Source organism: Drosophila miranda, assembly GCF_003369915.1.
Source record: "Drosophila miranda strain MSH22 chromosome Y unlocalized genomic scaffold, D.miranda_PacBio2.1 Contig_Y2_pilon, whole genome shotgun sequence".
In the NCBI taxonomy this organism is placed as follows: Eukaryota; Metazoa; Arthropoda; class Insecta; order Diptera; family Drosophilidae; genus Drosophila; species Drosophila miranda.
In genome coordinates, this window is record NW_022881614.1 from 8048182 (window position 1) to 8182447 (window position 134266).

General features: G+C 47.7%; 22 protein-coding genes, 3 long non-coding RNA genes and 2 pseudogenes across 35 annotated transcripts; 14 read left to right on the forward strand and 13 right to left on the reverse strand.

Annotated features, from left to right (window-relative positions):
- Positions 1–444: 444 nt before the first annotated feature.
- LOC108159407 lies at positions 445–2032 on the reverse strand. The gene has a single exon (XM_017292648.2). It carries the CDS (start codon positions 2023–2025, stop codon positions 1585–1587), a length of 441 nt encoding a protein of 146 aa, XP_017148137.2. The 5' UTR covers positions 2026–2032; the 3' UTR covers positions 445–1584.
- Positions 1093–9341, reverse strand: LOC108159405 (SRSF protein kinase 3). Of its 2 annotated transcripts, XM_033397082.1 has the most exons (4): positions 8691–9341; positions 7355–7611; positions 3015–3708; positions 1093–2948 (listed from the first exon to the last, which is right to left on the reverse strand). In XM_033397082.1, exons 1-4 carry the CDS (start codon positions 9256–9258, stop codon positions 2032–2034), a joined length of 2436 nt encoding a protein of 811 aa, XP_033252973.1. In that variant the 5' UTR covers positions 9259–9341; the 3' UTR covers positions 1093–2031. The 2 variants fall into 2 exon arrangements, with proteins under 2 accessions (XP_033252973.1, XP_017148135.2); XM_017292646.2 differs by lacking the exons at positions 1093–2948; positions 3015–3708 and adding an exon at positions 4142–6594 and having other exon boundaries at positions 6661–7611.
- An 875-nt stretch (positions 9342–10216) lies between these two features.
- On the forward strand, positions 10217–13607 carry LOC117192413 (DNA replication factor Cdt1-like). The gene is made up of 3 exons (XM_033397083.1): positions 10217–10549; positions 10686–11329; positions 11948–13607. The coding sequence occupies exons 1-3, from the start codon at positions 10469–10471 to the stop codon at positions 13410–13412; spliced, it is 2190 nt and encodes a 729-aa protein (XP_033252974.1). The 5' UTR covers positions 10217–10468; the 3' UTR covers positions 13413–13607.
- Positions 13608–14968: 1361 nt separating this feature from the next.
- On the forward strand, positions 14969–26885 carry LOC117192768 (mismatch repair endonuclease PMS2-like). The gene is made up of 7 exons (XM_033397515.1): positions 14969–15126; positions 15182–15341; positions 15386–15529; positions 15590–16140; positions 16211–16520; positions 24377–24679; positions 24731–26885. Exons 2-7 carry the CDS (start codon positions 15263–15265, stop codon positions 25276–25278), a joined length of 1935 nt encoding a protein of 644 aa, XP_033253406.1. The 5' UTR covers positions 14969–15126; positions 15182–15262; the 3' UTR covers positions 25279–26885.
- LOC117192783 (solute carrier family 2, facilitated glucose transporter member 1-like) lies at positions 25573–26317 on the reverse strand. Its single transcript, XM_033397537.1, has 2 exons — positions 25896–26317; positions 25573–25839 (listed from the first exon to the last, which is right to left on the reverse strand). The coding sequence occupies exons 1-2, from the start codon at positions 26025–26027 to the stop codon at positions 25591–25593; spliced, it is 381 nt and encodes a 126-aa protein (XP_033253428.1). The 5' UTR covers positions 26028–26317; the 3' UTR covers positions 25573–25590.
- Positions 26886–27180: 295 nt separating the features above from the next.
- LOC117192769 lies at positions 27181–28893 on the reverse strand (annotated as a pseudogene).
- A 669-nt stretch (positions 28894–29562) lies between these two features.
- Positions 29563–29958, forward strand: LOC117192784. The gene is made up of 2 exons (XM_033397538.1): positions 29563–29704; positions 29769–29958. Exons 1-2 carry the CDS (start codon positions 29643–29645, stop codon positions 29863–29865), a joined length of 159 nt encoding a protein of 52 aa, XP_033253429.1. The 5' UTR covers positions 29563–29642; the 3' UTR covers positions 29866–29958.
- A 30-nt stretch (positions 29959–29988) lies between these two features.
- On the reverse strand, positions 29989–31022 carry LOC117192990 (mitochondrial intermediate peptidase-like). The gene is made up of 2 exons (XM_033397722.1): positions 30225–31022; positions 29989–30165 (listed from the first exon to the last, which is right to left on the reverse strand). Exons 1-2 carry the CDS (start codon positions 31020–31022, stop codon positions 29989–29991), a joined length of 975 nt encoding a protein of 324 aa, XP_033253613.1.
- An 8275-nt stretch (positions 31023–39297) lies between these two features.
- LOC117192785 lies at positions 39298–40084 on the reverse strand. The gene is made up of 2 exons (XR_004474442.1): positions 39398–40084; positions 39298–39338 (listed from the first exon to the last, which is right to left on the reverse strand). It is a non-coding gene; the product is annotated as an uncharacterized LOC117192785 (long non-coding RNA).
- Positions 40085–40100: 16 nt separating this feature from the next.
- On the forward strand, positions 40101–47740 carry LOC117192787. The gene is made up of 2 exons (XR_004474444.1): positions 40101–41134; positions 45252–47740. It is a non-coding gene; the product is annotated as an uncharacterized LOC117192787 (long non-coding RNA).
- On the reverse strand, positions 45169–45301 carry LOC117192786. Its single transcript, XR_004474443.1, has 2 exons — positions 45269–45301; positions 45169–45209 (listed from the first exon to the last, which is right to left on the reverse strand). It is a non-coding gene; the product is annotated as an uncharacterized LOC117192786 (long non-coding RNA).
- A 5365-nt stretch (positions 47741–53105) lies between the features above and the next one.
- Positions 53106–60246, reverse strand: LOC117192779 (mitochondrial intermediate peptidase-like). 3 transcript variants are annotated; one of them, XM_033397531.1, is made up of 3 exons: positions 53856–54086; positions 53533–53795; positions 53106–53476 (listed from the first exon to the last, which is right to left on the reverse strand). In XM_033397531.1, the coding sequence occupies exons 1-3, from the start codon at positions 53985–53987 to the stop codon at positions 53251–53253; spliced, it is 621 nt and encodes a 206-aa protein (XP_033253422.1). In that variant the 5' UTR covers positions 53988–54086; the 3' UTR covers positions 53106–53250. The 3 variants fall into 3 exon arrangements, with proteins under 3 accessions (XP_033253422.1, XP_033253421.1, XP_033253420.1); XM_033397530.1 differs by lacking the exon at positions 53856–54086 and adding an exon at positions 59957–60246 and having other exon boundaries at positions 53107–53476; XM_033397529.1 differs by lacking the exons at positions 53106–53476; positions 53533–53795; positions 53856–54086 and adding exons at positions 59178–59577; positions 59634–59896; positions 59957–60239.
- On the forward strand, positions 54243–81949 carry LOC117192773 (hydroxysteroid dehydrogenase-like protein 2). 3 transcript variants are annotated; one of them, XM_033397520.1, is made up of 5 exons: positions 54318–54428; positions 54495–54658; positions 54717–54930; positions 54988–55436; positions 81840–81949. In XM_033397520.1, exons 1-5 carry the CDS (start codon positions 54415–54417, stop codon positions 81857–81859), a joined length of 861 nt encoding a protein of 286 aa, XP_033253411.1. In that variant the 5' UTR covers positions 54318–54414; the 3' UTR covers positions 81860–81949. The 3 variants fall into 3 exon arrangements, with proteins under 3 accessions (XP_033253410.1, XP_033253412.1, XP_033253411.1); XM_033397519.1 differs by lacking the exon at positions 81840–81949 and having other exon boundaries at positions 54243–54428; positions 54988–55557; XM_033397521.1 differs by lacking the exons at positions 54495–54658; positions 54717–54930; positions 54988–55436; positions 81840–81949 and adding exons at positions 55659–55822; positions 55881–56098 and having other exon boundaries at positions 54315–54428.
- LOC117192775 (nuclear pore membrane glycoprotein 210-like) lies at positions 57029–58935 on the forward strand. 3 transcript variants are annotated; one of them, XM_033397525.1, is made up of 2 exons: positions 57029–57143; positions 57783–58935. In XM_033397525.1, the coding sequence occupies exon 2, from the start codon at positions 57834–57836 to the stop codon at positions 58632–58634; it is 801 nt and encodes a 266-aa protein (XP_033253416.1). In that variant the 5' UTR covers positions 57029–57143; positions 57783–57833; the 3' UTR covers positions 58635–58935. The 3 variants fall into 3 exon arrangements, with proteins under 3 accessions (XP_033253416.1, XP_033253414.1, XP_033253415.1); XM_033397523.1 differs by lacking the exon at positions 57029–57143 and adding an exon at positions 57194–57440; XM_033397524.1 differs by lacking the exon at positions 57029–57143 and adding an exon at positions 57194–57440 and having other exon boundaries at positions 57790–58935.
- Positions 60371–61684, forward strand: LOC117192772 (hydroxysteroid dehydrogenase-like protein 2). Its single transcript, XM_033397518.1, has 4 exons — positions 60371–60538; positions 60605–60768; positions 60827–61040; positions 61098–61684. The coding sequence occupies exons 1-4, from the start codon at positions 60525–60527 to the stop codon at positions 61564–61566; spliced, it is 861 nt and encodes a 286-aa protein (XP_033253409.1). The 5' UTR covers positions 60371–60524; the 3' UTR covers positions 61567–61684.
- On the forward strand, positions 62147–63882 carry LOC117192781 (nuclear pore membrane glycoprotein 210-like). 2 transcript variants are annotated; one of them, XM_033397535.1, is made up of 2 exons: positions 62147–62387; positions 62730–63882. In XM_033397535.1, the coding sequence occupies exon 2, from the start codon at positions 62987–62989 to the stop codon at positions 63578–63580; it is 594 nt and encodes a 197-aa protein (XP_033253426.1). In that variant the 5' UTR covers positions 62147–62387; positions 62730–62986; the 3' UTR covers positions 63581–63882. The 2 variants fall into 2 exon arrangements, with proteins under 2 accessions (XP_033253426.1, XP_033253425.1); XM_033397534.1 differs by having other exon boundaries at positions 62737–63882.
- LOC117192780 (mitochondrial intermediate peptidase-like) lies at positions 64122–75954 on the reverse strand. Of its 2 annotated transcripts, XM_033397533.1 has the most exons (4): positions 75667–75954; positions 75344–75606; positions 75062–75287; positions 64122–64298 (listed from the first exon to the last, which is right to left on the reverse strand). In XM_033397533.1, the coding sequence occupies exons 1-3, from the start codon at positions 75796–75798 to the stop codon at positions 75062–75064; spliced, it is 621 nt and encodes a 206-aa protein (XP_033253424.1). In that variant the 5' UTR covers positions 75799–75954; the 3' UTR covers positions 64122–64298. The 2 variants fall into 2 exon arrangements, with proteins under 2 accessions (XP_033253424.1, XP_033253423.1); XM_033397532.1 differs by lacking the exon at positions 64122–64298 and having other exon boundaries at positions 74792–75287.
- LOC117192778 (mitochondrial intermediate peptidase-like) lies at positions 64275–65137 on the reverse strand. Its single transcript, XM_033397528.1, has 3 exons — positions 64904–65137; positions 64581–64843; positions 64275–64524 (listed from the first exon to the last, which is right to left on the reverse strand). Exons 1-3 carry the CDS (start codon positions 65042–65044, stop codon positions 64299–64301), a joined length of 630 nt encoding a protein of 209 aa, XP_033253419.1. The 5' UTR covers positions 65045–65137; the 3' UTR covers positions 64275–64298.
- LOC117192771 (hydroxysteroid dehydrogenase-like protein 2) lies at positions 65315–66618 on the forward strand. The gene is made up of 4 exons (XM_033397517.1): positions 65315–65485; positions 65552–65715; positions 65774–65987; positions 66045–66618. The coding sequence occupies exons 1-4, from the start codon at positions 65472–65474 to the stop codon at positions 66511–66513; spliced, it is 861 nt and encodes a 286-aa protein (XP_033253408.1). The 5' UTR covers positions 65315–65471; the 3' UTR covers positions 66514–66618.
- On the reverse strand, positions 73383–74636 carry LOC117192777 (nuclear pore membrane glycoprotein 210-like). The gene is made up of 2 exons (XM_033397527.1): positions 74250–74636; positions 73383–73900 (listed from the first exon to the last, which is right to left on the reverse strand). The coding sequence occupies exons 1-2, from the start codon at positions 74405–74407 to the stop codon at positions 73408–73410; spliced, it is 651 nt and encodes a 216-aa protein (XP_033253418.1). The 5' UTR covers positions 74408–74636; the 3' UTR covers positions 73383–73407.
- LOC117192776 (hydroxysteroid dehydrogenase-like protein 2) lies at positions 76077–77356 on the forward strand. The gene is made up of 4 exons (XM_033397526.1): positions 76077–76239; positions 76306–76469; positions 76528–76729; positions 76787–77356. The coding sequence occupies exons 1-4, from the start codon at positions 76226–76228 to the stop codon at positions 77253–77255; spliced, it is 849 nt and encodes a 282-aa protein (XP_033253417.1). The 5' UTR covers positions 76077–76225; the 3' UTR covers positions 77256–77356.
- Positions 77453–78401, forward strand: LOC117192832 (hydroxysteroid dehydrogenase-like protein 2; the record flags this gene model as incomplete). The annotated part of the gene is made up of 3 exons (XM_033397593.1): positions 77453–77621; positions 77680–77893; positions 77951–78401. Coding segments are annotated over 3 exons (834 nt in total), but the record flags the coding sequence as incomplete, so codon positions are not given.
- Positions 81950–82365: 416 nt separating the features above from the next.
- On the forward strand, positions 82366–84800 carry LOC117192770 (nuclear pore membrane glycoprotein 210-like). Its single transcript, XM_033397516.1, has 2 exons — positions 82366–82680; positions 83032–84800. Exons 1-2 carry the CDS (start codon positions 82523–82525, stop codon positions 84047–84049), a joined length of 1176 nt encoding a protein of 391 aa, XP_033253407.1. The 5' UTR covers positions 82366–82522; the 3' UTR covers positions 84050–84800.
- Positions 84690–86904, reverse strand: LOC117192782 (mitochondrial intermediate peptidase-like). Of its 2 annotated transcripts, XR_004474441.1 has the most exons (4): positions 86817–86904; positions 86678–86760; positions 85263–85510; positions 84690–85202 (listed from the first exon to the last, which is right to left on the reverse strand). XR_004474441.1 is itself a non-coding variant. In XM_033397536.1 (2 exons), the coding sequence occupies exons 1-2, from the start codon at positions 85401–85403 to the stop codon at positions 84936–84938; spliced, it is 408 nt and encodes a 135-aa protein (XP_033253427.1). In that variant the 5' UTR covers positions 85404–85524; the 3' UTR covers positions 84690–84935. The 2 variants fall into 2 exon arrangements, 1 of the variants encoding a protein (XP_033253427.1); XM_033397536.1 differs by lacking the exons at positions 86678–86760; positions 86817–86904 and having other exon boundaries at positions 85263–85524.
- Positions 86900–88057, forward strand: LOC117192774 (hydroxysteroid dehydrogenase-like protein 2). Its single transcript, XM_033397522.1, has 4 exons — positions 86900–86928; positions 86995–87158; positions 87217–87430; positions 87488–88057. The coding sequence occupies exons 1-4, from the start codon at positions 86915–86917 to the stop codon at positions 87954–87956; spliced, it is 861 nt and encodes a 286-aa protein (XP_033253413.1). The 5' UTR covers positions 86900–86914; the 3' UTR covers positions 87957–88057.
- A 398-nt stretch (positions 88058–88455) lies between these two features.
- Positions 88456–89566, forward strand: LOC117192991 (nuclear pore membrane glycoprotein 210-like). The gene is made up of 2 exons (XM_033397723.1): positions 88456–88801; positions 89152–89566. Exons 1-2 carry the CDS (start codon positions 88644–88646, stop codon positions 89564–89566), a joined length of 573 nt encoding a protein of 190 aa, XP_033253614.1. The 5' UTR covers positions 88456–88643.
- A 6634-nt stretch (positions 89567–96200) lies between these two features.
- On the reverse strand, positions 96201–99122 carry LOC117192767 (annotated as a pseudogene).
- Positions 99123–134266: the final 35144 nt, after the last annotated feature.

A 134266-nucleotide genomic window follows, 5' to 3' on the forward strand; every position in this document is an offset into this window, starting at 1 on the left:
CCCCTTCCGCCACCACAAAGGACGAAAATCTGTTGCATCCACAATATTGCACATTCGAGAAAACTAAAAACGCAGAATCATAGATAATGACCATATCTATCAGATTGCTGAATCTGGATCAGATCAGATCATTTTTATAGCCAATAGGAACAAATCAATTTGCAGTGGCTACGCAGCGAACGATGTCACGCTGACTGATTTTCTGTCTCTCTCGCACGCACTCTTTGTCGTGTCGTTTAATATAAGCAGCGTCTGCCGGAGGAGAGCCATACTGACTTAGTATCGGGTATAACCGTAGAGTTGCGGTGTCCGCAGCAACTCACAACGTTCCCCCTCGTTAGTATTCGTGTGTCAAAATGGTGTGTGTTTGCGGATGTTTGTGTGTTGGTTGTGAGATTTTCGAATATTTCTCTACCGATATTTTGTTTAATTAGTGTTTCTTAATTGTGTTTCTTGCGCTATTATTAAATGTTGAACAATATTTTGTTAGTGGCAGCTACATTGATATTCTTTTGCATACTACTTAGTTCCGCTTAAGATGTAAGATTGGATTCACTTGTGGCTGTTGTAACCTAATTTTTTGTTGGTAGTGCTCTTGAAGTTCTGGTTTGCTTTTTCTTCTACTACTCGTGGCTTGATATCAGTTTGTTCAGACGGTCTCTCAACCGAGGATAAACCAATTAGCTACGTTTGTATTATTGTTATTTTCAGCTCATTAATGAATGCTTTCCCATGTACATTTCCATCGACATATGCTAATAAAAAAACTCCTTTTCGGCCCTTGCAGACCAATGGACTCTAGTTCAATTAACTATGTTCGCTATAAACTCGCTATTTACTCGTGTGCTACATTTACCGATTCGCCTCTTGGCTAAATGTACACTAACAAATAGACATTTATCTATATATTGTATAGTTGTTTGGGGCCTTTGCGATTAAATGATTCATGTTGTGGGGGTTTCTGTCAACAAGTTGGATGGTGCATGGTCGATTATGGGGTCACGGTACGGGTAAGGGCACGGACATGAGCACCGACCAGGCAAAGTGCCGGCTGTCCTATGTACAGGATTAGTGGTAGGGTGGGTGTAGGTCTAGGTAGTAATACAGTGTTTAATTTCTTATGTACCAACGAAAATAGTCTAATTGTCGATGTAAAACACAGGAAATAAATAAAGACCTGGCATATCTAAAAACTAAACCGAATGGATATCTCATCATTAACATTAAACGATATAATTCAAATTGGTTCACGTGGGAGCAGGTGTAGATCAGGCATATTAGCGCCTTTCCGTGGTTCCTGGTTGATGGTTGTTGGTTGCTGGTTACTGTTTGCTGGCCGTCGGTCGCTGGTTGCTGATTGGCTGTGGTGTTTAGTGATTGCTAGAAGTTGCTGTTGCGTATGTTGCCGCGCGTTCGCCAACGGATGCAGCTGAGTAGGGCAACGCGGGCGGCCCGCAGCAGAATCTGGCCGTAGGAGCAGCAGGCGCAGATGCGACGCACACGCTCGGCCAGGTTGCGACGCCGGCAGCGACGGGCGGGACGATGCCAACGGGGCAAGTCCCGTCGTCGACGCCGCCGCTGATGTCACTTGCGGCGCTGGAAGACGCGCCGTAACGCTTTACGCCAGAAAATGCGCTGAGATTTGGACTTCGGATATGGCTGTGACTCCTCCATCTGGAAAACATTTAGATCAAGCATCTCTAAAACATCCCGCTCGGCGTCGTCGTTGATGATGCGTCGTCGCATGGGTGTGGCCGGCGCTGTACGGACTGTGGATGTTGAATTAGCCGCATGTGGATGAGGTGTGGGCGGTGCTGAGACAGCCATGAACGGTGCTACCGAATAGGGACGAGCTCTGAGCGCTGCCATATCTGCAGCCGATGTAGACGCAACTGATGAAATGGAGGCCAATGTGGCCACAGATGCCGATGACTCTACAAAGGTTGCTCCTGCCTCTCTTAGTCCTACGGCCCCTGCTCCATCAGCTGCTGGCTGGGTGGCACGCAACCAACAACCAGGTGGCATCGTATCTTATCTAAGCCACGGATGCTGCAGACACTCCGCAGCGGTGGCTCGCTTTGCCGGATCGAACTCTAGCATGGGCTTAAGGAAGGAGGCGAATGATTCCGCCTCGCTGTTCAGCCACTCGTACTTCTCTAGCAGCACATCCATCAGACCCCAGGGCTTCAGTCCCGTTATGTTGCGGAGCTCCCCGTTCCGGCTGAACGTCTGCTGGGCATAGGTGCCGCGGAACACGATGTGACGGGGTATGGGGCCGAGCAGCTCTATGATATGGGCCAAGTGATCCTCGTCCCGGGAGTACGTGTCGCCGGAGTGTGGCTCAAAGAGATAGTCTCCCGTGGCCAGCTCGAAGACCATGCAGGCAGTGCTCCAGATGTCTGCCGATGTGTCGTAGCCCGATCCCAGGATCACCTCAAGTGATCGATACTGCCGCGTCTGAATGTCCTCCGTGAAGTGGCGATCGACCCAGCAGGCATTGCCCAGATCGGCAATCTTCACTTGCACGTTGCACTCCTCCAGAGCCGGCTCTCGCTTCGGCCTGTGCTTTGACAGCGGCGGAGGTGGCGCCGGCGGCACTCCCGGATCGGAATATGGTTCATTGGTGGCCGACGAGGAGTTCGACATTGAGTTGCTTGAGATTTTCGAATTACTGTTCGAAGTCTGCTTCGAACTGGAGTTGTTGTTGTTCAGCGGCTGATACGATTGCTGCTCTTGCTGCTTCTCCTGTTTAGGTCGAAGCGGCATCTTCTTGCCGTCTGCCGCGCCATTTGATTGTCCCTTAACTGTGCTATTGCTATTGCTGTTGCTGTTGCTGCTACTGCCGTTGGTGTGGACGCCGCTCTTCCCGGCATTGATATTGTCGCCGCTGCTCGTCGAGTTCTCAAATTGCTGCTGAGGCTGCTGAGATTGAGACTGGTTGGATTTGTCTGATCCAGGAAGGGGTAAAGAGATGACAATTAATGGGTATCGACAGGGGAACGCGGGATACTTACTCTTGTTCTTTCGCTTCTTCTTCTTTTTGGCTTTCTCAGTATTATCTCCCGGTGCCTGGTGGCTGATGGCCTCCCCTTCCGGCTCCGTCTCCTGCTTGGGCACCACAGGCTGCTCAACAGCCACATCCTCATCATCACCGTCGTTCTCTTCTGGATCTTGTTCCAGCTTTACGTCCACGTCTAAGTCCTCCTCTCCATCGGAGATGGCAACATCGCCATTCTGCACCGAATTTGCATTGTGGTTCGCGACACAGTCCGCCTGGACCTCAGCAGCATTTGCGTCTGCAGCTGACTGCCCGGTCTGCTCGAGATAGTCCCGCTGCTTCTTGAACAGCTCCATGCGCTTCTTCGCCTTCTTCTTGAGCTTTTTTTTCTTGTTCTTGCTCATCTTGCCGGTGATCTGGGGCTCGCGATACTCCTTGGGCGCCCGACTGACCAGCGACGGGTACATCTTGGAGTTCATGCAGTACAGCTTGGTGGCCTCAGTGGCCATGGAGCGCACATGCGGCTCGTCCACGCATAGCAGCACGTTCTCAGGCTTGATGTCTGTGTGGATGATTTTGCAGCAGGTGTGCAAGTAGTCCAGGCCCTCCAGTATTTGGCGCGTAATGGCCTTTACGTTGGCCAGTGGTATGCCGCGGTAATTGGACTTGCGGATGAGCTTCAGCAGATTGTCGCCCAGCACTTCAAACACCATGCAAAGGACGAAAATCTGTTGCATCCACAATATTGCACATTCGAGAAAACTAAAAACGCAGAATCATAGATAATGACCATATCTATCAGATTGCTGAATCTGGATCAGATCAGATCATTTTTATAGCCAATAGGAACAAATCAATTTGCAGTGGCTACGCAGCGAACGATGTCACGCTGACTGATTTTCTGTCTCTCTCGCACGCACTCTTTGTCGTGTCGTTTAATATTAGCAGCGTCTGCCGGAGGAGAGCCATACTGACTTAGTATCGGGTATAACCGTAGAGTTGCGGTGTCCGCAGCAACTCACAACGTTCCCCCTCGTTAGTATTCGTGTGTCAAAATGGTGTGTGTTTGCGGATGTTTGTGTGTTGGTTGTGAGATTTTCGAATATTTCTCTACCGATATTTTGTTTAATTAGTGTTTCTTAATTGTGTTTCTTGCGCTATTATTAAATGTTGAACAATATTTTGTTAGTGGCAGCTACATTGATATTCTTTTGCATACTACTTAGTTCCGCTTAAGATGTAAGATTGGATTCACTTGTGGCTGTTGTAACCTAATTTTTTGTTGGTAGTGCTCTTGAAGTTCTGGTTTGCTTTTTCTTCTACTACTCGTGGCTTGATATCAGTTTGTTCAGACGGTCTCTCAACCGAGGATAAACCAATTAGCTACGTTTGTATTATTGTTATTTTCAGCTCATTAATGAATGCTTTCCCATGTACATTTCCATCGACATATGCTAATAAAAAAACTCCTTTTCGGCCCTTGCAGACCAATGGACTCTAGTTCAATTAACTATGTTCGCTATAAACTCGCTATTTACTCGTGTGCTACATTTACCGATTCGCCTCTTGGCTAAATGTACACTAACAAATAGACATTTATCTATATATTGTATAGTTGTTTGGGGCCTTTGCGATTAAATGATTCATGTTGTGGGGGTTTCTGTCAACAAGTTGGATGGTGCATGGTCGATTATGGGGTCACGGTACGGGTAAGGGCACGGACATGAGCACCGACCAGGCAAAGTGCCGGCTGTCCTATGTACAGGATTAGTGGTAGGGTGGGTGTAGGTCTAGGTAGTAATACAGTGTTTAATTTCTTATGTACCAACGAAAATAGTCTAATTGTCGATGTAAAACACAGGAAATAAATAAAGACCTGGCATATCTAAAAACTAAACCGAATGGATATCTCATCATTAACATTAAACGATATAATTCAAATTGGTTCACGTGGGAGCAGGTGTAGATCAGGCATATTAGCGCCTTTCCGTGGTTCCTGGTTGATGGTTGTTGGTTGCTGGTTACTGTTTGCTGGCCGTCGGTCGCTGGTTGCTGATTGGCTGTGGTGTTTAGTGATTGCTAGAAGTTGCTGTTGCGTATGTTGCCGCGCGTTCGCCAACGGATGCAGCTGAGTAGGGCAACGCGGGCGGCCCGCAGCAGAATCTGGCCGTAGGAGCAGCAGGCGCAGATGCGACGCACACGCTCGGCCAGGTTGCGACGCCGGCAGCGACGGGCGGGACGATGCCAACGGGGCAAGTCCCGTCGTCGACGCCGCCGCTGATGTCACTTGCGGCGCTGGAAGACGCGCCGTAACGCTTTACGCCAGAAAATGCGCTGAGATTTGGACTTCGGATATGGCTGTGACTCCTCCATCTGGGAAACATTTAGATCAAGCATCTCTAAAACATCCCGCTCGGCGTCGTCGTTGATGATGCGTCGTCGCATGGGTGTGGCCGGCGCTGTACGGACTGTGGATGTTGAATTAGCCGCATGTGGATGAGGTGTGGGCGGTGCCATATCTGCAGCCGATGTAGACGCAACTGATGAAATGGAGGCCAATGTGGCCACAGATGCCGATGACTCTACAAAGGTTGCTCCTGCCTCTCTTAGTCCTACGGCCCCTGCTCCATCAGCTGCTGGCTGGGTGGCACGCAACCAACAACCAGGTGGCATCGTATCTTATCTAAGCCAGGGATGCTGCAGACACTCCGCAGCGGTGGCTCGCTTTGCCGGATCGAACTCTAGCATGGGCTTAAGGAAGGAGGCGAATGATTCCGCCTCGCTGTTCAGCCACTCGTACTTCTCTAGCAGCACATCCATCAGACCCCAGGGCTTCAGTCCCGTTATGTTGCGGAGCTCCCCGTTCCTGCTGAACGTCTGCTGGGCATAGGTGCCGCGGAACACGATGTGACGGGGTATGGGGCCGAGCAGCTCTATGATATGGGCCAAGTGATCCTCGTCCCGGGAGTACGTGTCGCCGGAGTGTGGCTCAAAGAGATAGTCTCCCGTGGCCAGCTCGAAGACCATGCAGGCAGTGCTCCAGATGTCTGCCGATGTGTCGTAGCCCGAGCCCAGGATCACCTCAAGTGATCGATACTGCCGCGTCTGAATGTCCTCCGTGAAGTGGCGATCGACCCAGCAGGCATTGCCCAGATCGGCAATCTTCACTTGCACGTTGCACTCCTCCAGAGCCGGCTCTCGCTTCGGCCTGTGCTTTGACAGCGGCGGAGGTGGCGCCGGCGGCACTCCCGGATCGGAATATGGTTCATTGGTGGCCGACGAGGAGTTCGACATTGAGTTGCTTGAGATTTTCGAATTACTGTTCGAAGTCTGCTTCGAACTGGAGTTGTTGTTGTTCAGCGGCTGATACGATTGCTGCTCTTGCTGCTTCTCCTGTTTAGGTCGAAGCGGCATCTTCTTGCCGTCTGCCGCGCCATTTGATTGTCCCTTAACTGTGCTATTGCTATTGCTGTTGCTGTTGCTGCTACTGCCGTTGGTGTGGACGCCGCTCTTCCCGGCATTGATATTGTCGCCGCTGCTCGTCGAGTTCTCAAATTGCTGCTGAGGCTGCTGAGATTGAGACTGGTTGGATTTGTCTGATCCAGGAAGGGGTAAAGAGATGACAATTAATGGGTATCGACAGGGGAACGCGGGATACTTACTCTTGTTCTTTCGCTTCTTCTTCTTTTTGGCTTTCTCAGTATTATCTCCCGGTGCCTGGTGGCTGATGGCCTCCCCTTCCGGCTCCGTCTCCTGCTTGGGCACCACAGGCTGCTCAACAGCCACATCCTCATCATCACCGTCGTTCTCTTCTGGATCTTGTTCCAGCTTTACGTCCACGTCTAAGTCCTCCTCTCCATCGGAGATGGCAACATCGCCATTCTGCACCGAATTTGCATTGTGGTTCGCGACACAGTCCGCCTGGACCTCAGCAGCATTTGCGTCTGCAGCTGACTGCCCGGTCTGCTCGAGATAGTCCCGCTGCTTCTTGAACAGCTCCATGCGCTTCTTCGCCTTCTTCTTGAGCTTTTTTTTCTTGTTCTTGCTCATCTTGCCGGTGATCTGGGGCTCGCGATACTCCTTGGGCGCCCGACTGACCAGCGACGGGTACATCTTGGAGTTCATGCAGTACAGCTTGGTGGCCTCAGTGGCCATGGAGCGCACATGCGGCTCGTCCACGCATAGCAGCACGTTCTCAGGCTTGATGTCTGTGTGGATGATTTTGCAGCAGGTGTGCAAGTAGTCCAGGCCCTCCAGTATTTGGCGCGTAATGGCCTTTACGTTGGCCAGTGGTATGCCGCGGTAATTGGACTTGCGGATGAGCTTCAGCAGATTGTCGCCCAGCACTTCAAACACCATGCAAATGTGGGTCCCGTTTACCCCACTAATCTTGAAGTCATCCAGCATCTGCACGGTCTTTTGGCGGCGCGGATTGGACGGATCCGTCTCGCGCACCGTTCTGAGTATCTTGATCTCATCCTTGGCCGTCTCGGCAAAATGCGGCGCCGACTTTACAACCTTGATGGCCACGTAGCGCTTCTCCTGCAGATCCCAGCACAGCCAGACGGTAGAGAAGTGGCCCCAGCCCAACTTCCGGATGACATGATAGCGACCTGGGGAGCGATAATGAAATTAATGCTGTTTGTTCTTCAGGGTTAAAGTTCAAAATGGGCACAACACAACCACTCAGAAAAATGAAATCACAAATATTCGCCTCTGATAGCAGCAAATCCATTTTAATCACCCCACTGACACTCCACGACTAAATCGCGAGAGCGAGACTACTCTCCATCGTTTACCCTTGGATTAAATTCAATTAAACGCAGTCCTTCAGCAGTCAGCCTACGCCCCTCTGGTTGTGGAACGCACAGACTGTGGGTGGACCTTTAAGGGATTTTGAACGAGCAAAGTCTGTGAAGCAATTCTAAAGCCCAGGCCTGGGAGCTGTCAATATAGGGAAACGTTCCATTTGTACTTTTGAGGTTTTTGCAACATCGTGAAGCACGACTGAAAGATGGGCGGAATGTTTTCACATATAGGCATATGCAACAACATCAGGCGCTCGTTTAGACATTAGATTTTCGTTATCAGGCTCTTTTATCGTAATGTTGTTGAAAGTTTGACGGGGATTAGGTTTTGTCAGAGCTGCTGGGCAGGCAAATGGATCTGCTGGGGAAAACATGCAGCTGACAGGAGTATCCGGGATGACGACTGGGGGGGGGCGGCGCTTTCGTTCGGAAGGAAAATGCTGCAGAGTGGATGCATCCGAGAGGATTGTGGGTGGATGTCAAAAACGGTGACAGCCCCTTTTTACTGTCACTGTTGTTGCCGTTGTCACAACACGAGCTGCCCTGCCCCTCCCACTCAACGGAAAAGCACCCCCTGAAAAGGGCACAGCAAAACGCACGGATAGAATTCGATTTATCTGTGGGAAAGCTTTCGCACAGAGACCCATTGGCAACCTGTTGTTGTTGTTAATCGGTTTTTTGGGCGGAGGCCCTGCTCGAAAGGCCAATATGGCCACCTATCCAGGCATTTAATTGAGCACCCAACTGGGAATGGGTGGCGTTGTGGGTTACCACGGTTGAAGTGACAGGACAGCAGCCCGAAACCCAATTCGTGTTCGGATGGGTTTTGGGGAGTGTAGAGTGTAGATTGTGTGGTGTGGGGTGCAAACAGGTGCCAGTCTTACCCTGAAAGAGGTCACCAATGTTGACAGGATGGTAGCCACCCTTGCAGTAGTCCTCCTTCAGCTCCTGCTCCTCGTTCTCGCTGTTCAGCTCCGACTCGTACGACTCGTTCGAGGAGCTGCGCGGCGGCTGCTGCTGCTGCTGCTGCTTTTGCTGTTGCTGCTGATTGTGATTGCTCTTCGACTGTGATTGCATTTGCGATTGCAATTGCGACGGCGGCTGATAGTGGTTGGAGGTCTCTGGGGTGCTGCCCGACCCGCCGCTTGACGTGGATGTGGCCGTTGCTGTGGCCTTACTAAAGGAGGTGGGGACAGCGGCGGGTGCGATTCCAACGCTGCCAGACGGATGCACTTCGGGCTTACTGGGGCTATTATTAGCATTTTCTGGTGCTGCTGCCGTAGCACAGTTTTCAGTCTGGGAATTCTGCTGCTGTTGCTGTTGCTGCGGTTCCTGTGACGGATTCCCAGCTACCACACCGTTCTGCTTGCCCCGCTTCTTGTTGTTTTTATGACGCTTCTTCTTCGCTTGAATGGTCAAAACGCGTCGGTTGACGTCAGCTTTGGCGTTCATGATGTTCTGTCTATTGCTTTTCGCGTATTATTTTTGCTTTTTCCGCCGACTGTGTGGCTGTGGCAGTAACTGTGTGTGTGTAACAGCTGTTGTGCGGAGTGAAAAGGGAAAGAAGAAGAAACAACGTGCACAGATCTCAATAAGGCAATGTACAATGTTTTACGCTTGTATTGTGTTTTTGCTGTATTCGCACGCCTACAACAAAAAAACCGAATCGTCTACTTGCCTCGGGGCTCCCACTTGTTCCAAATTGACACCGCTGCTGCTGCTTCTGCGTTTGCCGTTTGCCTTTGCTTTGACAACTGGATTTCTGCACGAAAAATCGGGACGAAATTAGCACATTGAACGCTCACGAGAATGTGGGCATCAGATGCCAACTGCACAGCAAATAGTCTTCACTTCGGCTTAATACTATGAAAGAGTCGATCGCTTACTATTTTGGTATAAAAATATATGTTTTATTTCATGGAAAAATCAAACAATCAGTCGTCGACTACTGCTCTGCTGTGTGTTGTGTGTTATCGAAAACAGGGCCTGCCACTTGGTAAACGACGTAACGTAAGCAGGAACGTCATTATTGCTTAAGGTCTAGCCCTTGCTCACTCACACACTGCGAAAGCCAGCCAGGTGTCTATTGCCGACTCGCTTTCTCCTCTGGCTATGGTTAGTACACACTTTATAAGCATTTTTGCGCAGTGATTAGTTTGCCAGCAGCTCGTTTGTTGCCCTGAAAGGTCGATTATGGCCAACTTACATGGTTCGGTACGCCTTAACATACTAATCCAATAGCACTTCGGATCGCAAACATTGCAAAACGCTCGGAAATGCAGTCAAAAATGTGCAATTCCACGCACACAGCTAAAAATCCGCAATAGTAGTTTTTACTAAAACAACCCTGCTGCTATCAGCTGTTTTCTGTTCGGCATCTTGTAATACTTCGTGCGATATATCGATATATCGTACGCACTTTCTAGCACTGCTCAATCGTCTCTTTCAAACACTGCCCGCGTTTTGGCGCAATAATAATTTTTGGAGGGAAATTGCATCTTGAGAAAAGTCGTGGCCCATTTGTAATTTGAGCAGTGCTGTGGCACGACGATAAAGGACTGATAAAGGAAAAAATAAGTGAAATAAGAAGCAAAGACCGGACGTGCCAAAAGTGAAATAAGCATACAATTTAAACTGCAACTATAAATCAGACCACAAAGAAATGGCTCAGCCATCGGTAGCAGCATTTTTTACTAATCGCAAACGCGCCGCTCTCGATGATGCTATCACAATTAAGAATCGGGTAAGTTGGACCAAAAACGTGACCATCACAGTGCCCAAGATTGTTATTGAGTTTGTCTGTGTGTGTTGGTGCGACTGCATCATCCTGCGGCCATTTTCGAAAATCTTATTTTCATGGAAACTCTTGCCCATTGCAGCGTCTTGTGGAGCCTGCGCAGTCTGCCCAGCCGCAAAGCCCAGCCCCAGCCAAGGCCCAAGATGCAGATATCGACACCCTCAAGGCGGCGGCCAGCGGGATGCGCACCCGCTCAGGTCGCAGCACCAAGCTGATTGTCACCCCTCAAGAGACGGCGACCAAGAAGAAGCCAGCCAAGCTGGAGCCCCATATCAAGCAGCCCAAGCTGGTACAGTACATTCGCAAGGGGACGCTCTCACCCAGGAAGCAGACGGCCACCAAGATCGACGAGGAGCAACTGCTGCTGCCGGTTAACGAGCAGACGCCAAAAGTGAGCTTCACCATTACTAGCCAACAGAATGCGGACAACATGCAACGGGGCATGCGCACGCCCACCAAACAGATCCTCAAGGCGGCCTCGCCCATCAAGCACTGCGACCTGAAACGCCAGCTAACCTTCGATGAAGTGAAGAACAAGATCTCGCGCAGCGCCAATATGCAGGAGCTGAAGGCGGTCTTGGCCCGCAAGGCGGCCCTCGAGCAGAAGCGCAAGGAGCAGGAGGAGCGCAATCGTCGACTCCGCGAGGCCGGCCCCTCCCCATCAAAGGCGAGCCTGTCTGTGCAGCTGAAGGAGTTCGACACCATTGAGCTAGAGGTGCTGACAAGGTAAGAAGCACAAGAATAGGAGTAATGCAAATTTCCGATGGCACTGCTGCCTTCCACAATAATTTCAAACTGTTTGCTGTGGCCTAGAATCGGCGTAAACAGCGCCAGAGTAGAGTACAGCTGGCCAGCGAAAAACCGGGTAACATCAATACCGAACGCCAAAAGCCCAGCCAAATTGTTGCTGTGTCTGCTGCAATCGAGGTCGCTCTGGGTCGCTCCGAGTCTCTGTTATTCAAGCGTCCAATTGCTGAAATGGCATTTCTCCAGCAGAGTAACTGACGACTTGCTCGAGCCATCACTATGATACAACATTCTCGTGTACTTGAATTTATGTTGCCCTCAGCATGCATGCATGTGTGCTGTGCTATGTTTACCCTTCGCCAACGTTACATTCCGGCCTGACCTTCCCTCTCGCTTTCCCCTTCGGGGGTTGTTTTCTTCCATGTGTATCCTTTGTTAGGATCGCATGGGAATGTGCGTGCACCTCAGGTAGCAGGAACCTTTTTCTGTAACGGCTTTCCTGCCCATTCGGGGTGGGTCCAAGTGTATGGCCTAAGTGTGTATAGGAATTGTTTCGAATAGGAACTGATGATCGTTTCCCATCCCCTGTCATTGCAGCCCCCTGAAGACCTTCAAGACACCCACCAAACTGCCGCCACCCACACCGGACAAACATGAGCTGATGTCGCCGCGGCACACGGACGCCTCCAAGCGCCTGCACTTCAGTCCGGCCAAGAATGGGTCGCCTGTCAAGCTGGTGGAAGTGCCGGCCTACAAGCGCTACGCCAGCCTTGCGGAGACCAGCAAGGCAGGGCAGCTCCCGCTGCCGTACAAGTATCGGTATTTGCTGGACGTCTTCAAGGGCCTGGACTCGGTGGTGGCCATGTTCCATAACCGCATGGAGTGCATCACGTTCAAGAAGCTGAAGCCGGCTGTGCAACGAATGCTGCGCAAGAACTTTACCGAGCTGCATCTGGCCCAGATCAAGGCTGTCTATCCCGAGGCCTTCATCTTTAGTCAAATGAAGATGCGAAACTTTGGCTCGGTATCCAAGGCGGATTACTACCAGCTAATGATCAGCCCCAATGTGGAGCCGGTACCGGAGGAGGTGCAGGAGCAGACGCAGCCGCATCAGCGCCACAAGAAGATCAACGAAGACGATGTGCTAGCGTCGGCCCAGTCGACGTCCATGAATCCACACGTCAAGACGGCGCGTATGCATCGATTCCAGAACCTTCTGCTCGATCGTGTAAAGCAGGCGCACGCCAAGTTCCTTCGCTCACTGGACCCCCCGATCTTCATTGAGAAGGCGCTAACTCGCTGGCATCCCCAGTTCGAGCTGGAGAACTGTCTAGAGGTGGAGTTGGCTCAACTGCCCCAGCCCCCGAATGTGGAGAAGTACTCCACGGCCAAGGACATAATCTCGACGGCTCGCAATCTGTTCAACTGCGCCACGCCTATAGAGAGAGCGATGGTCCGCTACGAGGCCAAGGTGAAGGCCGACAAGCAAGCTGCTGCTGCTGTATCCAATGTTACTGCCAACTCCAAGCCTCCAGAAGCGGACCCACAACAAAAGACAGCAGCAACAACAGAAGGAAAGGAAAAAGGAGTAAATGCAATACCCGAAACGTCTACTGCCACGCCCACGGTGAAAGAGTGCCCTGTCCCAGACGCCACTTCAAATCTGCTCAAGGGCCTGCCCAAGACGCTGATCGAAAAGATTCGGGCCAAGCAGGCGGCTAAAGCCCTGGAAGCCATGACAAGGCGGCCATCGCAGGACCAGGAGGCAACTAAGTACTCGCGCCTGCCGGAACTGGCGCTACATTTACGCAACGTGTTCGTGACGGAGCGCAAGGGGGTGCTCACCCTCGAGGTAATTATCAAGAAGATCCAGAACAGTTTCCGGGCCAACCTAACGCCCCAGGAAATTGAGGCGCACCTGAAGCTCCTCGCTAAGGAGCTTCCCGCGTGGGCAGCCTTCCACGAGGTACGGAAGACCATGTATGTTAAGGTCGCCAAGGACATGGACATGAACAAGATCATCGAGAAGCTGGAGAGCATCGCGAATGGAAAGAGCACCTGATAACTGGAACGGAACCCGGTACCGTAACGGATCTTAAGAGTCTCCCCATCATTGACCCTGTGGCCACATCCAGCTATATCTTTAAGTACATGTTTAGCTAGCAAATATTGTATTGAAACCAGATTATACCCTACACCTATATATATTGTTACTCTTATATCACACTGACATTTCACACTAAATAATTGACAATTATTTCGCAATCGATTCATCACATTATATTACTATTACGATGTTTTTCCATGTTATAATACGTTAATAAATAAATGTTTTTGCTGGATATTTTGCTAATTATACCCGATACTCAAAATGAGTATTGGGGTATATTAGATTTGTGGTAAAAGTGGATGTGTGTCCCGTCCAGAAGGAATCGTTTCCGACCCCATAAAGTATATATATTCTTGATCAGAATCAATAGCCGATTCGATTGAGCCATGTCTGTCTGTCCGTCTGTCCGTCTGTCCGTCCCCTTCAGCGCCTAGTGCTCAAAGACTATAAGAGCTAGAGCAACGATGTTTTGTATCCAGACTTCTGTGATATGTCACTGCTACAAAAATATTTCAAAACTTCGCCCCGCCCACTTCCGCCCCCACAAAGGACGAAAATCTGTGGCATCCACATTTTTAAAGATACGATAAAACCAAAAACTCAGAATCGTAGAGGATGACTATATGTTTTAGAATGTAAGATCTCAGCCAGATCGTATAATTATTATAGCCAGAATCAAGAAAATAATTTCATTCTTTCTCGCTCATTCTCTCTCTAACACACAGGTTTCATGGTCGGTTTTGCCAATTGCAAAATATGAGTTCAAGGATCTCAGAACCTATAAGAGCCAGAGCAACCAAATTTGGTATCCACACTCCTGTGATATCGGACCTTGACCGTTTCGTGTCCAAATTTCGCCACCCCCCTTTCCGCCCCCGCAAAGGACGAAAATCTGGGGCATCCACAAATCTCAGAGACTATTAAGGCTAGAGTAACCAAATTTGGTATCCGCACTTCTGTTAGATCTCACTATAAAACGTATATCTCAGAATTTCGCCCCAACCCCTTCCGCCCGCACAAAGGACGAAAATCTGTTGCATCCACAATATTGCACATTCGAGAAAACTAAAAACGCAGAATCATAGATAACGACCATATCTATCAGATTGCTGAATCTGGACCAGATCAGATAATTTTTATAGCCAAAAGGAACAAATCAATTTGCACTGGCTACGCAGCGCCCGACGTCACGCTCAGACTGATTTTCTGTCTCTCTCGCACGCACTCTTTGTCGTGTCGTTTAATATTAGCAGCGTCTGCCGGAGGAGAGCCATACTGACTTAGTATTGGGTATAACTGTAGAGTTGCGGTGTCCGCAGCAACTCACAACGTTCCCCCTCGTTTAAATCTTAAATTCTCTACATTCTAATGGGAAGGATTGCACAATTGACATTATATCTACAGTGCACAGTGGTGCCACTATCAATCAGCTGTGTATTTTTCTGGAACTAATCGTATATAAAGATCATTTGGTCACACTAGCCAAAAAAACGCGACAGATTTTATAGGAAATTATATTTGTCTTTTCTATGAACTAAGTCGATAAAAGGGAATAAATGGCAGAGAAAGAAGAAGGTGTCGAGCTGCCAGCACCCATCACAGCTACATCCGGCCAGATTAAAGCCATTTCCAAGGATATACTGTGCATAAAATATGCTCTGGCCAGGTACATCTCTCGGATTGGTTTTGTTTGATTTATTGTTTGGTTTCCCCCTTATTAGGTGGTGCTCAGTCTGGCTGTGGCTGTCAAGGAGTTAGTGGAGAACTCCATCGATGCAGGGGCTACACTGGTGGAGATTAAGATGAAGGATCAGGGACTGCAAGGCGTCGAGGTCAGTGATAATGGCAGCGGCGTGGTGGAGGCCAATCTGGAGGCAATGAGTAAGTGGTAGCCTCGAGGCAAACCCTAAAGAACCCTCCAACAGCTGCAAAGTATCACACATCGAAAATAAGGGAATTCGTTGACCTGCTGGGAGTGGAAACGTTTGGATTTCGTGGGGAAGCACTCAGTTCCCTCTGCGCCCTGTCCGACATGGCCATTCAGACGCGCCACCAGTCCACCGATGTTGGTGAGTGTTCGTATCCTTAGCGGCACCAACTCTGGACGATTAATGTCATTGGGGAGACAGGTCTCAAAGTGGAGCTCGACCACGATGGCAAGATCAAGAAGCGCTCGCCTTGTGCCCGCGCTGTAGGCACCACCCTTACCAATCTGTTTAGTACCCTGCCCGTGCGTCGGCGCGACTTTACGCGCAACATCAAGAAGGAGTTCGCCAAGATGTGTCAGATCCTGCAGGCCTACTGCCTGGTGACCAAAGGCGTGCGCATCATCTGCAGCAAGGGCGCCAAGACGGTGGTTCTGCAAACACATGGCGCCCAGGATGTGCTGGCCAACATATCCGCGATATTTGGGGCACGCCAAGTGGCCGACATTGTGCCGCTAAAGTCCCCTTTCGAAAAGGGCCAACCGAGCGAGGTCGGACTATGGGCTGAGCTAGAGTCCTCCGCGGATGCAGATGACACGACTTGCACACAGTTCAGCGCCGAGGATGTGGAGCGGCTGAACCAGGCCGACTTCCGACTGGAGGGCTCTATATCCAGCTGTCGCCATGGGGCAGGCCGCTCCAGCAGAGATCGCCAGTTCTTCTTTGTCAACGCCAGACCCTGCGATCCCAAGAATGTGAGTTTATCATACAGGAAGGGAGTGTTCTCACACTCCGCTTATGCTCTGCTTTTCTCTGAATTTAAAGATAGCCAAAGTCATCAACGAGACCTACCATCGCTACAACGTCCAGCAGCAGCCTTTCATCTACCTCAACATTATCACGGCCCGCTCCGACGTGGACGTTAACCTAACCCCCGACAAGCGCCAACTGGTGCTCAACAACGAGAGGATTCTGCTGCTGGCCCTGAATAAGTCTCTGCTGAAGACCTTTGTGCAGACACCATCCACATTCCAAATGCAGAACACAACCATTGTGAGCATGCTGGAGCCAAGGCCGAAGCCCCAGCCCGAGGATGCTAGCAAGGCCAGCGAGGAGAAGGATGAAGAGGAAGACGTTCTGTGATGTACCTATTTCAGGCTGAGGTAAGCTCAGTCCCGTCCAGGGGTCAATCCACAAGAAATTTGTAGAAATGTGATGGAACCTTAAGGGCGGCGTCAGGGGCGGCCTGTCGTAGAGAGGCGGATCGGGGCTAGAATGGGCGTCGCTCGCCGTGTATACGAAACGACCGTGTGGACTCGGGGCGGGGCGACGTCGGTGCCTCGGCTAATTGGGGTGAACTTACGCAATCGGGTGTTCTTACTTGGATAATTTGACACTTTATTGTATTTCTTAACGGTTTAAATGAACTTATTTTTAATTGGGCGCCGATGTCTTCTGGTGAGTTCCGGGTACCGCGTCTGTACTCTGGGCCGGGTCTCTGCGTAAGTCTTGGAACCACGACCGTACTGTGATCTCTACGTAAGTTTTTGGTACCACGTCCGTGCTCTGAGACGGGTTTCTGCGTAAGTTCTGGTACCACGACCGTACTGTGAGCCGGGTCTCTGCGTAAGTTGTTCTTTGGTTCTCGTCGCCGTCTTTTTATTGGCCCGTATTGCTGGGTCGGCGGGTTTGACAAATGCACTTCCGCGTCGGGGCGCACTTTGCCGTTCTTGTTGATCGTTGCAGATTTTTTCGGCGCCGACTTTCCTCCGTCGATGAACCCGGAAAACCGCACTCGGCCGATGGCCTGGCTTGGAGTGGGGGAAAGCTCGTGTAACCTGATGTCTTTGGTCATCGTTCTAGAGTTGGCGCGTGTTGATCGTTGGTTGCTTGCGGAGGGGGCGCTGATTGTGGGGTGCGGTGCGATGCGCTCATTATAGGTCGGTGGACGGATTGTATCGAAACCTTTTAGGTTCGTTACACCCTCCCCTTTCTTCCCCGGCGAGGGTTACGAGGACTCGCGGGTCGGTCTCTTGTGGTTTCTTCTGTGGTCTGCGTTGGGGTTTCCGCGTTCTCTTCGCTTCGTCAGTGGGTTAGTGGGGCGCGCGGTCGTGAGCCTTACGTTATTTCTCTCGCTGGCGTCAGCGCTGTTCGATTAATTGGTGGTCGCGAGGTTCGTTGCGCTTACATTCTCCCGGGTTTTGCTGACTCAGCGGTGCCGTGGTTGGGGCGTCGGGTTGAGGTCTCGTTGCTTTCTTCGTCGATGTCAGCATTCTCGAGCAGGTCAGTGGGTTCTTCGGACTCGTGATCGCTGAACTCTCTCAGGTCGTTGATATTTGCGGTTTTGTGTTTCCGGCTTTCGCGGTGTTGTAATTTGGCGATGTTTGGTGATGGAAAACTCTTGACCCGGTAGGGGCCGTCGAACTTCGGGGCTAGCTTTGCCGCATAGCCCTCGGCGGCGTTTAAGAGGTGGTGTTGGCGTAGTAGTACCAACGATCCGACGGCGGGGCGCCATAGTCGCCAGCGGAGGTTGTAATGTCTCCCTTCTTCTTGACTGGCTCTCTGGATGTTGTTCCGGACGATGGCGAATACTTCTTTCAGCCTCGTCGCTTTGCTGGTGACCGTCCCTGCTTACGCAGCCCTGCACGTACCGTCGCACGTCTCGGTGTAGTCCTGGCCAGTAGTATCGTTGTGTTGCCCTCAGGATGGTTTTCCGGACGCAAAGGTGTCCTGCCGTTGGTTCGTCATGGCATTCGCGGAGTACTCTCGTCCGGCCGTTTTTGGGCACGCATAGTTTCCACGGTATGTGGTCGTCGTCGTCGGGTCCGTGTCCTAGGTAGCGGTATAGCTGCCCATTTTCGTGCGTGTAGTCCGGGTACTTCTGGGGTTCGTCTTGGACTTGTTGGATCCTTTGTTTAAGCCAGGTGCATGGTGTGTCGTCTTCCTCAATGCGGGAGAGGGTCCCCAGTGGTTGTCTTGACAGTGCGTCTGCGACTACGTTCCGGTTGCCGGCCCGATAGTGCACGTCGTATTGGTATTGCTGTAGTTCGAGCGCCCATCTTGCTACTCTCCCGTAAGGGCTCTCGAGGGTATTCAGCCACTTTAGTGCGAGATGATCGGTGATGACGTCGAATCGGTAGCCTTCGAGATAGCATCGCAGTTTTCGGATCGCCCAGATGACGGCGAGGCATTCCTTGTCGGTGGCCGAGTAGTTTTCTTCTGCCTTCGACTGACGTATGCGATGACCCGCTCTTTCCCTTCGATCTCTTGGGTGAGGACCGCGCCTACTCCAAGGTTGCTTGCGTCCGTCTGCAGGCAAAATTTGACGTTAAAGTCTGGGCAGGCGAGTACCGGTGCGGTGGTGAGCAGTGTTTTCAGCTCGTCGAAGGCGTCTTCCCTTTCTTCAGCAGCAGTGACATTGGTTGGACTACGGTGGCAAAGTTTGGGACAAATCTGCGGTACCACCCGGCCATGCCTACGCATTGTCGTAGCTCCTTCAGGTTGGTCGGCGGCCTCAGATCCTTTACGGCTGCGATTTTGTCGGGGTCCGTGTGGATACCTTCTTCGCTGATCATGTGGCCCAGGTATTTTATCCGGCGTTGGAAGAAGGCACACTTGTCCTTGTTGACCCGTAGGTTTGCCTTTCGCAGTCGTGCGAAAACTTCTTTCACGTTGTTCAGGTGTTCCTGGAAGCTTTTCCCGACGATGACGATGTCGTCGAGATATGCGAACGCGAATGGTTCCATGTCTGCGCCGATAACGGCGTCGAGGGTCCGTTGAAACGTGGCCACCGCGGAGTGTAAACCGAAAGGCATTACTTTCCATTGGTATAATTCTCGGCCGGGTATCGTGAATGCCGTGGCTTCCCGGCTGTCGCGGGCCATTGGTGTCTGCCAATACCCGTTTTTATACCCGATACTCAAAATGAGTATTGGGGTATATTAGATTTGTGGTAAAAGTGGATGTGTGTAACGTCCAGAAGGAATCGTTTCCGACCCCATAAAGTATATATATTCTTGATCAGCATCAATAGCCGAATAGTCCGTCCGTCCGTCTGTCCGTCCCCTTCAGCCTAGTGCTCAAAGACTATAAGAGATAGAGCAACGATGTTTTGGATCCAGACTTCTGTGATATGTCACTGCTACAAAAATATTTCAAAACTTCGCCCCGCCCACTTCCGCCCCCACAAAGGACAAAAATCTGTGGCATCCACATTTTTAAAGATACGATAAAACCAAAAACGCAGAATCGTAGAGGATGACTATAATGTCGATGTAAGATCTCAGCCAGATCGTATAATTATTATAGCCAGAATCAAGAAAATAATTTCATTCTTTCTCGCTCATTCTCTCTCTAACACACAGGTTTCATGGTCGGTTTTGCCAATTGCAAAATATGAGTTCAAGGATCTCAGAACCTATAAGAGCCAGAGCAACCAAATTTGGTATCCACACTCCTGTGATATCGGACCTTGACCGTTTCGTGTCCAAATTTCGCCACACCCCTTTCCGCCCCCGCAAAGGACGAAAATCTGGGGCATCCACAAATCTCAGAGACTATTAAGGCTAGAGTAACCAAATTTGGTATCCGCACTTCTGTTAGATCTCACTATAAAACGTATATCTCAGAATTTCGCACCACCCCCTTCCGCCCACACAAAGGACGAAAATCTGTTGCATCCACAATATTGCACATTCGAGAAAACTAAAAACGCAGAATCATAGATAACGACCATATCTATCAGATTGCTGAATCTGGACCAGATCAGATAATTTATATAGCCAAAAGGAACAAATCAATTTGCACTGGCTACGCAGCGCCCGACGTCACGCTCAGACTGATTTCCTGTCTCTCTCGCACGCACTCTTTGTCGTGTCGTTTAATATTAGCAGCGTCTGCCGGAGGAGAGCCATACTGACTTAGTATCGGGTATAACTGTAGAGTTGCGGTGTCCGCAGCAACTCACAACGTTCCCCTCGTTCAGGTCTAGGGTCGTGATGAAGTGGGCATTTCGGAGTCGCTCTAGTATGTAGTTGATCCTGGGTAGCGGGTACGCGTCCGGGATGGAACGCTCGTTTAGCTGCCGATAATCTACACACATGCGCCATCTCCCGTCCTTTTTGCGGACCAGGACGATTGGCGCGCTGTGGGGGCTCCGGGATGGTTCGATTAGGTCCTCAGCTATCAGTTGGTCGACCTGTTCATCGATGATCCGCCGCATGGCTGGATTTTTCGGGTAGTACCGTTGGGTACTTGGGGAGGCCATGGCCGTTCCGAATCGTCCTCGGGTGGGTCGTCGATTCCTCGGTCGCAAGTGTGGTCGGGGTTTTCAGGGAGGATTGTTGTGTCGAATGCGCTTGGTGGTTCGACTTCGCGAGTGTGTTCGCTTATGCTGGCGACGATGGCGGGTGCCTCGATCATGAGTAGGGGGCTCGTGTGTGTCCTGGGGGGTGCTTGCGCGACGTTGTACTCTGCGTGACGTACGAACGTGCGGGTCCCGATGGCGGTCGTAGCGTTTGACCGACGGCTAGTTTGGGCGGTGAGGTTCACCGACATGGCTCCAGGCTTGGTGCTGGGCCGCATGCCGGCGCCGTACGAGGTGTTGCCCGGGAGGCGTTCCATGATGGGTGCCTCGCGTGGCAGTGATCGCCTTTCCCGGCTCCTGCCTGAGAGGACGCGGGAGTAGCGGGTCGGTCGGTGTCGTTTTCGCGTCGAGGGCGGCGTCGACGCCTTCGTGGGCCAGGGTGGCGGTCGGAGGTGGTACCTCGAGCGCCTGGCTGCTGCGTGGCGGCTGCCGTTGCTGGGCCGGGTTGTCTTCCGGAGGGGCGTCCTGGGTTCTTTTCCCTTCGTTGGTGGAACCGCGTCGGTGCCCTCGGGAGACCGGCTCGCTTTCTTCGTGGCTTTGCTTAGTTTTGGTTTTCTCGGAATGGGCCTGGGGCTAGTTTGCTTCGTCGTGGCCGTGGGTTCTGTGTTCCTTGTTCCTTGTGCTCTTGTCTCGTGTCGTGGCGGGGAATTCATTGGCGGCGGGGGTCTCGAGTTCGTGGGTCCGGGGGCGTGTACTTGGCTGGCGGTGATAATCGGCGCGTTTGGGATGGGGCGTTGGGAGCCTTGGAGCTGGAGGCGTGTGGCGCCACATTGTATTGTGGTTTCAATGGCGCACAGGAAATCCATCCCTATGATGGCTTGCTCTACCATATTGGGTAGTACCAAGAGTGGCATCTGTATCTCTTGTTCGTCTAGTTTGACGCGCGCTAGCAAGATCTGAGTTATCTCGCGAGCCGAGCCGTCTGCTAGGCGTATCGGGACGCATGCGGCTCGCAGGTCGTTGTCGCGGCCGAGTTTGCGGGCGAGGTCGGCGTTGATGAAGCTTCGGGACGCCCCGGTGTCGACCGTGGCTTCCGCGCGCCGTCCTCCGATGGTCCCTCTCGCCATTATCCGGCCGTCGTGTACTTGTAGCGGGTTTCTTAGTTGGTTGTCTGAGAAAGCGTCGTGCCCGGCTGTTCCCGTGTCAGCTGGGGACGCGAGTCGTTTCCCGACGGGTCCCGGCGGCAACAGCCCACGGTACGCGTTCCGCGCCTGCCACATTCCCAACAGAAGAGGGTCAATGGGTTGATGCAGTCGCGAGAAACATGTCCAGCTTCTCCGCAGCGTCGACAGGCTGCGTGTGGGTTGGCGATGGGGGTGGTGATCATTCTATGTGCCGTTTCCTGTGCTGGAGCGCCGGCCTGGTGCGGCTTCCTTGCGGGTTTTGAAGTGTTCCAGTGAGGTTTTCGGAATTGGGCCCGATTCGTCCCGCTTTCGTTTTGTTGTGCCGTTGGCCGCGTGTACCTGGATGGTTGTCGAGGGGGGATGAGGGTCGCCGGTACGTTTCGTTCCTGGATACTCTCGAACTCTGTGGCCAACATTGTTAATTGCGTCAGACTTCTCAGTTCGTGCCTTCGCACGTACAGATGGTACGCCGGGAGGGTGTTGTCATAGATCCGGCTAAGTTCCTTGGCTTCGTCGTACCCGGCGTGGTGCATGAGCAACCGGAGCTCGATGACGAAGTCCTTGAACGGTTCGCCACCGCTTGTTTGCGGTCCCTGATCTGGTCTTCCAATTGCTCGAAGTACCGGGGAGGCAGGAAAAAGGCTAGGAATTCCTGGCGGAAATCAGCCCAAGAGGCGCTCTGGAGTCGGCTGGTGCGGAACCAACGGTTGGCTCGGTCGGTGAGGAGCTCTGCCATGGCTCGCGGCACGTAGTTCATGTCTACCCCGTACGAGAGGGCACGCTCTTCCAGTAGTTCGACGAACGACAGTGGGTCGTCCTGCCCGTCGAACTGGATTCCCCACTTTCGGATCCGTTCCGCCATCTGTGCGGCCATCTGTAGTAATGACCGTCTGTGGGGCCATTTCCTCCCGCTGTCGGCAAGATCCTTCTCATGGGCGAAGGCCTTGACTCCGGGGGCGGGGGCTTCGGTAGATCTTCGACGGTTATCGATGTCGGTGAGGTGCTGGCTTTGCCCTCCATGACTCCTGGAACTTGTAGGCTGAGTTTGGGGTCCGTCTTTCGCTTCTCTGTTAGTGCTGAGATGTCGGGCTGGGGCGATCTGGCTCGCCCTGGCGATCTGGCGTACTGTCGCTCGAGCTCTGCCAACCTGACCCAGGCATCGTGTTGGGGGGGCCCGGCGACTAGTTCGGCGAAATTTCTCCGCAAATCTTCCACGTTACCCTCGCGGCTGAATCCGAATTCCTCCGCGAAGGACTCCAGCTCCTCTCGGCGGCGTTTGTGTATCCTGCCGGTACTCACCCCTGGGTTGGCGACGAATTCTCCAGGGTAATACCCACTGGGCTGTTCCTCTGCATGGGATTCCATCGCTTCGATTGTTACTCGAGTTGGCTGTTTCGCTGGGCTTGCGCTTTTCCTTCACTAGGGCACTGTGTAGAGCTTCGCGGCTGACGCTTCGAATTTCTTCTCGGGGTGACGGCACTGTTCCCGTTTCTCTGTCGCTGTGTCGCGCTTTCGTCTGCTCGTTGCGCAACTCTTGCCGTTGGTATTGTGCGAGGTCGGGGTTTTCTTCGGGTCGTTTTCTTGTGTTCTTGCTCTAGTGGCCGTGGGGTTTTATTCCTCGCTGACGTTCCTTTGGGTCCCTGCTCGGGCGCCACTTGTGATGTACCTATTTCAGGCTGAGGTAAGCTCAGTCCCGTCCAGGGGTCAATCCACAAGAAATTTGTAGAAATGTGATGGAACCTTAAGGGCGGCGTCAGGGGGCGGCCTGTCGTAGAGAGACGGATCGGGGCTAGAATGGGCGTCGCTCGCCGTGTATACGAAACGACCGTGTGGACTCGGGGCGGGGCGACGTCGGTGCCTCGGCTAATTGGGGTGAACTTACGCAATCGGGTGTTCTTACTTGGATAATTTGACACTTTATTGTATTTCTTAGCGGTTTAAATGAACTTATTTTTAAGCCGATGTCTTCTGGTGAGTTCCGGGTACCGCGTCTGTACTCTGGGCCGGGTCTCTGCGTAAGTCTTGGTACCACGACCGTACTGTGAGCCGGATCTCTGCGTAAGTTTTTGGTACCACGTCCGTGCTCTGAGACGGGTTTCTGCGTAAGTTCTGGTACCACGACCGTACTGTGAGCCGGGTCTCTGCGTAAGTTGTTCTTTGGTTCTCGTCGCCGTCTTTTTATAGGCCCGTATTGCTGGGTCGGCGGGTTTGACAAATGCACTTCCGCGTCGGGGCGCACTTTGCCGTTCTTGTTGATCGTTGCAGATTTTTTCGGCGCCGACTTTCCTCCGTCGATGAACCCGGAAAACCGCACTCGGCCGATGGCCTGGCTTGGAGTGGGGGAAAGCTCGTGTAACCTGATGTCTTTGCTCATCGTTCTAGAGTTGGCGCGTGTTGATCGTTGGTTGCTTGCGGAGGGGGCGCTGATTGTGGGGTGCGGTGCGATGCGCTCATTATAGGTCGGTGGACGGATTGTATCGAAACCTTTTAGGTTCGTTACAGTTCCCATCAGCTCCTCTCAGCGTTTCATGGATGTGCTCACCCAGTGGCGCCGCACTCAGGGCACTGCTCCGTCCGCTCCGATCAAGCGGCGGTGTGCCGAAAGCGAGGAGTTGGCCACCCGCTCCATGAAAATGCAAAAGATCCAGGATTTCCTCAGCCAAGATTCGCCCAAACACCAGAGTTCAAAAGGCGATTCAGTATCGGAGGAGGATGTTGTCGATCAGCCGCCAAAGCCGACCAAAGAGCAGGCCAATCTGGATGAGAGTTTCTTGAACCTCAAGGAGCTGGAGACGGAGTCAAAGGGTGCGCATTCTAGAGAGTCTCCCCATTTTACTCACCTTGATTCTCTTACAGCCTACGACCTGTTGACGCAGCCAGCCAAGGCAGCCCGCATTGACTGCAAGGTCTTGACACCAATAAAAAGTCGCCTAAGTATTGCAGAGCCCAAGCCAGAACCCGCCGGTAGCTCCCAGGGCTCCCAGGAAACTGTCAGCACCATGGATCAGAGCGATGATGACGATCACATCGAGCTGCCCACGCGCATTGAGTTCGATGGCGGCGACGACGGTGGCGAGGGCAAGCCGCCAGCTAACTACAAAAGCGGCGAGCTGCGGACCACAATCGAGGAGATTGCAGACAGCCTAAGGAAAGAAGAGCAGCAGCAGAAGGAGCGCAGAACGAGGGCTAAGCTGCAGCGCCTGCGCTTCAAAGGCGAAATCAACCCAAGTCAGAACAACAAGGCGGAAGACGAACTGCAGAGGGAGATCGCCAAGGATGACTTTGCCCGCATGGACATTATTGGGCAGTTCAACCTGGGCTTCATCATTGTCAAGCTGCAGGACGATCTATTCATTGTTGACCAGCACGCCTCGGATGAGAAGTACAACTTCGAGACACTTTAACGAAGCACCCAGTTCGAGTATCAGCGTCTGACTGAGTCCTTGGAGCTGACGGCGGTCAACGAGATATTGCTCATCGACCATCTGCCAGTGTTCGAGAAGAATAGCTTTAAATTTGAGATCAATCATGAGGGTGAGTGGCCATCGGCCATATGTATGCGGATAAAATGATAAATGTAGCCCCCCAATCTCACCGGCTCCTATGAAGAACGGCATGGGCCCGACACCGAACTGATAGAAGAATATGTACAGGAAGATGCAGCAAATGCAGCCCATGGCAAACCAGCTAAAGCTCTCCTGAAAGAACCGCACACATTAGTTCCGAGACTCGGGGATTCGAAGGCCACTCACAATGAAGTAGAGCATCATGGCGAAGAGAAATAGGCATACGGCGCAGAAGAAGGTGGAGAAGAGCATCAGCGGGCGACGATTCACGCGCTTCAACAGGACCGGACCCACCATCGATGTGGCCAGATTGAGGGATCCAGCACCCAGATTGGCCCACTCCGCCGCCTGCGTAGACAGCCCTGCCTTACGGAATACGGAGACAGAATAGAAGAATATCTGCAAGGCAAGAGAACATTAATGATGCGCGAAAGATGCTGCAGGATAGCACCCACCGCATTGATACCCGACAGCTGCTGGCCACCAAGAAACGCGCAAACAATGATGAGTGGAAGGCGCAGACGGGGATTGCGCAGCACTTCCATGAATCCACTAGCCTCCACCTTGGCCGATGCCTCCAGCTCCATTTCGTTTAGCTCCGCCTGCAGAGCCGCGCTGTCCGAGGAATAGCCCCGCAACTGCTGGAGCTGTTGTCTGGCCTCCTCCTTGCGGACCTTGACTATGTAAAGCCACTTGGGGCTCTCGGGATAACACCGGAATTGGGCATAGCAGAGCAGTACCAGCAGCGCAAAAAAGGACCGCAAAAAAGGATGTGCCACCGATCTGCCCCCCCGAAAAGCGACTGTAGGCTGCAGATCTGGGCTACCACCACGCCTGCGGTCAGGCCCATTGCGCAACACGGAGACAGAGTACTTCTCTGGGAGAGGGCGGCCAGTTCGCTGTGGTACATGGGCATGAAGGCGGTGACGAGCCCCCCCGCCAGCCCCACGAGCAATCGGCCCAGGAGCAGCAGCTCCACGGAAACCAACAAGCGGCATACAGCGAAGCAGACGGCACCAAGGGCGAGTAGCATACCGCATATGTAGAAGCACCCGCGGCGTCCAAAGCGGTTGGCGGTGGATGCGCCCGTCATAGAACCGATGGCTCCACCCACCAGAAAGATGGAAACGACGGCCGACCAGAGCCACTCCAGGCCCGAGGCTCCCAGGTGAAGATCATATCGCGCAATCAGAGTTTCGTTGCACCAGGAGCGCATGTGCTCGGAAGGATAACGGTTTAGGATTATGGAACCTCCAAGTAGAGAGCTCCTCTTACCACGGCGGGGCTGTTCATGACCCCAGTGCAGTAGCCCACGGGCAAGGCTGCTCCAATCGAGGATCCAACGCAAGCCAAATTGAGGGAAAAGCTCCATTTGGGCTGATCCTGCTGGAAGGATTCGCCGGCCTAGTGAATAAAGCTATTCATCCAAGAATTTGCTCATCTCACCGGGTCTGTTTCTTTTCGTGCCATTAGCGGTGCCTCTGCCTGACTTAATGATTGTCCCTCCACGGGTTCGCTGGCTTTTGCCTTTTCCATTGCGTTGATGATTTGCGGAACTGGGGGTTTCTGTGGAGAAGAATCACGCTGGTCAAGAGCTCCATTCGGAATGCTGCGATCATATTTCATTTTCAAGCACCAGAGCCCCATAGCCCCAGAGCCCCAGGGCCAGGGAGATTAAGGCACGTTGATGCGGCGCTGAGAGATAACCGCTGCCAAAGTTATCCAAACATCAAAAGGGAATACAGGGGCGGACTGCATCGCGGGGGTTGTAATAATCTGGGTTGTTCATGTTATCAGGTGATAATACTTTAAGCGCCTCAGCGGGTGCACTATCCATCGATCCATCCATCACCATTGCACTCTACAAAGATATTACGGAAGATATTAAAGCCGCTGTGGGCAGTGGAGAGCAGGACGCCCGGCAGCTGCGCATGCCAGTGCAGCTCCTTGATCTCCTTCTGGCCCTGGTGGATGAAGAGCAGCTGCGGCGGCAGCTTGTTTACCTCCTCCTCGTTCTGGGCCTGGGCCTGCACCTGATCCGCATCCTTCTCGACAGCCAGGTCCCAAAGACCGATTTGATCGTCGTTACCGCCCGAGGCCAGGACTGTGGCTTCGCTGGGGTTCCACTCCACAGTGGTAATGTGATCCGTATGATGCTTGAAGGTGGCGATGGGCTTCTGGCTCTGGAACTGGCGCAAGTCCCAGATGTGCAGCAAGCCATCGTCGCCGCCGCTGGCGATAAAGGGCTCTGTGTGATTCCACGAGATCACGTTAATGTCGCTCTCGTGGGCATCCTGGCAGGTCAGCATGCAGGCCTTCTGTGGCGCCGCCCAGATGCGAATGGTCTTGTCCACCGAGCAGGATGCGACGCTGCGCTCATTGGGGCTCCATTTCAAGTCCTCGACAGATTGTGTGTGCCCCGCCAGCGGACGTTGGTCTACCTTCCAGGTGCCGGACTCCAGATGTGAATATCGCGACGACAGTCGCCCGTGGCCAGCACACCCTCGGCACTGGGACTCCAGTCCACCGCAAAGCCCTCCTGCTGGTGGCCACTAAAAGTGAACACCGGACGGGTCTCGTTCTGTTCGTATTGCTTGAGGAGCTGCGCATCCTCGACAGCTGCTGTGTCAGATTCCAGATGTTCACACGGCCGAGCTCGCTCCACGAGGCGGCGTACACTGTGTTGCCCAGACGGCGGGCACGGACACGGTTAACGCATCCCTGATGCTTAATCAGGGCGCAGGTCATCTGTGGCTTCTTCAGCTCCTCCTTGTCGGGCACATCGTCCTGGTCGTCTTCCAGTTCCTCATCATCGTCCTCTGCCTCATCGTACTGGGTCCTGTGCAGGTTGCTCATCTTCATCACAATCAGATTGTTGACATGGATGCGAGCCGCTTGTGTGCCCGCCACAATGTAGGCGGTCATAGGGAATGCCTCGCGGCTCTTGCCCAGCTCATCCGGAACGACATCAAAGCTCAGACAGGGCGCCCCAGTGGAGGCCTGGTGCAGCATCACATAGGCACTCTCGTCGCACACCAGCTCCTCATCCTCGCCCAGTGTTTTGCCCGGCAGATAGACTTCTTTGGGCTGTTTCGGTGCGGAGCCGTCTTCCGACCAACTGTCGCTGTCCGGCTCTATGTCGCTCTCGGCATCTTCCGGCTCCACCACCTCCATGCTCAACTCTTTGTTTTCGGACTCCATGGTTTGTTTATCTTCGTTTTTTGTGTTCAGCTTCTTGTTTTCTTGATCTGCACGTGGTGCATTGGTAAACTCGCAGAAGCGCCCCCCAGCGGTGAGAAACAAAAACAAAACGAGTGGGAAAACTCACTCAATTCAACAGCTTCGACAGCGATGACAGCAGCACTGCCGAAGATCCCAATTTTAAACTATATTGAGTTATTTTTAGTGTGAATATGAGTTTTTATCCCATAAAAAAGCTCATACCAATCGCAATCACACTCAAGAGCGACAGAGCTCATTTTCGCGTAGTAAATATACAGTGTGACCGCATTCATTTTTTAACTCGTAGAAATATAGAACTTTTTTTAAACACACAGGGTGACCATTTGCAGTATATTATATATTTTATATATTTAGAAACATCCATACGCAGATTTTCGGAATTTTTTCTCTCTCCCATTGAGATTCCGCAGTATATACTGTATGGTTAGTGGGCTTGGGCTTGGGCGCGCAGTTCTAATATCAAGTCGATAGTATCGACAGCTGGATATACCCTTTTCTGGGATTTGCGTACTTTCTCTCTTATTTCACACATAAATCATATAAAATGGAGTACTTAAGATTAGCCAGTACCTTGTACAAAACTTATTCATCAACCGGATCCAACTATGGAATCAGGGAATATGATTTCCGTTCATGGACAGCGTACTATTAACCCATTGTAGACCAGGGGGTATTTAAATGCACTCTTCGAATATTATGCAATTTCTTCAATTTTAGGGCAGTTCAGGTGAAAGAAATTGTGTATATTTTTGATTGAGAAAGTTTTGTGGGGAGAGAGGAAGGATGGATTTACGAGAAGAACCTACAAACAGTATTGTTTTCCGCCGTTTAACTGAAGTTGTTCACCTGTTTAAAAAGAGGGGGCTTAAGTGGGCTAAGTTCCACTACCAAATTTTTCTTTTAAACATTCCTCGTGCAAAATTATTTTAGAATCAGCGAGAACTTTACATTTTATTAAAATGGTGAAGTCTGTTAATCCCCTGAGTTTTGTGCGCGGCATTTACAACAACGAGTTCCAATGGTGAGTGCCCAGAGACACAGTGCCCGGTCGGAAGGCTTTACATAATCTGAATCTTATTTGGCAGGATGCTGGTCAAGAGCTACGCCCTCTTCTTTTTGGGTGTCCGTGTGGCCAAGGAGTTGGCGGGCCTGGAACTGATGCCCGCCGTGGGACCAGCGTAGATACTGACATGAAAACAAAACTGTATGCGCCGTGTACAAATAAGGCAGTTAAAGTTAACTAGTTTAATAAAAACAGGGGAGAACGACTATGTATTTACACGTGTGTCGAGCTGAGTGATTAGATTAACTTCTGCTCACTATCAGTTCCTTGATCTTGGTCTCGTCCGTGTCGATCTCGTGTATCAGACTATTGGCCAGCACGCTGGGAGTCATCTCGCGCTGCAGGAAGTTGGCCACCAGCTGCCTGCTGGGCACGGCGCCTCCATGGGCTAGAATCTCCGCTCGGTACCTCTCTCCAGACTGTCTGTTGAAGGGATTACTCTCGAAGTATGGGGCAGACCGTAGTAGCGGTTCTGCACAGCCTTAAGAGTCTCCGTGGTATTGCCGCCCTTTTGGGCCATGTCTCCGTGATACTCCTGATCCAGGGCCGAGTAGAAGACCTGGAGCTGTGTCTCGCTGGCAGCAAATAGATGCTTTGAGGCGCACAGCCGTTGCACCATGTCCTCGGAGATGGGTTTGTGCGTCTGGAAGTGGCGGGCGAATGTGCGCAGCACGCGAGGGTCGCTGGCGAAGTACTCCATGAGAACACTCGGCACATCCGCAAAGTCCGTGGCGCATCGAGTGCCCGTCACGTGCTGGTACTCGGTCCGCGCCAGCATAGAGTGCATGGCATGGCCCATTTCCTGGAAAAGATTATCCACCCGTGACGGCGACAGCAGAGTCGGTGCAGCCCATCGGGGCTGGGCCAGTCCCAGCATAACCACAACGATGGGCAGCTGATAGGTTCCATCGGGCAGCCGCTTTCCTCCTTGGATTGTGAAATGGCAGTCCTGGTTGGGCTTGCCGCTCCGCTCGAAGAAGTCGCAGTATATGTAGCCAAGCAGACCCTCGCTCTCATGCACAACGGCCAGCTTGTAGATGTCGCTGTGCCAGGACACGCCCGGCTCCATTTCGCTGTTCTCCAGTCGGACACCGTACAGCTCTTGGAGCAGATTGTCCAGACCCTCCATACAGCCGCCGAGTGAGAAGTATGGGAGGAACTCATTGGCCTGCTCCTCAAGCGACTGTCGCTTCAATTGTGTGGTAAAGTACGGCGTGTCCCAGATCTCGGCCAGAACATTGTGCTGACCGCTCTCCTTGCGGTTCATCTGCGTCATGACTGCAAAGTCCGCTTCGGCGCGTGGATGCAGTTGATCAGACAGGTTGTCAATAAATTCACGGACAAGTTCTGGCCGTTCCATAGTACTGGCATTGAGAGCACGATGAGCGTATGTCTCGAAGCCACAGCTCTTGGCTAGTTCATGTCGACACAGCAGCTGTTGCGTGACCTTCCATCCATGGCCACAATTATAAGTTATTGATCTGAATTATGAAGTCTAGTGTAAGTTAGGCTAGGGCAAAGCGGGAGCGCAATAAAAGCTCGCTCTCTCGCTCTTGGCGAATTCGTAGGTTTGCCACCGTAGGTTAGCTAGAGTAAGAGATTTGAATTGTGAAGAAAATATAGTTGTTCGCCAACCTTGAATTAGATCGAGCGTATCAAGTTTTTCGCCCCGCCAAATAAATAATTTAAATTACAGCCACCCAAAGTTTTCGGTAATTGATTAGAAAAACTCTTCTAATTTTTCATGGCGCCCCCGGGTGGACTGTAAAGTGAATTATAGCAAAGACTATACAATACCAAGATGTCGCATGAGGAACAAATGCTTTTTCAATTTTCGTTTGACGCTTCATGGTACGGGCGCGGGGCTAGTACTTCAATTCTCTTTTACGCTACCTTCGCCTCCGAAGTGCTACTCGGCTTCGTCAATGCCTCGGTCAGCACGAGCTCGAGCCAACCCAGAAATATGCTTGTAGTTGTGTATATGTGTGTATGTCCTAGGTCGGCACGGCCATAAACCGGTTTCGCCCGCAGCATATACGGCTTTTAGCTTCACACACAAGCGCACTGAAAGCATGTCAGTGCCTGCGTGCCGAAACCGTAGGGCAGCGTGGTCGCTGATGTCTTTGGCGCGGCACAGTGGGGACTCAGCCGAAATAGTCAAAAAATTGTATGAGTGCTTTAGATAAATTTAATGTACGCATCTAATAGAGAATTTTCCAATCGAATTTTCAAGATAGTTTTAGTTTAGGAGATATAAGCACTCAAAGTTTAACATTTTTTCAGTGTGCAAATATTTATTGACTAACTAACTAATTTAGCAAGCTGAGACGGCCAAAGGTCCCACCGCTTCGACGGTGAAGGCATTGCCGAACAGACGAAACCGATGGGCAGCGGGGTCGCGATAGAGACGAAGTACAGGCGAAAAGGGAATTGAAACCCCGCGCGCTCCCTCGTGCCTTTTGTGTCCTAATGTTAGGACCCGCCCTAGAACAGCTTTTTGGTCGCTCATGCGACATCTTGGTATTGTATAGTCTTTGATTATAGGCAACAACAATAAGTGACAGTGACACAAGAAATTGCAGTATATACATACATATATGCAAATATATTCGTTGCCCGCGTCGTGTGTGTGTGCAATCGGCAATCAATTTGTAAAATATCATCGCGTCGGTCGCGACAACAATAATTTTTTTGCAAATTCTGCTACCGCCGAGGGATGCTGTACGAGCTAAGTCCCTCCAACAGTTTTCCAGTGGAATCCGTCTACACAATTAAGACCTTCCTTAATCCGCTCGATGTAGTTCCTTGCTCGTTCGTTTTATTCCGCTTGTCTCTTAAATCTAGTGATCATAATTCAGATCGTTTTGGCTCGATACTATTGATACTATCGATTGCGCTTCTTTATATGTAAATAATGTAACGCGCCAACTTCAAATTAATTCACAATTTTAGTAATATTTACATATTAATTCAAATATTCAAATTGTTAACCTTTATAAAGTAATTTAATCCTATATTCTATTAAGGGGCGTCAACATTCTCCCCCCCTTGGAAGCTCCTTCCAACATTAAGTTCATCGGCATCTGTAGGCAGCGGGCAGAGCTTATGTACGTTGCGCTTAAATAATCCAGTCTTGGTCCTGAGTGTTACAACCCGAACTGCACCATCAGCTCCTGGGTGCACCTCTGCAACTCTTCCCAGCCGCCATTGTCCGGGCGGAGCGTTGTCTTCCGCAATAAGGACCAGTGTACCAAGTTGAATGTTGTTGGCTACAGTGCTCCACTTTGTCCGCTTCTGCAGCAACTTCAAATATTCCGACGACCAGCGGTGCCAGAACATGTGGTGTACCATTAGAATGCGTTTCCAATGGTTGCTCATGGACCGTTTCAACAGTGCGTCGGCTACTGGTTCTACTAACGCGTTCAGGGGTCGGCCAACCAAGAAATGACCGGGAGTTAGCGCCTCGAAGTCATTCGGGTCCGATGACAAGGGATGCAGAGGTCTAGAATTCATCACCGCTTCTACTTTTATGATGACAATCGAAAGATCTTCGTAGTTAAGTGCTGTGCTGTTGGTGCATTTCACGAGCAGCTGTTTGGCCACCTTCACGGCGCTCTCCCATAATCCTCCAAAGTGAGGGGAGCGTGGGGGGATGAAGTGAAACCTGACTCCTCGCTGGCTGCATTCGTCGTCAATGAGCTTCTGACTTGGCGAGTCGAAAGCTCTGTTGAGCTCTCGTGACGCACCTACAAAATTGGTGGCGTTGTCGCAATATAGGTCAGAACTCAATCCACGTCGTGCAAAGAACCGTTTTAGCGCCGCGATGAACGCATTTGAGCTTAAGTCCGACACGATCTCTATATGGCAGGCCTTTGTTGCAAAGCATACAAATATGCACAGATACACCTTTACTGGGCGATTTCCTCGCATGTGAAAGTGCATCCATATTGGTCCAGCAAAGTCCAGTCCAGCGCGCTCGAAGGGGTAGATATTGCCTCGCACTCGGTTAGCTGGCAGCGCTCCCATCAGCTGTGTTTCAGCGAGCGGCCGACGACGAAAGCATGGTATGCAGCCACGGATCACCCTGCGGGCAAGTTTCCTGCAATTGATTACCCAATATCTCTGTCGCAAAAAGGCACATAGCGATTGTGCCCCGGCATGTAAATTCTTTCGATGTGTGAGTTCAACAAGCGCCTCTACCACTTTATGGTTGCTCGGCATTAAGATGGGATGCCTTGTGTCAAATGGCAATTCGGCATTGGACAACCTTCCGCCGACTCGAATAATAGTTATTCCCTCTTCCTCTTGTAAAAACGGGCTTAAACTCTGAATTCTCGCTGATTTGATCACCTTTCCTTTTTTAAGCTTAATGAATTCCTCATGCAAGCTCAACTGCTGCACATTATATACAATATAGCGCAATCCGCCCTCCATTTCAGCTGCAGTAAGGTTGCCTGTTTCATTTGAGTTTGATCTCAACGATATTCTACGCCAGCGAAAAATATAGCTAAAAACTCGCTGCAATTTGAGGAAATCATTTGCAAATTTGCATCTCCCCACGACATCTAACTTCTCATTACTTTCTACCTTTCCAACTGTCAGCGAGAACTTACATTTCCTCTCCTCTGGAACTGTTTGTATTTCCTCACTCCAATTAAATTTGGTCCAGTCATCTGCTGCGTCCATTCAAAATTCTGGACCGTTCCACCACATCGTTGACTTGCTCAATTCGGTTACCAATAATCCCCTAGATACAATATCTGCAGGGTTTGATTTGGTGTCGACCTTGAACCAATCATGTACATGTGTGAGCTCTTGTATTTGAGCCACCCTATTGGCAACGAAGGTGGTCCATCGACTAGCATGTGACGACAGCCAATTTAACACAATTGTGGAGTCCGTGAAATAGTTAACCTTCTCTACTGGTATGTGAAGACAGGCGCATACCTTTGCCATTAGCTTGGCCACTAACAATGCCCCTTGTAACTCTAAGCGTGGCAATGATGTTACCCTAACTGGGGCTACTTTGGACTTGGCCGTTACCAGTCGCACCGAAATTCCTCCCCCTTCATCCCTAACACGAGCATAAATTACGCCGCCGTAAGCTCTGTTGGATGCGTCAGAGAAACCAAACAGTTGCAAAGTGCATGGGTCGGCCGTAATTGGAATTGAGGATCGCGGAATTGAAAATTTGTCAATTAGTTTCAGTTCTTCTCTATATCGAAGCCATTGAGTTGCGTAGCTTGCTGGTAACTCCTCGTCCCAATCCTGCTTTAGAAGCCAAAGTTCCTGAACAAAGATCTTGCCCAAGATCAGCAAGGGACTCAAGAACCCTAACGGATCAAACACCTGAGCCAATTCGGACAGCACTGATCGCTTCGTGGCGATTGCGGAGACCTTTATGTTAAAGCAAAATTGGAATTTGTCCTCTAGACTTGACCAATATATCCCCAAAGTTTTAGCTGCGTCCTCTGTTTTTAGCATCAGGGGCTCTAGGCTGGTGTTGTTGTCCATTCCTTGATAATTGCTGCGCCATTTGTGCAGCTCGAACTTTCCTAGCCCTAATAATTCGGTCACTTGTTCTTTCAACTTTGTCAGTTCCTCTTTTGATTCGGCTCCACACAGCATATCATCCATATAGAAACTTCGCTTTACTGCCTCTCTAGCTAACGGAAATTTTTCCGCGTACCTATCGACCAAGTAATAGAGGCAACGTACTGCCAGGAACGGCGCCGAATTTGTTCCATAAGTGACCGTGTTTAGGCGTAGCACCTGGATAGGATCCGAAACGTTGCATCGCCATAAAATGCATTGATAGTTTCTATGTGGTTGCGCAACCAATATTTGACGGTACATTTTCTTTATGTCGGCCGTAAGGGCGTATCTATAGAAACGGAACCTGGTCAAAGTCGCGAACAGATCAGGCTGTAACGTTGGACCAACAAAGGTTGCGTCTTTCAGTGACCTGCCATTGCTAGATCTACATGAGGCATCAAATACGACTCGTAACTTGGTCGTCAAACTCTCTGGGCGAATAACCGGATGATGTGGCATGAAGTATTCGACCTTTTCTTGTCCGGCGGGCTCTATTGCCTTTAAATGCCCTAACTGGCGATATTCTTCAATAAATTAAACATATTGCTCCTTCAGCGCTTGGCTACGATTTAACCTCTTCTCTAAATTCAAGAACCTGGTAAGTGCGATTTGATAAGTTTCGCCTAACTCAACTTTAGGATTCTTAAAGGGCAGAGCTACCACTAAATGTCCTGAGGCCTCCTGCTTAACATGCGTCACAAAACAATCTTCGCACTGTTTTTCTTCCTCAGAGAACTTATCTACTGTTTCAGGGACTTCTTCACACTTCCAAAACCTTTGTACGAGCTCTTGCAGCTGATCATTTTTCGACACCTTTCGTTCAATGTCAGTTGCTAACAGTGCAACTTCAGAAGATTTCGTGAATTCACCTACGACGACCCAGCCTAACAGAGACTTTTGAAGCCTTGGAAGGTGTGCTCCTAGTTTTATTTGCCCTGCTACAATTAGCTTGAAAAACAATGTGACTCCAACTAGCATGTTAATATCTTCCCCGGACTGAAATGTAGGGTCGGCCAGCGTAACTCCCTTGGGTGGAACCCACTCTGAACAAATTCCTGAGCTTGTTGGGTTATACTGAGTTATTTCCTTCAGCACACAGAAGTCCTCGGTAGTCATATATCTGGTGACTCTAGATTTAAAAGTCGCTTGCACCTCTCCCATAACTTGAGATGTTGCATTTCCAATACCACTGAGTTGTATGACTGAGTCGCGCATTTCTATGCCCAGGGCCGAGACTATCCTAGCCGTCAGAAAATTTAATTGACTACCGGAATCTAACACGCACCTGCAATTGCGATATGCTCCGTCTATAGCTTTGATTTGAACTACAGCGGTCGCAAGAAAGTTGGTGGATGATCTAGACAATAGGGAGCTATGCAGTGACTTTGGCTCTTGCAACTCCTGCCCTTTGAGCCCCGGCTCATTGGCAACAATAGGTATCTCTCGATGCAGAAGTTCATGATGCGGCTTGATGCAAATCCTACATCGCGGACCATTACAGTTTCTAGTTGTATGTCGCTTGCTAAAACAAATCAGGCACAGCGAATGCTTCTTCGCCTCATGGTAACGTTGTACTGGTGATAGTTCGTTAAACCTTTGACACCCTTTCAATCCATGGGTCCCAGGACAAACGTAGCAGCCATTGCTGCCTATTGTTGCAGCTAAGGTCGCATTTTTCATCTCACCTTTACCACTGGCTCCATTGCCTCGCCGAACTTCCCTATTTGCCATATTGACTCCTCTGTTTATCAGAAACTGCGATAACAATGACCACGACGGTAACTTTTGGCAATCCCACTGAACTTCCCACCTATCCATTGTATCTTCATCAAGCTTTGTGCGAATCAGATGGAAAATTACTGCATCCAGAATCTCCTTATCGTCGCTTAACGACTTGAGTGCTACTTCGGGCATTTACATTGTCTACCAGCACTCTCAGTCCCTCTGAGTCGGGTCTTTTTAGCCGCCTTAAGTTGAATAGCTCCTGTACATGTGATTGCAGAATAATTGCCTTATTTTCATAGCGATCTTTCAATAATCGTAGTGCCTTGCGATAATTAGGCCCTATTAATTCCAAACCCTCAATCGCACTTAACGGTCCAGCTCCTAACGATGATCTCAAATGAATAAATTTAGACAACTCATCCAATTCAGAGTCTGATTCTTTTAGAGTAGCAAAGGTGTTGTACCAGCTGGTCCCTTCCGTAAACTTTCCAGCGAGCTCAGGCAGCTTTAGCTTGGGAAGTCTCGATGAACGAGACACCTGTGTGCTATTTAGAAGATCACCTACATTGGACTGCCGCCGTCCCCTACTTCCAAGACAGCTTAGTAACTTGGCCTTTAATTCGCAATAAACCTCCTCAGCTTCATAGCGGCTTTCATATTCGCTGGCGTCATCGCTATCGTGTTCAATTAAAGCCTGAATGTTGCAGAATTGATTAAAGTTTGTCTCAATTAGACTTAACCTGGCTTCCAGCTCCGCAGCCGCCATGGAGTCGCTATTTTTTTTCGATATAGACCTTGTTACGGACAAAGGAATTCATTAACGCCGTTCGAGAAGTGAGCACCTCCGCATCTTTACCCTTTCTAGGTGCCATTTGCACTGACTATTTACACCGGTGTTACCCTTGACAATTTAACAATAAAAAATACTCAATATTGGCATGAGTAAGTAACACGGTACCAAGTTTAGCCACTCTATTCAATAAGCGGCTAACTTTAAATTTTCACTACACTGCCCAATTCAATAATTGATCAACAATTGACCACTGTGCGCCACTGTACCAAAATGTGTACTTGCGCCCCAACGAACCGGCAGGCAAAGAAGAAACGACTACAAAGTTAAATCAATGTCAAATAGCAATTACTGTTCTTTAGGTGCCGGCTTGTAACTGCATATATATGCAAGTATGTATGTGCCTTGCTTCAACGTATAGCAGTGCACGCAATAGGCTGTATGTGTGTATGCAGATACCTAAGCGCTCAAGCTAACTGTAATTGTAATCTGCTTTCTACACGAGACCCCGCTTACAGAACAATTAAAGCGCAGAAGTCTCAAGGCCGCGACCACTTGACACTAAAACAATTGTATTGTTTTAAGATTATTCACACACATCGAATTGGAAATAAACATGCCTGCAAGAAATATTAGATGCTCAAAGCAGTTCACACTCACAATTCGATACCGAAGCCGCTGTCGCACTCGCCGTCAGCCAGACTCAGGGTGAAATATTTATTGAGTTCCAGTCGTGAACTCCATCCGGTAATTGAACCTTCTCCAAAGGTCCCTGCTCGGGCGCCAAATGTACGAGCTAAGTCCCTCCAACAGTTTTCCAGTGGAATCCGTCTACACAATTAAGACCTTCCTTAATCCGCTCGATGTAGTTCCTTGCTCGTTCGTTTTATTTCGGTATGTCTCTTAAATCTAGTGATCATAATTCAGATCGTTTTGGCTCGATACTATTGATACTATCGATTGCGCTTCTTTATATGTACATAATGTAACGCGCCAACTTCAAATTAATTCATAATTTTAGTAATATTTACATATTAATTCAAATATTCAAATTGTTAACCTTTATAAAGTAATTTAATCCTATATTCTATTAAGGGGCGTCAACAGATGCCCTGCGATAAAGACAGGAAAGTAGCAGTTGGATTCAAAGATCCAAAAGAGGAATCAGAGGTATTTGTGCAGAAAATTGAAGGCTGAGCAAAAGACATTCAGATCTCTCTTTGAGGTGTCTTGTGCTGAAAACATTGCACATCGCCTTCAATTCTAGGCACAGACGTATGATATACATATAGTAGAGCTTGATTGCATGCATTTTATTAGTAATTGCATAAATATAACTAAAAACACATAAATACATACATATCGACACATACAGACTATTTGGACGCAACATTAACTGTTGAGTCCAGGAACGTGAGAATTGCGGATAAAACACAATCGCTTATCTTCATAGGTACTTAGGCGTTGGTTGCGTTTTATTTCCTATTTGCAAAAGGAGGTTAATACATTTAGTCTTATATGTAGGTAATATATCTACGCACGCTTCGTCTTTTCTCCCCGCTCTTTCTTCGACTGCTCAAACTAATGTGACCTTCTTGTCTTTTCATAGTGTGGCCATTTTTCTTCTCTCTTTTTTCTTTATGTAGGGTATCTGTGCCCTTGCTTAAAACTAAGTATATATAAGCTAATTTTTCTCGACAACATCCCCACCACCGTGAATCAAGCACGCTCGTGATTCACAATATGTCTAGCTTTGCCAGCATACAGGTTGGGCGGTGTAGAACTCCAGCCGTCGTCTTTACAGTGGCTGAGCGAACCTGTCCGTCGCGTCCAGGCGTGACTGCTAGAATAACTCCCTTTTTCCATTGAGATCGATGAAGGTTCTTATCACAGATAAGAACAATGTCCATTTCAGCGAGTGGTGGCACTGGGTGATGCCACTTTGTCCGTCTGCATAGGTCTGGTAGGTACTCATTGAGCCACTTGTTCCATAATGAGTGTGAGATCTGCTGAGCGATGCGCCATTCCTTTCGAGTTGGCTGGTACTTCTCCTCTTGTGGATGTGGCGTCTGGCTAGAATTGGGAGAACCTAAAAGAAAGTGATTAGGGGTTATCGGATCGTCTGTGGGGTTATCCAGAGCAATGTGTGTAAGCGGTCTGGAATTTACTATGTTTTCAGCGTTACACATTAGGCTATACAGTATGTCTTCTTTCAGGTTTTTGTCATGCAGCGCTGTCCCTATGGCCCTCTTCACACTGCGTACCAATCTTTCCCAGCACCCACCTGCATGGGGGTTTAGCGGGCAATTAAACAGCCATTCGATCTGCTTGGTTGACAACTCGTTCGCTATTCTAATGTGATCGATGTCCTGTAATTCTCTTTTCAATTCACGCTCAGCTCCCACCAAATTGGTACCATTGTCAGATCGGATTCTTACTGGTCTTCCGCGCCGCGCCATGAAGTTATGCAATACTCGAAGACACGTATCTGTTGTCAGGTCCCTGGCAATTTCCAAATGAATTGCTCTTATTGTAAGGCATGTAAATATGCATATCCAGCGTTTCTCGGTACTCCTTCCTCTTACAATCAGAAACGGTCCCATATAGTCGATTCCAACATATGAGAATGGGCGTACGTACGGAGAGAGTCTGTCCTTAGGAAGTTGTCCCATTAATGGCATTTTTGGTGAAGCTCTCTGGATTTTACAAGTCATACAATTTCTAGCTGCACGGCGAACCTCCTGTCGGCAGTGTGGTCTGTAGTACTTTCTGCGTATTTCTGCTATAATTGTGTTTTCATTCTGGTGTTTCCATAGCTCGTGATAATGTCGCACGATCAATTTTGTAACGTGATGCCCTTGGGGCATTAATATTGGACGCCTGTTTTCTTCTCCAACCGAACATGCGTTATTAATACGCCCATTCATTCGGATCACTCCTCTTCCGTCTATGATCGGAGACAACTTCCACAGCTTGCTGTTCTTTTCGATGCACTGTCCAGTCAATAGCGCAACCCGCTCATCATGAAATGCAACATCCTGTACATTGCGGATCACTATGAGTACAGCTTCTTCAATTTCAGCTACATCAAGGTAGACCTTTCGTTTGATCTTACGATCACACATCCTGTAGACCCAAGCGACAACTCGCATCAGCCTTGTAAATGAAGAGAACCTTTCCAGCAACTCCCTGAATACGATATTGACAGATCCATCTGAAGACATCTCATTGATTGGTAACGTAAACTTGCTTCTTAGTTCCAGTTCCGTGTCACCAACGTCTGAAGTTCCTAGGTTCCATTGACTTGCGTCCTCTTGAAGGAATTGAGGGCCTCTCAATCAGGAGGTTTCTCGAGTTCCAGATCTGAGTTTGGTGCCAAAGTCTGCCGGGTTATCCTTAGTAGGCACCCAATGTCAATCTTCCAAGCTTGTGGCTTCAAGTATCTCGTCAATTCTGTGTCCTACATATGGCTTATATTTTCTGTGATCTGATTTAATCCATGCTAAGACAGTCTTGGAATCGGACCACATGTGGACACATTTGGGGTTGACGTCGTGACCCTCAAGAATACATTTCCTGAGACGAGTTCCTAGCACTGCCGCCTGTAGCTCGAGCCTGGGTATGGTCGATAGTTTCATTGGGGCACACTTGGTCTTTCCCATTATAAATGCGGACTTCCATCCAGATTTCGTACGTATGCGCCAGTATCCAACTGCTGCATAAGCTGACTCACTCGCATCGCAAAATATGTGTAGTTCAATTGGTTCCCCAAAGAACTCTTCAGCGTAACATCGGGGTATCCTTATCTTGCATGCTTGGCTTAGGCTGCGCAACCAACATTTCCATTGCTTTATATCGTCGCCCTCAATTGGCTGGTCCCACTCTGTTCGCTTTTGCCATATTGACTGCAGAAGCAGTTTAGCGATCAGGGAATATTCGGCTAGAATTCCAAATGGGTCAAACACAGACATAACCACTCGCAATACTTCTCGCTTAGACGGTATTCTTGATTCTGAAAAGATTGATGCGTGTACAAATTCGTCGCTGCGTGTACACCAGTACATTCCCAGGACCTTTTGATAATGCAAAGATTCATCCCTATCAAGAGTTATGGGTTCAGCTACTTGTTCGTTACCAAAAACCTTGTTGAAGAATTTCGAATTGGATACAAACTTTCTCAGCTCGAATCCTCCCTTTTTGTGAATGTCAACTATCTCCTTCACGACTCTCACAGCCGATTCTTCGGATGAAAAACAATGCACCAAATCGTCCACATAATGGTTTTTAATAATGACATTCACCGCATCTGGATACGATTCCTTAAATTCAAGTGCGTTTCTATTTTTCACATATTGAGCAGAGGCCGGTGAACATTTGGCTCCAAAGGTCATGACCTGCATTTCATACTCCTTCATCTCGTCGCCTGGATTCTTCCTCCATAGTATGCGTTGGGCACATCGATCCTCCTTTCGTATTATGACTTGGTGGAACATTTCTGCTATGTCAGCACAGACTCCAATCGGTTTCTGTCTGAACCTCATAAGAATGTCCGTTAAGGATTGATACCCGTCGGGGCCAGTCATGAGCATGGAGTTTAACGACACTCCATCGACTTCTGCAGCCGCGTCGAAAACAATTCTCAACTTGCCGGGCTTGTTAGGATTTAAAACCCCAAAATGAGGCAGGAACCATTCTTTTTTCTTGTCCACTTCCAGTTCATTGCTTGTGATATGCCGAATGTATGACTTTTCTTCGTATGCTTCCATCAGGTCGCAATATTTTCTGTAGTACTCTGGATCATGTATACATTTTCTTTCCAAAGACAATTGTCTCTTTATTGCCATTTTCTTGCTGTCAGGCAAGACGACGTCATCCACTTTCCATAGTAATCCCGTTTCAAAACGGTCACCAATACGTTTTGTCGTGGTTGATAGCAATCGGTTCGATCTCTCAGTTTCTCGACCTTCTACGTGGTTCTTCACAATCCGCACATCCATTTCCGAATTCGTGATGTAGTCTCGCACCAACTGTTCAATGTGCTCGTCATTGTGTTTAACCAGATGTACGGCCTTTACATTACTCATGGGTCCTGATTCTCCGCGACATTTTCCATACGCAACCCATCCCAGATTGGTTAATGCAATGGCTGGCCCAACGTATCCCATAGATCTCATTTGCTTTGGAGCTATCAAATGTAGGTTATCTAGTCCGATTAGTATTTCAGGTCTAGCATTTCTATAGCCTTTCACAGGAATACTCTTTATGTGTGGGTATTGCGAACTTAGCTCAGACATGTTTACGGATTGCTTCGGCAGCCGTAAATCCTTAATAGTCCTTACTCCGTTTAGTGCATAGACCTTGCCTCCACGTTCATCAGATATTCCAATATTAAATAGGCTGACCAATTCCGTTGATGTCTTTTCTCCAAACCATTGCAATGTCAGACTTTCTTTGGGCCCATGTAATCCTAACTCGTCTGCCAGGCTTTCATTTATAAGGGTTACTGCAGAACCTTCATCCAAAAAGGCGTGGCACCTCACTATTTTATTTTTAGCATGAAGATTAACAGGCAATATCTTAAACAAAATCATTGAGCTAGCCTCATGCGTTGCTGTTCCTGTGAACTTTACTTCCTCGCCTGGTTGATTAACTGATTCTGCATGGAGCAAACGGTGAATGCGTTTGGCACATCCATCAAGTCCACATTGGTGATGTCGTCTACATTTTTGACTACGATGGCCGTACTTTAGGCAATTGAAGCATAATTTTCTTTCCCTTACATGCTGCCATTTTTTTTCAAGTTCTAACTGGGCAAATGAGTTACAGTTTTCCAAGTCGTGTTTCCCATTGCAGGCGGAGCACGCCTTCATGGTTACAAGTCCGATGTCGTTTGCATGGAATAGTCTCGACTTTTCCTTCTTTGGCTTGAACGTCGCCTGATCGTCAACCAATCCTGCGTCTTGCACTTCTTCGGCCAATCCCTGAAGCCATAGACTTAAATGACTGATCGATTTTTCATCTCCTAGTTGCTTGGAATGGCGTGCCCACTCCAGTCTCTGTTGCACTGGCAACTTTAAGATTAACTCCTCCATTAATGTTGGGTTTTTTAACTGCTGATGTGCGTTAGCTGCTTCTAAGAATGAAGCCAAGTTTTGTACCTTCATTTTGAACTCTACTAATTGTTCCAATCTCCCTTCGCGAATGCTCGGAAATTCTCTAACGCGACTAATCTGGCTTTTTACGAGTTTCTCCGGTCTACCAAAATTTTGTTTAAGGGTCTCTAAAATATTTGAAACGTTAGAACTGTGAATAAGCAAACATTCAACGGTCTCCCTAGCCTGTCACTGTATCCGTACTCTGCAGTGGTCATAGTGAAAGCTTCGTTGAACATTGGCCACTCTCCGGGAGCACCATTAAACTCCGGTAGATCGTACAATTTTCTTTGCGTTTCCTGAGAAGGAACCGGTTGCCTTGGTGATGAGACTGCGTCTGATATCACTGAGGGCTCAGCCGTAGTTGATTGTGGTCCTGGCTCGCCAGTTGTCCTTCCACTAATACCAAGGGATCGCAGAAGTATATTAGTTTTTTCCATTTGAATTTGATTCATCCGCAGAACTTTCATTTGGAACTGCTGCATTTGCATTGCATTGGCCCGCTGACCTTCTTGCATTTGGCGCCACATCTCCATCATAACGTTAACAACGCCATGTGATTGGGCTTCTTTTGATGTGCCGGGCCCGGCCCCCTCCATATTTGAGTCTTCACCTTGCGCGGTTTCTCTTTCCACTTTTCCCATCTCAACGTTGTCCTCATTCATTTCATCCGTTGCCCTTAATTTGCTCATTGCTCTGGTAATCATCACCCGCAGACTAACCTTTCCCCAAATCAACAATCAAATTGGCACTTAACAAACAAACCACAATCCAGAAATTTTCACTCGATTTCATCAGCCAACTGCGCACTCAAGCCTCTAGTTGCTGGCCCGCAAGAACTTCGTTGGTTAGAGCGAGATGGCAGTATGTGCACGATCTCGCATACATACATATAAATGTGCGCTTTTTTCAGCTGCCTGACGTGCGCACCCACGTTGGCCTCCGTGTTCTGCAATGTTTATTATCCACCCACGAGCGAGATGACCGTCTCCTTGTGGGTTCCGACGCTTCTCCAATGTCCAGTATACTTCAGTGCTTGCACCACGAGTCTCTGCCCGTCTTCGTACAAACTCCAAAAACTCTAGCGCCATTGGCCACCAGAAGCGAAATAAAAGATGTTGAGTCCAGGAACGTGAGAATTGCGGATAAAACACAATCGCTTATCTTCATAGGTACTTAGGCGTTGGTTGCGTTTTATTTCCTATTTGCAAAAGGAGGTTAATACATTTAGTCTTATATGTAGGTAATATATCTACGCACGCTTCGTCTTTTCTCCCCGCTCTTTCTTCGACTACTCAAACTAATGTGACCTTCTTGTCTTTTCATAGTGTGGCCATTTTTCTTCTCTCTTTTTTCTTTATGTAGGGTATCTGTGCCCTTGCTTAAAACTAAGTATATATAAGCTCATTTTTCTCGACAACATCCCCACCACCGTGAATCAAGCACGCTCGTGATTCACAATATGTCTAGCTTTGCCAGCATACAGGTTGGGCGGTGTAGAACTCCAGCCGTCGTCTTTACAGTGGCTGAGCGAACCTGTCCGTCGCGTCCAGGCGTGACTGCTAGAATAACTCCCTTTTTCCATTGAGATCGATGAAGGTTCTTATCACAGATAAGAACAATGTCCATTTCAGCGAGTGGTGGCACTGGGTGATGCCACTTTGTCCGTCTGCATAGGTCTGGTAGGTACTCATTGAGCCACTTGTTCCATAATGAGTGTGAGATCTGCTGAGCGATGCGCCATTCCTTTCGAGTTGGCTGGTACTTCTCCTCTTGTGGATGTGGCGTCTGGCTAGAATTGGGAGAACCTAAAAGAAAGTGATTAGGGGTTATCGGATCGTCTGTGGGGTTATCCAGAGCAATGTGTGTAAGCGGTCTGGAATTTACTATGTTTTCAGCGTTACACATTAGGCTATACAGTATGTCTTCTTTCAGGTTTTTGTCATGCAGCGCGTGTCCTATGGCCCTCTTCACACTGCGTACCAATCTTTCCCAGCACCCACCTGCATGGGGGTTTAGCGGGCAATTAAACAGCCATTCGATCTGCTTGGTTGACAACTCGTTCGCTATTCTAATGTGATCGATGTCCTGTAATTCTCTTTTCAATTCACGCTCAGCTCCCACCAAATTGGTACCATTGTCAGATCGGATTCTTACTGGTCTTTCGCGCCGCGCCATGAAGTTATGCAATACTCGAAGACACGTATCTGTTGTCAGGTCCCTGGCAATTTCCAAATGAATTGCTCTTATTGTAAGGCATGTAAATATGCATATCCAGCGTTTCTCGGTACTCCTTCCTCTTACAATCAGAAACGGTCCCATATAGTCGATTCCAACATATGAGAATGGGCGTACGTACGGAGAGAGTCTGTCCTTAGGAAGTTGTCCCATTAATGGCATTTTTGGTGAAGCTCTCTGGATTTTACAAGTCATACAATTTCTAGCTGCACGGCGAACCTCCTGTCGGCAGTGTGGTCTGTAGTACTTTCTGCGTATTTCTGCTATAATTGTGTTTTCATTCTGGTGTTTCCATAGCTCGTGATAATGTCGCACGATCAATTTTGTAACGTGATGCTCTTGGGGCATTAATATTGGACGCCTGTTTTCTTCTCCAACCGAACATGCGTTATTAATACGCCCATTCATTCGGATCACTCCTCTTCCGTCTATGATCGGAGACAACTTCCACAGCTTGCTGTTCTTTTCGATGCACTGTCCAGTCAATAGCGCCACCCGCTCATCATGAAATGCAACATCCTGTACATTGCGGATCACTATGAGTACAGCTTCTTCAATTTCAGCTACATCAAGGTAGACCTTTCGTTTGATCTTACGATCACACATCCTGTAGACCCAAGCGACAACTCGCATCAGCCTTGTAAATGAAGAGAACCTTTCCAGCAACTCCCTGAATACGATATTGACAGATCCATCTGAAGACATCTCATTGATTGATAACGTAAACTTGCTTCTTAGTTCCAGTTCCGTGTCACCAACGTCTGAAGTTCCTAGGTTCCATTGACTTGCGTCCTCTTGAAGGAATTGAGGGCCTCTCAATCAGGAGGTTTCTCGAGTTCCAGATCTGAGTTTGGTGCCAAAGTCTGCCGGGTTATCCTTAGTAGGCACCCAATGTCAATCTTCCAAGCTTGTGGCTTCAAGTATCTCGTCAATTCTGTGTCCTACATATGGCTTATATTTTCTGTGATCTGATTTAATCCATGCTAAGACAGTCTTGGAATCGGACCACATGTGGACACATTTGGGGTTGACGTCGTGACCCTCAAGAATACATTTCCTGAGACGAGTTCCTAGCACTGCCGCCTGTAGCTCGAGCCTGGGTATGGTCGATAGTTTCATTGGGGCACACTTGGTCTTTCCCATTATAAATGCGGACTTCCATCCAGATTTCGTACGTATGCGCCAGTATCCAACTGCTGCATAAGCTGACTCACTCGCATCGCAAAATATGTGTAGTTCAATTGGTTCCCCAAAGAACTCTTCAGCGTAACATCGGGGTATCCTTATCTTGCATGCTTGGCTTAGGCTGCGCAACCAACATTTCCATTGCTTTATATCGTCGCCCTCAATTGGCTGGTCCCACTCTGTTCGCTTTTGCCATATTGACTGCAGAAGCAGTTTAGCGATCAGGGAATATTCGGCTAGAATTCCAAATGGGTCAAACACAGACATAACCACTCGCAATACTTCTCGCTTAGACGGTATTCTTGATTCTGAAAAGATTGATGCGTGTACAAATTCGTCGCTGCGTGTACACCAGTACATTCCCAGGACCTTTTGATAATGCAAAGATTCATCCCTATCAAGAGTTATGGGTTCAGCTACTTGTTCGTTACCAAAAACCTTGTTGAAGAATTTCGAATTGGATACAAACTTTCTCAGCTCGAATCCTCCCTTTTTGTGAATGTCAACTATCTCCTTCACGACTCTCACAGCCGATTCTTCGGATGAAAAACAATGCACCAAATCGTCCACATAATGGTTTTTAATAATGACATTCACCGCATCTGGATACGATTCCTTAAATTCAAGTGCGTTTCTATTTTTCACATATTGAGCAGAGGCCGGTGAACATTTGGCTCCAAAGGTCATGACCTGCATTTCATACTCCTTCATCTCGTCGCCTGGATTCTTCCTCCATAGTATGCGTTGGGCACATCGATCCTCCTTTCGTATTATGACTTGGTGGAACATTTCTGCTATGTCAGCACAGACTCCAATCGGTTTCTGTCTGAACCTCATAAGAATGTCCGTTAAGGATTGATACCCGTCGGGGCCAGTCATGAGCATGGAGTTTAACGACACTCCATCGACTTCTGCAGCCGCGTCGAAAACAATTCTCAACTTGCCGGGCTTGTTAGGATTTAAAACCCCAAAATGAGGCAGGAACCATTCTTTTTTCTTGTCCACTTCCAGTTCATTGCTTGTGATATGCCGAATGTATGACTTTTCTTCGTATGCTTCCATCAGGTCGCAATATTTTCTGTAGTACTCTGGATCATGTATACATTTTCTTTCCAAAGACAATTGTCTCTTTATTGCCATTTTCTTGCTGTCAGGCAAGACGACGTCATCCACTTTCCATAGTAATCCCGTTTCAAAACGGTCACCAATACGTTTTGTCGTGGTTGATAGCAATCGGTTCGATCTCTCAGTTTCTCGACCTTCTACGTGGTTCTTCACAATCCGCACATCCATTTCCGAATTCGTGATGTAGTCTCGCACCAACTGTTCAATGTGCTCGTCATTGTGTTTAACCAGATGTACGGCCTTTACATTACTCATGGGTCCTGATTCTCCGCGACATTTTCCATACGCAACCCATCCCAGATTGGTTAATGCAATGGCTGGCCCAACGTATCCCATAGATCTCATTTGCTTTGGAGCTATCAAATGTAGGTTATCTAGTCCGATTAGTATTTCAGGTCTAGCATTTCTATAGCCTTTCACAGGAATACTCTTTATGTGTGGGTATTGCGAACTTAGCTCAGACATGTTTACGGATTGCTTCGGCAGCCGTAAATCCTTAATAGTCCTTACTCCGTTTAGTGCATAGACCTTGCCTCCACGTTCATCAGATATTCCAATATTAAATAGGCTGACCAATTCCGTTGATGTCTTTTCTCCAAACCATTGCAATGTCAGACTTTCTTTGGGCCCATGTAATCCTAACTCGTCTGCCAGGCTTTCATTTATAAGGGTTACTGCAGAACCTACATCCAAAAAGGCGTGGCACCTCACTATTTTATTTTTAGCATGAAGATTAAAAGGCAATATCTTAAACAAAATCATTGAGCTAGCCTCATGCGTTGCTGTTCCTGTGAACTTTACTTCCTCGCCTGGTTGATTAACTGATTCTGCATGGAGCAAACGGTGAATGCGTTTGGCACATCCATCAAGTCCACATTGGTGATGTCGTCTACATTTTTGACTACGATGGCCGTACTTTAGGCAATTGAAGCATAATTTTCTTTCCCTTACATGCTGCCATTTTTTTTTCAAGTTCTAACTGGGCAAATGAGTTACAGTTTTCCAAGTCGTGTTTCCCATTGCAGGCGGAGCACGCCTTCATGGTTACAAGTCCGATGTCGTTTGCATGGAATAGTCTCGACTTTTCCTTCTTTGGCTTGAACGTCGCCTGATCGTCAACCAATCCTGCGTCTTGCACTTCTTCGGCCAATCCCTGAAGCCATAGACTTAAATGACTGATCGATTTTTCATCTCCTAGTTGCTTGGAATGGCGTGCCCACTCCAGTCTCTGTTGCACTGGCAACTTTAAGATTAACTCCTCCATTAATGTTGGGTTTTTTAACTGCTGATGTGCGTTAGCTGCTTCTAAGAATGAAGCCAAGTTTTGTACCTTCATTTTGAACTCTACTAATTGTTCCAATCTCCCTTCGCGAATGCTCGGAAATTCTCTAACGCGACTAATCTGGCTTTTTACGAGTTTCTCCGGTCTACCAAAATTTTGTTTAAGGGTCTCTAAAATATTTGAAACGTTAGAACTGTGAATAAGCAAACATTCAACGGTCTCCCTAGCCTGTCACTGTATCCGTACTCTGCAGTGGTCATAGTGAAAGCTTCGTTGAACATTGGCCACTCTCCGGGAGCACCATTAAACTCCGGTAGATCGTACAATTTTCTTTGCGTTTCCTGAGAAGGAACCGGTTGCCTTGGTGATGAGACTGCGTCTGATATCACTGAGGGCTCAGCCGTAGTTGCTTGTGGTCCTGGCTCGCCAGTTGTCCTTCCACTAATACCAAGGGATCGCAGAAGTATATTAGTTTTTTCCATTTGAATTTGATTCATCCGCAGAACTTTCATTTGGAACTGCTGCATTTGCATTGCATTGGCCCGCTGACCTTCTTGCATTTGGCGCCACATCTCCATCATAACGTTAACAACGCCATGTGATTGGGCTTCTTTTGATGTGCCGGGCCCGGCCCCCTCCATATTTGAGTCTTCACCTTGCGCGGTTTCTCTTTCCACTTTTCCCATCTCAACGTTGTCCTCATCCATTTCATCCGTTGCCCTTAATTTGCTCATTGCTCTGGTAATCATCACCCGCAGACTAACCTTTCCCCAAATCAACAATCAAATTGGCACTTACCAAACAAACCACAATCCAGAAATTTTCATTCGATTTCATCAGCCAACTGCGCACTCAAGCCTCTAGTTGCTGGCCCGCAAGAACTTCGTTGGTTAGAGCGAGATGGCAGTATGTGCACGATCTCGCATACATACATATAGTGACATATCCATAATTCCCCACATCCCATACACATTATGTTTATGTACAATTCATCCACCCCATCCACACAAGTAACAGGACCCGACTCAAGAATCAATAACTGTTTCTTCCCATACTCCAAGCTAGGGCCCCCCATAATATAAACAATGGACCACATTGTTTCATCAACATTAGAATCACGCCACTCTCGAGAAATCGATTATTTAGAATCACGCCACTCATGAGGACCAATCAAAGCTAGACATAAAACCAAGGAGTATCACATTCCTAGCTCCGTCATGTAATGCAACACCGATCACCAGCAGTGGATGCCTTTCATCAAAGCCGACGCATCCCCAAATATCGATCCAGGCACGTACGCCACCGACACGAAGATGCAGCCGAGGAAAGCAACGCCCGAAGCCAGAGTCGGGAGTTCCAAGAGAAGGGCTCATGGAAACTAGCCAGCAGCAGAGATATCAGTTCCGTTTGAGACAAGCAGACGTAAAGTTAAGTCGGGGAATTCAACCAATCTTGTGACATAAAGAAATTAAGTAGTAAAAATAAAATCTTTTTTAAAAACTAAATTTCGAGTTGCGGATATTTAACTGACGCAGTCGGTAGGATTTCGTTTAAAATTAACTCCTATATTTCGGTAATGGTCAGCTTGTGTAATTTCTAATTACTGTGATCACGTAATCCCGGAATCGTTAATAAAATCGTGAAATCCGCCAAAGAACCTATGTGTTACGAGCACATACGATTTGCAAAACTAAAATTAAGTGAACTGAAGTAAGCGAAGATAGTGATCCACCAAGAACAGTGAAACACTAAATACAAAATCAAAAAACTTACAAGTGAACCAAAATAAAGTTAAAAACTACTGAAAACAAAACAAAACCCAATCAACACCAACAACATTGCGTTACCACCACTATCATTGAGCGGAATCCACTTGAACCAGGCACTGCTGTCGATCAGACAAATACCTGCCTATGACGGTTCATCTGGACAGCTAAGCTCATTTATCAAACGAATCGAATATGTATGCGGATTATATCCAACTGAAGATCTTCGCCAACAAAGGATCCTATTTGGAGCGACCGAGATCCAACTGTCAGGAGAGGCACAGCGCATATCGCAAATGATACAACCCAACACGTGGCTCGAACTGAAGACGGCGCTGATCAACGAGTTCAAAAATCACACACCATATGAAGAACTCTTACGACAACTATACACCACCAGATTCAACGGCAGTCTTCGTAAGTTTATAGAAGAATTAGAGATAAAAGCATTATTAATAAACCATAAGCTAAGCTTAGAAAACATACCAGAAAATAATGTCATTTATAAAAACGCTTTGAACAACACAATTAAAGATGTCATTACTCGAAAACTTCCTGACAGAATGTTCATGACCTTAGCAAGAAAAGATATTACCACATTGTCTAATCTTAAGAAGGCAGCACAAGAAGAAGGATTGTACGAAGCTAGTGCAACAGATTAAGGTAAGAAGAAAGATCAATCGAAATCGTCTCAATCAAATCGAAAGAATGTTGGAAAATATTATCCAAATTATAATACTACTAACTATCACAATCAAACTCAGAGTTCATCTGGAACAAAATCCAACCCAAAATCCTGGATTATACAATGAGTTCAAAAATTCCTTGAATCAAGGTAGGGCTCAGAATCCATTCAATCAGCAAATATCTCAAAACCAAGCTAGTGGGAGTGGACCCAACCAACCTACTAAAAGAGGGAGGGAGAGCCAGAGTGGCCAAACGAAGATGGACGTAAATTTTCATCAAGCCGCCTCGGAAGAAACCGAGGAGGACCCTATATAAACATTACCATTAATAAAAGAATATTAAGGTGTATCGCTGACTCGGGATCATCGATCAACATCATGAAAGAAAATTATACAGATTCCGAGATAAAAGACGATAACCTTACGGTCCGTACCATCAATGGACCTGTCCGTTTAACTAAGAGTATAATGAGGAATGCGAACAAAACATGTCCGTCCGAGCAAAAGTTCTACATACATAACTTTTCCTACTTTAAGGAAATAACAAAAACACGCGCAGTTTTCAGAAATTAAAATGCCAGGGATGTGATGTTCAGTGTGACCGATTTATCGAAATATACCGTCCCACCCTCAGAAATATACCGTAAATATACTGACGAATTCAAGTTCCTTATACATATTCCTCGTTTTTGATATTCCGTCGAATATTTCTAGCTAGATAGATCTCTCAGCTCTGCCCACATAATTGTATCCAATTAATGAACCTATTTTCTAATTAACTGGTTTATTTTAAATACTTGCTTTTATTGGACTTAGCATAAAAACCACCAACAAAAAAAACGTAAGAATAATAATAAAGAGAATAACCTGTTGCACAATTTTGATATTCCATTCCTGAAACCGTCAGCCCTCGCTAGACTTATAAGTTAATTTAGCGGTAAACGGAACGCAATTTACAATTTAGCAAAAGGCTGCTCCGTTCATGAACTTCTGCCCCAGCTGTAGGATGTAGTCGTTGAGACGCACCACTCGAAGGCGTTCCGCTTCCGGCAGGTGAATTCCGCACTGTTCGAAGTCGAAGAGGAAGAGCTTGGCCACATGCTGATCCACCTCGGTGGTTGGCTTTAGATCTCCCTGCTCCACAAACTTCCTCAGGGCTTGGTAGAGTGGTTTGTGGGTGTTCAAGCTGCAGTACGAAACAGTTTTGAGCGGGAATAGATCTCTTGATGGGCATGACCTCACCTCTCCACCACACAGCAAATGCTGATGCAGGCCTGCTCCGCCGCCTCCATGTACTTGTTCTTGGGGTGCGCGATCCGTATGAACTCGGCCAGGTCGGCTACCTTGCACAGGGAGTCGGAGAGCTCGTCGAATATGTCGACCATTTTGCGTTGTCTTTGACTGGAAATCGCCTCTGCGATGAGATCCTGCGATTTGTTCTCCACATTGTCCCTTAGCAAATAGAAACCTTCGAAAGTGCGAAGCTCGGGCATCCGGAAAAGGCCCTGTCCATGAAAAATTGATTAAGATCTGCGCTCTCCAGGCTGGAGGATTTCATGGCTCACCGCATCCTCGCGGGTAAATTTAATGCGCTTCGACGGCGGCGCATTGAATGCCGTTGCTAGCGGCGACCAGGTGGAGACTAGCTTCCGGTGCCGCATCCTCAACAGAGTGGCGCTGCGACTCATTTGTAACATGATGCTGCTTGAATGTGGGCCAATGTGGATTGCGTTACATATTCCATCAGCTGTTCCGGCCAGGGCTGGCGACTCTTCTCGTGCACCAAGCAGCAGCCAGATTTACACTTAAATTTAGACAAAATTAATTAACAACTGCGACACATCGAAGCTTTTTATTTGACATGTTCATTTGTTGGTGCTATCATACCTATGCCTGTACATACACACAGCGTATTAAATTTTATCTTTAAAATATATGCATTTTCTATCCATGGTATCCGACCTTTGATCCTGGAAAGAGTATGAAAGGTTCGACTTGAGTAAATCTACTTTTACCTGGAACTCACTGTGATTAGAGTTGTCGTAATCTCTTCTGATTGGACATTCATATACCAGAAATAAAGCCCATTTCTTCAGTTGACTTAGTTCGCTCGACAACGCAATCATGAAGAACACTGGGTAAGTCTGCACAAGCTAGGGGCGAGGCGAGGTCAAAGTTGTTCGCTAATCTGACTAATCCGTTAGCAAGCTGAGAGGCAGAATCCTGTTCATTACCGGCGCATCCCGTGGAATCGGCAAGGCGATAGCCCTGAAGGCAGCTCGCGATGGGGCGAATATAGTGATCGCTGCCAAGACGGCGGAACCACATCCCAAGCTACCTGGAACCATCTATACGGCGGCTGAGGAGAGTAAGTGAGCTCGTGCAGCCATTTCTGGATGGAGTTTGATCTTTGTATTCCGCACTAGTCGAGCGGGTTGGAGGCCGGGCGTTAGCCTGCATTGTCGATGTGCGCGATGAGAAGCAAGTCCAGCAGGCCGTGGAGGCAGCAGCGGCCAAGTTCGGAGGCATCGATATCGTTATCAACAATGCCAGTGCCATATCCATGACCCCCATACTCGACACGGAGATGAAGCGCTATGACCTGATGCAGAACATCAACACTAGGGGGACATTTCTGGTGTAAGTCGGCCATCGGGCTTATCTGCCAATCTCATTGCGTCCGATCAAACTCCACAGATCGAAAAGCTGCTTGCCGTATCTGCTGAAGAGCGACAATCCGCACATACTGAACCAGTCGCCCCCGCTGAACATGAAGCCGCAGTGGTTCGCCAATCACGCCGCGTACACGATCGCCAAATACGGAATGTCCATGTGTGTTCTGGGAATGTCGGAGGAGTTCCGTGACCAAGGAATCGCCGTAAATGCTCTGTGGCCGCGTACAACGGTTCACACGGCAGCGGTGGAGATGCTCAGTGGCCCAGATGGGGCTTTGTACTCCCGCAAGCCCGAGGTAATGGCCGACGCTGCGTATGCAATTATTAGCCGGGATGCTAGGGACTACACCGGACATTTCTTCATTGACGATGATGTTTTGCTGGATGCTGGTGTGAAGGATCTTGCCAAATATGCCTGCTATCCGGAGAATATACATAAGCTTGCTACGGATATATTTTTGGACGATACAGGACCTTTTGCTAAATTGTAAATTGCATGTATTTTATTGCCGTCGCTGGTTACATGTTCTATGGGATAAATAACATAAAAAGGGTTTAATTTGACTCTAATGATTAAACTATTGGCTCTGTATGGATGTTTTGAACTAATGCGGATTCGTTCCGTTTACCGCTAAATTAACTTATAAGGCGAGGCGAGGTCAAAGTTGTTCGCTAATCTGACTAATCCGTTAGCAAGCTGAGAGGCAAAATCCTGTTCATTACCGGCGCATCCCGTGGAATCGGCAAGGCGATAGCCCTGAAGGCAGCTCGCGATGGGGCGAATATAGTGATCGCTGCCAAGACGGCGGAACCACATCCCAAGCTACCTGGAACCATCTATACGGCGGCTGAGGAGAGTAAGTGAGCTCGTGCAGCCATTTCTGGATGGAGTTTGATCTTTGTATTCCGCACTAGTCGAGCGGGTTGGAGGCCGGGCGTTAGCCTGCATTGTCGATGTGCGCGATGAGAAGCAAGTCCAGCAGACCGTGGAGGCAGCAGTGGCCAAGTTCGGAGGCATCGATATCGTTATCAACAATGCCAGTGCCATATCCATGACCCCCACACTCGACACGGAGATGAAGCGCTATGACCTGATGCAGAACATCAACACTAGGGGGACATTTCTGGTGTAAGTGGGCCATCGGGCTTATCTGCCAATCTCATTGCGTCCGATCAAACTCCACAGATCGAAAAGCTGCTTGCCGTATCTGCTGAAGAGCGACAATCCGCACATACTGAACCAGTCGCCCCCGCTGAACATGAAGCCGCAGTGGTTCGCCAATCACGCCGCGTACACGATCGCCAAATACGGAATGTCCATGTGTGTTCTGGGAATGTCGGAGGAGTTCCGTGACCAAGGAATCGCCGTAAATGCTCTGTGGCCGCGTACAACGGTTCACACGGCAGCGGTGGAGATGCTCAGTGGCCCAGATGGGGCTTTGTACTCCCGCAAGCCCGAGGTAATGGCCGACGCTGCGTATGCAATTATTAGCCGGGATGCTAGGGACTACACCGGACATTTCTTCATTGACGATGATGTTTTGCTGGATGCTGGTGTGAAGGATCTTGCCAAATATGCCTGCTATCCGGAGAATATACATAAGCTTGCTACGGATATATTTTTGGACGATACAGGACCTTTTGCTAAATTGTAAATTGCATGTATTTTATTGCCGTCGCTGGTTACATGTTCTATGGGATAAATAACATAAAAAGGGTTTAATTTGACTCTAATGATTAAACTATTGGCTCTGTATGGATATTTTGAACTAATGCGGATTCGTTCCGTTTACCGCTAAATTAACTTATAAGTCTAGCGAGGGCTGACGGATTCAGGAATGGAATATCAAAATTGTGCAACAGGTTACGTTTTTTTTGTTGGCCTTTTTTATGCTAAGTCCAATAAAAGCAAGTATTTAAAATAAACCAGTTAATTAGAAAATAGGTTCATTAATTGGATACAATTATGTGGGCAGAGCTGAGAGATCTATCTAGCTAGAAATATTCGACGGAATATCAAAAACGAGGAATATGTATAAAGAACTTGAATTCGTCAGTATATTTACGGTATATTTCTGAGGGTCGGACGGTATATTTCGATAAATCGGTCACACTGAACATCACATCCCTGGCATTTTAATTTATGAAAACTGCGCGTGTTTTTGTTATTTCCTTAAGGTAGTTAAAAGTTATAAAAATAAGTTACAAAGTTTAGTTACAAAGTTAAGTTAAAAGTTAAGTCCCCAGAGACCGCTGCTGCCCATTTGCAAAGAAGAGCTATTAACCTCTTGTAAAAAAACGCGGGTATAATCTCGATATGGCAGCATGCGACTTATACTTCGTATTCCTAATATTTGCGGCTCATAAATTGACTGACGCTGTGAAGTTAAACCAACCGCGAGTGTTGCTTCCCATTTTCAACGACAAACCCGTCAACTTCACTTTGGAGGTGGACGAACGAAATTGCTACAAATGGTGAGAGGCGTCGGCACGGCTAGACCGGCATTTTAACCTCAAAATATTTATTTTTGTTGTTTGGTATTTGATCGCTGCTGGAGCGAATTGAAGGGTCGCAAGCAATCACTATTCAATACCAAGATATTGCGCCAGGATCAAATACTTCTCTTTTGGGCTAACATCCTAAGCATTGTTTAAAAGCTAGTTCCGTCTACGGGCCGTCCCCCATACCACTATCTTGGTATTGCATAGTTTTTAATGATTTATTTTGATTTTAAGATGTTTTAACGTCGACTGACGGAAACTAACCTCAAATTAACCTAACCTCAACAAAATATTACAATACCTACATACAAATAGATTTCAGGACATCTTCCCGTCAAGACCTTATATCTGTTCAACCGGTGTATCATGGCTTCAGCGATCTTCGAGCTGCACGCCTTCGACTCTCAGGGCAACGAGTTCTTCACCCTCGAGGGAATCGAGTTCAACTGGGACATCTCGGAGCATGACAGCAAGAAGCCGCCCGCAATGCGGTTCCTCACCATCTCGAAAAGCCAGTACCACACTGTGCCCCCCGCCCTCGAGAAGTTCGAAGCCGCTGGCATCAAGGGCTACATGATCCTGCTGGAGGGTATCAATACGGGCACTTCAAAGATAACAATCACAATGCCCTATGCCGAGTACAGCAATGTGAAGCCCCTGGAAATATATATCAGTGTACTGGCCAATATCATTATCGAGCCTTCCGAGGTTACGATCCTGAAAAAAGACTCCATTAGCTTCCGCATTCTCCAGCTGAAGATGGACAAGCTGCATGATATTACGAAGAGCAACCAGTACTTCCTCGAAGTGGAGGATGCCACAGTGGCCAGCTTAATGGGCAACACTGCAACGGGAAACGAACTGGGGCGCACCCAGATCATATTGCGCGATCGAAACATGCCGGAAACCGATAAGAACACCAAGGGCCCCAGTGCCCTGTTGACAGTGGCAGAGCCCCATAAGCTGGGCATCAGCCTCCTGCCTCACAACTGGGTGACGGTGGAGGGCGAGCGGCACGAGGTGGCCTTCGACCTATACGCTCCAGATGGCCAGAAGGTTAATAATGATATTGGCCAGTACACTGATATATGTATATTTCCAGGGGCTTCACACGTGCCGACGCCTCTCACCATTTGTAGCAATTTCGTTCGTCCACCTCCAAAGTGAAGTTGACGGGTTTGTCGTTGAAAATGGGAAGCAACACTCGCGGTTGGTTTAACTTCACAGCGTCAGTCAATTTATGAGCCGCAAATATTAGGAATACGAAGTATAAGTCGCATGCTGCCATATCGAGATTATACCCGCGTTTTTTTACAAGAGGTTAATAGCTCTTCTTTGCAAATGGGCAGCAGCGTTCTCTGGGGACTTAACTTTTAACTTAACTTTGTAACTAAACTTTGTAACTTATTTTTATAACTTTTAACTACTTTAAGGAAATAAAAACACGCGCAGTTTTCATAAATTAAAATGCCAGGGATGTGATGTTCAGTGTGACCCATTTATCGAAATATACCGTCCGACCCTCAGAAATATACCGTAAATATACTGACGAATTCAAGTTCTTTATACATATTCCTCGTTTTTGATATTCCGTCGAATATTTCTAGCTAGATAGATCTCTCAGCTCTGCCCACATAATTGTATCCAATTAATGAACCTATTTTCTAATTAACTGGTTTATTTTAAATACTTGCTTTTATTGGACTTAGCATAAAAACCACCAACAAAAAAAACGTAAGAATAATAATAAAGAGAATAACCTGTTGCACAATTTTGATATTCCATTCCTGAAACCGTCAGCCCTCGCTAGACTTATAAGTTAATTTAGCGGTAAACGGAACGAATCCGCATTAGTTCAAAATATCCATTCATGCAATTTACAATTTAGCAAAAGGCTGCTCCGTTCATGAACTTCTGCCCCAGCTGTAGGATGTAGTCGTTGAGACGCACCACTCGAAGGCGTTCCGCTTCCGGCAGGTGAATTCCGCACTGTTCGAAGTCGAAGAGGAAGAGCTTGGCCACATGCTGATCCACCTCGGTGGTTGGCTTTAGGTCTCTCTGCTCCACAAACTTCCTCAGGGCTTGGTAGAGTGGTTTGTGGGTGTTCAAGCTGCAGTACGAAACAGTTTTGAGCGGGAATAGATCTCTTGATGGGCATGACCTCACCTCTCCACCACACAGCAAATGCTGATGCAGGCCTGCTCCGCCGCCTCCATGTACTTGTTCTTGGGGTGCGCGATCCGTATGAACTCGGCCAGGTCGGCTACCTTGCACAGGGAGTCGGAGAGCTCGTCGAATATGTCGACCATTTTGCGTTGTCTTTGACTGGAAATCGCCTCTGCGATGAGATCCTGCGATTTATTCTCCACATTGTCCCTTAGCAAATAGAAACCTTCGAAGGTGCGAAGCTCGGGCATCCGGAAAAGGCCCTGTCCATGAAAAGTTGATTAAGATCTGCGCTCTCCAGGCTGGAGGATTTCATGGCTCACCGCATCCTCGCGGGTAAAGTTGATGCGCTTCGACGGCGGCGCATTGAATGCCGTTGCTAGCGGCGACCAGGTGGAGACTAGCTTCCGGTGCCGCATCCTCAACAGAGTGGCGCGGGTGGAGCTGCGACTCATTTGTAACATGATGCTGCTTGAATGTGGGCCAATGTGGATTGCGTTACATATTCCATCAGCTGTTCCGGCCAGGGCTGGCGACTCTTCTCGTGCACCAAGCAGCAGCCAGATTTACACTTAAATTTAGACAAAATTAATTAACAACTGCGACACATCGAAGCTTTTTATTTGACATGTTCATTTGTTGGTGCTATCATACCTATGCCTGTACATACAAACAGCGTATTAAATTTTATCTTTAAAATATATGCATTTTCTATCCATGGTATCCGACCTTTGATCCTGGAAAGAGTATGAAAGGTTCGACTTGAGTAAATCTACTTTTACCTGGAACTCACTGTGATTAGAGTTGTCGTAATCTCTTCTGATTGGACATTCATATACCAGAAATAAAGCCCATTTCTTCAGTTGACTTAGTTCGCTCGACAACGCAATCATGAAGAACACTGGGTAAGTCTGCACAAACTAGGGGCGAGGCGAGGTCAAAGTTGTTCGCTAATCTGACTAATCCGTTAGCAAGCTGAGAGGCAAAATCCTGTTCATTACCGGCGCATCCCGTGGAATCGGCAAGGCGATAGCCCTGAAGGCAGCTCGCGATGGGGCGAATATAGTGATCGCTGCCAAGACGGCGGAACCACATCCCAAGCTACCTGGAACCATCTATACGGCGGCTGAGGAGAGTAAGTGAGCTCGTGCAGCCATTTCTGGATGGAGTTTGATCTTTGTATTCCGCACTAGTCGAGCGGGTTGGAGGCCGGGCGTTAGCCTGCATTGTCGATGTGCGCGATGAGAAGCAAGTCCAGCAGACCGTGGAGGCAGCAGTGGCCAAGTTCGGAGGCATCGATATCGTTATCAACAATGCCAGTGCCATATCCATGACCCCCACACTCGACACGGAGATGAAGCGCTATGACCTGATGCAGAACATCAACACTAGGGGGACATTTCTGGTGTAAGTGGGCCATCGGGCTTATCTGCCAATCTCATTGCGTCCGATCAAACTCCACAGATCGAAAAGCTGCTTGCCGTATCTGCTGAAGAGCGACAATCCGCACATACTGAACCAGTCGCCCCCGCTGAACATGAAGCCGCAGTGGTTCGCCAATCACGCCGCGTACACGATCGCCAAATACGGAATGTCCATGTGTGTTCTGGGAATGTCGGAGGAGTTCCGTGACCAAGGAATCGCCGTAAATGCTCTGTGGCCGCGTACAACGGTTCACACGGCAGCGGTGGAGATGCTCAGTGGCCCAGATGGGGCTTTGTACTCCCGCAAGCCCGAGGTAATGGCCGACGCTGCGTATGCAATTATTAGCCGGGATGCTAGGGACTACACCGGACATTTCTTCATTGACGATGATGTTTTGCTGGATGCTGGTGTGAAGGATCTTGCCAAATATGCCTGCTATCCGGAGAATATACATAAGCTTGCTACGGATATATTTTTGGACGATACAGGACCTTTTGCTAAATTGTAAATTGCATGTATTTTATTGCCGTCGCTGGTTACATGTTCTATGGGATAAATAACATAAAAAGGGTTTAATTTGACTCTAATGATTAAACTATTGGCTCTGTATGGATATTTTGAACTAATGCGGACTCGTTCCGTTTACCGCTAAATTAACTTATAAGTCTAGCGAGGGCTGACGGATTCAGGAATGGAATATCAAAATTGTGCAACAGGTTACGTTTTTTTTGTTGGCCTTTTTTATGCTAAGTCCAATAAAAGCAAGTATTTAAAATAAACCAGTTAATTAGAAAATAGGTTCATTAATTGGATACAATTATGTGGGCAGAGCTGAGAGATCTATCTAGCTAGAAATATTCGACGGAATATCAAAAACGAGGAATATGTATAAAGAACTTGAATTCGTCAGTATATTTACGGTATATTTCTGAGGGTCGGACGGTATATTTCGATAAATCGGTCACACTGAACATCACATCCCTGGCATTTTAATTTATGAAAACTGCGCGTGTTTTTGTTATTTCCTTAAGGTAGTTAAAAGTTATAAAAATAAGTTACAAAGTTTAGTTACAAAGTTAAGTTAAAAGTTAAGTCCCCAGAGACCGCTGCTGCCCATTTGCAAAGAAGAGCTATTAACCTCTTGTAAAAAAAACGCGGGTATAATCTCGATATGGCAGCATGCGACTTATACTTCGTATTCCTAATATTTGCGGCTCATAAATTGACTGACGCTGTGAAGTTAAACCAACCGCGAGTGTTGCTTCCCATTTTCAACGACAAACCCGTCAACTTCACTTTGGAGGTGGACGAACGAAATTGCTACAAATGGTGAGAGGCGTCGGCACGGCTAGACCGGCATTTTAACCTCAAAATATTTATTTTTGTTGTTTGGTATTTGATCGCTGCTGGAGCGAATTGAAGGGTCGCAAGCAATCACTATTCAATACCAAGATATTGCGCCAGGATCAAATACTTCTCTTTTGGGCTAACATCCTAAGCATTGTTTAAAAGCTAGTTCCGTCTACGGGCCGTCCCCCATACCACTATCTTGGTATTGCATAGTTTTTAATGATTTATTTTGATTTTAAGATGTTTTAACGTCGACTGACGGAAACTAACCTCAAATTAACCTAACCTCAACAAAATATTACAATACCTACATACAAATAGATTTCAGGACATCTTCCCGTCAAGACCTTATATCTGTTCAACCGGTGTATCATGGCTTCAGCGATCTTCGAGCTGCACGCCTTCGACTCTCAGGGCAACGAGTTCTTCACCCTCGAGGGAATCGAGTTCAACTGGGACATCTCGGAGCATGACAGCAAGAAGCCGCCCGCAATGCGGTTCCTCACCATCTCGAAAAGCCAGTACCACACTGTGCCCCCGCCCTCGAGAAGTTCGAAGCCGCTGGCATCAAGGGCTACATGATCCTGCTGGAGGGTATCAATACGGGCACTTCAAAGATAACAATCACAATGCCCTATGCCGAGTACAGCAATGTGAAGCCCCTGGAAATATATATCAGTGTACTGGCCAATATCATTATCGAGCCTTCCGAGGTTACGATCCTGAAAAAAGACTCCATTAGCTTCCGCATTCTCCAGCTGAAGATGGACAAGCTGCATGATATTACGAAGAGCAACCAGTACTTCCTCGAAGTGGAGGATGCCACAGTGGCCAGCTTAATGGGCAACACTGCAACGGGAAACGAACTGGGGCGCACCCAGATCATATTGCGCGATCGAAACATGCCGGAAACCGATAAGAACACCAAGGGCCCCAGTGCCCTGTTGACAGTGGCAGAGCCCCATAAGCTGGGCATCAGCCTCCTGCCTCACAACTGGGTGACGGTGGAGGGCGAGCGGCACGAGGTGGCCTTCGACCTATACGCTCCAGATGGCCAGAAGGTTAATAATGATATTGGCCAGTACACTGATATATGTATATTTCCAGGGGCTTCACACGTGCCGACGCCTCTCACCATTTGTAGCAATTTCGTTCGTCCACCTCCAAAGTGAAGTTGACGGGTTTGTCGTTGAAAATGGGAAGCAACACTCGCGGTTGGTTTAACTTCACAGCGTCAGTCAATTTATGAGCCGCAAATATTAGGAATACGAAGTATAAGTCGCATGCTGCCATATCGAGATTATACCCGCGTTTTTTTTACAAGAGGTTAATAGCTCTTCTTTGCAAATGGGCAGCAGCGTTCTCTGGGGACTTAACTTTTAACTTAACTTTGTAACTAAACTTTGTAACTTATTTTTATAACTTTTAACTACTTTAAGGAAATAAAAACACGCGCAGTTTTCATAAATTAAAATGCCAGGGATGTGATGTTCAGTGTGACCCATTTATCGAAATATACCGTCCGACCCTCAGAAATATACCGTAAATATACTGACGAATTCAAGTTCTTTATACATATTCCTCGTTTTTGATATTCCGTCGAATATTTCTAGCTAGATAGATCTCTCAGCTCTGCCCACATAATTGTATCCAATTAATGAACCTATTTTCTAATTAACTGGTTTATTTTAAATACTTGCTTTTATTGGACTTAGCATAAAAACCACCAACAAAAAAAACGTAAGAATAATAATAAAGAGAATAACCTGTTGCACAATTTTGATATTCCATTCCTGAAACCGTCAGCCCTCGCTAGACTTATAAGTTAATTTAGCGGTAAACGGAATGAATCCGCATTAGTTCAAAATATCCATTCATGCAATTTACAATTTAGCAAAAGGCTGCTCCGTTCATGAACTTCTGCCCCAGCTGTAGGATGTAGTCGTTGAGACGCACCACTCGAAGGCGTTCCGCTTCCGGCAGGTGAATTCCGCACTGTTCGAAGTCGAAGAGGAAGAGCTTGGCCACATGCTGATCCACCTCGGTGGTTGGCTTTAGGTCTCTCTGCTCCACAAACTTCCTCAGGGCTTGGTAGAGTGGTTTGTGGGTGTTCAAGCTGCAGTACGAAACAGTTTTGAGCGGGAATAGATCTCTTGATGGGCATGACCTCACCTCTCCACCACACAGCAAATGCTGATGCAGGCCTGCTCCGCCGCCTCCATGTACTTGTTCTTGGGGTGCGCGATCCGTATGAACTCGGCCAGGTCGGCTACCTTGCACAGGGAGTCGGAGAGCTCGTCGAATATGTCGACCATTTTGCGTTGTCTTTGACTGGAAATCGCCTCTGCGATGAGATCCTGCGATTTATTCTCCACATTGTCCCTTAGCAAATAGAAACCTTCGAAGGTGCGAAGCTCGGGCATCCGGAAAAGGCCCTGTCCATGAAAAGTTGATTAAGATCTGCGCTCTCCAGGCTGGAGGATTTCATGGCTCACCGCATCCTCGCGGGTAAAGTTGATGCGCTTCGACGGCGGCGCACTGAATGCCGTTGCTAGCGGCGACCAGGTGGAGACTAGCTTCCGGTGCCGCATCCTCAACAGAGTGGCGCGGGTGGAGCTGCGACTCATTTGTAACATGATGCTGCTTGAATGTGGGCCAATGTGGATTGCGTTACATATTCCATCAGCTGTTCCGGCCAGGGCTGGCGACTCTTCTCGTGCACCAAGCAGCAGCCAGATTTACACTTAAATTTAGACAAAATTAATTAACAACTGCGACACATCGAAGCTTTTTATTTGACATGTTCATTTGTTGGTGCTATCATACCTATGCCTGTACATACAAACAGCGTATTAAATTTTATCTTTAAAATATATGCATTTTCTATCCATGGTATCCGACCTTTGATCCTGGAAAGAGTATGAAAGGTTCGACTTGAGTAAATCTACTTTTACCTGGAACTCACTGTGATTAGAGTTGTCGTAATCTCTTCTGATTGGACATTCATATACCAGAAATAAAGCCCATTTCTTCAGTTGACTTAGTTCGCTCGACAACGCAATCATGAAGAACACTGGGTAAGTCTGCACAAACTAGGGGCGAGGCGAGGTCAAAGTTGTTCGCTAATCTGACTACTCCGTTAGCAAGCTGAGAGGCAAAATCCTGTTCATTACCGGCGCATCCCGTGGAATCGGCAAGGCGATAGCCCTGAAGGCAGCTCGCGATGGGGCGAATATAGTGATCGCTGCCAAGACGGCGGAACCACATCCCAAGCTACCTGGAACCATCTATACGGCGGCTGAGGAGAGTAAGTGAGCTCGTGCAGCCATTTCTGGATGGAGTTTGATCTTTGTATTCCGCACTAGTCGAGCGGGTTGGAGGCCGGGCGTTAGCCTGCATTGTCGATGTGCGCGATGAGAAGCAAGTCCAGCAGACCGTGGAGGCAGCAGTGGCCAAGTTCGGAGGCATCGATATCGTTATCAACAATGCCAGTGCCATATCCATGACCCCCACACTCGACACGGAGATGAAGCGCTATGACCTGATGCAGAACATCAACACTAGGGGGACATTTCTGGTGTAAGTGGGCCATCGGGCTTATCTGCCAATCTCATTGCGTCCGATCAAACTCCACAGATCGAAAAGCTGCTTGCCGTATCTGCTGAAGAGCGACAATCCGCACATACTGAACCAGTCGCCCCCGCTGAACATGAAGCCGCAGTGGTTCGCCAATCACGCCGCGTACACGATCGCCAAATACGGAATGTCCATGTGTGTTCTGGGAATGTCGGAGGAGTTCCGTGACCAAGGAATCGCCGTAAATGCTCTGTGGCCGCGTACAACGGTTCACACGGCAGCGGTGGAGATGCTCAGTGGCCCAGATGGGGCTTTGTACTCCCGCAAGCCCGAGGTAATGGCCGACGCTGCGTATGCAATTATTAGCCGGGATGCTAGGGACTACACCGGACATTTCTTCATTGACGATGATGTTTTGCTGGATGCTGGTGTGAAGGATCTTGCCAAATATGCCTGCTATCCGGAGAATATACATAAGCTTGCTACGGATATATTTTTGGACGATACAGAACCTTTTGCTAAATTGTAAATTGCATGTATTTTATTGCCGTCGCTGGTTACATGTTCTATGGGATAAATAACATAAAAAGGGTTTAATTTGACTCTAATGATTAAACTATTGGCTCTGTATGGATATTTTGAACTAATGCGGATTCGTTCCGTTTACCGCTAAATTAACTTATAAGGCCGTCAGCCATTGGGTGCTACAGGGGACAAACGGATGACGGGTCGGCTCGCACAACTGTGAACTCGGCGCAGGCGCAGCCGCTCCGGTTAGTAATACCCGGTGCGGTCTGCGTCTTACACCCCCCCATAGGACACAGAGGGTTGCGAGCGAACCGTCACCCGCCGTAACTGTGCACACCGGTGGAAGTGCGACTATACTCTCCCCGTGAGGGCGGCTGGAAACAGGTCCTAGCACGGTCATGTCTCTGCTAGGATGCTGGCGAATGGTAGTCGGGCGGAGAGAAGAAAACTCTCAGTGAAATTACCCCAATCCAAGGTGACACTGTTATATGCCGAGGGATGCATGGCCGGGGGGGTGCCCGGTCGCTAATATGCGGACTCTGGATACCTGCCGACCTCCAGTTTAAATCAGGCTTCCCGGGGCAAGCGGGCTATGCCTCGGGTGACCAACCCCTTCCCGCCTACTCGTGGGAACAAAAATGCCAAACATATCAAAAATACCAAATAAAAACACCGCAAAGGAGCTCGGTACTCCTCTTAAAGTACCGGAGGGACAAGCCAATCCCTCTGCACCAGCGCCTGGGAAACCGGGTCCAAAGAAGACGGGGAAGGAGACTGAGTCGGTCCACCGTCTTCAGGCAGCAGCCGCAGCGAGGGGGGGCCCGAAAAGCCAATCGGGTCCTTCCAAGTCGGGTGGCTCCAAGGGCGAAGCGGATACCGGGGTGGCTGCCAAGCAGAGCGTAATCGCGGCTGGTAAGCGCACCGGGACCGAAGAACCCATGGGAGCCCCGGCGGGCAGCGTCTCTGCACCACGGGGTGGAAAGCCGTCGTACCAGGACAGGAGACGAGCGGCTTTCATCCTGTCCAACGAAGACCCGAACTTCAAGGCGTCAGCCGAAGGAAAGGAGCAGAGGCTGTGGGCCTGCTCAATCCTTCCACTGTTCCAGCCAGCCAAAGCCGGAAAGGGCGCAGCCAAGGCCGCCAACAAGCGGCAACGCTCAGCGGAGGACCCCGCAAATCAGCCAGGCCAAGCCCAGCAAGCCAAGCGGGTGAAGACCCACCTCACGAACCGGTCGTTCGCTGAGGTGGCGAGGGGCAGGACCCTGATCGGTGTCCTGGACAGGGGCGCCGAGGACGGCCATGTCCCTCGCGATAAGTGGCACCTGGTGGAGAACGAGCTCCAGGATCGGTTCCTACTGGAACTGGAGGAGAACGGCGGACCACCGCCAAAGTGTGAGGACGCAGGTTGGCATCAAGGCAAGGTGAAAGCCATCGCCTGCCAAGACGCTCGCTCTGCGGCTCTCTACATGAAGGCGGTGGCGGCCCTAAAAGAGGTCTATCCAGGGGCGAAACTGGAGACCGTGAAGTGGAAAGATGTCCCTAGTCGCCCGAGAGCCAGAGCGTGGGTCTCGGCTAAGCCTGCAGAGCCTGAGAAGATCCTCAGGTTACTGCAGGTCTGCAACCCCCACCTTCCTACAGCCGATTGGAAGGTGGCAAAGGTGGAGGATATCCAAGGGCAGAGGCGCCAGATTATCCTCGTCCTAAATGAGGAATCCATTGATCTCCTCGCAAAGTCGGACGGTTTAGTGGATTATGGCTACAAGAAGGTCACCATATCCACTTACAAGTCCGATCGCAAGGGCAGGCAAGCGGAGGTCGAGCCAGACCCGGAGCTGCCGGAGATCCCAAAAGAGGGGGCCTCGTGCGAGGAAGACAACCCGGCGTCGGATGCGGCGTCCATGATGTCGGACGATATCTTGGACGACTACGCGTTCGACGAGAGCGACCTAGCCAGAGGTCTCAGCCACATCGTTGTCGGGGAGGAGCCGGAGTCCCCTGACAGCGATCTAGAAATAACAATGGTGGAGGCGAGCCTCAGGAATGTCGTTGACGCTCCTGCAGATAAACCTCCACCATTGTAAGGCAGCATGCGCTGCTCTACTGCTCCACCTGGCCAAGGGTGGAGCCGACATAGTCCTCATTCAGGAGCCCTGGATCCTCGGAAACAGGGTCTCCGGTCTGAGGACTTCTGACTACAAGCTATATGTAGCTGAAACCGCAGGTAAAATTCGTACCTGCATTCTTGCAAAAAGAGAGTTGCACCTATTTTTGCTCCCAAATTTCAGCAATGAAGACCACACCGCAGTGAGCCTCGAAGGCCAGGAGCGCTCACTGAGGATCTGCTCCGCATACATGGGGCATGAACAACCAGACCCCCCTCCACACGCGCCTCTCCGGGCTCTAATCGCAGACTGCTCGGCCAAGGACATCGGCCTAATTGTGGGGTGCGATGCCAATGCACATCACTGTCAGTGGGGAAGCACTGGCACAAACGAAAGGGGTGAGTACCTTTTCAGTTACTTACTGACCACTCAGATGGTCTTACTAAACCGGGGTAGTGATCCCACCTTTATCATTAAAAACCGCAAGGAGGTCCTGGACCTCACGCTTGCCTCTCATGAGATACAGCGTAACATTGTATCCTGGAGGGTCCTGGAAGAGCACTCCTTCTCGGACCACAGGTACGTGGAAACTGTCTTCTCCTTCTCAGTACCGAAGCCAGTCCGATTCCGAAACATCAGGCGGACAAACTGGACTCGGTACTCTGATTACCTCTGTCGTGTTCTCCCTGAGCCCCCATCTGAGGAGGAGTTCTCCACGGAGGCCACGACTCGTCTTCTTAAGATCTTTACCGACGCCTGCAATAAGGCGCTCGACAAAGCATGCCCCTCTGGCAAGAACAGAGGCCGGAAGAAACCTGAATGGTGGAATCCGAAACTGGGTGAACTCCGGAAAGCCTCCCGGAGACTCTTCAATAAAGCTAAGGCTGAAAACGTTGAGCAAAACTGGGCCGAATACAAGGCCAGTCTGTCAACCTACAACAAAGAACTTAGAAAAGCCAAACGCGCCTCCTGGCGTAAGTTCTGCAGCGAAATCGAGAGTAACTCAGAAGCCTCACGCTTGCGCAGAGTTCTCTCGAAGACAACACCCACCCTGGGCTACTTGAAGAACACCGACCAGTCGTAAACTACGTCCAGCGAGGAGTCGCTAAATCTTCTCCTAAATACCCACTTCCCTGGCTGCGATGAAAACAGACCCAACTACCTCGCGCCTCCTTCTGTCGCCTCAAATGCCATCTTGAGACTGCTAAGCCAGGAGAACATTTCCTGGGCGATCAGAAGCTTTAAACTCTACAAGTCCGCGGGGCCAGACGGCATTTTCCCTGCCCAACTGATTCACGCGGGACATAAAGCCATTAACTGGCTCAAAATAATTTACGAGGGAATCTTCTCCCACGGGTGCATTCCTGACACCTGGCTTCAGACCAAAGTCGTATTCATACCCAAGGCAGGCAAGCCCTCGCACACTGCCCCAAAGGATTTCAGACCCATAAGTCTATCGTCTTTTCTTCTAAAGGCGATGGAGCGGCTCCTGGGGCTGCATCTAACGGCGTGCATTCCGTCCAGTCTGATCTCAGACTCCCAGCATGCCTATCGGAAGGGAAGATCCACCGAAACGGCCCTACACTCGATCACATCGATCATCGAAGCATCCCTTAATTTTAAGGAGTACACCCTAGTAGCCTTCCTCGACATAGAAGGCGCCTTTAACAACATCCTTCCGACCGCCATCACGGGCGCACTGACGGATCTGGGCGTTGACTCCAGGACGGTGAGCCTGATCGATCAGATGCTACAATGCAGGACGGTTGAGGCATCACTGGGGACGTCAACGTGTACCAGATTTGTCAGCAGAGGCACACCGCAGGGCGGAGTCCTCTCGCCCCTCCTATGGAACGTGGCAGTGAACACACTGCTGCGGGAGATAGAGGGGGTGGCTGCCGTGTGGTGGCGTACGCGGACGATGTTGCCATAGCATTCTCCGGAAAATTTCCGCAGACATTGTGTGAGTGCATGACAAGTACTCTCACGAAAATGTCGAAATGGGCAGACAAATGCGGGTTAGGCGTCAACCCGTCTAAAACGGAACTGGTGCTTTTCACTAGGAAGTACAAAGTTCCGGTACTGATTCCCCCAAGACTATGTGGGGAAACGCTAGTCTTCAGCAACAACGCCAAGTATCTTGGCCTAATCCTCGATAGAAAGCTCGATTGGAAATTGAGCATAGAGGATAGAGTAAAGAAGGCCACAGTGGCCCTCTATACTTGCAGGAAAGCCATCGGACTAAAATGGGGAATGACCCCTATATAGTTCGGTGGCTCTACACCGCCATCATACGACCAATCATGCTCTATGGAGTGGTGGTATGGTGGCCAGCCTTGGACAGAAGGACATGCCTCAATAAACTCAGCAGAGTTCAACGCATGGCAGAGCTATGCATAACTGGCGGGCTACGCACTACTCCAGGGGAAGCCCTGGATACTGTGCTGGACCTCCTCCCTGTGGATCTCATGGGAAAGAAGGTGGCAACACTTTCCGCCCTCAGAATGAGAGAAGCCAGACTGTGGAAAGCATCCGCGGTTGGGCACTCGGGAATCCTGATGAGACTCCCGCAATTACCAGAGAGGACAGATTACTGTATCCCCAGTGATCACCTCTCGACGCCCTTCCAGGTATCAATCCCATCTAGGGAGGACTGGGAGATGGGCGAACCAGGACCTGCAAATGCGGTCCACTTCTACACTGATGGCTCAAAGCTAGACGGCCGCGTGGGAGGCGGAGTCTACTGCAGCGAGCTGAACATCAGTCATTGCTTCAGGCTCCCGGATCACTGTAGTGTGTTCCAAGCGGAGGTTGAAGCCATCAAGGAGGCCATTTCGATCGTCTCCAAATTACTTCTAGATACGCACTTAGTGTGCGTCTTCTCGGACAGCCAAGCAGCTATCAAAGCTCTAGGCTCAATATCGTCGAACTCTGCGACTGTAAATGACTGCCGCAGGTCTCTGCACGAGATCGCAGAGCAGTTAGATCTCTTCCTTATATGGGTCCCCGGCCACAGGGACATCGAGGGGAATGACGCCGCCGACGAGCTAGCCAGGCAGGGTACTACGATTCCTCTCCTACCGGAGAGGGAGCAAGTAGCGATGCCCTTGGCTACGTGCAGGCTCCTAACGCACGAATTGTTCGAGCAAAATGCCAATAGGAGAAGGCAGCAAACCGTTTCCTGTAAAGTCTCAAGATTGATATGGCCATATCGATCGAAGAAGCGCTCAGCAGAGCTGTATAAACTCAGCAGAGCACAGTGCTCTGCAGTTACTAGAGCCATTACGGGACACTGGCAGATCGGCACTCACGCCTCTAGACTGTCAATCCTCATAGCGACTTCTGCAGGAGTTGTCGCGACGAGGAGGAGGAGGAATCGGTCCCCCACTTCTTCTGCCACTGCCCAGCCCTTGGAAATCGTCGTCTTCGAATTCTCGGGGCCGCTTTCCTCACGGACATTTCGGACCTGTCCGTAATCAAACCAGGGACCTTGTCCAAATACATCCAAGCCACCGGATGGGACTGCCCTTAACCTGCAGTAGTATGCTCTCACGGTTCGGGCAACGCGAAGGGGCACATGCCCATGCGGCAACACAACGGACCTTTTATAGGTCCAAGTGAGCTTGGTGGCGGGCGGCTCTTATCCCCCCCCTCCCGGCTACCACCATAACCTAACCTAACCTAACTTATAAGTCTAGCGAGGGCTGACGGATTCAGGAATGGAATATCAAAATTGTGCAACAGGTTACGTTTTTTTTGTTGGCCTTTTTTATGCTAAGTCCAATAAAAGCAAGTATTTAAAATAAACCAGTTAATTAGAAAATAGGTTCATTAATTGGATACAATTATGTGGGCAGAGCTGAGAGATCTATCTAGCTAGAAATATTCGACGGAATATCAAAAACGAGGAATATGTATAAAGAACTTGAATTCGTTAGTATATTTACGGTATATTTCTGAGGGTCGGACGGTATATTTCGATAAATCGGTCACACTGAACATCACATCCCTGGCATTTTAATTTATGAAAACTGCGCGTGTTTTTGTTATTTCCTTAAAGTAGTTAAAAGTTATAAAAATAAGTTACAAAGTTTAGTTACAAAGTTAAGTTAAAAGTTAAGTCCCCAGAGAACGCTGCTGCCCATTTGCAAAGAAGAGCTATTAACCTCTTGTAAAAAAAACGCGGGTATAATCTCGATATGGCAGCATGCGACTTATACTTCGTATTCCTAATATTTGCGGCTCATAAATTGACTGACGCTGTGAAGTTAAACCAACCGCGAGTGTTGCTTCCCATTTTCAACGACAAACCCGTCAACTTCACTTTGGAGGTGGACGAACGAAATTGCTACAAATGGTGAGAGGCGTCGGCACGTGTGAAGCCCCTGGAAATATATATCAGTGTACTGGCCAATATCATTATTAACCTTCTGGCCATCTGGAGCGTATAGGTCGAAGGCCACCTCGTGCCGCTCGCCCTCCACCGTCACCCAGTTGTGAGGCAGGAGGCTGATGCCCAGCTTATGGGGCTCTGCCACTGTCAACAGGGCACTGGGGCCCTTGGTGTTCTTATCGGTTGCAGTGTTGCCCATTAAGCTGGCCACTGTGGCATCCTCCACTTCGAGGAAGTACTGGTTGCTCTTCGTAATATCATGCAGCTTGTCCATCTTCAGCTGGAGAATGCGGAAGCTAATGGAGTCTTTTTTCAGGATCGTAACCTCGGAAGGCTCGATAATGATATTGGCCAGTACACTGATATATATTTCCAGGGGCTTCACATTGCTGTACTCGGCCTAGGGCATTGTGATTGTTATCTTTGAAGTGCCCGTATTGATACCCTCCAGCAGGATCATGTAGCCCTTGATGCCAGCGGCTTCGAACTTCTTGAGGGCGGGGGGCACAGTGTGGTAGGGGCTTTTCGAGATGGTGAGGAACCGCATTGCGGGCGGCTTCTTGCTGTCATGCTCCGAGATGTCCCAGTTGAACTCGATTCCCTCGAGGGTGAAGAACTCGTTGCCCTGAGAGTCGAAGGCGTGCAGCTCGAAGATCGCTGGCGCCTCCTCCAGGTAGAGCTGCCGTGTGGCAGTCCACACGTTCAGACTGCTAATTTTGTCCACTATTACGTCGCAGCGCAGCATGGCACCGGTCTGCACTTCCTCTGCAAACACGATGGCCGTGTTGCGGCGTCGCTCGCGGGTCCGCACTGTGACCACTGCCTCGTAGGCGCATTCGCTGAAGCCATGATACACCGGTTGCACAGATATAAGGTCTTGACGGGAAGATGTCCTGAAATATATTTGTATGTAGGTATTGTAATATTTTGTTGAGGTTAGGTTAATTTGAGGTTAGTGTCCGTCAGTCGACGTTAAAACATCTTAAAACCTAAAATAAAACATTAAAGACTATGCAATACCAAGATAGTGTATGGGGGACGGCCCGTAGACGGAACTAGCTTTTAAACAATGCTTAGGATGTTAGCCCAAAAGAGAAGTATTTGATCCTGGCGCAATATCTTGGTATTGCATAGTGATTGCTTGCGACCCTTCAATTCGCTCCAGCAGCGATCAAATACCAAACAACAAAAATAAATATTTTGAGGTTAAAATGCCGGTCTAGCCGTGCCGACGCCTCTCACCATTTGTAGCAATTTCGTTCGTCCACCTCCAAAGTGAAGTTGACGGGTTTGTCGTTGAAAATGGGAAGCAACACTCGCGGTTGGTTTAACTTCACAGCGTCAGTCAATTTATGAGCCGCAAATATTAGGAATACGAAGTATAAGTCGCATGCTGCCATATCGAGATTATACCCGCGTTTTTTTTACAAGAGGTTAATAGCTCTTCTTTGCAAATGGGCAGCAGCGTTCTCTGGGGACTTAACTTTTAACTTAACTTTGTAACTAAACTTTGTAACTTATTTTTATAACTTTTAACTACTTTAAGGAAATAACAAAAACACGCGCAGTTTTCATAAATTAAAATGCCAGGGATGTGATGTTCAGTGTGACCGATTTATCGAAATATACCGTCCGACCCTCAGAAATATACCGTAAATATACTGACGAATTCAAGTTCTTTATACATATTCCTCGTTTTTGATATTCCGTCGAATATTTCTAGCTAGATAGATCTCTCAGCTCTGCCCACATAATTGTATCCAATTAATGAACCTATTTTCTAATTAACTGGTTTATTTTAAATACTTGATTTTATTGGACTTAGCATAAAAAAGGCCAACAAAAAAACGTAAGAGAATAATAATAAAGAGAATAACCTGTTGCACAATTTTGATATTCCATTCCTGAAACCGTCAGCCCTCGCTAGACTTATAAGTTAATTTAGCGGTAAACGGAACGAATCCGCATTATTTCAAAATATCCATACAGAGCCAATAGTTTAATCATTAGAACATGTAACCAGCGATGGCAATAAAATACATGCAATTTACAATTTAGCAAAAGGCTGCTCCGTTCATGAACTTCTGCCCCAGCTGTAGGATGTAGTCGTTGAGACGCACCACTCGAAGGCGTTCCGCTTCCGGCAGGTGAATTCCGCACTGTACGAAGTCGAAGAGGAAGAGCTTGGCCACATGCTGATCCACCTCGGTGGTTGGCTTTAGGTCTCCCTGCTCCACAAACTTCCTCAGGGCTTGGTAGAGTGGTTTGTGGGTGTTCAAGCTGCAGTACGAAACAGTTTTGAGCGGGAATAGATCTCTTGATGGGCATGACCTCACCTCTCCACCACACAGCAAATGCTGATGCAGGCCTGCTCCGCCGCCTCCATGTACTTGTTCTTGGGGTGCGCGATCCGTATGAACTCGGCCAGGTCGGCTACCTTGCACAGAGAGTCGGAGAGCTCGTCGAATATGTCGACCATTTTGCGTTGTCTTTGACTGGAAATCGCCTCTGCGATGAGATCCTGCGATTTGTTCTCCACATTGTCCCTTAGCAAATAGAAACCTTCGAAAGTGCGAAGCTCGGGCATCCGGAAAAGGCCCTGTCCATGAAAAATTGATTAAGATCTGCGCTCTCCATGCTGGAGGATTTCATGGCTCACCGCATCCTCGCGGGTGCGCTTCGACGGCGGCGCATTGAATGCCGTTGCTAGCGGCGACCAGGTGGAGACTAGCTTCCGGTGCCGCATCCTCAACAGAGTGGCGCGGGTGGAGCTGCGACTCATTTGTAACATGATGCTGCTTGAATGTGGGCCAATGTGGATTGCGTTACATATTCCATCAGCTGTTCCGGCCAGGGCTGGCGACTCTTCTCGTGCACCAAGCAGCAGCCAGATTTACACTTAAATTTAGACAAAATTAATTAACAACTGCGACACATCGAAGCTTTTTATTTGACATGTTCATTTGTTGGTGCTATCATACCTATGCCTGTACATACACACAGCGTATTAAATTTTATCTTTAAAATATATGCATTTTCTATCCATGGTATCCGACCTTTGATCCTGGAAAGAGTATGAAAGGTTCGACTTGAGTAAATCTACTTTTACCTGGAACTCACTGTGATTAGAGTTGTCGTAATCTCTTCTGATTGGAAATTCATATACCAGAAATAAAGCTAATTTCTTCAGTTGACTTAGTTCACTCGACAACGCAATCATGAAGAACACTGGGTAAGTCTGCACAAACTAGGGGCGAGGCGAGGTCAAAGTTGTTCGCTAATCTGACTAATCCGTTAGCAAGCTGAGAGGCAAAACCCTGTTCATTACCGGCGCATCCCGTGGAATCGGCAAGGCGATAGCCCTGAAGGCAGCTCGCGATGGGGCGAATATAGTGATCGCTGCCAAGACGGCGGAACCACATCCCAAGCTACCTGGAACCATCTATACGGCGGCTGAGGAGAGTAAGTGAGCTCGTGCAGCCATTTCTGGATGGAGTTTGATCTTTGTATTCCGCACTAGTCGAGCGGGCTGGAGGCCGGGCGTTAGCCTGGCGCGATGATAAGCAAGTCCAGCAGGCCGTGGAGGCAGCAGTGGCCAAGTTCGGAGGCATCGATATCGTTATCAACAATGCCAGTGCCATATCCATGACCCCCACACTCGACACGGAGATGAAGCGCTATGACCTGATGCAGAACATCAACACTAGGGGGACATTTCTGGTGTAAGTGGGCCATCGGGCTTATCTGCCAATCTCATTGCGTCCGATCAAACTCCACAGATCGAAAAGCTGCTTGCCGTATCTGCTGAAGAGCGACAATCCGCACATACTGAACCAGTTGCCCCCGCTGAACATGAAGCCGCAGTGGTTCGCCAATCACGCCGCGTACACGATCGCCAAATACGGAATGTCCATGTGTGTTCTGGGAATGTCGGAGGAGTTCCGTGACCAAGGAATCGCCGTAAATGCTCTGTGGCCGCGTACAACGGTTCACACGGCAGCGGTGGAGATGCTCAGTGGCCCAGATGGGGCTTTGTACTCCCGCAAGCCCGAGGTAATGGCCGACGCTGCGTATGCAATTATTAGCCGGGATGCTAGGGACTACACCGGACATTTCTTCATTGACGATGATGTTTTGCTGGATGCTGGTGTGAAGGATCTTGCCAAATATGCCTGCTATCCGGAGAATATACATAAGCTTGCTACGGATATATTTTTGGACGATACAGGACCTTTTGCTAAATTGTAAATTGCATGTATTTTATTGCCGTCGCTGGTTACATGTTCTATGGGATAAATAACATAAAAAGGGTTTAATTTGACTCTAATGATTAAACTATTGGCTCTGTATGGAAATTTTGAGCTAATGCGGATTCGTTCCGTTTACCGCTAAATTAACTTATAAGGCGAGGCGAGGTCAAAGTTGTTCGCTAATCTGACTAATCCGTTAGCAAGCTGAGAGGCAAAATCCTGTTCATTACCGGCGCATCCCGTGGAATCGGCAAGGCGATAGCCCTGAAGGCAGCTCGCGATGGGGCGAATATAGTGATCGCTGCCAAGACGGCGGAACCACATCCCAAGCTACCTGGAACCATCTATACGGCGGCTGAGGAGAGTAAGTGAGCTCGTGCAGCCATTTCTGGATGGAGTTTGATCTTTGTATTCCGCACTAGTCGAGCGGGTTGGAGGCCGGGCGTTAGCCTGCATTGTCGATGTGCGCGATGAGAAGCAAGTCCAGCAGGCCGTGGAGGCAGCAGTGGCCAAGTTCGGAGGCATCGATATCGTTATCAACAATGCCAGTGCCATATCCATGACCCCCATACTCGACACGGAGATGAAGCGCTATGACCTGATGCAGAACATCAACACTAGGGGGACATTTCTGGTGTAAGTCGGCCATCGGGCTTATCTGCCAATCTCATTGCGTCCGATCAAACTCCACAGATCGAAAAGCTGCTTGCCGTATCTGCTGAAGAGCGACAATCCGCACATACTGAACCAGTCGCCCCCGCTGAACATGAAGCCGCAGTGGTTCGCCAATCACGCCGCGTACACGATCGCCAAATACGGAATGTCCATGTGTGTTCTGGGAATGTCGGAGGAGTTCCGTGACCAAGGAATCGCCGTAAATGCTCTGTGGCCGCGTACAACGGTTCACACGGCAGCGGTGGAGATGCTCAGTGGCCCAGATGGGGCTTTGTACTCCCGCAAGCCCGAGGTAATGGCCGACGCTGCGTATGCAATTATTAGCCGGGATGCTAGGGACTACACCGGACATTTCTTCATTGACGATGATGTTTTGCTGGATGCTGGTGTGAAGGATCTTGCCAAATATGCCTGCTATCCGGAGAATATACATAAGCTTGCTGTGGAGATAATGTTTTTTATCCCCAATCGGCCGACTAATTATTTCGAATTAAATAAAACTCGGCGCAGAAATAAAATTACGATATGTTCTTTAATGCGTGACATCCAAATTGCAAGTGTGGCTTGCCTGCCCTTTACATTGCCGCTCCGATCGCTAAGCCCAGCTTCGCTCGGCCGACGTCGGTAGGCAGACGCAAAGCGGAGATAGCGAAGAGCGAGCTGGCAGAGAGCGTTTAGCAGGGCAAGCAAGCGCAAAGCTTTAACAAACAAATGAGTGACATAGACATAAGTAACAAACAAAATAAGCGGCTGAGGGCCAAGAATTAGGTGCTATTTGGCAAGCAGCTAATCGGCTGGGTTCTGCTCCGAACATTCGCCCCCCGTTGGAAGGCAAAGGCTTTCAACAGATCCATCCTGAAGGGGCAGAACCGCTATTTTTCCAACGGCCCTCTTGAAGATGCTTGCTTGGGCGCAGCTGGCGGCTACGCTGGGATGATCGTCGAACGCAGCAATCGGCGCTTCTTTACGAAGGCGGCTTGTCGTGATTACGTCTTGATCATCGGGAACCTCTGTAATTGCATAGAATGGCAGGAAATTTGGCAATGTAGAAATTGTTGAAAGTTGAATTTCATTTAGCGTGGATATGTAGGTTTTTAATATATGGAAAAGTTCGCGCTGCAGTTCCTGATTCTCCGATCGCAGTTTTTCCACTTGCACCTGGCACTCGAGCAGCTGCTTCCTGCATTGCTGCTCTAAGTTTTGGTACTCCAGCGTTGTGGGTCGAAAATCGTCAATAGAGATGCACGAGGAATTTTCAAAAGCGGCTAAAGCTGCACGCTTATTCTCCGAGCTATCAATGCTTCCTGATACTATCCAACCAAGTTTTGTCTCCTGCAATGTTGGCAATTGGGCTGATAGTCGAATCTGTCCGACGCACATTAAATCGAAGAACAAACCAGAACCTATCAACAGATCGATACGTTGGGGCTTGGAGAAATTAGGATCAGCTAGTTTTAGATTATTCGGCATTGGCCAATCCTTTGCGTCTACGCCGAAGTTAGGCTGCATTTCCGTAATTGAGTTGGTGACAATTGCAGCGAAGGAAGCTCGATAGCTTGCGTCCTGGGATTGTACAACTATATGTACAGACTTGCTCGAAGGTAGAATGGAATCTCCGATTCCAGAGATGTGAACAAAAGACGAGCGATGATCCAACTGCAACTGATCAGCCAGTCTAGATGTTACAAAGTTTGCCTGTGATGCAGAATCCAAAATGGCACGACATGGGATAAGTGCTCCATAACGATCTGTTACATGGACGAGGGCAGTAGGTAGCAACACGTTCTGGCTAGGCTGAGATTTCTGGATCGAGGGGGGAGGGCTAGAGCACCCGCTTGCTAGAAGCACAGTCGCGGCCTCTTGCTGGATCGATTCCTCGGCCGGTGAAGAGGAAGATGAAGCACCAGTTCCCGATGGAATGTGGAGTAGCGTGTGATGTTTGGCCTGGCAATGCCTGCAAAGTCCTGACCTGCACCTCTGCAATTCATGGCCTTTGTTGAGGCAGTTCAAACACAAGCGGCTCTTCTTTGCTTCTTTGTATCGTTCAAACGCAGAGAGATTCAGGAATGCCTGACATCTAGATATGTAATGCTCGGAGGAATTGCAATGGTTACATATGGGGTTAGGATGGTCGTTACTGGAGGTGATAAGGGTGACAGGATTGTCTTCTCCCACCTGTTGACTAGGACTTGTTGCCATGGCTGATCCCAAATTCTCCAGCATCCGACATCTCGCTTCCAAAAATGAGGCCATGCTTGACCACCGAGGCAATCCTGACGTCGGCAAGTTCTCTTCCCATTTCTCCTTTGTTTTGTGGTCCAGTTTCGTGCCTATGATGAAGATCAGCAACCCATCCGAAATCTCCTGCGGGGTCGCCAAGGTCTGAAGTGCACGCAAGTGCGAATTGATTTTGTCGCTGAGCGCGCGCAAGCCGATAGCTGAGCCCTTCTCCACCCCTTGCAGCCCGAAAATAGCCTTGACGTGTGCCTGAAAATGTAACAGTTTATTATCGAATCGCAACATTAGCAAATTCAACGCCTTGTCGTAATTCTCCTCAGAAAGTTCCAAGGAACGAATCGTATCCAGCGCAGCACCATCTAGACATCCACGAAGATATTGGAATTTTTCGATGATTGGTATACGATGGTCTTTGTGCACCATTGTCGAGAACATCGAGTGGAATTCTGGCCAATCCATGTAGTTCCCCCCGAATCGCGGAAGCTGCAACTCGGGCATTCGAGAACGGCCTATACTATTATAGGCGAACAACGACGAATTCCCCTCGAGAGTATGCCGAGCCGTTGAATTGGCAACATTTACCGTGCGAGCAGCCATCAACTCCCGCGACAGCCTGGACCTAACCTTGACATAAACAATCGAAAAGTCCAGCCGGGCATCATGGGCTAACTGCAGGAAATCCAGCCTTTCAAGGCTCGTTTGAGCGGCATCGAAATCCGCATTCATTCGCTCGATCTGCTCTAAGCGAGCTTGAGCCTCATCTAACTCGGCAAGCTCTTCCTTGGTGAGAAAGCGATCCATGGCCTTTAGTTGGCGCGCGATGGACTCGGCCTTGTGCTTGTAGAAATCTACATCACTCGGCATTGCTGCGTTCGCGACATTGGTAGGCTCAGGTGCTGCCATGTTGAGGTTTTAAAAGAGTCACTCAGCACGACCGAAAAAGACGTATAAACGTGGGAACCGAAAGCAAAGGGATTACAGCTAATGCCTTTAGCTGTGCGGCTGTGCGAGCTGTCCGATTCCGCTTTGTACTCCGCTTGTGTGTATTAGTGAGTTCGCTGCACTGCCTACCGCACTGCACTGACCGAATTGTCGCGACAGAGAAATTAATAGCCAGCAATGCGTGTATGTAGGTGTATGTAAGTGTGTTTTAGCACCGAATTGTGCTTAACCGCCGAAAATTTGCTAGGGCTAGCGAATGTCGATCGCGAATGATTATTAATTGACACTGCAACTCAGAGATCACGTCGGGGTCACCAAACTTTATGTGGAGATAATGTTTTTTATCCCCAATCGGCCGACTAATTATTTCGAATTAAATAAAACTCGGCGCAGAAATAAAATTACGATATGTTCTTTAATGCGTGACATCCAAATTGCAAGTGTAGCTTGCCTGCCCTTTACATTGCCGCTCCGATCGCTAAGCGCAGCTTCGCTCGACCGACGTCGGTAGGCAGACGCAAAGCGGAGATAGCGAAGAGCGAGCTGGCAGAGAGCGTTTAGCAGGGCAAGCAAGCGCAAAGCTTTAACAAACAAATGAGTGACATAGACATAAGTAACAAACAAAATAAGCGGCTGAGGGCCAAGAATTAGGTGCTATTTGGCAAGCAGCTAATCGGCTGGGTTCTGCTCCGAACACTTGCTACGGATATATTTTTGGACGATACAGGACCTTTTGCTAAATTGTAAATTGCATGTATTTTATTGCCGTCGCTGGTTACATGTTCTATGGGATAAATAACATAAAAAGGGTTTAATTTGACTCTAATGATTAAACTATTGGCTCTGTATGGATATTTTGAACTAATGCGGATTCGTTCCGTTTACCGCTAAATTAACTTATAAGTCTAGCGAGGGCTGACGGATTCAGGAATGGAATATCAAAATTGTGCAACAGGTTACGTTTTTTTTGTTGGCCTTTTTTATGCTAAGTCCAATAAAAGCAAGTATTTAAAATAAACCAGTTAATTAGAAAATAGGTTCATTAATTGGATACAATTATGTGGGCAGAGCTGAGAGATCTATCTAGCTAGAAATATTCGACGGAATATCAAAAACGAGGAATATGTATAAAGAACTTGAATTCGTTAGTATATTTACGGTATATTTCTGAGGGTCGGACGGTATATTTCGATAAATCGGGCACACTGAACATCACATCCCTGGCATTTTAATTTATGAAAACTGCGCGTGTTTTTGTTATTTCTTTAAAGTAGTTAAAAGTTATAAAAATAAGTTACAAAGTTTAGTTACAAAGTTAAGTTAAAAGTTAAGTCCCCAGAGAACGCTGCTGCCCATTTGCAAAGAAGAGCTATTAACCTCTTGTAAAAAAAACGCGGGTATAATCTCGATATGGCAGCATGCGACTTATACTTCGTATTCCTAATATTTGCGGCTCATAAATTGACTGACGCTGTGAAGTTAAACCAACCGCGAGTGTTGCTTCCCATTTTCAACGACAAACCCGTCAACTTAACTTTGGAGGTGGACGAACGAAATTGCTACAAATGGTGAGAGGCGTCGGCACGGCTAGACCGGCATTTTAACCTCAAAATATTTATTTTTGTTGTTTGGTATTTGATCGCTGCTGGAGCGAATTGAAGGGTCGCAAGCAATCACTATGCAATACCAAGATATTGCGCCAGGATCAAATACTTCTCTTTTGGGCTAACATCCTAAGCATTGTTTAAAAGCTAGTTCCGTCTACGGGCCGTCCCCCCGTACCACTATCTTGGTATTGCATAGTCTTTAATGTTTTATTTTATGTTTTAAGATGTTTTAACGTCGACTGACGGACACTAACCTCAAATTAACCTAACCTCAACAAAATATTACAATACCTACATACAAATATATTTCAGGACATCTTCCCGTCAAGACCTTATATCTGTGCAACCGGTGTATCATGGCTTCAGCGAATGCGCCTACGAGGCAGTGGTCACAGTGCGGACCCGCGAGCGACGCCGCAACACGGCCATCGTGTTTGCAGAGGAAGTGCAGACCGGTGCCATGCTGCGCTGCGACGTAATAGTGGACAAAATTAGCAGTCTGAACGTGTGGACTGCCACACGGCAGCTCTACCTGGAGGAGGCGCCAGCGATCTTCGAGCTGCACGCCTTCGATTCTCAGGGCAACGAGTTCTTCACCCTCGAGGGAATCGAGTTCAACTGGGACATCTCGGAGCATGACAGCAAGAAGCCGCCCGCAATGCGGTTCCTCACCATCTCGAAAAGCCCCTACCACACTGTGCCCCCCGCCCTCGAGAAGTTCGAAGCCGCTGGCATCAAGGGCTACATGATCCTGCTGGAGGGTATCAATACGGGCACTTCAAAGATAACAATCACAATGCCCTATGCCGAGTACAGCAATGTGAAGCCCCTGGAAATATATATCAGTGTACTGGCCAATATCATTATCGAGCCTTCCGAGGTTACGATCCTGAAAAAAGACTCCATTAGCTTCCGCATTCTCCAGCTGAAGATGGACAAGCCGCATGATATTACGAAGAGCAACCAGTACTTCCTCGAAGTGGAGGATGCCACAGTGGCCAGCTTAATGGGCAACACTGCAACCGATAAGAACACCAAGGGCCCCAGTGCCCTGTTGACAGTGGCAGAGCCCAATAAGCTGGGCATCAGCCTCCTGCCTCACAACTGGGTGACGGTGGAGGGCGAGCGGCACGAGGTGGCCTTCGACCTATACTCTCCAGATGGCCAGAAGGTTAATAATGATATTGGCCAGTACACTGATATATATTTCCAGGGGCTTCACACGTGCCGACGCCTCTCACCATTTGTAGCAATTTCGTTCGTCCACCTCCAAAGTGAAGTTGACGGGTTTGTCGTTGAAAATAGGAAGCAACACTCGCGGTTGGTTTAACTTCACAGCGTCAGTCAATTTATGAGCCGCAAATATTAGGAATACGAAGTATTAGTCGCATGCTGCCATATCGAGATTATACCCGCTTTTTTTTACAAGAGGTTAATAGCTCTTCTTTGCAAATGGGCAGCAGCGTTCTCTGGGGACTTAACTTTGTAACTAAACTTTGTAACTTATTTTTATAACTTTTAACTACTTTAAGGAAATAACAAAAACACGCGCAGTTTTCATAAATTAAAATGCCAGGGATGTGATGTTCAGTGTGACCGATTTATCGAAATATACCGTCCGACCCTGAGAAATATACCGTAAATATACTGACGAATTCAAGTTCTTTATACATATTCCTCGTTTTTTATATTCCGTCGAATATTTCTAGCTAGATAGATCTCTCAGCTCTGCCCACATAATTGTATCCAATTAATGAACCTATTTTCTAATTAACTGGTTTATTTTAAATACTTGCTTTTATTGGACTTAGCATAAAAAAGGCCAACAAAAAAACGTAAGAGAATAATAATAAAGAGAATAACCTGTTGCACAATTTTGATATTCCATTCCTGAAACCGTCAGCCCTCGCTAGACTTATAAGTTAATTTAGCGGTAAACGGAACGAATCCGCATTATTTCAAAATATCCATACAGAGCCAATAGTTTAATCATTAGAGTCAAATTAAACCCTTTTCATGTTATTTATCCCATAGAACATGTAACCAGCGATGGCAATAAAATACATGCAATTTACAATTTAGCAAAAGGCTGCTCCGTTCATGAACTTCTGCCCCAGCTGTAGGATGTAGTCGTTGAGACGCACCACTCGAAGGCGTTCCGCTTCCGGCAGGTGAAACAGTTTTGAGCGGGAATAGATCTCTTGATGGGCATGACCTCACCTCTCCACCACACAGCAAATGCTGATGCAGGCCTGCTCCGCCGCCTCCATGTACTTGTTCTTGGGGTGCGCGATCCGTATGAACTCGGCCAGGTCGGCTACCTTGCACAGGGAGTCGGAGAGCTCGTCGAATATGTCGACCATTTTGCGTTGTCTTTGACTGGAAATCGCCTCTGCGATGAGATCCTGCGATTTGTTCTCCACATTGTCCCTTAGCAAATAGAAACCTTCGAAAGTGCAAAGCTCGGGCATCCGGAAAAGGCCCTGTCCATGAAAAATTGATTAAGATCTGCGCTCTCCAGGCTGGAGGATTTCATGGCTCACCGCAACCTCGCGGGTAAAGTTGATGCGCTTCGACGGCGGCGCATTGAATGCCGTTGCTAGCGGCGACCAGGTGGAGACTAGCTTCCGGTGCCGCATCCTCAACAGAGTGGCGCGGGTGGAGCTGCGACTCATTTGTAACATGATGCTGCTTGAATGTGGGCCAATGTGGATTGCGTTACATATTCCATCAGCTGTTCCGGCCAGGGCTGGCGACTCTTCTCGTGCACCAAGCAGCAGCCAGATTTACACTTAAATTTAGACAAAACTAGTTTTCGCTGTACATAATTACTCACTCCGGCGTTATTGTCTTACGCTGATCGTTGGGCCCAATGATGACGTAGATGTTGACCGCAGCTGTTTAAAATAGGGAAATCATAAATATACGAGGGGGAACGTTGTGAGTTGCTGCGGACACCGCAACTCTACGGCTATACCCGATACTAAGTCAGTATGGCTCTTCTCCGGCAGACGCCGCTAATATTAAACGACACGACAAAGAGTGCGTGCGAGAGAGACAGAAAATCAGTCTGAGCGTGACGTCGGGCTCTGCGTAGCCACTGCAAATTGATTTGTTCCTATTGGCTATAAAAATGATCTGATCTGATCCAGATTCAGCAATCTGATAGATATGGTCATTATCTATGATTCTGCGTTTTTAGTTTTCTCGAATGTGCAATATTGTGGATGCAACAGATTTTCGTCCTTTGTGTGGGCGGAAGGGGGTGGGGCGAAATTTTGAAACAAACTCGTCTCGGTCCGATATATTAGGAGTGTGGATACCAAATTTGGTTGCTCTAGCTTTTGTAGTCTTTGAGATCTAGGCGCTAATGTTTTACTCTAAGCAAAGCCGCCTATGCTACGTGTGTGTTAGAGAGAGACAGGGCGAGAAAAAATTAAATTGTTTTCTTGATGCTGGCTATAATAATAATACGATCCAATTCAGATTCCGCAGTCTTAAAGATATGGTCATTCTCTACAACTCTACGTTTTTGGTTTTCTCATATCTTTAAAATTGTGGATGCCACAGATTTTCGTCCTTATGGGAGCGGAAGTGGGCGGGGCGAAGTTTTGAAATATTTTTGTAGCAGTGACATATCACAGAAGTCTGGATCCAAAACATCGTTGCTCTAGCTCTTATAGTCTTTGAGCACTAGGCGCTGAAGGGGACGGACAGACGGACAGACGGACGGACGGACAGACAGACAGGGCTCAATCGACTCGGCTATTGATGCTGATCAAGAATATATATACTTTATGGGGTCGGAAACGATTCCTTCTGGACGTTACACACATCCACTTTTACCACAAATCTAATATACCCAAATACTCATTTTGAGTATCGGGTATAATTAATAAACAACTGCGACACATCGAAGCTTTTTATTTGACATGTTTATTTGTTGGTGCTATCATACCTATGCCTGTACATACACACAGCGTATTAAATTTTATCTTTAAAATATATGCATTTTCTATCCATGGTATCCGACCTTTGATCCTGGAAAGAGTATGAAAGGTTCGACTTGAGTAAATCTACTTTTACCTGGAACTCACTGTGATTAGAGTTGTCGTAATCTCTTCTGATTGGACATTCATATACCAGAAATAAAGCCCATTTCTTCAGTTGACTTAGTTCACTCGACAACGCAATCATGAAGAACACTGGGTAAGTCTGCACAAACTAGGGGCGAGACGAGGTCAAAGTTGTTCGCTAATCTGACTAATCCGTTAGCAAGCTGAGAGGCAAAATCCTGTTCATTACCGGCGGATCCCGTGGAATCGGCAAGGCGATAGCCCTGAAGGCAGCTCGCGATGGGGCGAATATAGTGATCGCTGCCAAGACGGCGGAACCACATCCCAAGCTACCTGGAACCATCTATACGGCGGCTGAGGAGAGTAAATGAGCTCCTGCAGCCATTTCTGGATGGAGTTTGATCTATGTATTCCGCACTAGTCGAGCGGGCTGGAGGCCGGGCGTTAGCCTGCATTGTCGATGTGCGCGATGAGAAGCAAGTCCAGCAGACCGTGGAGGCAGCAGTGGCCAAGTTCGGAGGCATCGATATCGTTATCAACAATGCCAGTGCCATATCCATGACCCCCACACTCGACACGGAGATGAAGCGCTATGACCTGATGCAGAACATCAACACTAGGGGGACATTTCTGGTGTAAGTGGGCCATCGGGCTTATCTACCAATCTCATTGCGTCCGATCAAACTCCACAGATCGAAAAGCTGCTTGCCGTATCTGCTGAAGAGCGACAATCCGCACATACTGAACCAGTCGCCCCCGCTGAACATGAAGCCGCAGTGGTTCGCCAATCACGCCGCGTACACGATCGCCAAATACGGAATGTCCATGTGTGTTCTGGGAATGTCGGAGGAGTTCCGTGACCAAGGAATCGCCGTAAATGCTCTGTGGCCGCGTACAACGGTTCACACGGCAGCGGTGGAGATGCTCAGTGGCCCAGATGGGGCTTTGTACTCCCGCAAGCCCGAGGTAATGGCCGACGCTGCGTATGCAATTATTAGCCGGGATGCTAGGGACTACACCGGACATTTCTTCATTGACGATGATGTTTTGCTGGATGCTGGTGTGAAGGATCTTGCCAAATATGCCTGCTATCCGGAGAATATACATAAGCTGGCTACGGATATATTTTTGGACGATACAGGACCTTTTGCTAAATTGTAAATTGCATGTATTTTATTGCCATCGCTGGTTACATGTTCTATGGGATAAATAACATGAAAAGGGTTTAATTTGACTCTAATGATTAAACTATTGGCTCTGTATGGATATTTTGAACTAATGCGGATTTGTTCCGTTTACCGCTAAATTAACTTATAAGTCTAGCGAGGGCTGACGGTTTCAGGAATGGAATATCAAAATTGTGCAACAGGTTATTCTCTTTATTATTATTCTATTACGCTTTTTTTGTCGGCCTTTTTTATGCTAAGTCCAATAAAAGCAAGTATTTAAAATAAACCAGTTAATTAGAAAATAGGTTCATTAATTGGATTTAATTATGTGGGCACAGCTGAGAGATCTATCTAGCAAGAAATATTCGACGGAATATCAAAAACGAGGAATATGTATAAAGAACTTGAATTCGTTAGTATATTTACGGTCTATTTCTGAGGGTCGGACGGTATATTTCGATAAATCGGTTACACTGAACATCACATCCCTGGCATTTTAATTTATGAAAACTGCGCGTGTTCTTGTTATTTCCTTAAAGTAGTTAAAAGTTATAAAAATAAGTTACAAAGTTTAGTTACAATGTTAAGTTAAAAGTTAAGTCGCCAGAGAACGCTGCTGCCCATTTGCAAAGAAGAGCTATTAACTTCTTGTAAAAAAAACCGCGGGTATAATCTCGATATGGCAGCATGCGACTTATACTTCGTATTCCTAATATTTGCGGCTCATAAATTGACTAACGCTGTGAAGTTAAACCAACCGCGAGTGTTGCTTCCCATTTTCAACGACAAACCCGTCAACTTAACTTTGGAGGTGGACGAACGAAATTGCTACAAATGGTGAGAGGCGTCGGCACGGCTAGACCGGCATTTTAACCTCAAAATATTTATTTTTGTTGTTTGGTATTTGATCGCTGCTGGAGCGAATTGAAGGGTCGCAAGCAATCACTGTGCAATACCAAGATATTGCGCCAGGATCCAATTTTTCTCTTTTGGGCTAACATCCTAAGCATTGTTTAAAAGCTAGTTCCGTCTACGGGCCGTCCCCCGTACCACTATCTTGGTATTGCATAGTCTTTAATGTTTTATTTTATGTTTTAAGATGTTTTAACGTCGACTGACGGACACTAACCTCAAATTAACCTAACCTCAACAAAATATTACAATACCTACATACAAATATATTTCAGGACATCTTCCCGTCAAGACCTTATATCTGTGCAACCGGTGTATCATGTCTTCAGCGAATGCGCCTACGAGGCAGTGGTCACAGTGCGGACCCGCGAGCGACGCCGCAACACGGCCATCGTGTTTGCGGAGGAAGTGCAGACCGGTGCCATGCTGCGCTGCGACGTAATAGTGGACAAAATTAGCAGTCTGAACGTGCGGACTGCCACACGGCAGCTCTACCTGGAGGAGGCGCCTTCGACTCTCAGGGCAACGAGTTCTTCACCCTCGAGGGAATCGAGTTCAACTGGGACATCTCGGAGCATGACAGCAAGAAGCCGCCCGCAATGCGGTTCCTCACCTTCTCGAAAAGCCCCTACCACACTGTGCCCCCCGCCCTCGAGAAGTTCGAAGCCGCTGGCATCAAGGGCTACATGATCCTGCTGGAGAGCATCAATACGGGCACTTCAAAGATAACAATCACAATGCCCTATTCCGAGTACAGCAATGTGAAGCCCCTGGAAATATATATCAGTGTACTGGCTGTGGAGATAATGTTTTTTATCCCCAATCGGCCGACTAATTATTTCGAATTAAACAAAACTCGGCGCAGAAATAAAATTACGATATGTTCTTTAATGCGTGACATCCAAATTGCAAGTGTGGCTTGCCTGCCCTTTACATTGCCGCTCCGATCGCTAAGCGCAGCTTCGCTCGGCCGACGTCGGTAGGCAGACGCAAAGCGGAGATAGCGAAGAGCGAGCTGGCAGAGAGCGTTTAGCAGGGCAAGCAAGCGCAAAGCTTTAACAAACAAATGAGTGACATAGACATAAGTAACAAACAAAATAAGCGGCTGAGGGCCAAGAATTAGGTGCTATTTGGCAAGCAGCTAATCGGCTGGGTTCTGCTCCGAACATTCACCCCCCGTTGGAAGGCAAAGGCTTTCAACAGATCCATCCTGAAGGGGCAGAACCGCTATTTTTCCAACGGCCCTCTTGAAGATGCTTGCTTGGGCGCAGCTGGCGGCTACGCTGGGATGATCGTCGAACGCAGCAATCGGCGCTTCTTTACGAAGGCGGCTTGTCGTGATTACGTCTTGATCATCGGGAACCTCTGTAATTGTATAGAATGGCAGGAAATTTGGCAATGTAGAAATTGTTGAAAGATGAATTTCATTTAGCGTGGATATGTAGGTTTTTAATATATGGAAAAGTTCGCGCTGCAGTTCCTGATTCTCCGATCGCAGTTTTTCCACTTGCACCTGGCACTCGAGCAGCTGCTTCCTGCATTGCTGCTCTAAGTTTTGGTACTCCAGCGTTGTGGGTCGAAAATCGTCAATAGAGATGCACGAGGAATTTTCAAAAGCGGCTAAAGCTGCACGCTTATTCTCCGAGCTATCAATGCTTCCTGATACTATCCAACCAAGTTTTGTCTCCTGCAATGTTGGCAATTGGGCTGATAGTCGAATCTGTCCGACGCACATTAAATCGAAGAACAAACCAGAACCTATCAACAGATCGATACGTTGGGGCTTGGAGAAATTAGGATCAGCTAGTTTTAGATTATTCGGCATTGGCCAATCCTTTGCGTCTACGCCGAAGTTAGGCTGCATTTCCGTAATTGAGTTGGTGACAATTGCAGCGAAGGAAGCTCGATAGCTTGCGTCCTGGGATTGTACAACTATATGTACAGACTTGCTCGAAGGTAGAATGGAATCTCCGATTCCAGAGATGTGAACATAAGACGAGCGATGATCCAACTGCAACTGATCAGCAAGTCTAGATGTTACAAAGTTTGCCTGTGATGCAGAATCCAAAATGGCACGACATGGGATAAGTGCTCCATAACGATCTGTTACATGGACGAGTGCAGTAGGTAGCAACACGTTCTGGCTAGGCTGAGATTTCTGGATCGAGGGGGAGGGCTGGAACACCCGCTTGCTAGAAGCACAGTCGCGGCCTCTTGCTGGATCGATTCCTCGGCCGGTGAAGAGGAAGATGAAGCACCAGTTCCCGATGGAATGTGGAGTAGCGTGTGATGTTTGGCCTGGCAATGCCTGCAAAGTCCTGACCTGCACCTCTGCAATTCATGGCCTTTGTTGAGGCAGTTCAAACACAAGCGGCTCTTCTTTGCTTCTTTGTATCGTTCAAACGCAGAGAGATTCAGAAATGCCTGACATCTAGATATGTAATGCTCGGAGGAATTGCAATGGTTACATATGGGGTTAGGATGGTCGTTACTGGAGGTGATAAGGGTGACAGGTTTGTCTTCTCCCACCTGTTGACTAGGACTTGTTGCCATGGCTGATCCCAAATTCTCCAGCATCCGACATCTCGCTTCCAGAAATGAGGCCATGCTTGACCACCGAGGCAATCCTGACGTCGGCAAGTTCTCTTCCCATTTCTCCTTTGTTTTGTGGTCCAGTTTCGTGCCTATGATGAAGATCAGCAACCCATCGGATATCTCCTGCGGGGTCGCCAAGGTCTGAAGTGCACGCAAGTGCGAATTGATTTTGTCGCTGAGCGCGCGCAAGCCGATAGCCGAGCCCTTCTCCACCCCTTGCAGCCCGAAAATAGCCTTGACGTGTGCCTGAAAATGTAACAGTTTATTATCGAATCGCAACATTAGTAAATTCAACGCCTTGTCGTAATTCTCCTCAGAAAGTTCCAAGGAACGAATCGTATCCAGCGCAGCACCATCTAGACATCCACGAAGATATTGGAATTTTTCGATGATTGGTATACGATGGTCTTTGTGCACCATTGTCGAGAACATCGAGTGGAATTCTGGCCAATCCATGTAGTTCCCACCGAATCGCGGAAGCTGCAACTCGGGCATTCGAGAACGGCCTATACTATTATAGGCGAACAACGACGAATTCCCCTCGAGAGTATGCCGAGCCGTTGAATTGGCAACATTTACCGTGCGAGCAGCCATCAACTCCCGCGACAGCCTGGACCTAACCTTGACATAAACATTCGAAAAGTCCAGCCGGGCATCATGGGCTAACTGCAGGAAATCCAGCCTTTCAAGGCTCGTTTGAGCGGCATCGAAATCCGCATTCGTTCGCTCGATTTGCTCTAAGCGAGCTTGAAGTTCTGCCTCATCTAACTCGGCAAGCTCTTCCTTGGTAAGAAAGCGATCCATGGCCTTTAGTTGGCGCGCGATGGACTCGGCCTTGTGCTTGTAGAAATCTACATCACTCGGCATTGCTGCGTTCGCGACATTGGTAGGCTCAGGTGCTGCCATGTTGAGGTTTTAAAAGAGTCTCTCAGCACGACCGAAAAAGACACCCTGTATACGTATAAACGTGGGAACCGAAAGCAAAGGGATTACAGCTAATGCCTTTAGCTGTGCGGCTGTGCGAGCTGTCCGATTCCGCTTTGTACTCCGCTTGTGTGTATTAGTGAGTTCGCTGCACTGCCTACCGCACTGCACTGCACTTGGACCGAATTGTCGCGACAGAGAAATTAATAGCCAGCAATGCGTGTGTGTAGGTGTATGTAAGTGTGTTTTAGCACCGAATTGTGCTTAACCGCCGAAAAGTTGCTATGGCTAACGAATGTCGATCGCGAATGATTATTAATTGACACTGCAACTCAGAGATCACGTCGGGGTCAAACTGCGAAAAACTGCGATCGGAGAATCAGGAACAGCAGCGCGAACTTTTCCATATATTAAAAACCTACATATCCACGCTAAATGAAATTCAACTTTCAACAATTTCTACATTGCCAAATTTCCTGCCATTCTATGCAATTACAGAGGTTCCCGATGATCAAGACGTAATCACGACAAGCCGCCTTCGTAAAAAAGCGCCGATTGCTGCGTTCGACGATCATCCCAGCACCCAAGCAAGCATCTTCAAGAGGGCCGTTGGAAAAATAGCGGTTCTGCCCCTTCAGGATGGATCTGTTGAAAGCCTTTGCCTTCCAACGGGGGGTGAAAGTTCGGAGCAGAACCCAGCCGATTAGCTGCTTGCCAAATAGCACCTAATTCTTGGCCCTCAGCCGCTTATTTTGTTTGTTACTTATGTCTATGTCACTCATTTGTTTGTTAAAGCTTTGCGCTTGCTTGCCCTGCTAAACGCTCTCTGCCAGCTCGCTCTTCGCTATCTCCGCTTTGCGTCTGCCTACCGACGTCGGCCGAGCGAAGCTGCGCTTAGCGATCGGAGCGGCAATGTAAAGGGCAGGCAAGCCACACTTGCAATTTGGATGTCACGCATTAAAGAACATATCGTAATTTTATTTCTGCGCCGAGTTTTATTTAATTCGAAATAATTAGTCGGCCGATTGGGGATAAAAAACATTATCTCCACATAAAATTTGCCACCAAATTTTATGTGGAGATAATGTTTTTTATCCCCAATCCTCTTGCGTCTACGCCGAAGTTAGGCTGCATTTCCGTAATTGAGTTGGTGACAATTGCAGCGAAGGAAGCTCGATAGCTTGCGTCCTGGGATTGTACAACTATATGTACAGACTTGCTCGAAGGAATGGAATCTCCGATTCCAGAGATGTGAACATAAGACGAGCGATGATCCAACTGCAACTGATCAGCAAGTCTAGATGTTACAAAGTTTGCCTGTGATGCAGAATCCAAAATGGCACGACATCGGATAAGTCCTCCATAACGATCTGTTACATGGACGAGGGCAGTAGGTAGCAACACGTTCTGGCTAGGCTGAGATTTCTGGATCGAGGGGGGAGGGCTGGAACACCCGCTTGCTAGAAGCACAGTCGCGGCCTCTTGCTGGATCGATTCCTCGGCCGGTGAAGAGGAAGATGAAGCACCAGTTCCCGATGGAATGTGGAGTAGCGTGTGATGTTTGGCCTGGCAATGCCTGCAAAGTCCTGACCTGCACCTCTGCAATTCATGGCCTTTGTTGAGGCAGTTTAAACACAAGCGGCTCTTCTTTGCTTCTTTGTATCGTTCAAACGCAGAGAGATTCAGGAATGCCTGACATCTAGATATGTAATGCTCGGAGGAATTGCAATGGTTACATATGGGGTTAGGATGGTCGTTACTGGAGGTGATAAGGGTGACAGGTTTGTCTTCTCCCACCTGTTGACTAGGACTTGTTGCCATGGCTGACCCCAAATTCTCCAGCATCCGACATCTCGCTTCCAGAAATGAGGCCATGCTTGACCACCGAGGCAATCCTGACGTCGGCAAGTTCTCTTCCCATTTCTCCTTTGTTTTGTGGTCCAGTTTCGTGCCTATGATGAAGATCAGCAACCCATCGGATATCTCCTGCGGGGTCGCCAAGGTCTGAAGTGCACGCAAGTGCGAATTGATTTTGTCGCTGAGCGCGCGCAAGCCGATAGCCGAGCCCTTCTCCACCCCTTGCAGCCCGAAAATAGCCTTGACGTGTGCCTGAAAATGTAACAGTTTATTATCGAATCGCAAATTAGTAAATTCAACGCCTTGTCGTAATTCTCCTCAGAAAGTTCCAAGGAACGAATCGTATCTAGCGCAGCACCATCTAGACATCCACGAAGATATTGGAATTTTTCGATGATTGGTATACGATGGTCTTTGTGCACCATTGTCGAGAACATCGAGTGGAATTCTGGCCAATCCATGTAGTTCCCACCGAATCGCGGAAGCTGCAACTCGGGCATTCGAGAACGGCCTATACTATTATAGGCGAACAACGACGAATTCCCCTCGAGAGTATGCCGAGCCGTTGAATTGGCAACATTTACCGTGCGAGCAGCCATCAACTCCCGCGACAGCCTGGACCTAACCTTGACATAAACATTCGAAAAGTCCAGCCGGGCATCATGGGCTAACTGCAGGAAATCCAGCCTTTCAAGGCTCGTTTGAGCGGCATCGAAATCCGCATTCATTCGCTCGATTTGCTCTAAGCGAGCTTGAAGTTCTGCCTCATCTAACTCGGCAAGCTCTTCCTTGGTAAGAAAGCGATCCATGGCCTTTAGTTGGCGCGCGATGGACTCGGCCTTGTGCTTGTAGAAATCTACATCACTCGGCATTGCTGCGTTCGCGACATTGGTAGGCTCAGGTGCTGCCATGTTGAGGTTTTAAAAGAGTCTCTCAGCACGACCGAAAAAGACACCCTGTATACGTATAAACGTGGGAACCGAAAGCAAAGGGATTACAGCTAATGCCTTTAGCTGTGCGGCTGTGCGAGCTGTCCGATTCCGCTTTGTACTCCGCTTGTGTGTATTAGTGAGTTCGCTGCACTGCCTACCGCACTGCACTGCACTTGGACCGAATTGTCGCGACAGAGAAATTAATAGCCAGCAATGCGTGTATGTAGGTGTATGTAAGTGTGTTTTAGCACCGAATTGTGCTTAACCGCCGAAAATTTGCTAGGGCTAACGAATGTCGATCGCGAATGATTATTAATTGACACTGCAACTCAGAGATCACGTCGGGGTCACCAAATTTTATGTGGAGATAATGTTTTTTATCCCCAATCGGCCGACTAATTATTTCGAATTAAACAAAACTCGGCGCAGAAATAAAATTACGATATGTTATTTAATGCGTGACATCCAAATTGCAAGTGTGGCTTGCCTGCCCTTTACATTGCCGCTCCGATCGCTAAGCGCAGCTTCGCTCGTCCGACGTCGGTAGGCAGACGCAAAGCGGAGATAGCGAAGAGCGAGCTGGCAGAGAGCGTTTAGCAGGGCAAGCAAGCGCAAAGCTTTAACAAACAAATGAGTGACATAGACATAAGTAACAAACAAAATAAGCGGCTGAGGGCCAAGAATTAGGTGCTATTTGGCAAGCAGCTAATCGGCTGGGTTCTGCTCCGAACACTGGCCAATATCATTATCGAGCCTTCCGAGGTTACGATCCTGAAAAAAGACTCCATTAGCTTCCGCATTCTCCAGCTGAAGATGGACAAGCTGCATGACATTACGAAGAGCAACCAGTACTTCCTCGAAGTGGAGGATGCCACAGTGGCCAGCTTAATGGGCAACACTGCAACGGGAAACGAACTGGGGCGCACCCAGATCATATTGCGCGATCGAAACATGCCGGAAACCGATAAGAACACCAAGGGCCCCAGTGCCCTTTTGACAGTGGCAGAGCCCCATAAGCTGGGCATCAGCCTCCTGCCTCACAACAACTGGGTGACGGTGGAGGGCGAGCGGCACGAGGTGGCCTTCGACCTATACGCTCCAGATGGCCTGAAGGTTATGTTGGGCAGCGCGGCTTCACGCAGTGCACCTTGGTGGTTACCGTCGAACTATAGGCGACGAAATTGGACGTGGCCAGGCTGTTGTACACGCGGTAGGTGAACTCCGTCTCGCCCAGCTGGCGGCACAGCACATTGAACGAGGTGATGGGGTCCTGGGTGTCGAACTCAATCTCCGACACATCGACGATCTTGCCGTTGAAGTTTGTGGCCTTGATGAGCTCCGCCTCCAGGGTAAAGATGCGGCGCGGCCCATGCACATAGATCAAGTTTCGCGACGCGCCAATGGGCAGCACCAGCTCATTCTCCAAGGGATTCAGGACGCTCAGCACCTCGTACACATGCAGATCGACCGTGTCCTGAAGCACTTTGTTCTGAAAGACATACGAGACGCGCAGCGAGGTGCTGCCCACGGCAGTGGCCCGCAGCCTCAGCACATGACACGCATCATCAGCTAGTTCAACAGCTTCTCCGTTGCTCTCGTGCTGCAGGATGGGTTGGCGAGCTTCCAGCTGGAAGTGCAAGTTATCGCAGTTTGTGTACGGCACATCCGAGTCGTTGACATGGCCGAAGACAGCCACGTGCAGAAGCACGTAGTCCTTGAGGGCCGTCTCGAAGTTGTACTTCTTGATCTCGAGCCGCTTTGGCGAGAAGAAGTAGATCTGAGCCAATCGGGCCACGTTCTGGTTCTTGGCAAGGGCCACCTTGACGGTGGTGTGGGCAGCCAGCAGGTTTCCGTCCTCGTGCTGCTCCTGCGTGCCAGTGGAGGCACGTACGTCCCGGATTTCGGTAGTGGCCAAGCCTTGGGCGTCGATTTGCAGGACCTGTGGATTGCCGGAGAACCAGACGTAGCTGTTGTCCCCGCCAGTCGCATGGAACTGCAGCTTGAGCGGCTTTATGCTGTTCGGATCGTAGGGCAGGATCACCTTAGTGGGTTTGAGACGCAACTCATCAAAGATCTGCAGCTCTGCCTCAACCATGAGCTGCAATAGATTGAATCTCAGAAAAGAACTGGAGAGGCCATCGTCATTTATTTACCTTCTTGTATGTGCCATGGATCAGGCTGACACCCTTCTTCAGGGCTTCGCCATACAGACGGCTGCTCTTTGCCGTTCTGTCGATGATGCCAAACAGAGACTCATCCAGTCGGGAGCTAATGCCGAACTTGCTGCCCAACAAACTTGCTGGCCATCTGGAGCGTATAGGTCGAAGGCCACCTCGTGCCGCTCGCCCTCCCCCGTCACCCAGTTGTGAGGCAGGAGGCTGATGCCCAGCTTATGGGGCTCTGCCACTGTCAACAGGGCACTGGGGCCCTTGGTGTTCTTATCGGTTTCCGGCATGTTTCGATCGCGCAATATGATCTGGGTGCGCCCCAGTTCGTTTCCCGTTGCAGTGTTGCCCATTAAGCTGGCCACTGTGGCATCCTCCACTTCGAGGAAGTACTGGTTGCTCTTCGTAATATCATGCAGCTTGTCCATCTTCAGCTGGAGAATGCGGAAGCTAATGGAGTCTTTTTTCAGGATCGTAACCTCGGAAGGCTCGATAATGATATTGGCCAGTACACTGATATATATTTCCAGGGGCTTCACATTGCTGTACTCGGCATAGGGCATTGTGATTGTTATCTTTGAAGTGCCCGTATTGATGCCCTCCAGCAGGATCATGTAGCCCTTGATGCCAGCGGCTTCGAGCTTCTCGAGGGCGGGGGGCACAGTGTGGTAGGGGCTTTTCGAGAAGGTGAGGAACCGCATTGCGGGCGGCTTCTTGCTGTCATGCTCCGAGATGTCCCAGTTGAACTCGATTCCCTCGAGGGTGAAGAACTCGTTGCCCTGAGAGTCGAAGGCGTGCAGCTCGAAGATCGCTGGCGCCTCCTCCAGGTAGAGCTGCCGTGTGGCAGTCCGCACGTTCAGACTGCTAATTTTGTCCACTATTACGTCGCAGCGCAGCATGGCACCGGTCTGCACTTCCTCCGCAAACACGATGGCCGTGTTGCGGCGTCGCTCGCGGGTCCGCACTGTGACCACTGCCTCGTAGGCGCATTCGCTGAAGCCATGATACACCGGTTGCACAGATATAAGGTCTTGACGGGAAGATGTCCTGAAATATATTTGTATGTAGGTATTGTAATATTTTGTTGAGGTTAGGTTAATTTGAGGATAGTGTCTGTAAGTCGACGTTAAAACATCTTAAAACCTAAAATAAAACATTAAAGACTATGCAATACCAAGATAGTGTATGGGGGACGGCCCGTAGACGGAACTAGCTTTTAAACAATGCTTAGGATGTTAGCCCAAAAGAGAAGTATTTGATCCTGGCGCAATATCTTGGTATTGCATAGTGATTGCTTGCGACCCTTCAATTCGCTCCAGCAGCGATCAAATACCAAACAACAAAAATAAATTTTTTGAGGTTAAAATGCCGGTCTAGCCGTGCAGACGCCTCTCACCATTTGTAGCAATTTCGTTCGTCCACCTCGAAAGTGAAGTTGACGGGTTTGTCGTTGAAAATAGGAAGCAACACTCGCGGTTGGTTTAACTTCACAGCGTCAGTCAATTTATGAGCCGCAAATATTAGGAATACGAAGTATAAGTCGCATGCTGCCATATCGAGGTTATACCCGCGTTTTTTTTACAAGAAGTTAATAGCTCTTCTTTGCAAATGGGCAGCAGCGTTCTCTGGGGACTTAACTTTTAACTTAACATTGTAACTAAACTTTGTAACTTATTTTTATAACTTTTAACTACTTTAAGGAAATAACAAAAACACGCGCAGTTTTCATAAATTAAAATGCCAGGGATGTGATGTTCAGTGTGACCGATTTATTGAAATATACCGTCCGACCCTCAGAAATATACCGTAAATTGTAAGGAAGTTCTCAGGCCGGGGTACAGCTTCTCAGTCTGTCCAGGGCCCGGTCCTTCCCCACAGCAAAATTTGTTGTGGAGGACCTAAGGGGAGAGCCGCTCGTGGCGAAAGCGCGCCCGTGGGGTGGATCGTGGGACAGTCGGGCCTGGCCCGGCCACGAGGCGTGGGTGAAGCCGTGCTTTGGAGCTGCAGAGACGTGCGTTGGGGGTCATGTGTGGCGGGAGACGGGGTTTGGGTCAGGGATCGGAAAGGTGTGGGAGAGGGGAGCCCAGCCTAGCAGATGCCGCATGAACCACGACTCACATCTACGTCGCCGGGTCCCCCGGGCGAGGGTGTAGGAGAGGGAACCCAGCTTTGCGAATGCCGCGTGAATCCACGACTCACATCCAGCATCGCCGGGTCCCCAGGTGAGAAAGGTATAGGAGAGGGAAAACCCAGCTTGGTGAATGCCGCATGATCCACGACTCACATCCACTTCGCCGGGCCTCCCGGGAAAAGGGAAGAGAGGGGGAGGGGGGTGAGTGACTCCTACGGGCGAATGTTCTGAGACAGGTGGGTTGAGGTTGGTGTCTTTATTGTTTTCGGATCATTTCCCTACTTAAACGCCAAAAAATATCATAAACAACATGTGGGCATAGATATGTAAAGAAACTGCGGGAATTTTCTGCTTATACCTGTCTACTGCAGCGATCTATCCCCCCCAGAGCTCACATACGCGAGGTGGCTCACCCTTGTTTCCCTTCTTTGGGTCCTGTTCTCCCACGGCGGGTCCTCGTCACTTCGGTGGCTTCCTTTGCACACCGCGTGGGTGCGGTCACAGCTGGTTTTATTCACCGCGTGCGGGCGAACACGGCTTATTCTGTACACGGCGCGGTCCCGGCTTACTTTTCACATCTATTTTGGCTTCCGCCGCACAACCGGTCTGGCTCAGCCCTCGGAGATCACTCCCGAGCTTGGCTCGCGCTGGACCGTCCCAGGCCTCGCCTTTTCTTTTTCGCAGCTTCCCTGCCGCATCGCTGCTGCGCCGCCTTCGGCTGCCGGCCTCGGCTGCGTGGGTGTATGGCTGCGTGTGTGTATTGCCTGCTTCGCCGTCGGCTCTTTTCCTCGGCTGCGTGGGCGTAAGACCGATCGGCGGCTTCTCTGCCGCTTCGTTCTCTTCTCTTCGCAGTTCTCTTCCTTGCGTTGGCTGCGTGGGCGTAAGAACGTATCTCTTTCGTGTTGGTTCTCTTCGCCCTTTATAGCCGTGGTGTGCGTCTCTCTTACGTGTTGGTTCTCTTAGTTCTAATAAGTAAAAAGGCCTACTGTTTTGGGGTTTCTTAGCCTATTTCTTACTTTAATGGGTGAAAATAAGGATTCATTGTTGTTTGTCTTGGTAATACGCGGTCAGGCGTGCTTACCCGCCAGGCGACTGGGGCGATTGGCCATTCCTGCTCCTCCTGCAGCGCGTTTAGCTCGGGCATCTCCTCGAACGCTGTGAGCAGTCCGCCCGCGTCTGCCTCTTCCAAGCCCAATGACAGGTCGCTGTCCTCCTTTGGTTGGCTCGGGTTTCCTGGTTCGGCCTCTCGGGCCGTGCAGCTTGTCGGTTCCGGGTTCGGGGCGTTGTGGTCGGTGGGAACTGGCGATAGCCACTTCATTGGTGCGTGGTCCAGCGGCTGCCAATCGGGATTCTCCCTTCTTTCCGGGGCTGCCGCCTCCTCCTGCGCGTCCCACTCCTGCAGTCTGGCGTGCCACCCGTCGTCCCAGCTGGTGTCCGGGATCGGGCCGTTTGGGTTCTCCTGCCCTCCCAGGATCCAGACTACCTCATCGTCTCCGTCATCCCTGGGTATCGGGGACACGGGTCCGTCCCCCAGGCCGAGTTCCTGGAGCAGTTGGGGCAGCTCATTGCCGGTTACGTGTCTGGGTGGCTCGTGTTCATCCTGAAGGCCGAGGTTCTGGAGCCGTCGGGGCAGCGCATCGCCCAGACTGCCGTCGCGGATCCGTAGCGGAGTGGTGTCGTCCTCTCCTAGGAGCTGTACCTCGTTGTCGCTTGTTGTGTCGTTGTCCGACGCGGGAATGATCTCCCTCTCGGGCCCGGGTGGGGTGATGGGCCGTGGATGGGCGAGCAGCAGTTGCAGGGTCCTGTCGGCGTCCTTCCAGGTGGTCCAAGGTGCCACGTCAACCGCGATGTTGGCTGGAGTGTTCTTCTGGCAGTTGGCCGGCCCATCTTCGTCCTCGCTCACGTCCGAGTATGGGCCCGTCGTGGCCCGTTCGGCCTCCAGTTGGCGGTTTAGCTCCCGGACGGAGTGCTTGACCCATGGGCGGCCACCCGCTTTTCCGAAGCGTCGGTCGTGCAAGAACTCTTCACCGGTGCTTGCCTGGCAGGTCGGCTCCCAGTGCTTGTCGGCCTCCATCGTCGGGCTGGTGAACCCTTCGTCGGAGCTGCTGTCGTAGTTCGGCCGTGGGGTCAGCGGGTCTCCCATGCGGTACAGGTAATAGGGCGGTGGTGGTGGGGACCGCAGCCACAGTTTGTGCGCGACTGGGGAGCTGCTCTGCCCCTCGGAGTTGGGGTCCAGGTTGACGTGTCCTGGCTCGACGCGTCTTCGAGTCGCGCGTGGGGTGACGGCGGTGCCTGTTCCTTGGCCTGGATGCTTGCGGCGGCGTGGGCGTCTTGGTGGCTCCTGCTGGGCCCGGCCTGCTCGGACCTCCTCGTCTGAGTCCGATGGCCGCATCGCCTCCACTGTGATGATCCCAGACAGGTTGTTTCGTGACGTGTTCGGACGGACGACGTCGTTGAGCCATGCCCAGGTCATGGTTGTCGCCCGGCGGGGCGACGGTGGGCCTTCGGGGCGGGCCCGACGTCGGGATGGCCTAGGTGGCCTGGGTGGTCGGGGTACGGCTCCTGTTGATGGTCCATGCTGCGTGGTGTTGCCCGGTTCTGCTTGCGTGGTCGGGGAGTGGTGTCTTGCTTGTGGTTGGCTGGTCGTGGACCGTGGTTGCCTTGAGCTGGGCGGCGACACACCCCTAGGATGCCCCTCCGTGCCATCCTCTGCCTCTAGAGGCTGTGCGTCGCTCGTCCTTGGGTTGTCCATGTCGGATCTGGTGGGGGAAGAAACACATGTTTGGTTAGAACCTGACCTGTGCCACTGATGTGCCCTGTGCCCTGGGTTTCCCTGATCGGTGCATTTTCTAGTTTCTGGCTATTTCTTACTCTAATCCCTTAAGGGGAGTTAAGCTATCTTACTGCGTGTGTACGCGGTTGCCCCTTGCGGGGCGAGGACATTACGGCAGCGCACTACCATAAGTGGCCCTCATGAACTCGCGGTTTTCCTGGTGCTGGGGTCGTCGTCATCGTTGTCTTCGTTGTCTTCGCTGGTGAGTGTGTGCTCGTTGTCGTGGTAGGCCTTGAGGTCGGCTAGTCCGGCCGTTCGTCGTTGTCTTCCCGGATGCTTCTGGAGTCGTGCTATGGTGGGAGAAATAAATTTAATTACTTTGTAAGGCCCCTCATATTTGGGAGCCAGTTTGGCAGCGAAGTTGTCCGCCGCTTTGGACAGGTGATGTTGGCTTAGCATCACGAGCGTCCCGATCGTGGGTCTCCATTCGCGTCGAAGTAGGTTGTAGTTACTGCTCTGCGTCTGTGATGCCTGCTGGGTATTTTCCTGCACGATGGCGATGATTTCCTTGAGTCGCTTGGCCTTGTCGGTTGGGATCTCTGTCACTTCGCCTAGTCCTGGGGTCGCCTCTTCGTACAAGGCTCCAGGCAACCGAGGTTCCCGGCCGAGTACGATGAATGCTGGGCTGAAGCCCGTGGTGTCCGATGTGCTGCTGTTGATGGCTAGGCTGAGTTCGGGCAGCAGCTCGTCCCATGTCCGCTGGTCTCCATCGATGTACTGGGCGATCATGGTTTTGATCGTCCTGTTGGCTCGTTCCGTGGGGTTTTGTTGTGGGGTATAGGGCTTGCTGCCACGGCGATAGGTCCTCCAGTTCCAGGGCGGTAATGGTGGCCAAGATCGCGTTCTCGTATTCATCCGAGTCGGCTGGGCGAAACGGGTTGCGTTCCCGAGCTATCTCGGCGTCGGCTAATGGCTCCAGTTGGTAGTCCGTCGTCGGGGTTTCTGTGATCTCGTCCTGTGGTATCGGGGTTCGTGGCTTGCGTGATGTCTGTCGTGTTGGGTGACTACGTGGTGACTCCCGGTTCGATGAGCTGGCCCTGGAGTGGTCCCGCGGGGCCGCAGCTATCTTTGCTGGAGTATTCTGGTGATTCCTGGGTCCTGTTGCTGACTCCCGGTTCGATGAGCTGGCCCTGGGTTGGTCCAGCGGCGCCGAAGCTATCTCTGCCGAAGTTTTCTGCTTTCTGCTGTGTCCTGTTGGTGACTCCTGGTTCGACGAGCTGGCCCTGGATTGATCCAGTGGAGCCGGAGCTGTCTCTGCCCAAGTCCCTTGCTTCCTGCTGTGTCCTGTTGGTGACTCCTGGTTCGATGAGCTGGCCCTGGATTGATCCAGTGGAGCCGTAGCTGTCTCTGCCCAAGTCCCTTGCTTCCTGCTGTGTCCTGTTGGTGACTCCTGGTTCGACGAGCTGGCCCTGGATTGATCCAGTGGAGCCGTAGTGTAAACGACGTACAATCCTTTTCTTGGATCTTTGGGGGTCAACCCTCCGATCTGTTTTATTGGGTTTTACCTTCTGAATTTTACAATTGTGTTTTGGGCTTTTGTAAGCCAAAAGCCGCGGAGCTGCGCTGCCAGTGACGCCGTCAGCGGAGCGGCAGAACTATGTGTTCTTATCTCTTATATGTTAGTATGCATATGTGTGAATATGCTCAGCGGCGTTGGCAGCGAGAGCGCGAGGGAAGATATATGTGTGTATGCATGTATATTAGTGCCGTCAAGTCATGGGAACATGCTGACGCTGCACTTGGGTCGCTCGAGGCATTCTTGAGTGAATCAGTGGGTATTCGAAATAATGAATACTTTACTTTACTTTAACATGAGCATACTACATCTCCCTCCTTTTGAAAAATAACGTAATCTAATGAAGTTATTTTATTTTTAGCTTGTACTATATATACGAGTTATGTATTCTTAAAAAGAAAATTTATATATAGATTTTTTTTTTATTTTTTTTTTTTTTAGTTGTTTATTAGAGTTATGAACTTGAATTAATATTGATAAAATTTAAAAGTTATTTGAATATAAATGCAGAATAGTATATGTTTATGGTTTATATTTATGTATGGCCATACTAAAAATGATTAATAATTGCAAATCTTTAACCTATCCTTATGGACTTTCTGAGTTTTGTTTTTATTATCGGAGATTATGACGTTATCTCTTTCTCCGATACTTTCTACTCTATATGGTCCTATATATTTAAAATCTAGCTAATGACCTGTTTCATTTTTCAATAAAACTTTATCTCCTACAGCTAAATTTAATTCTTTTAACTTTAAGTCATATAGCTGTTTATTTTTAATTTTATGCTCCTCGAGCATAATCCTTGCTCGTTTATATGCTATTTCTAATCTATATTTACTCTCTTTAGAGTAATCATCTATGTTATATAGAGGTGCTATTCTATCTATAGTATTAAATTGAACTGGTAAGTTTGAAGTCTTACCGAACACTAGCTCATATGGACAATAATCATGTGCCATACAGGGGGTTGTATTAAAACAATATACGAAGTATTGCAGCCATACATCCCAATCTGATTTGTCAGCTGAGATGTATGAGCGTATGAACTCGTTAAATGTTCTGTGGCTTCGCTCCACGGTTCCTACAGTCTGGTGATGATGTGCAGTAGAAGTTATGTTTTTGATATTTAGATTTTTACATAAGTCTTCAATAATTGAATTTTTATATTCTGTTCCCATGTCCGTAATGAACGTCTTCATTGGACCGTACTTTAGAATAAAATTTTCTAAAATAGCTTTAGCTACTGTATTTGCACTTTTGTTTCTAATAGGTATGGCAACAAGGTATTTTGTCAGGTCACATATTAAGGTGACTGCATATTCATTTCCTTGTTCTGATTTAGGAAGTGGACCGATCGTATCCACTATTACCCTATCAAAAGCCATGTATGGTGTTTCTGTAATAGTCAATGGAGTTATTGTGTGCTTGGTTACTTTAGCTTTTTGGCATTTTGGACATTTTCGTATGTAATTAGTTATTTCTTTAGTCATACCTTTCCAAAAATAATGTCTTTTGACCTTGGCCAAGGTTTTTGTTATGCCTGTATGTCCTCCTTGTATGGGATCATCATGTAATGTAGACAGTATTGCTTCTTTTTCTTTTTCATTTTTAATTAGGGTCACCGGGTTGAGTAGCGCTACTCTTATTGTTCGTAATATTTTATTGCCCATTTTTTTAAAATTATCTATTGAAATGTATTCAAAGATATTTTCCCACGGTGCCACTTTGAGTTGGCTGATTTTTTGTTTACCGGCTTGCGTTTTAAGCCTTTGAAAAAACTGACCTAAGTCAAGGGTTCCATTAGTATACAAATCGCTAACATCATATCTTGCAGTAATTTTTTTTCCATGTTTGAAAAAACATAAATTATTATTTACATGCAAGGTCACTACTTTACGTACTTCGTCATTGTTGATGACTTCATATACGTTGGGCTTTGAAGTTTTTGTTAGAGATTGCCTAGGCAACTCTATTTGTTCTTTTCCTGCGCAGGATTTCTGTCTACTCTGTTGCCTGGTAGTGACTTTCAGGACTTTATTCGTTGTTTGTATGTTTTTCAGGTCTGTGATGGTTATTCTTGATAACGCATCTGCTACATGATTATCTTTACCCTTTAGATACTCGACTGTAAAGTCGTATTCTTCTAATTCGAGCCGCATGCGTGTGAGTTTTTAGCTGGGATTGACCATTGAAAATAGGTATGTTAGTGGTCTGTGATCCGTTTTTACTTTAAAGTGTTTACCATAGATATATGGTCGAAAATGGGTAATTGCCCAATGAATTGCTGCTAATTCCTGTTCTGTAGTACTTTTGTTACTTTCACCTTTTGTGAATGAACGTGATGCATATGCTAATGGGAGTTGGAGTCCGTTATGGTTTTGAGTTAAAACCGCTCCAGATGCTTGTTTACTAGCATCGGTGATTATGCAAAATTCTTTCTGAAAATCTGGGTACTGTAACAGAGTGGGTTCCATAAGTTTATCTTTTAAATACTGGAATGCATTTTGACATTCAGTTGACCACTCAAAGGGGACATTCTTTTTACATAATCTAGTTATGTGCCGGAAATAGTCGGCGAAGTTTTTAATAAAACGTCTATAATAATTGCAAAATGCAATAAATCGTCTAGCGCTGTCCGCATCATGTGGGACTGGATAGTTTTTGATGACGTCATATTTCTTGTCATCTGGCAAGATTCCTTTATCTGTGCATTTATGACCAAGAAAGGTCACTTCATGCATAAAAAATGAACATTTTTGTGGATGTAATTTTAGGTTGTGTTTCCTACATATCTCAAAAATATCTGTTAAGTTTTTAAGCATATGTTTTTCGGAACAACCCATGACTATTAGATCGTCCATATACAGGAAGGCTTGCGAAGCTTCAAGTCCAGAGAATGCTATAGTCATCATTCTTTGAAATGAATTCGGCGCTATTTTTAAACCAAATGGTAGTCGCGTGAAGCGATATGAGCCATTGCTCGTTGAAAAAGACGTTATATTTCGCGAACTTTCCTCTAGTTCGATTTGATGAAAACCTGACATTAAGTCAAGGCATGAGAAATACTTTGCTCTACCTAGTTGATCCAAAATGTCATCAATTCTAGGTAGTGGAAATTTGTCGGCCAGGAGTTTTTTGTTTATTTGACGATAGTCAACTACTAATCGCCATTTCTTTTGTTCTGAACCCAGAAGGGCCGTTGATTAATTTTCCTACTGGTTTTTTAATTTCCTCAACTTGGCTATGCGGGCTTCGATAGTTCTTTATATATATAGGTTCGTCATCCCTCAATCTCAATTTCTGTTTATAAAAATTATTTGTTGTGATTGATTCGGTTTCAAGCCCGAATTCGTCACTAAAATTGGTGCATAGTTTAGTTAACGAGGGGGAACGTTGTAAGTTGCTGCGGACACCGCAACTCTACGGTTATACCCGATACTAAGTCAGTATGGCTCTCCTCCGGCAGACGCTGCTAATATTAAACGACACGACAAAGAGTGCGTGCGAGAGAGACAGAAAATCAGTCAGCGTGACATCGTTCGCTGCGTAGCCACTGCAAATTGATTTGTTCCTATTGGCTATAAAAATGATCTGATCTGATCCAGATTCAGCAATCTGATAGATATGGTCATTATCTATGATTCTGCGTTTTTAGTTTTCTCGAATGTGCAATATTGTGGATGCAACAGATTTTCGTCCTTTGTGTGGGCGGAAGGGGGTGGGATGAAATTTTGAGATACACGTTTTATAGTAAAATCTAACAGAAGTGCGGATACAAAATTTGGTTTCTCTAGCCTTAATAGTCTCTGAGATTTTTGAATATCCCCAGATTTTCGTCCTTTGCGGGGGCGGAAGGGGGTGTGGCGAAATTTTGAAACAAACTCGTCTCGGTACGATATATTAGGAGTGTGGATACCAAATTTGGTTGCTCTAGCTTTTATAGTCTCTGAGATCTAGGCGCTAATGTTTTACTCTAAGCAAAGCCGCCTATGCTACGTGTGTGTTAGAGAGAGACAGGGCGAGAAAAAATGAAATTGTTTTCTTGATGCTGGCTATAATAATAATACGATCCAATTCCGATTCCGCAGTCTTAAAGATATGGTTATTCTGTACAATTCTACGTTTTTGGTTTTCTCATATCTTTAAAATTGTGAGTGCCACAGATTTTCGTCCTTTGTGGGGGCGGAAGTGGGCGGTGCGAAGTTTTGAAATATTTTTTTAGCAGTGACATATCACAGAAGTCTGGATCCAAAACATCGTTGCTCTAGCTCTTATAGTCTTTGAGCACTAGGCGCTGAAGGGGACGGACAGACAGACAGACAGACAGACAGACAGGGCCCAATCGACTCGGCTATTGATGCTGATCAAGAATATATATACTTTATGGGGTCGGAAACGATTCCTTCTGGACGTTACACACATCCACTTTTACCACAAATCTAATATAACCCAATACTCATTTTGAGTATCGGGTATAATAAACACGAGAGGGAACGTTGTGAGTTGCAGCGGACACCGCAACTCTACAGTTATACCCGATACTAAGTCAGTATGGCTCTCCTGCGGCAGACGCCGCTAATATTAAACGACACGACAAAGAGTGCGTGCGAGAGAGACAGATCTGCGTAGCCAGTGCAAATTGATTTGCTCCTTTTGGCTATAAAAATGATTTGATCTGATCCAGATTCAGCAATCTGATAGATATAATCATTATCTATGATTCTGCGTTTTTAGTTTTCTCGAATGTTTAATATTGTGCATGCAACAGATTTTCGTCCTTTGTGTAGGCGAAAGGGGGTGGGGCGAAAGTTTGAGAAATACGTTTTATAGTGAGATCTAACGGGAGTGCGGATACTAAATTTGGTTACTCTAGCGTTAATAGTCTTTGAGATTTGTGAATATCCCCAGATTTTCGTCCTTTGCGGGGGCGGAAGGGGGTGTGGCGAAATTTGTAAACAAACTCGTCTCGGTACGATATATTAGGAGTGTGGATACCAAATTTGGTTGCTCTAGCTTTTATAGTCTCTGAGATCTATGCGCTAATGTTTTACTCTAAGCAAAGCCGGCTATGCTACGTGTGTGTTAGAGAGAGACAGGGCGAGAAAAAATGAAATTGTTTTCTTGATGCTGGCTATAATAATAATACGATCTTATTCAAATTCTGCAGTCTTAAAGATATGGTTATTCTCTACAATTCTACGTTTTTGGTTTTCTCATATCTTTAAAATTGTGAATGCCACAGATTTTCGTCCTTTGTGGGGGCGGAAGTGGGCGGTGCGAAGTTTTGAAATATTTTTTTAGCAGTGACATATCACAGAAGTCTGGATCCAAAACATCGTTGCTCTAGCTCTTATAGTCTTTGAGCACTAGGCGCTGAAGGGGACGGACAGACAGAGAGACAGACAGACAGACAGGGCCCAATCGACTTGGCTATTGATGCTGATCAAGAATATATATACTTTATGGGGTCGGAAACGATTCCTTCTGGACGTTACACACATCCACTTTTACCACAAATCTAATATAACCCAATACTCATTTTGAGTATCGGGTATAATAAACACGAGAGGGAACGTTGTGAGTTGCAGCGGACACCGCAACTCTACAGCTATACCCGATACTAAGTCAGTATGGCTCTCCTGCGGCAGACGCCGCTAATATTAAACGACACGACAAAGAGTGCGTGCGAGAGAGACAGAAAATCAGTCTGAGCGTGACGTCGGGCGCTGCGTAGCCACTGCAAATTGATTTGTTCCTAATGGCTATAAAAATGATCTGATCTGTTCCAGATTCAGCAATCTGATAGATATGGTCATTATCTATGCTTCTGCGTTTTTAGTTTTCTCGAATGTTTAATATTGTGCATGCAACAGATTTTCGTCCTTTGTGTGGGCGAAAGGGGGTGGGGCGAAAGTTTGAGAAATACGTTTTATAGTGAGATCTAACAGAAGTGCGGATACTAAATTTGGTTACTCTAGCATTAATAGTCTTTGAGATTTGTGAATATCCCCAGATTTTCGTCCTTTGCGGGGGCGGAAGGGGGTGTGGCGAAATTTTGAAACAAACTCGTCTCGGTACGATATATTAGGAGTGTGGATACCAAATTTGGTTGCTCTAGCTTTTGTAGTCTCTGAGATCTAGGCGCTAATGTTTTACTCTAAGCAAAGCCGCCTATGCTACGTGTGTGTTAGAGAGAGACGGGCGAGGAAAAAAGAAATTGTTTTCTTGATGCTGGCTATAATAATAATACGATCCAATTCAGATTCCGCAGTCTTAAAGATATGGTTATTCTGTAAAATTCTACGTTTTTGGTTTTCTCATATCTTTAAAATTGTGAATGCCACAGATTTTCGTCCTTTGTGGGGGCGGAAGTGGGCGGGGCGAAGTTTTGAAATATTTTTGTAGCAGTGACATATCACAGAAGTCTGGATCCAAAACATCGTTGCTCTAGCTCTAATAGTCTTTGAGCACTAGGCGCTGAAGGGGACGGACAGACGGACGGACGGACAGACGGACAGACGGACAGACAGACAGACAGACAGACAGACAGACAGACAGGGCCCAATCGACTCGGCTATTGATGCTGATCAAGAATATATATACTTTATGGGGTCGGAAACGATTCCTTCTGGACGTTACACACATCCACTTTTACCACAAATCTAATATAACCCAATACTCATTTTGAGTATCGGGTATAATAAACACGAGAGGGAACGTTGTGAGTTGCAGCGGACACCGCAACTCTACAGCTATACCCGATACTAAGTCAGTATGGCTCTCCTGCGGCAGACGCCGCTAATATTAAACGACACGACAAAGAGTGCGTGCGAGAGAGACAGAAAATCAGTCTGAGCGTGACGTCGGGCGCTGCGTAGCCACTGCAAATTGATTTGCTCCTTTTGGCTATAAAAATGATCTGATCTGATCCAGATTCAGCAATCTGATAGATATAATCATTATCTATGATTCTGCGTTTTTAGTTTTCTCGAATGTGCAATATTGTGGATGCAACAGATTTTCGTCCTTTGTGTGGGCGGAAGGGGGTGGGATGAAATTTTGAGATACACGTTTTATAGTAAAATCTAACAGAAGTGCGGATACCAAATTTGGTTACTCTAGCCTTAAGAGTCTCTGAGATTTTTGAATATCCCCAGATTTTCGTCCTTTGCGGGTCGGAAGGGGGTGTGGCGAAATTTTGAAACAAACTCGTCTCGGTACGATATATCAGGAGTGTGGATACCAAATTTGGTTGTTCTAGCCTTAATAGTCTCTGAGATTCGTGAATATCCCCAGATTTTCATCCTTTGCGGGGGCGGAGGGGGGGGTGGCGAAATTTTGAAACAAACTCGTCTCGGTCCGATATATTAGGAGTGTGGATACCAAATTTGGTTGCTCTAGCTTTTGTAGTCTCTGAGATCTAGGCGCTAATGTTTTACTCTAAGCAAAGCCGCCTATGCTACGTGTGTGTTAGAGAGAGACAGGGCGAGAAAAAATTAAATTGTTTTCTTGATGCTGGCTATAATAATAATACGATCCAATTCAGATTCCGCAGTCTTAAAGATATGGTTATTCTCTACAATTCTACGTTTTTGGTTTTCTCATATCTTTAAAATTGTGAATGCCACAGATTTTCGTCCTTTGTGGGGGCGGAAGTGGGCGGTGCGAAGTTTTGAAATATTTTTTTAGCAGTGACATATCACAGAAGTCTGGATCCAAAACATCGTTGCTCTAGCTCTTATAGTCTTTGAGCACTAGGCGCTGAAGGGGACGGACAGACAGAGAGACAGACAGACAGACAGGGCCCAATCGACTTGGCTATTGATGCTGATCAAGAATATATATACTTTATGGGGTCGGAAACGATTCCTTCTGGACGTTACACACATCCACTTTTACCACAAATCTAATATAACCCAATACTCATTTTGAGTATCGGGTATAATAAACACGAGAGGGAACGTTGTGAGTTGCAGCGGACCCCGCAACTCTACAGCTATACCCGATACTAAGTCAGTATGGCTCTCCTGCGGCAGACGCCGCTACTATTAAACGACATGACAAAGAGTGCGTGCGAGAGAGACAGAAAATCAGTCTGAGCGTGACGTCGGGCGCTGCGTAGCCACTGCAAATTGATTTGTTCCTAATGGCTATAAAAATGATCTGATCTGTTCCAGATTCAGCAATCTGATAGATATGGTCATTATCTATGATTCTGCGTTTTTAGTTTTCTCGAATGTTTAATATTGTGCATGCAACAGATTTTCGTCCTTTGTGTAGGCGAAAGGGGGTGGGGCGAAAGTTTGAGAAATACGTTTTATAGTGAGATCTAACAGAAGTGCGGATACTAAATTTGGTTACTCTAGCATTAATAGTCTTTGAGATTTGTGAATATCCCCAGATTTTCGTCCTTTGCGGGGGCGGAAGGGGGTGTGGCGAAATTTTGAAACAAACTCGTCTCGGTACGATATATTAGGAGTGTGGATACCAAATTTGGTTGCTCTAGCTTTTATAATCTCTGAGATCTAGGCGCTAATGTTTTACTCTAAGCAAAGCCGCCTATGCTACGTGTGTGTTAGAGAGAGACGGGCGAGGAAAAATGAAATTGTTTTCTTGATGCTGGCTATAATAATAATACGATCCAATTCAGATTCCGCAGTCTTAAAGATATGGTTATTCTGTCCAATTCTACGTTTTTGGTTTTCTCATATCTTTAAAATTGTGAATGCCACAGATTTTCGTCCTTTGTGGGGGCGGAAGTGGGCGGGGCGAAGTTTTGAAATATTTTTGTAGCAGTGACATATCACAGAAGTCTGGATCCAAAACATCGTTGCTCTAGCTCTAATAGTCTTTGAGCACTAGGCGCTGAAAGGGACGGACAGACGGACAGACGGACGGACGGACAGACGGACAGACGGACAGACAGACAGACAGACAGACAGACAGACAGACAGGGCCCAATCGACTCGGCTATTGATGCTGATCAAGAATATATATACTTTATGGGGTCGGAAACGATTCCTTCTGGACGTTACACACATCCACTTTTACCACAAATCTAATATAACCCAATACTCATTTTGAGTATCGGGTATAATAAACACGAGAGGGAACGTTGTGAGTTGCAGCGGACACCGCAACTCTACAGCTATACCCGATACTAAGTCAGTATGGCTCTCCTGCGGCAGACGCCGCTAATATTAAACGACACGACAAAGAGTGCGTGCGAGAGAGACAGAAAATCAGTCTGAGCGTGACGTCGGGCGCTGCGTAGCCACTGCAAATTGATTTGTTCCTAATGGCTATAAAAATGATCTGATCTGTTCCAGATTCAGCAATCTGATAGATATGGTCATTATCTATGATTCTGCGTTTTTAGTTTTCTCGAATGTTTAATATTGTGCATGCAACAGATTTTCGTCCTTTGTGTAGGCGAAAGGGGTGGGGCGAAAGTTTGAGAAATACGTTTTATAGTGAGATCTAACAGGAGTGCGGATACTAAATTTGGTTACTCTAGCGTTAATAGTCTTTGAGATTTGTGAATATCCCCAGATTTTCGTCCTTTGCGGGGGCGGAAGGGGGTGTGGCGAAATTTTTAAACAAACTCGTCTCGGTACGATATATTAGGAGTGTGGATACCAAATTCGATTGCTCTAGCTTTTATAGTCTCTGAGATCTAGGCGCTAATGTTTTACTCTAAGCAAAGCCGGCTATGCTACGTGTGTGTTAGAGAGAGACAGGGCGAGAAAAAATGAAATTGTTTTCTTGATGCTGGCTTTAATAATAATACGATCTTATTCAAATTCTGCAGTCTTAAAGATATGGTTATTCTCTACAATTCTACGTTTTTGGTTTTCTCATATCTTTAAAATTGTGAATGCCACAGATTTTCGTCCTTTGTGGGGGCGGAAGTGGGCGGTGCGAAGTTTTGAAATATTTTTTTAGCAGTGACATATCACAGAAGTCTGGATCCAAAACATCGTTGCTCTAGCTCTTATAGTCTTTGAGCACTAGGCGCTGAAGGGGACGGACAGACAGAGAGACAGACAGACAGACAGGGCCCAATCGACTTGGCTATTGATGCTGATCAAGAATATATATACTTTATGGGGTCGGAAACGATTCCTTCTGGACGTTACACACATCCACTTTTACCACAAATCTAATATAACCCAATACTCATTTTGAGTATCGGGTATAATAAACACGAGAGGGAACGTTGTGAGTTGCAGCGGACACCGCAACTCTACAGCTATACCCGATACTAAGTCAGTATGGCTCTCCTGCGGCAGACGCCGCTAATATTAAACGACACGACAAAGAGTGCGTGCGAGAGAGACAGAAAATCAGTCTGAGCGTGACGTCGGGCGCTGCGTAGCCACTGCAAATTGATTTGTTCCTAATGGCTATAAAAATGATCTGATCTGTTCCAGATTCAGCAATCTGATAGATATGGTCATTATCTATGATTCTGCGTTTTTAGTTTTCTCGAATGTTTAATATTGTGCATGCAACAGATTTTCGTCCTTTGTGTAGGCGAAAGGGGGTGGGGCGAAAGTTTGAGAAATACGTTTTATAGTGAGATCTAACAGAAGTGCGGATACTAAATTTGGTTACTCTAGCATTAATAGTCTTTGAGATTTGTGAATATCCCCAGATTTTCGTCCTTTGCGGGGGCGGAAGGGGGTGTGGCGAAATTTTGAAACAAACTCGTCTCGGTACGATATATTAGGAGTGTGGATACCAAATTTGGTTGCTCTAGCTTTTATAGTCTCTGAGATCTAGGCGCTAATGTTTTACTCTAAGCAAAGCCGCCTATGCTACGTGTGTGTTAGAGAGAGACGGGCGAGGAAAAATGAAATTGTTTTCTTGATGCTGGCTATAATAATAATACGATCCAATTCAGATTCCGCAGTCTTAAAGATATGGTTATTCTGTACAATTCTACGTTTTTGGTTTTCTCATATCTTTAAAATTGTGAATGCCACAGATTTTCGTCCTTTGTGGGGGCGGAAGTGGGCGGGGCGAAGTTTTGAAATATTTTTGTAGCAGTGACATATCACAGAAGTCTGGATCCAAAACATCGTTGCTCTAGCTCTAATAATCTTTGAGCACTAGGCGCTGAAGGGGACGGACAGACGGACAGACGGACGGACGGACAGACGGACAGACGGACAGACAGACAGACAGACAGACAGACAGACAGACAGACAGGGCCCAATCGACTCGGCTATTGATGCTGATCAAGAATATATATACTTTATGGGGTCGGAAACGATTCCTTCTGGACGTTACACACATCCACTTTTACCACAAATCTAATATAACCCAATACTCATTTTGAGTATCGGGTATAATAAACACGAGAGGGAACGTTGTGAGTTGCAGCGGACACCGCAACTCTACAGCTATACCCGATACTAAGTCAGTATGGCTCTCCTGCGGCAGACGCCGCTAATATTAAACGACACGACAAAGAGTGCGTGCGAGAGAGACAGAAAATCAGTCTGAGCGTGACGTCGGGCGCTGCGTAGCCACTGCAAATTGATTTGTTCCTAATGGCTATAAAAATGATCTGATCTGTTCCAGATTCAGCAATCTGATAGATATGGTCATTATCTATGATTCTGCGTTTTTAGTTTTCTCGAATGTTTAATATTGTGCATGCAACAGATTTTCGTCCTTTGTGTAGGCGAAAGGGGGTGGGGCGAAAGTTTGAGAAATACGTTTTATAGTGAGATCTAACAGGAGTGCGGATACTAAATTTGGTTACTCTAGCGTTAATAGTCTTTGAGATTTGTGAATATCCCCAGATTTTCGTCCTTTGCGGGGGCGGAAGGGGGTGTGGCGAAATTTTTAAACAAACTCGTCTCGGTACGATATATTAGGAGTGTGGATACCAAATTTGATTGCTCTAGCTTTTATAGTCTCTGAGATCTAGGCGCTAATGTTTTACTCTAAGCAAAGCCGGCTATGCTACGTGTGTGTTAGAGAGAGACAGGGCGAGAAAAAATGAAATTGTTTTCTTGATGCTGGCTTTAATAATAATACGATCTTATTCAAATTCTGCAGTCTTAAAGATATGGTTATTCTCTACAATTCTACGTTTTTGGTTTTCTCATATCTTTAAAATTGTGAATGCCACAGATTTTCGTCCTTGGTGGGGGCGGAAGTGGGCGGTGCGAAGTTTTGAAATATTTTTGTAGCAGTGACATATCACAGAAGTCTGGATCCAAAACATCGTTGCTCTAGCTCTTATAGTCTTTGAGCACTAGGCGCTGAAGGGGACGGACAGACAGACAGACAGACAGACAGACAGGGCCCAATCGACTCGGCTATTGATGCTGATCAAGAATATATATACTTTATGGGGTCGGAAACGATTCCTTCTGGACGTTACACACATCCACTTTTACCACAAATCTAATATAACACAATACTCATTTTGAGTATCGGGTATAATAAAAACGAGGGGGAACGTTGTGAGTTGCTGCGGACACCGCAACTCTACGGTTATACCCGATACTAAGTCAGTATGGCTCTCCTCCGGCAGACGCCGCTAATACTAAACGACACGACAAAGAGTGCGTGCGAGAGAGACAGAAAATCAGTCTGAGCGTGACGCCGGGCGCTGCGTAGCCACTGCAAATTGATTTGTTCCTATTGGCTATAAAAATTATCTGATCTGATCCAGATTCAGCAATTTGATAGATATAATCATTATCTATGATTCTGCGTTTTTAGTTTTCTCGAATGTGCAATATTGTGGATGCAACAGATTTTCGTCCTTTGTGTGGGCGGAAGGGGGTAGGATGAAATTTTGAGATACACGTTTTATAGTAAAATTTAACAGAAGTGCGGATACCAAATTTGGTTACTCTAGCCTTAATAGTCTCTGAGATTTTTGAATATCCCCAGATTTTCGTCCTTTGCGGGGGCGGAAGGGGGTGTGGCGAAATTTTGAAACAAACTCGTCTCGGTACGATATATTAGGAGTGTGGATACCAAATTTGGTTGCTCTAGCTTTTATAGTCTTTGTGATCTAGGCGCTACTGTTTTACTCTAAGCAAAGCCGCCTATGCTACGTGTGTGTTAGAGAGAGACAGGGCGAGAAAAAATGAAATTGTTTTCTTGATGCTGGCTATAATAATAATACGATCCAATTCAGATTCCGCAGTCTTAAAGATATGGTTATTCTCTACAATTCTACGTTTTTGGTTTTCTCATATCTTTAAAATTGTGAATGCCACAGATTTTCGTCCTTTGTGGGGGCGGAAGTGGGCGGTGCGAAGTTTTGAAATATTTTTTTAGCAGTGACATATCACAGAAGTCTGGATCCAAAACATCGTTGCTCTAGCTCTTATAGTCTTTGAGCACTAGGCGCTGAAGGGGACGGACAGACAGAGAGACAGACAGACAGACAGGGCCCAATCGACTCGGCTATTGATGCTGATCAAGAATATATATACTTTATGGGGTCGGAAACGATTCCTTCTGGACGTTACACACATCCACTTTTACCACAAATCTAATATAACCCAATACTCTTTTTGAGTATCGGGTATAATAAACACGAGAGGGAACGTTGTGAGTTGCAGCGGACACCGCAACTTTACAGCTATACCCGATACTAAGTCAGTATGGCTCTCCTGCGGCAGACGCCGCTAATATTAAACGACACGACAAAAGGTGCGTGCGAGAGAGACAGAAAATCAGTCTGAGCGTGACGTCGGGCGCTGCGTAGCCACTGCAAATTGATTTGTTCCTAATGGCTATAAAAATGATCTGATCTGTTCCAGATTCAGCAATCTGATAGATATGGTCATTATCTATGATTCTGCGTTTTTAGTTTTCTCGAATGTTTAATATTGTGCATGCAACAGATTTTCGTCCTTTGTGTAGGCGAAAGGGGGCGGGGCGAAAGTTTGAGAAATACGTTTTATAGTGAGATCTAACAGAAGAGCGGATACTAAATTTGGTTACTCTAGCATTAATAGTCTTTGAGATTTGTGAATATCCCCAGATTTTCGTCCTTTGCGGGGGCGGAAGGGGGTGTGGCGAAATTTTGAAACAAACTCGTCTCGGTACGATATATTAGGAGTGTGGATACCAAATTTGGTTGCTCTAGCTTTTATAGTCTCTGAGATCTAGGCGCTAATGTTTTACTCTAAGCAAAGCCGGCTATGCTACGTGTGTGTTAGAGAGAGACAGGGCGAGAAAAAATGAAATTGTTTTCTTGATGCTGGCTATAATAATAATACGATCTTATGCAAATTCTGCAGTCTTAAAGATATGGTTATTCTCTACAATTCTACGTTTTTGGTTTTCTCATATCTTTAAAATTGTGAATGCCACAGATTTTCGTCCTTTGTGGGGGCGGAAGTGGGCGGTGCGAAGTTTTGAAATATTTTTGTAGCAGTGACATATCACAGAAGTCTGGATCCAAAACATCGTTGCTCTAGCTCTTATAGTCTTTGAGCACTAGGCGCTGAAGGGGACGGACAGACAGACAGACAGACAGACAGACAGACAGGGTCCAATCGACTCGGCTATTGATGCTGATCAAGAATATATATACTTTATGGGGTCGGAAACGATTCCTTCTGGACGTTACACACATCCACTTTTACCACAAATCTAATATAACCCAATACTCATTTTGAGTATCGGGTATAATAAACACGAGAGGGAACGTTGTGAGTTGCAGCGGACACCGCAACTCTACAGTTATACCCGATACTAAGTCAGTATGGCTCTCCTGCGGCAGACGCCGCTAATATTAAACGACACGACAAAGAGTGCGTGCGAGAGAGACAGAAAATCAGTCTGAGCGTGACGTCGGGTCTGCGTAGCCAGTGCAAATTGATTTACTCCTTTTGGCTATAAAAATGATCTGATCTGATCCAGATTCAGCAATCTGATAGATATAATCATTATCTATGATTCTGCGTTTTTAGTTTTCTCGAATGTGCAATATTGTGGATGCAACAGATTTTCGTCCTTTGTGTGGGCGAAAGGGGGTGGGGCGAAAGTTTGAGAAATACGTTTTATAGTGAGATCTAACAGGAGTGCGGATACTAAATTTGGTTACTCTAGCATTAATAGTCTTTGAGATTTGTGAATATCCCCAGATTTTCGTCCTTTGCGGGGGCGGAAGGGGGTGTGGCGAAATTTTGAAACAAACTCGTCTCGGTACGATATATTAGGAGTGAGGATACCAAATTTGGTTGCTCTAGCTTTTATAGTCTCTGAGATCTAGGCGCTAATGTTTTACTCTAAGCAAAGCCGGCTATGCTACGTGTGTGTTAGAGAGAGACAGGGCGAGAAAAAATGAAATTGTTTTCTTGATGCTGGCTATAATAATAATACGATCTTATTCAAATTCTGCAGTCTAAAAGATATGGTCATTCTCTACAATTCTACGTTTTTGGTTTTCTCATATCTTTAAAATTGTGAATGCCACAGATTTTCGTTCTTTGTGGGGGCGGAAGTGGGCGGTGCGAAGTTTTGAAATATTTTTGTAGCAGTGACATATCACAGAAGTCTGGATCCAAAACATCGTTGCTCTAGCTCTAATAGTCTTTGAGCACTAGGCGCTGAAGGGGACGGACAGACGGACAGACGGACGGACGGACAGACGGACAGACGGACAGACGGACAGACAGACATACAGACAGACAGACAGGGCCCAATCGACTCGGCTATTGATGCTGATCAAGAATATATATACTTTATGGGGTCGGAAACGATTCCTTCTGGACGTTACACACATCCACTTTTACCACAAATCTAATATAACACAATACTCATTTTGAGTATCGGGTATAATAAACACGAGGGGGAACGTTGTGAGTTGCTGCGGACACCGCAACTCTACGGTTATACCCGATACTAAGTCAGTATGGCTCTCCTCCGGCAGACGCCGCTAATATTAAACGACACGACAAAGAGTGCGTGCGAGAGAGACAGAAAATCAGTCTGAGCGTGACGTCGGGTCTGCGTAGCCAGTGCAAATTGATTTACTCCTTTTGGCTATAAAAATGATCTGATCTGATCCAGATTCAGCAATCTGATAGATATAATCATTATCTATGATTCTGCGTTTTTAGTTTTCTCGAATGTGCAATATTGTGGATGCAACAGATTTTCGTCCTTTGTGTGGGCGAAAGGGGGTGGGGCGAAAGTTTGAGAAATACGTTTTATAGTGAGATCTAACAGGAGTGCGGATACTAAATTTGGTTACTCTAGCATTAATAGTCTTTGAGATTTGTGAATATCCCCAGATTTTCGTCCTTTGCGGGGGCGGAAGGGGGTGTGGCGAAATTTTGAAACAAACTCGTCTCGGTACGATATATTAGGAGTGTGGATACCAAATTTGGTTGCTCTAGCTTTTATAGTCTCTGAGATCTAGGCGCTAATGTTTTACTCTAAGCAAAGCCGGCTATGCTACGTGTGTGTTAGAGAGAGACAGGGCGAGAAAAAATGAAATTGTTTTCTTGATGCTGGCTATAATAATAATACGATCTTATTCAAATTCTGCAGTCTAAAAGATATGGTCATTCTCTACAATTCTACGTTTTTGGTTTTCTCATATCTTTAAAATTGTGAATGCCACAGATTTTCGTCCTTTGTGGGGGCGGAAGTGGGCGGTGCGAAGTTTTGAAATATTTTTGTAGCAGTGACATATCACAGAAGTCTGGATCCAAAACATCGTTGCTCTAGCTCTTATAGTCTTTGAGCACTAGGCGCTGATGGGGACGGACAGACGGACGGACGGACAGACGGACAGACGGACAGACAGACAGACAGACAGGGCCCAATCGACTCGGCTATTGATGCTGATCAAGAATATATATACTTTATGGGGTCGGAAACGATTCCTTCTGGACGTTACACACATCCACTTTTACCACAAATCTAATATAACCCAATACTCATTTTGAGTATCGGGTATAATAAACACGAGAGGGAACGTTGTGAGTTGCAGCGGACACCGCAACTCTACAGTTATACCCGATACTAAGTCAGTATGGCTCTCCTGCGGCAGACGCCGCTAATATTAAACGACACGACAAAGAGTGCGTGCGAGAGAGACAGAAAATCAGTCTGAGCGTGACGTCGGGTCTGCGTAGCCAGTGCAAATTGATTTGCTCCTTTTGGCTATAAAAATGATCTGATCTGATCCAGATTCAGCAATCTGATAGATATAATCATTATCTATGATTCTGCGTTTTTAGTTTTCTCGAATGTGCAATATTGTGGATGCAACAGATTTTCGTCCTTTGTGTGGGCGGAAGGGGGTGGGATGAAATTTTGAGATACACGTTTTATAGTAAAATCTAACAGAAGTGCGGATACCAAATTTGGTTACTCTAGCCTTAATAGTCTCTGAGATTTTTGAATATCCCCAGATTTTCGTCCTTTGCGGGGGCGGAAGGGGGTGTGGCGAAATTTTGAAACAAACTCGTCTCGGTACGATATATTAGGAGTGTGGATACCAAATTTGGTTGCTCTAGCTTTTATAGTCTCTGAGATCTAGGCGCTAATGTTTTACTCTAAGCAAAGCCGCCTATGCTACGTGTGTGTTAGAGAGAGACAGGGCGAGAAAAAATGAAATTGTTTTCTTGATGCTGGCTATAATAATAATACGATCTTATTCAAATTCTGCAGTCTAAAAGATATGGTCATTCTCTACAATTCTACGTTTTTGGTTTTCTCATATCTTTAAAATTGTGAATGCCACAGATTTTCGGCCTTTGTGTAGGCGAAAGGGGGTGGGGCGAAAGTTTGAGAAATACGTTTTATAGTGAGATCTAACAGGAGTGCGGATACTAAATTTGGTTACTCTAGCATTAATAGTCTTTGAGATTTGTGAATATCCCCAGATTTTCGTCCTTTGCGGGGGCGGAAGGGGGTGTGGCGAAATTTTGAAACAAACTCGTCTCGGTACGATATATTAGGAGTGTGGATACCAAATTTGGTTGCTCTAGCTTTTATAGTCTCTGAGATCTAGGCGCTAATGTTTTACTCTAAGCAAAGCCGCCTATGCTACGTGTGTGTTAGAGAGAGACAGGGCGAGAAAAAATGAAATTGTTTTCTTGATGCTGGCTATAATAATAATACGATCCAATTCAGATTCCGCAGTCTTAAAGATATGGTTATTCTCTACAATTCTACGTTTTTGGTTTTCTCATATCTTTAAAATTGTGAATGCCACAGATTTTCGTCCTTTGTGGGGGCGGAAGTGGGCGGTGCGAAGTTTTGAAATATTTTTGTAGCAGTGACATATCACAGAAGTCTGGATCCAAAACATCGTTGCTCTAGCTCTTATAGTCTTTGAGCACTAGGCGCTGATGGGGACGGACAGACGGACGGACGGACAGACGGACAGACGGACAGACGGACAGACAGACAGACAGGCAGGGCCCAATCGACTCGGCTATTGATGCTGATCAAGAATATATATACTTTATGGGGTCGGAAACGATTCCTTCTGGACGTTACACACATCCACTTTTACCACAAATCTAATATAACCCAATACTCATTTTGAGTATCGGGTATAATAAACACGAGAGGGAACGTTGTGAGTTGCAGCGGACACCGCAACTCTACAGTTATACCCGATACTAAGTCAGTATGGCTCTCCTGCGGCAGACGCCGCTAATATTAAACGACACGACAAAGAGTGCGTGCGAGAGAGACAGAAAATCAGTCTGAGCGTGACGTCGGGTCTGCGTAGCCAGTGCAAATTGATTTGCTCCTTTTGGCTATAAAAATGATCTGATCTGATCCAGATTCAGCAATCTGATAGATATAATCATTATCTATGATTCTCCGTTTTTAGTTTTCTCGAATGTGCAATATTGTGGATGCAACAGATTTTCGTCCTTTGTGTGGGCGGAAGGGGGTGGGATGAAATTTTGAGATACACGTTTTATAGTAAAATCTAACAGAAGTGCGGATACCAAATTTGGTTACTCTAGCCTTAATAGTCTCAGAGATTTTTGAATATCCCCAGATTTTCGTCCTTTGCGGGGGCGGAAGGGGGTGTGGCGAAATTTTGAAACAAACTCGTCTCGGTACGATATATTAGGAGTGTGGATACCAAATTTGGTTGCTCTAGCTTTTATAGTCTCTGAGATCTAGGCGCTAATGTTTTACTCTAAGCAAAGCCGCCTATGCTACGTGTGTGTTAGAGAGAGACAGGGCGAGAAAAAATGAAATTGTTTTCTTGATGCTGGCTATAATAATAATACGATCCAATTCAGATTCCGCAGTCTTAAAGATATGGTTATTCTCTACAATTCTACGTTTTTGGTTGTCTCATATCTTTAAAATTGTGAATGCCACAGATTTTCGTCCTTTGTGGGGGCGGAAGTGGGCGGTGCGAAGTTTTGAAATATTTTTGTAGCAGTGACATATCACAGAAGTCTGGATCCAAAACATCGTTGCTCTAGCTCTTATAGTCTTTGAGCACTAGGCGCTGAAGGGGACGGACAGACAGACAGACAGACAGACAGACAGGGCCCAATCGACTCGGCTATTGATGCTGATCAAGAATATATATACTTTATGGGGTCGGAAACGATTCCTTCTGGACGTTACACACATCCACTTTTACCACAAATCTAATATAACCCAATACTCATTTTGAGTATCGGGTATAATAAACACGAGAGGGAACGTTGTGAGTTGCAGCGGACACCGCAACTCTACAGTTATACCCGATACTAAGTCAGTATGGCTCTCCTTCGGCCGACGCCGCTAATATTTAACGACACGACAAAGAGTGCGTGCGAGAGAGACAGAAAATCAGTCTGAGCGTGACGTCGGGTCTGCGTAGCCAGTGCAAATTGATTTGCTCCTTTTGGCTATAAAAATTATCTGATCTGATCCAGATTCAGCAATCTGATAGATATAATCATTATCTATGATTCTGCGTTTTTAGTTTTCTCGAATGTTTAATATTGTGCATGCAACAGATTTTCGTCCTTTGTGTAGGCGAAAGGGGGTGGGGCGAAAGTTTGAGAAATACGTTTTATAGTGAGATCTAACAGGAGTGCGGATACTAAATTTGGTTGTTCTAGCATTAATAGTCTTTGAGATTTGTGAATATCCCCAGATTTTCGTCTTTTGCGGGGGCGGAAGGGGGTGTGGCGAAATTTTGAAACAAACTCGTCTCGGTACGATATATTAGGAGTGTGGATACCAAATTTGGTTGCTCTAGCTTTTATAGTCTCTGAGATCTAGGCGCTAATGTTTTACTCTAAGCAAAGCCGCCTATGCTACGTGTGTGTTGAGAGAGACAGGGCGAGAAAAAATGAATTTCTTTTCTTGATGCTGGCTATAATAATAATACGATCCAATTCAGATTCCGCAGTCTTAAAGATATGGTTATTCTCTACAATTCTACGTTTTTGGTTTTTTCATATCTTTAAAATTGTTAATGCCACAGATTTTCGTCCTTTGTTGGGGCGGAAGTGTGCGGTTCGAAGTTTTGAAATATTTTTGTAGCAGTGACATATCACAGAAGTCTGGATCCAAAACATCGTTGCTCTAGCTCTTATAGTCTTTGAGCACTAGGCGCTGAAGGGGACGGACAGACAGACAGACAGACAGACAGACAGGGCCCAATCGACTCGGCTATTGATGCTGATCAAGAATATATATACTTTATGGGGTCGGAAACGATTCCTTCTGGACGTTACACACATCCACTTTTACCACAAATCTAATATAACCCAATACTCATTTTGAGTATCGGGTATAATAAACACGAGAGGGAACGTTGTGAGTTGCAGCGGACACCGCAACTCTACAGTTATACCCGATACTAAGTCAGTATGGCTCTCCTGCGGCAGACGCCGCTAATATTTAACGACACGACAAAGAGTGCGTGCGAGAGAGACAGAAAATCAGTCTGAGCGTGACGTCGGGTCTGCGTAGCCAGTGCAAATTGATTTGCTCCTTTTGGCTATAAAAATGATCTGATCTGATCCAGATTCAGCAATCTGATAGATATAATCATTATCTATGATTCTGCGTTTTTAGTTTTCTCGAATGTTTAATATTGTGCATGCAACAGATTTTCGTCCTTTGTGTAGGCGAAAGGGGGTGGGGCGAAAGTTTGAGAAATACGTTTTATAGTGAGATCTAACAGGAGTGCGGATACTAAATTTGGTTACTCTAGCATTAATAGTCCTTGAGATTTGTGAATATCCCCAGATTTTCGTCCTTTGCGGGGGCGGAAGGGGGTGTGGCGAAATTTTGAAACAAACTCGTCTCGGTACGATATATTAGGAGTGTGGATACCAAATTTGGTTGCTCTAGCTTTTATAGTCTCTGAGATCTAGGCGCTAATGTTTTACTCTAAGCAAAGCCGCCTATGCTACGTGTGTGTTAGAGAGAGACAGGGCGAGAAAAAATGAAATTGTTTTCTTGATGCTGGCTATAATAATAATACGATCCAATTCAGATTCCGCAGTCTTAAAGATATGGTTATTCTCTACAATTCTACGTTTTTGGTTTTCTCATATCTTTAAAATTGTGAATGCCACAGATTTTCGTCCTTTGTGGGGGCGGAAGTGGGCGGTGCGAAGTTTTGAAATATTTTTGTAGCAGTGACATATCACAGAAGTCTGGATCCAAAACATCGTTGCTCTAGCTCTTATAGTCTTTGAGCACTAGGCGCTGATGGGGACGGACAGACGGACGGACGGACAGACGGACAGACAGACAGACTGACAGGGCCCAATCGACTCGGCTATTGATGCTGATCAAGAATATATATACTTTATGGGGTCGGAAACGATTCCTTCTGGACGTTACACACATCCACTTTTACCACAAATCTAATATAACCCAATACTCATTTTGAGTATCGGGTATAATAAACACGAGAGGGAACGTTGTGAGTTGCAGCGGACACCGCAACTCTACAGTTATACCCGATACTAAGTCAGTATGGCTCTCCTGCGGCAGACGCCGCTAATATTAAACGACACGACAAAGAGTGCGTGCGAGAGAGACAGAAAATCAGTCTGAGCGTGACGTCGGGTCTGCGTAGCCAGTGCAAATTGATTTGCTCCTTTTGGCTATAAAAATGATCTGATCTGATCCAGATTCAGCAATCTGATAGATATAATCGTTATCTATGATTCTGCGTTTTTAATTTTCTCGAATGTGCAATATTGTGGATGCAACAGATTTTCGTCCTTTGTGTGGGCGGAAGGGGGTGGGATGAAATTTTGAGATACACGTTTTATAGTAAAATCTAACAGAAGTGCGGATACCAAATTTGGTTACTCTAGCCTTAATAGGCTCTGAGATTTTTGAATATCCCCAGATTTTCGTCCTTTGCGGGGGCGGAAGGGGGTGTGGCGAAATTTTGAAACAAACTCGTCTCGGTACGATATATTAGGAGTGTGGATACCAAATTTGGTTGCTCTAGCTTTTATAGTCTCTGAGATCTAGGCGCTAATGTTTTACTCTAAGCAAAGCCGCCTATGCTACGTGTGTGTTAGAGAGAGACAGGGCGAGAAAAAATGAAATTGTTTTCTTGATGCTGGCTATAATAATAATACGATCCAATTCAGATTCCGCAGTCTTAAAGATATGGTTATTCTCTACAATTCTACGTTTTTGGTTTTCTCATATCTTTAAAATTGTGAATGCCACAGATTTTCGTCCTTTGTGGGGCGGAAGTGGGCGGTGCGAAGTTTTGAAATATTTTTGTAGCAGTGACATATCACAGAAGTCTGGATCCAAAACATCGTTGCTCTAGCTCTTATAGTCTTTGAGCACTAGGCGCTGAAGGGGACGGACAGACAGACAGACAGACAGACAGACAGGGCCCAATCGACTCGGCTATTGATGCTGATCAAGAATATATATACTTTATGGGGTCGGAAACGATTCCTTCTGGACGTTACACACATCCACTTCCGCCACAAATCTAATATAGGTTAGGTTAGGTTAAGGCGGTAGCCGGGAGGGGGGGATAAGAGCCTCCCGCCCCCAAGCTCACTTGGACCTATAAAAGGTCCGTTGTGTTGCCGCATGGGCATGTGCCCCTTCGCGTTGCCCGAACCGTGAGAGCATACTACTGCAGGTTAAGGGCAGTCCCATCCGGTGGCTTGGATGTATTTGGACAAGGTCCCTGGTTTGATTACGGACAGGTCCGAAATGTCCGTGAGGAAAGCGGCCCCGAGAATTCGAAGACGACGATTTCCAAGGGCTGGGCAGTGGCAGAAGAAGTGGGGGACCGATTCCTCCTCCTCCTCGTCGCGACACCTCCTGCAGAAGTCGTTATGAGGGATTGACAGTCTAGAGGCGTGAGTGCCGATCTGCCAGTGTCCCGTAATGGCTCTAGTAACTGCAGAGCACTGTGCTCTGCTGAGTTTATACAGCTCTGCTGAGCGCTTCTTCGATCGATATGGCCATATCAATCTTGAGACTTTACAGGAAACGGTTTGCTGCCATCTCCTATTGGCATTTTGCTCGAACAATTCGTGCGTTAGGAGCCTGCACGTAGCCAAGGGCATCGCTACTTGCTCCCTCTCCGGTAGGAGAGGAATCGTAGTACCCTGCCTGGCTAGCTCGTCGGCGGCGTCATTCCCCTCGATGTCCCTGTGGCCGGGGACCCATATAAGGAAGAGATCTAACTGCTCTGCGATCTCGTGCAGAGACCTGCGGCAGTCATTTACAGTCGCTGAGTTCGACGATATTGAGCCTAGAGCTTTGATAGCTGCTTGGCTGTCCGAGAAGACGCACACTAAGTGCGTATCTAGAAGTAATTTGGAGACGATCGAAATGGCCTCCTTGATGGCTTCAACCTCCGCTTGGAACACACTACAGTGATCCGGGAGCCTGAAGCAATGACTGATGTTCAGCTCGCTGCAGTAGACTCCGCCTCCCACGCGGCCGTCTAGCTTTGAGCCATCAGTGTAGAAGTGGACCGCATTTGCAGGTCCTGGTTCGCCCATCTCCCAGTCCTCCCTAGATGGGATTGATACCTGGAAGGGCGTCGAGAGGTGATCACTGGGGATACAGTAATCTGTCCTCTCTGGTAATTGCGGGAGTCTCATCAGGATTCCCGAGTGCCCAACCGCGGATGCTTTCCACAGTCTGGCTTCTCTCATTCTGAGGGCGGAAAGTGTTGCCACCTTCTTTCCCATGAGATCCACAGGGAGGAGGTCCAGCACAGTATCCAGGGCTTCCCCTGGAGTAGTGCGTAGCCCGCCAGTTATGCATAGCTCTGCCATGCGTTGAACTCTGCTGAGTTTATTGAGGCATGTCCTTCTGTCCAAGGCTGGCCACCATACCACCACTCCATAGAGCATGATTGGTCGTATGATGGCGGTGTAGAGCCACCGAACTATATAGGGGGTCATTCCCCATTTTAGTCCGATGGCTTTCCTGCAAGTATAGAGGGCCACTGTGGCCTTCTTTACTCTATCCTCTATGCTCAATTTCCAATCGAGCTTTCTATCGAGGATTAGGCCAAGATACTTGGCGTTGTTGCTGAAGACTAGCGTTTCCCCACATAGTCTTGGGGGAATCAGTACCGGAACTTTGTACTTCCTAGTGAAAAGCACCAGTTCCGTTTTAGACGGGTTGACGCCTAACCCGCATTTGTCTGCCCATTTCGACATTTTCGTGAGAGTACTTGTCATGCACTCACACAATGTCTGCGGAAATTTTCCGGAGAATGCTATGGCAACATCGTCCGCGTACGCCACCACACGGCAGCCACCCCCCTCTATCTCCCGCAGCAGTGTGTTCACTGCCACGTTCCATAGGAGGGGCGAGAGGACTCCGCCCTGCGGTGTGCCTCTGCTGACAAATCTGGTACACGTTGACGTCCCCAGTGATGCCTCAACCGTCCTGCATTGTAGCATCTGATCGATCAGGCTCACCGTTCTGGAGTCAACGCCCAGATCCGTCAGTGCGCCCGTGATGGCGGTCGGAAGGATGTTGTTAAAGGCGCCTTCTATGTCGAGGAAGGCTACTAGGGTGTACTCCTTAAAATTAAGGGATGCTTCGATGATCGATGTGATCGAGTGTAGGGCCGTTTCGGTGGATCTTCCCTTCCGATAGGCATGCTGGGAGTCTGAGATCAGACTGGACGGAATGCACGCCGTTAGATGCAGCCCCAGGAGCCGCTCCATCGCCTTTAGAAGAAAAGACGATAGACTTATGGGTCTGAAATCCTTTGGGGCAGTGTGCGAGGGCTTGCCTGCCTTGGGTATGAATACGACTTTGGTCTGAAGCCAGGTGTCAGGAATGCACCCGTGGGAGAAGATTCCCTCGTAAATTATTTTGAGCCAGTTAATGGCTTTATGTCCCGCGTGAATCAGTTGGGCAGGGAAAATGCCGTCTGGCCCCGCGGACTTGTAGGGTTTAAAGCTTCTGATCGCCCAGGAAATGTTCTCCTGGCTAAGCAGTCCCAAGATGGCATTTGAGGCGACAGAAGGAGGCGCGAGGTAGTTGGGTCTGTTTTCATCGCAGCCAGGGAAGTGGGTATTTAGGAGAAGATTTAGCGACTCCTCGCTGGACGTAGTCCACGACTGGTCGGTGTTCTTCAAGTAGCCCAGGGTGGGTGTTGTCTTCGAGAGAACTCTGCGCAAGCGTGAGGCTTCTGAGTTACTCTCGATTTCGCTGCAGAACTTACGCCAGGAGGCGCGTTTGGCTTTTCTAAGTTCTTTGTTGTAGGTTGACAGACTGGCCTTGTATTCGGCCCAGTTTTGCTCAACGTTTTCAGCCTTAGCTTTATTGAAGAGTCTCCGGGAGGCTTTCCGGAGTTCACCCAGTTTCGGATTCCACCAATCAGGTTTCTTCCGGCCTCTGTTCTTGCCAGAGGGGCATGCTTTGTCGAGCGCCTTATTGCAGGCGTCGGTAAAGATCTTAAGAAGACGAGTCGTGGCCTCCGTGGAGAACTCCTCCTCAGATGGGGGCTCAGGGAGAACACGACAGAGGTAATCAGAGTACCGAGTCCAGTTTGTCCGCCTGATGTTTCGGAATCGGACTGGCTTCGGTACTGAGAAGGAGAAGACAGTTTCCACGTACCTGTGGTCCGAGAAGGAGTGCTCTTCCAGGACCCTCCAGGATACAATGTTACGCTGTATCTCATGAGAGGCAAGCGTGAGGTCCAGGACCTCCTTGCGGTTTTTAATGATAAAGGTGGGATCACTACCCCGGTTTAGTAAGACCATCTGAGTGGTCAGTAAGTAACTGAAAAGGTACTCACCCCTTTCGTTTGTGTCAGTGCTTCCCCACTGACAGTGATGTGCATTGGCATCGCACCCCACAATTAGGCCGATGTCCTTGGCCGAGCAGTCTGCGATTAGAGCCCGGAGAGGCGCGTGTGGAGGGGGTCTGGTTGTTCATGCCCCATGTATGTGGAGCAGATCCTCAGTGAGCGCTCCTGGCCTTCGAGGCTCACTGCGGTGTGGTCTTCATTGCTGAAATTTGGGAGCAAAAATAGGTGCAACTCTCTTTTTGCAAGAATGCAGGTACGAATTTTACCTGCGGTTTCAGCTACATATAGCTTGTAGTCAGAAGTCCTCAGACCGGAGACCCTGTTTCCGAGGATCCAGGGCTCCTGAATGAGGACTATGTCGGCTCCACCCTTGGCCAGGTGGAGCAGTAGAGCAGCGCATGCTGCCTTACAATGGTGGAGGTTTATCTGCAGGAGCGTCAACGACATTCCTGAGGCTCGCCTCCACCATTGTTACTTCTAGATCGCTGTCAGGGGACTCCGGCTCCTCCCGACAACGATGTGGCTGAGACCTCTGGCTAGGTCGCTCTCGTCGAACGCGTAGTCGTCCAAGATATCGTCCGACATCATGGACGCCGCATCCGACGCCGGGTTGTCTTCCTCGCACGAGGCCCCCTCTTTTGGGATCTCCGGCAGCTCCGGGTCTGGCTCGACCTCCGCTTGCCTGCCCTTGCGATCGGACTTGTAAGTGGATATGGTGACCTTCTTGTAGCCATAATCCACTACACCGTCCGACTTTGCGAGGAGATCAATGGATTCCTCATTTAGGACGAGGATAATCTGGCGCCTCTGCCCTTGGATATCCTCCACCTTTGCCACCTTCCAATCGGCTGTAAGACCTGCAGTAACCTGAGGATCTTCTCAGGCTCTGCAGGCTTAGCCGAGACCCACGCTCTGGCTCTCGGGCGACTAGGGACATCTTCCCACTTCACGGCCTCCAGTTTCGCCCCTGGATAGACCTCTTTTAGGGCCGCCACCGCCTTCATGTAGAGAGCCGCAGAGCGAGCGTCTTGGCAGGCGATGGCTTTCACCTTGCCTTGATGCCACCCTGCGTCCTCACACTTTGGCGGTGGTCCGCCGTTCTCCTCCAGTTCCAGTAGGAACCGGTCCTGGAGCTCGTTCTCCACCAGGTGCCACTTATCGCGAGGGACATGGCCGTCCTCGGCGCCCCTGTCCAGGACACCGATCAGGGTCCTGCCCCTCGCCATCTCAGCGAACGACCGGTTCGTGAGGTGGGTCTTCACCCGCTTGGCTTGCTGGGCTTGGCCTGGCTGATTTGCGGGGTCCTCCGCTGAGCGTTGCCGCTTGTTGGCGGCCTTGGCTGCGCCCTTTCCGGCTTTGGCTGGCTGGAACAGTGGAAGGATTGAGCAGGCCCACAGCCTCTGCTCCTTTCCTTCGGCTGACGCCTTGAAGTTCGGGTCTTCGTTGGACAGGATGAAAGCCGCTCGTCTCCTGTCCTGGTACGACGGCTTTCCACCCCGTGGTGCAGAGACGCTGCCCGCCGGGGCTCCCATGGGTTCTTCGGTCCCGGTGCGCTTACCAGCCGCGATTACGCTCTGCTTGGCAGCCACCCCGGTATCCGCTTCGCCCTTGGAGCCACCCGACTTGGAAGGACCCGATTGGCTTTTCGGGCCCCCCCTCGCTGCGGCTGCTGCCTGAAGACGGTGGACCGACTCAGTCTCCTTCCCCGTCTTCTTTGGACCCGGTTTCCCAGGCGCTGGTGCAGAGGGATTGGCTTTTCCCTCCGGTACTTTAAGAGGGGGACCGAGCTCCTTTGCCGTGTTTTTATTTGGTATTTTTGATATGTTTGGCATTTTTGTTCCCACGAGTAGGCGGGAAGGGGTTGGTCACCCGAGGCATAGCCCGCTTGCCCCGGGAAGCCTGATTTAAACTGGAGGTCGGCAGGTATCCAGAGTCCGCATATTAGCGACCGGGCACCCCCCGGCCATGCATCCCTCGGCATATAACAGTGTCACCTTGGATTGGGGTAATTTCACTGAGAGTTTTCTTCTCTCCGCCCGACTACCATTCGCCAGCATCCTAGCAGAGACATGACCGTGCTAGGACCTGTTTCCAGCCGCCCTCACGGGGAGAGTATAGTCGCACTTCCACCGGTGTGCACAGTTACGGCGGGTGACGGTTCGCTCGCAACCCTCTGTGTCCTAGGGGGGGTGTAAGACGCAGACCGCACCGGGTATTACTAACCGGAGCGGCTGCGCCTGCGCCGAGTTCACAGTTGTGCGAGCCGACCCGTCATCCGTTTGTCCCCCTGTAGCACCCAATGGCTGACGGCCAATCTAATATAACCCAATACTCATTTTGAGTATCGGGTATAATAAACACGAGAGGGAACGTTGTGAGTTGCAGCGGACCCCGCACCTCTACAGTTATCCCCGATACTAAGTCAGTATGGCTCTCCTGCGGCAGACGCCGCTAATATTAAACGACACGACAAAGAGTGCGTGCGAGAGAGACAGAAAATCAGTCTGAGCGTGACGTCGGGTCTGCGTAGCCAGTGCAAATTGATTTGCTCCTTTTGGCTATAAAAATGATCTGATCTGATCCAGATTCAGCAATCTGATAGATATAATCATTATCTATGATTCTGCGTTTTTAGTTTTCTCGAATGTGCAATATTGTGGATGCAACAGATTTTCGTCCTTTGTGTGGGCGGAAGGGGGTGGGATGAAATTTTGAGATACACGTTTTATAGTAAAATCTAACAGAAGTGCGGATACCAAATTTGGTTACTCTAGCCTTAATAGTCTCTGAGATTTTTGAATATCCCCAGATTTTCGTCCTTTGCGGGGGCGGAAGGGGGTGTGGCGAAATTTTGAAACAAACTCGTCTCGGTACGATATATTAGGAGTGTGGATACCAAATTTGGTTGCTCTAGCTTTTATAGTCTCTGAGATCTAGGCGCTAATGTTTTACTCAAAGCAAAGCCGCCTATGCTACGTGTGTGTTAGAGAGAGACAGGGCGAGAAAAAATGAAATTGTTTTCTTGATGCTGGCTATAATAATAATACGATCCAATTCAGATTCCGCAGTCTTAAAGATATGGTTATTCTCTACAATTCTACGTTTTTGGTTGTCTCATATCTTTAAAATTGTGAATGCCACAGATTTTCGTCCTTTGTGGGGGCGGAAGTGGGCGGTGCGAAGTTTTGAAATATTTTTGTAGCAGTGACATATCACAGAAGTCTGGATCCAAAACATCGTTGCTCTAGCTCTTATAGTCTTTGAGCACTAGGCGCTGAAGGGGACGGACAGACAGACAGACAGACAGGGCCCAATCGACTCGGCTATTGATGCTGATCAAGAATATATATACTTTATGGGGTCGGAAACGATTCCTTCTGGACGTTACACACATCCACTTTTACCACAAATCTAATATAACCCAATACTCATTTTGAGTATCGGGTATAATAAACACGAGAGGGAACGTTGTGAGTTGCAGCGGACACCGCAACTCTACAGTTATACCCGATACTAAGTCAGTATGGCTCTCCTGCGGCAGACACCCGTAATATTTAACGACACGACAAAGAGTGCGTGCGAGAGAGACAGAAAATCAGTCTGAGCGTGACGTCGGGTCTGCGTAGCCAGTGCAAATTGATTTGCTCCTTTTGGCTATAAAAATTATCTGATCTGATCCAGATTCAGCAATCTGATAGATATAATCATTATCTATGATTCTGCGTTTTTAGTTTTCTCGAATGTTTAATATTGTGCATGCAACAGATTTTCGTCCTTTGTGTAGGCGAAAGGGGGTGGGGCGAAAGTTTGAGAAATACGTTTTATAGTGAGATCTAACAGGAGTGCGGATACTAAATTTGGTTACTCTAGCATTAATAGTCTTTGAGATTTGTGAATATCCCCAGATTTTCGTCCTTTGCGGGGGCGGAAGGGGGTGTGGCGAAATTTTGAAACAAACTCGTCTCGGTACGATATATTAGGAGTGTGGATACCAAATTTGGTTGCTCTAGCTTTTATAGTCTCTGAGATCTAGGCGCTAATGTTTTACTCTAAGCAAAGCCGCCTATGCTACGTGTGTGTTAGAGAGAGACAGGGCGAGAAAAAATGAAATTGTTTTCTTGATGCTGGCTGTAATAATAATACGATCCAATTCTACGTTTTTGGTTTTCTC

Bases quoted from the DNA above. Each gene is read 5' to 3' on its own strand.
- LOC117192773 (XM_033397519.1), top strand. The intron at 54,659-54,716 runs GTAAGTGAGCTC...ATTCCGCACTAG, and splicing joins CTATACGGCGGCTGAGGAGA to TCGAGCGGGTTGGAGGCCGG. The intron at 54,931-54,987 runs GTAAGTCGGCCA...CAAACTCCACAG, and splicing joins ACTAGGGGGACATTTCTGGT to ATCGAAAAGCTGCTTGCCGT.
- LOC117192777 (XM_033397527.1), bottom strand. From the start codon at position 74,407: ATGGCAGCATGCGACTTATACTTCGTATTCCTAATATTTGCGGCTCAT. The intron at 73,901-74,249 runs GTGAGAGGCGTC...AATATATTTCAG, and splicing joins GAACGAAATTGCTACAAATG to GACATCTTCCCGTCAAGACC.
- LOC117192781 (XM_033397535.1), top strand. From the start codon at position 62,987: ATGATCCTGCTGGAGGGTATCAATACGGGCACTTCAAAGATAACAATC.
- LOC117192991 (XM_033397723.1), top strand. From the start codon at position 88,644: ATGGCAGCATGCGACTTATACTTCGTATTCCTAATATTTGCGGCTCAT. The intron at 88,802-89,151 runs GTGAGAGGCGTC...AATATATTTCAG, and splicing joins GAACGAAATTGCTACAAATG to GACATCTTCCCGTCAAGACC.
- LOC117192783 (XM_033397537.1), bottom strand. From the start codon at position 26,027: ATGGAGCTGGAGGCATCGGCCAAGGTGGAGGCTAGTGGATTCATGGAA. The intron at 25,840-25,895 runs GTGGGTGCTATC...CTTGCCTTGCAG, and splicing joins AGCTGTCGGGTATCAATGCG to ATATTCTTCTATTCTGTCTC.
- LOC117192771 (XM_033397517.1), top strand. The intron at 65,716-65,773 runs GTAAGTGAGCTC...ATTCCGCACTAG, and splicing joins CTATACGGCGGCTGAGGAGA to TCGAGCGGGTTGGAGGCCGG. The intron at 65,988-66,044 runs GTAAGTGGGCCA...CAAACTCCACAG, and splicing joins ACTAGGGGGACATTTCTGGT to ATCGAAAAGCTGCTTGCCGT.
- LOC117192768 (XM_033397515.1), top strand. From the start codon at position 15,263: ATGAAGGATCAGGGACTGCAAGGCGTCGAGGTCAGTGATAATGGCAGC. The intron at 16,141-16,210 runs GTGAGTTTATCA...CTGAATTTAAAG, and splicing joins GACCCTGCGATCCCAAGAAT to ATAGCCAAAGTCATCAACGA. The intron at 24,680-24,730 runs GTGCGCATTCTA...ATTCTCTTACAG, and splicing joins GCTGGAGACGGAGTCAAAGG to CCTACGACCTGTTGACGCAG.
- LOC108159407 (XM_017292648.2), bottom strand. From the start codon at position 2,025: ATGCCACCTGGTTGTTGGTTGCGTGCCACCCAGCCAGCAGCTGATGGA.
- LOC117192774 (XM_033397522.1), top strand. The intron at 87,159-87,216 runs GTAAATGAGCTC...ATTCCGCACTAG, and splicing joins CTATACGGCGGCTGAGGAGA to TCGAGCGGGCTGGAGGCCGG. The intron at 87,431-87,487 runs GTAAGTGGGCCA...CAAACTCCACAG, and splicing joins ACTAGGGGGACATTTCTGGT to ATCGAAAAGCTGCTTGCCGT.
- LOC117192784 (XM_033397538.1), top strand. From the start codon at position 29,643: ATGGTGAAGTCTGTTAATCCCCTGAGTTTTGTGCGCGGCATTTACAAC. The intron at 29,705-29,768 runs GTGAGTGCCCAG...CTTATTTGGCAG, and splicing joins TACAACAACGAGTTCCAATG to GATGCTGGTCAAGAGCTACG.
- LOC117192780 (XM_033397533.1), bottom strand. From the start codon at position 75,798: ATGTTACAAATGAGTCGCAGCTCCACCCGCGCCACTCTGTTGAGGATG. The intron at 75,607-75,666 runs GTGAGCCATGAA...TTTCATGGACAG, and splicing joins AGCGCACCCGCGAGGATGCG to GGCCTTTTCCGGATGCCCGA. The intron at 75,288-75,343 runs GTGAGGTCATGC...TTCGTACTGCAG, and splicing joins ATTTGCTGTGTGGTGGAGAG to CTTGAACACCCACAAACCAC.
- LOC117192779 (XM_033397530.1), bottom strand. From the start codon at position 60,097: ATGTTACAAATGAGTCGCAGCTCCACCCGCGCCACTCTGTTGAGGATG. The intron at 53,796-59,956 runs GTGAGCCATGAA...TTTCATGGACAG, and splicing joins ACTTTACCCGCGAGGATGCG to GGCCTTTTCCGGATGCCCGA. The intron at 53,477-53,532 runs GTGAGGTCATGC...TTCGTACTGCAG, and splicing joins ATTTGCTGTGTGGTGGAGAG to CTTGAACACCCACAAACCAC.
- LOC117192990 (XM_033397722.1), bottom strand. From the start codon at position 31,022: ATGACGCAGATGAACCGCAAGGAGAGCGGTCAGCACAATGTTCTGGCC. The intron at 30,166-30,224 runs GTGCAGAACCGC...TTCAACAGACAG, and splicing joins CCACGGAGACTCTTAAGGCT to TCTGGAGAGAGGTACCGAGC.
- LOC117192770 (XM_033397516.1), top strand. From the start codon at position 82,523: ATGGCAGCATGCGACTTATACTTCGTATTCCTAATATTTGCGGCTCAT. The intron at 82,681-83,031 runs GTGAGAGGCGTC...AATATATTTCAG, and splicing joins GAACGAAATTGCTACAAATG to GACATCTTCCCGTCAAGACC.
- LOC117192413 (XM_033397083.1), top strand. From the start codon at position 10,469: ATGGCTCAGCCATCGGTAGCAGCATTTTTTACTAATCGCAAACGCGCC. The intron at 10,550-10,685 runs GTAAGTTGGACC...TGCCCATTGCAG, and splicing joins CTATCACAATTAAGAATCGG to CGTCTTGTGGAGCCTGCGCA. The intron at 11,330-11,947 runs GTAAGAAGCACA...CTGTCATTGCAG, and splicing joins GAGCTAGAGGTGCTGACAAG to CCCCCTGAAGACCTTCAAGA.
- LOC117192778 (XM_033397528.1), bottom strand. From the start codon at position 65,044: ATGTTACAAATGAGTCGCAGCTCCACCCGCGCCACTCTGTTGAGGATG. The intron at 64,844-64,903 runs GTGAGCCATGAA...TTTCATGGACAG, and splicing joins ACTTTACCCGCGAGGATGCG to GGCCTTTTCCGGATGCCCGA. The intron at 64,525-64,580 runs GTGAGGTCATGC...TTCGTACTGCAG, and splicing joins ATTTGCTGTGTGGTGGAGAG to CTTGAACACCCACAAACCAC.
- LOC108159405 (XM_033397082.1), bottom strand. From the start codon at position 9,258: ATGAACGCCAAAGCTGACGTCAACCGACGCGTTTTGACCATTCAAGCG. The intron at 7,612-8,690 runs GTAAGACTGGCA...ATCGCTCCCCAG, and splicing joins CATTGGTGACCTCTTTCAGG to GTCGCTATCATGTCATCCGG. The intron at 2,949-3,014 runs GTAAGTATCCCG...TTCCTGGATCAG, and splicing joins GAAGAAGCGAAAGAACAAGA to ACAAATCCAACCAGTCTCAA.
- LOC117192782 (XM_033397536.1), bottom strand. From the start codon at position 85,403: ATGTTACAAATGAGTCGCAGCTCCACCCGCGCCACTCTGTTGAGGATG. The intron at 85,203-85,262 runs GTGAGCCATGAA...TTTCATGGACAG, and splicing joins ACTTTACCCGCGAGGTTGCG to GGCCTTTTCCGGATGCCCGA.
- LOC117192772 (XM_033397518.1), top strand. The intron at 60,769-60,826 runs GTAAGTGAGCTC...ATTCCGCACTAG, and splicing joins CTATACGGCGGCTGAGGAGA to TCGAGCGGGTTGGAGGCCGG. The intron at 61,041-61,097 runs GTAAGTGGGCCA...CAAACTCCACAG, and splicing joins ACTAGGGGGACATTTCTGGT to ATCGAAAAGCTGCTTGCCGT.
- LOC117192776 (XM_033397526.1), top strand. The intron at 76,470-76,527 runs GTAAGTGAGCTC...ATTCCGCACTAG, and splicing joins CTATACGGCGGCTGAGGAGA to TCGAGCGGGCTGGAGGCCGG. The intron at 76,730-76,786 runs GTAAGTGGGCCA...CAAACTCCACAG, and splicing joins ACTAGGGGGACATTTCTGGT to ATCGAAAAGCTGCTTGCCGT.